Here is a 144,179-nt window from a genome sequence, read left to right as displayed (position 1 = left end):
AATAAATATTACCCATTGTGCCACTAACTAATAACATTGCCATTTTTTCTTTTTATTTTAAAATTGTATTTATATTTTCGATATAAAAGTTAATAAAAATGTGAAAGAGCTGGTGTAGCTAGGAAAAATGATCTGGCTGGTGTAGCTCAGTGGATTGAGCACAGGCCTGTGAAGCAAAGGGTCACCTATTCAATCCCCAGTCAGGGCACATGCCTGGGTTGCAGGCCAGTTCCCAGCAGGGGACGCACGAGAGGCAACCACACATTGATGTTTCTCTCCTTCTCCCCTTCCCTTCCCCTCTAAAGATAAATAAATAAAATCTAAAAAAAAATGTGAAAGAGAAGAAAAATCCATAATTATTCTACCTTAACTACTATTATAACTTTGGTAAATATGTTTTCAGGTACTTCTTTCCATCTCTATGAATAATATTCCCTCTTTAACATGGCTGCAACCAGACTGTGTATATGATTTAGAATCATGGCATTTTTCCCTGACATTGCCATAAGTTTTTTCCAGGGTTACAGAGTTTCGCTTCTAAAACCTTTATTTTGAAGGGAACCCTGAAATCACAGAACAGTTACACTGTTGCTCATATTTAACTATTCCCCCAGAGTAGGGATTTAGTTTGTTTCCAGATTTTTGTTATTAGAAATACCATGGTATCAAAGTAGTACCACCATAACGAAATTTTTTAAAGGTCTTGGAAATGGTGCCATTATGTTACCTCAAGTTGTTCCTATTTGTAAAACAGACATTTATTGAGTGCAGGTGCTGGGTCATGAATAAGAGACAGGCCCAGTGTGCAAGAGACTGCTGTGGAGACAGGGTGTAGAGGAGACAAGTGGTTATACAGCGTATTTTAATTCACCTTGAGAAGTACAATAATAGAAGGAAGGGCCAGGTCCTGGGGGCTAACGTGTAAAAATCATTTGCACTGTACCTGGCACATAGTAAGCGCTCAAAAACAAAGTGACAATGATGATGATTTGCAGCCATCACCTTTCCGACAGAATCATTTACCTGCTGGCTTCCACAATTCGTATTTAGGGGAAAGTAAATAAAGTCAAGAGAGCAACAAAAAATACTCCTTGAATTATAGAAATCAGTGATAACCCGTGCATGCTCAGACTATACCAGCAAAGAGCAAAGATTATCAAGCTCCTCCTGATTGCTACAATCAAGGTCCTTACAGAACAAAAACTCCCTCCATGGAGATGTCCTAAGGCATGATGTCACCCTCGCCGAAATGCTGTCAGATGGGAGGACTTGGCTGTTCCGAGTGATGTGGGTCAGATAGCTATTTTCAGATAACAGGTAGGTCGATTTTGTTGCAATTCCATTTCTTTTTAAAATTATGTATATATTAATATAATATGATATAGTGTAATATAAAACTTTTTTGGTGAAGGCAGGATGTGGGAACTCTAAAATTTTCCACAGGTAGAGTTTTCTGCTTGTCATTCCTGATTCCCACCATTGCCTTCAGCAGCCAGGTCTGCAGACCTGAACAATGGTTAATGTTTAAAAAGGTACAGCATGTTCTGATTAACAACCTTGCTCATTTCCTCTTCCTGATGCTGTTGCTGTGATTTCAGGGCTCAAGTGAGGCCTTTCATTACATGAGAACACAGAAGACATGATACTCAAGTTGTAATAAATGTAAGATTAGAGTTGCTCAAAGATAAAGGACTTGTAGCCTTAAGGAAAACTTGAATTGGCTTGGGTCTCTGTGGGGAAAGTTTGCCTGTGGTACGTGGAAATAATCCATGGCCACCATGGAAATATACATCAGGATTTCAGAGAGGAAATGAAGGAACTGCTGCGTTAACCTGAAAGTACAGAGGGACGTAAACAAGCTGAATGCAGATTCTCTGGCCAGAATGTGGGGGGAGCACTGCCGGCGTCAGCTCACCCCATGCGCGACCGCAGTGGGAAGAATCACGTGGCCTGCCCATCACATCTTGAATACACTGTGCTTTCCAGTCCCTCGACTGCGCTCCTTCTTCTCTTACTAATTTCATCCTCGTTAATGCCCCGTGCAATCATCTGTGAGAGCAGCACAATGCAGTTGCTGGCATTTCCCGTAAGTATTATGACCAGTCTTCCTCCTCCCAATCCAATTAGCTCCACGTCTTTCAAACTTTACTCGGCATTTATCCAAGAGGCTTTCCCTAGTTACCCTGCAGTCCTTCTTTATCATCGCCAGCCCTCAGCAGTTCTTTGTCAATAGATTGGCTGTCTCACTGTTGCTGGGCTGGGTCCTGGGGCTATGCAATGAGTAAATCCAAGTCATTGCCCTCATGGAGGTCACAGTCCACACACACACAAACAGTCTCATCAAATGCGATGATAAGGGCAATGGTTGAGATAGGCATGCGGAAACATGAAGACATTCGTCCTCCGGGGAGTCAGAGGCTTCCTGGAAAAGCTGAGTCGTCTGGGATGGGGAGAAGCTGTGCAGGTAGAGGAAGGTGCAGGGAGGCCTGGACAGTGTGTGCAGTGGGTGGTGGAGGCCAGGAACAGGTGTGACAGGCCCTGTGTTTCAAGTCGTGCTCAGGTGCATTAGCAATCTTCCAAATGCTGATGGGCAGTTCTCTGAATTGGGGTTCTTTTTTCCTACAACTGAATTATATAAGCTCTTCCAGGGAATCCTATTTTCTACTTATTTGGCCTTCTTCCCTGTCAGCCTGTTACAGTCCCTAGTGTTTTCCAAAGAGTGTGTTCTACCGTCCTGGGAAACACTGCCAACTCTCTGGCCGCCTCCTGGGCGCTCTGTCCGGCAGTGCCAACTCGGCTCTGCGGCTGTGGAAAGGTGTACCATGTGCTCAGCAGCAAGCTGAGACCCAGGAAGACATGCTTTCACTCGAAGCAGGTACCACTGCCTCAATGGAGGAGCCATCCAACTCATCCAACTCACTTGGAAGCTCCATGGTCCCCATCAAACACTACCTCCTTGCTGTTTCCCATTCTTAGCCTTTGTGACGATCACTTACATTTTACATTCAAAAAGTTCTGCAGCGTTATTTCCATTGAGTTCATTGGACAATAAAAAAAAATGTCACCGAGCAAGTATGGAATGGAAGTTCTAATTATCTCACACAGAGAGAGAAAATAATCATTTTTTTTAAATTAACCCCCCTTTGCCAATTTATTTTTAGAGAGGGGAAGGGAGAGAGAGAGATAGGGAGAGAAACATCAGTGTTCAAGATCAATCAGTTGCCTCTCCCGGGCTCCCAGCCACACCCCCAACTGGGGACCTGGCCTGCAACCCAGGCATGTGCCCTGAGCAGGAATTGAACTGGTGACCTTTTGGTTCCTGGGGCAGCACCCAACCCACTGAACCACATCAGTCAAGGCAATTAACCCCCTTTATATTGATGTTGTTGCTACCTCAAAAGTTGTAAATGCCGAATCCTGGATTTATCTGATTTTATTTAAAGGTGGAAATACTTAGTGAGCAAACAGGCCCGGGTCTCACAAGTGTTTGAGAACTTTGCTGCGCCCCTCAGACCTGACTGAGGTGAGGGATGCGTGCACTGTTTCCGGCCTCCCGTTTGGCCCCTAGGTAAACAGACCTCTACATTCCAAGGCTGCCACATTGCCATCTCTCGTGGATGATTAAATCCTAACCCCGTCTCCCACTGCCTGGGGTCAGGGGTGGAGGAAGGAGAGGTAGAACGTCAACAACAGGCCAAACTCATTCCAAAAAGGAAAAAAAAAGAAAAAGAAAAAAGGGGCTAAGCAAGTTTTACAGGCTTTGCTGCTTCAAAGCTGTCATTTCAAGGTTATGGCTTTAGAATAACAAGAGGCAGCTGTCCACCGGAACCCCCCTTAATGGGAGCAGCAGGGTGGAGCTTGCCTCTGGAAAGAAGAAGAAAAATCTGGGAGCATGGAGCCCGCGGTGAGGAACTGTGATCCCTGAACCCGGAGCTTTGGGAACGACCAAATAAGGCACGGAAACCTTTGTTTCCGATGGCCCAGCAGCACAGCCGAAATCATATTTAGTGTGAAAATGAAACTACTGGCCTGTTTTAAATCCCCCAGCTAGAGTCTCCAAACGCTGATGATTCCCCCCAATAACCCAACACTCCGTGGATGAAATGGTTAAATAAAAGTCGCTTCCAAACCCAAGGCCTATGTCACTAAGGGAGAAGAAAGGTGAAAAATATTTCCTAGTCTGGTTAAACTTCACTGTTCCCAGATCACATAATCCAGTTCAAACACATGAGATGAGCTTGCACATGAACACTTTGGGAAAGCAAATAATGCTTCCAAACAGACTTTTGCTCCAAGCCCCAGTATTCTTCTTAGTATATTAGAGATATTAATGTCAAATTCAAAGGGATAGTTGAAAAAATTTCACAAGATAAACCCTGGCTGGGTGCCTCAGCTGGTTGGAGTGCCATCCCACGCACCAAAATGTCGGGGGTTCAATTCCTGGTCTGGGCACGTACGGGAGGCAACTGATGGATGTTTCTCTCACACTGATCTCTCTCTCTCCCTTTCTCTTCCTCAAATCAATAAACATATCTTGGGGTGAGGACTTTAAAAAAGGTGATTTCACAAGATAACATTTTCAAGTCCCTGCAGAGCAATCACCGAAAGCTGATTCACTTCCTCCTTTTCTCCTCCTATTCTGACTTTATTGTTCTTACCATCTTGAAAGTTGATTATATAACCAACATGAGGTGCTTCGTTATTCCTGTTTTCTCTCCTGGAAGGGTCTGGAAACCCATCGAGGACAGGAACCTTGTCCGATGTGCTTCCTGCAGAGGGATGCATATAGTAGGCGCTCAGTGCATACATGTTTCTATCCCTGCAATGAAATGCTTCACTGCTGCCTGAGTTTTCCTCCCTCTCAATCATATACCCAGGACGGTGGGAATGCATAAAATGCTTTCCAATACTTCGGTGGCCTTTCTTTGCCTTTAAAGATAACAGACCAACAGAAATGAAATTAGAAGGAGAAAAGCATTTATTAACAAATGTCACTCTAATTAGAGGACAATGCCTGTTTTTCCCAATCAGGGCAGCATTACTGGAGAAATGACCTTCTAAGTTTCTTAATAACAGTACCAGCAAAATGTAAAACTGAAGCAATGTTGAGAGGGCATTTTATAGACACCTTCATAACTTCACTGAATCCAGGTTTCTAACCTGTTGAAAAACACCAGCACCCTTGCAGCTGCCTTATTGATGTCATCAACCAGCAGGCAGGGGATGTTTGGACAAGGACGGGTTTCTAACGATAGATGACATTCTAGACAGCCACAGAAGGTCATTCAAGATTATAAAGTCTTTCATTTCACAGAGAGTATGCTAAAACCAGAGAAGTTATGATTTGCCCAAGATCACAAGACTAGGGGTTGAACTAGATAGAAAAACTCATGAGCAGCAATTTCTAGTCCATTTCATTTATTCAAACATGTTTATTAAATGCCTAGTATGTGCTTACTGTGTTGGAGAAAAGATGAGCATGACATAGTCCTAATACTGAGGGATCATCTAATCTGAGAGAGGATGAGTGACAAGAGAAACTTCAGTTCTAGGATGATGAAGAGTAAAGGGCGTAAAGGGGACTAGGAGTGCCAAGCAAGGCCTCAAAATTTAAAGAGACACCAAAAACTCAGCAGTCAAGATCAAAAAGGCATCTGTATGACTGATTTTTCTTTTTGGCTCATGTTCCAACATGGTTCAGGAGGCACTATGGTCAATCCTGTCTGTATTTAACATGTTAATGTTTGTTTGTCCTGGATTTTTCCCATTAATCTTGATTAAATGAATCCTCTTAATCTTGACCCCCAAGTTGTTTTGGTGCTCCCCTGTAAAATCCTGCACCTTGGGCAGGGGCCTTACTGTAGTCTCCAGGGGACTCCCACAGACGTCCCCTTGGGATGGGAGGAAAAGGAGGGTCCTCTGTGTGAGGTCCAGCAGAGGTGCAGGGTGTTCAGATTCTGCCTCCAAAAGGCTTACAGGTTCTACAGAGCCGCATAGGGAGGGGTAGGACCTTTCCAGCTATGATAGCTCTGCCTCAATCTGTTTTGCTTGCTAGCTTTTTGAATAAGGGTTTATTGTTTTCCTGCTTTGGTGAAAAGGGATTCTCAAGTCTAAATAAACACTGTTTGAAAAAGTCTTACAGCAATGAGAAAAGATTGAATTCAAATATATAAGGCCTTTCACATGCATCATGGGGCACAAGTGTGGGGGCCGAGAGACAGAGTAAACAGATGAAGCAGGCAAGGCATCAGGGGTTGAAAGGGTCTGCATGTGAGCAGACCATGGGCCCACCAAAGCTGAGTTTTAGAGCTCAGCTGTTTGCATTACTTCTAAACTCCCCTCTAGACGTCCATCAGTGCACTCAATTCAATGGATATATCTGCTCATTTTACTGAACCAGACGGCTTGGATCCCCTTCTCTGTCCACTATCGAGAGGGTCTAAAAGAATATTTTTTAGAAGTTTGATTTATCATGACAGGAAGTCTTCTTTTCTTAGACAAATGCTCAATAGATGGTGAGGAAGAAGGGCAGAGCCAGAGAAAGAAAACGTCTTAGAAATGATTCCAAAAACTGAATTAAGCGTAATACAGTCAGATCTTTCCAAGGGAGGTCCCACTGCACAACTCCAGGGGTTGACTTGTCATTGTAGTCTAGGTAAGTGTCACCAACTGGACTCAGCAAATCACAGGAGTTGACTGCACAGGAAAGCAACAGTTTATGACGGTTGTCTAAATATCCGCTAGGAGATAGTAGCTTGACTGCATTTGGCCAATTCACATATCCTAATTCAAACTATCAGGGTCTCTCGGTTTTAACAATCTGCCTTCTCGAATTCTGAAAATTTTCCCTAGCAACAGCACTCAGTATTTTTTGAGGAGAAGAAATTTTCATATACTTGACTCTCTACACTTACTAAGGAAGAAGAAGATGTGTGTGTGTGTGTGTGTGCATTGTGACAAGTGATTAAGGTGACAGGAATCTGGGAAGATGCTGAAAGCTAAGAAAGACTTCAAGATTGGACCCAGTCTTATTATATTGGTTGGATTATATATAAAACAAGTCTGGTAAGACCAAGTTTTGGGGGGCTGGAGATACAAACTGGACTCTTATACACTCCCAGTAAGATGTAACTTGGTATTTCTGAAACACTTTGTGTGTGTGTGTGCTTGTGTGTGTGTGTGGGGGTTATATGTTTAAAATCTAAATTAAATGCATATAAGATATTTTAAAGCAGATTTTAAAGCTACATCTAGAATGATCCTACCATAGTATATATGAATATAGGAAAAAGAATGTGAGATTATACACATATAGTGATTCTCTGGCTACTGTGGTTACGGATAATTTTTTTCCAGCTTCATTGAGACATAATTGGCATTTAACATTGTGTAGGTTTATAATGTACAATGTTTTCTTTAATACACGTATATATTGCAAAGTGATTACCACCATAGCTAGAGCTAACAACTGTATCACATCATATAATTACCACCTGTTCTTTTGGTGGTGAAAACATTTAAAATGTACTCTCTGAGCAACTTCCAAGTATACAACAGAGTACTGATAACTAGTCACCCTGCTGTGCATCGAGTGCCCAGAACTTACACCTGCAAGTTTGTGCCCTTTGACCAACATCCCCCCAATTCTCCCACCCCCACCATCCAGCACCTAGTAACCACCAATGCACTCCTTTTTCTTTTTTCTTTTGAACTTGTATTTTAATAATTATGCTCTTACAATTGTCTCAATTTTCCCCTTTTGCCCCCATCCAACCAGGACCCTCTGTTCCCTCAGGCAATCCCTACAGCTTTGTTTATGTCCATGGGTGTGCGTAGGTAGGTTTTGGCTACTTCATTTCCTATGCTGCACTTTATATCCCTATGGTAGTACTCTGTAACTACCTATTTGTACTTCTTAATCACCTCACCTCTTCACTCATTCCTCTCCCCCCTTCCATTCGGTAACCTTCAAAACACTCTCTGCATCCATGATTCTGTTTTTGTTCTTTTTTTTTTTGGCTTAGTTTGTTTTTAAATTCAATTGTTAATAGGTATGTATTTGTTGCCATTCTATTGTTCATAGTTTTGATCTTCTTTTTCTTAAATAAGTCCCTTTAACATTTCATATAATAATGGTTTGGTGATGATGAACTCCTTTAGTTTTTTCTTGTCTGGGAAGCTCTTTATCTGCCTTTTGATTCTAAATGTTATCTTTGTCAGGTGGACCAATCTTGGCGGGAGGTCCTTGCTTTTCATCACTTTGAATATATCTTGCCAATCCCTTCTAGCCTGCAAAGTTTATTTTGAGAAATCAGCTGACAATTTTATGGAAATTTATTTATTCCCCTGTAGGTAACTAACTGCTTTTCTCTTGCTGCTTTAAATTTTTTTTTATTTTATTGATTATGCCATTACAGTTGTTCTATTTCCCCCCTTCATTTCCCTCCACCATGCACACTCCCACCCCCACCATTTCCCCCCTTTAGTTTATGACCATGTGTCTCAAGTTTTTTAGATTCTATATTTCCCATACTATTCTTGCCCTCCCCCTATCTATTTTCTACCTACTGTCTATGCTACTTATTCTCTGTACGTTCTCCCCCCTTCTCCTCCTCCCACTCCCCTGTTGCTAACCCTCCATGAGATCTTCATTTGTATGGTTCTGCTCCTGATCTAGCTGTCCTTTTAGTTTGCTTTTGTTTTAGATGTGGTTGTTAATAACTGTGAGTTTGCTGTCCTTTCACTGTTCATATTTTTTTATCTTCTTTTTCTTAGGTAAGTCAGTCCCTTTAACATTGCATATAATAAGGGCTTGGTGATGATAAACTCCTTGAATTTGATCTTATCTGAGAAGCACTTCATCTGTTCTTCCATTCTAAATGAAAGTTTTGCTGGATAGAGCAATCTTGGTTGTAGGTCTTTGGATTTCATGAGTTGGAATACTTCTTTCCAGCCCCTTCTTGCCTGTAAGGTCTCTTTTGAGAAATCCTCTGACAGTCTGATGGGAACTCCTTTGTAAGTGACTGTCCCCTTATCTCTTGCTGCTTCTAGGATTCTCTCCTTCATTTTAATCTTGGCTAATGTGATTATGATGTGCCTTAGTGTGTTTCTTCTTGGGTCCAACTTCTTTGGGACTCTCTGAGCTTCCTGGATTTCCTGGAAGTCTATTTCCTTTGCCAGATTGGGTAAGTTCTCTCTTATTATTTGTTCAAATAAATTTTCCACTGGTGGCAGTTCTTTTCCCCTTCTGGTACCCCTATAATTTGGATGTTGGAGCGTTTAAAGATGTCCTGGAGGTTCCTAAGTTTCTCCTCATTTTTTTGAATTCTTGTTTCTTTATATTTTCCTGTTTGGTCATTTTTTCCTTCCTTCTGGTTCACTCCCTAGGTTCGAGTCCCAGTTTCCTTTTCATCACTATTGGTTTCCTGTGCATTTCCCTTCATTTCAGTTAGTTTAGCCTTCATATGTTCCTCTAATTTGTGACTAAAATCAACCAGTTCTGTGAGGATCCTGATCACCAGTGTTTTGAACTGTGCATCTGAAAGTTTGGCTATTTTTTCATCACTTAGAGTTATGGGCTCTGGGGCTTTGAGATCTTGAGCCATTTTTGGTCCTTTCTCGCCCCTTAAGTATGAGGAGCAGAGCCTTAGGGGCGGGGCAGGGCCACCAGGGCGGGGTCGCCGGGTTGTGATGCTCTATGTGGGGGCGGGGTCAGAGCAGGGAAATGGCGGCCCCCTCTGCTGCCTCCCACTGTTGGGGCCTGCTTGGTCCTGTCTCACTGCCCACTCCCTCGCCGGTCTATCTGCGCAGGAATGCAGAACCACAGTCAACCCACTGCCCTGTGCCCTTGCTGGGTCTGCTAGTCACTCACTGGGTCACTCACTGGGTCCGCCCTTTGCAACCCCATGCCTGGGATCCACATGCCTGAGTCTGTCTGACTGAGTTTTCCTGTGCAACTCTGCTCCGCCAGCTGCTGGCTTCGCCCCTCTTACCGGTCAGGCTGAAGAATTCGTTGTTATCAGACTTCTGAAAAGTTCAATTTTCTGTGTTCTGGCTGTGTTTTCTGTTGCTAATATTTTGTTGTCTCTAAACTTGGTTGTGTGAGAAAGCACAGCGTCTCCACCTATGCCTCCATCTTGGCAGAAGTCTAAAAGAGTACGTCTCTTGCTGCTTTAAAAATTTTCTCTTTATCTTTAACCTTTGGCATTTTAATTATGATGTGTCTTGGAGTGGGCCTCCGTGCCCCCAGCTTGTTTTGGACTCTCTGTGCTTCCCGGACTTGCATGTCTATTTTCTTTACCAAATTAGGAAACTTTTCTTTCACCACTTTTTCAAATAGGTTTCCAATTTCTTGCTCTTTCTCTTGTCCTTCTGACCCCCCTATGATACAAGTGCTAGTATGCTTGAAGTTGTCCCAGAGATTCTTTATACTATCCACATTTTGCGGGGGGAGGGGGGTTCTTTTTCTTGTTGTTCTGCTTGGTTGTTTTTGTTTTGTTATATTCCCATCATTGCTTTGATTCTCAGCTCCATCCATTCTACTATTGATTCCCTGTAAATTGTCCTTATTTCAATTAGGGTTTCCTTCATTTCTGATGGGATCTTTTTTTATGCTGTTGAGGTCCTCACTAAGTTCCTTGAGCATATTTGTAACCAGTGCTTTTTTTCCTCCCTTGTAAAAATTATTGTTGTTCAAGTACCGTTGTCTCTATTTTCCCCTCACCAGTCCCCTTTACCCCACCCTTCCCTACCTGTCACCCTCAATCCTACCCTACTTTGGTTTTGTCTATGTGTCCTTTATACATGTTTCTTGATGACCCATTATCCCATCCCCCCTCCCCTCTGGATTGTTCTTTATTTCAATGTTTCTGGTTATATTTTGCTTGCTTGTTTGTTTTGTTGATTAGGTTCCACTTATAGGTGAGATCATATGGTACTTATCTTTTACCACCTGGCTTATTTCAGTTAACACAATGCTCTCTAGATCCATCCATGCTGTCACAAAGGGTAGGAGGTCCTTCTTTCTGTTGTATAGTATCCCATCATATAAATATACCACAGTTATTTGATCCACTCATTTACTGATAGTCACTTAGGTTGCTTCCAGCGGTTGGCTATTGTAAATTGTGCTGCTATGAACATTGGGGTGCTTTTGAATTGGTGTTTCAGGATTCTTAGGGTATAATACCAGCAGTGGAATTGCTGGGTCAAAAGGCATTTCCATTTTTAGTTTTCTGAGAAAATTCCACACTGTTTTCCACAGTGGCAGTACCAGTCTGCATTCCCACGAACAGTGCACTAAGGTTCCCTTTTATCCACAGCCTCGTCAGCACTTGTTTGCTGATTTGTTTATGATGGCCATTCTGACTGGTGTGAAGTGGTATCTCATTGTGGTTTTAGTTTGCATCTCTCTGATGGCTAGTGATGCTGAGCATCTTTTCATATGTCTCTGTATGTCCTTCCTGGAGAAGTGTCTGTTCAGGTCCTTTGCCCATTTTTTCATTGGGTTGTTTGTCTTCCTGGAGTGGAATCATGTGAGTTCTTTATATATTTTGGAGATCAAACCCTAGTCTGAGATATCATTTGCAAATATATTTTCCCATATAGCTGGTTGCCTTTTCATAGCACTATGTTTTCTTTAGCTGTGCAGAAGCTTTTTATTTTGATGAGATCCCATGTGCTTAATCTTTCCTTTATGTCCCTTGCTCTAGGGGACATATCAGTGAAAATATTGCTGCATGGAATATCTGAGATTTTCTTCCCTATATTCTCCTCAAGGACTTTTATGGTGTCATGAATTATATTTAAGTCTTTTGTCCTTGAGTTTATTTTTGTGTATGATGTAAGTTGGTGCTCAAGTTTCATTTTTTTTTTTTTTGCATGTAGCTGTTTAGCTCTCAACAGCATTTGTTGAAGGGGCTATTTTTACTACATTTTATGCCTCTTCCCCCTTTGTTGAATATTAATCGACCACAGATACTTGGGTTTATTTCTGGGCTTTCTATTCTGTTCCATTAATTTATGTGTCTATTCTTATGCCAATATCAGACTGTTTCGATTACAGTGTCCTTGTAATATACTTTGATTTCTATTATTGTGATCCCTCCCACTTTGTTATTCCTTCTCAGAATTGCTGCAGCTATTTGGAATTATCTATAGTTCCATATAAATTTTTTAAATGTTTGTTCTGTATCTGTGAAATATGTCATTGGTATTTTAATAGGGATTGCACTGAATCTACAAATTGCTTTGGGTAGTATGGACATTTTGGTGATGTTAATTATTACAATCCATGAACATGGTACATGCTTCCATTCATGTCTTTCTTAATTTCTTTCTTCAGTGGTGTGTAGTCATCTGAAGTCTTTTGTGGAAGCAACTTTCCTCGCAAGTCTTCCCGTGTGCCATGGATGAGAGTAAATATGACTGAGACATGATGTGATCTGCTTAGGGAGGAGAAGTGGCCATTTTTCCAGAGGAAAAAGGCCCTGAGCAGTGGCCAGTTTCTCAGGAGAAAAAGGCCTTGAGCCCCCTCCTCCAGGGCTTTTATTGGGTTGTAACACACAGGAATATAGGGTGGCAAGAATCAAACAGTAGATAACATTTCAAAGAAATCTGAGGGCTTAGTATGAGTGAGTCTGTCAGGAAGAGAGTTTTAGGGTTTCCTGCTTGAATCCTTAACATATGAATGAAAACACTCTTAGCAGAGCAGATTTCACAGGTTAATCAGCAAGTTTTTCTGATGCCAGATTTTTCCCCCAGGACATGCTCTAGCAAGGCAAGGAGCTGCACTTCTCCCCATCAGGTATTCAGGCTTAAGGGGATTAGAGCCAGGAAGCACTTCTCCCAGAGGACATGGGGACTTGGGTTTTGTCAAAGCTGGGGGGCGAGAGTCCATTGCTCTTTGTTGCAGGCCACCAAGTCCTTCCATGAAGGCCTCCCATGTGCCCGAGTCTGGCTTAGGTTGCCCCCTGCTGTGAGGGATCTTACCCATCACTGACTTCCGACCAAGCTTTGGGGGCAGGGAGAGGAAACTGAGGCAGCGTTTGCTACCAGAGACAAGCTTTGTCTCCTGTGGCTGGCATTCCAAAGGTCATCCCTTGCCCTTAGCCACAGGGGGTTGAGATACAATTCCTAGAACCAGGCAGAGTGGTCTACAACAGTCTTTTACCTCCTTGGTTAGGTTTATTCCTAGGTACTTTATTTTTCTTGTTGCTATAGCAAATGAAATTTTTTTCCTAATTTCTGTTTCTGATATTTCATTGTTGGTGTACAAAAATGTCTTCAATTTCTGAATATTGCCTTAGTATCCCACTGTTTTACCAAATTTACTTATTAGATTGAGTAGTTTTTTTCTGAAGTCTATAGGGTTTTCTATGTACACTATCATCAAAGGCAAGCTAGATGAAGCAGAGAATTGAAACAGCGAACTGGAGGACAAGGTAGAAAAAAAAAATCCCAGAAAGAGCAAGGAAAGGAAAAAAGATTAAAAAAAAAATGAAAAGGGGTTAAGGGAATTTTAGGACAATATAAAACATAATAATAGCTATATAATAGGGATACCAGAAGAAGAAGGGGAGCAAGGGATAGGAAACCTATTTGAAAAAGTAATGATGGAAAACCTCCCTAATTTGATGAGAAAAAAAGTCCCACAAATCCAGAAAGCACAGAGGATCACAATCAAGAGGAACCCAAAGAGACCCATGCAAGGGAGCCCTGATATGGGTAGCAGCTGACTGCTCAATGAAAACATTATAAGCCAGAAGGGAATAGTAAGATATATTCCAAGTAGTGAAAAGCAAAAGCCTGCAACCAAGACTTCTACCCAGCAAGGCTCTCATTTAAAATGGAAGGCGAAATAAGGAGTTTCCCAGACACAAGAAGGCTCAAAGAATACACCTCCACCAAACCAATATTGCAAGATATGCTAAAGGAACTGCTTTAAGAAGAGGAAGTAAAAGAGTGAGAGAGTGAGGAACACAGGTACAAAGGGGATAAAGTGGCGATGAATAAGTACCTATCAATAATAACCTGAAATGTAAATGGATTAAATGCTCTAATCAAAAGACATAAGATAGCTGAATGGACAAGAAAACATTACTGATATAATATGCTGCCTACCAGAAATCCACCTCAGAACAAAAGACCTTCATAGACTGAAAGTGAAGGGTTGGAAAAAAATATTCCAAGCAAATGGGCAGGAAAAACAGCTAGTGTAGCAATACTTTTATCAGACAAAATAGACTTCAAAACAGAGGCCATAAAAAGAGACCCAGAAAGACACTCCATAATACTCAAGGGAAGACTCCATCAAGAAGATATATACATTATAAACATATATGCACCCAACATAGGAGCACCTTAATATATAAGGAAAATCTTGGAGGACTTCAAGAAAGATATTGACAGCAACACAATTATAGTAGAGGATTTTAACACCCCACTGTCAAAAATGAACAGATCTTACAAACAAAATATCAACAAGGATATTGTGACATTGAACAATGTCCCAGATCAAATGGACTTAACTGAATATATATATATATATATATATATATATATAAAACCTTTCGCCTCAAGAAGCAAAATACATATCCTTTTCAAATGTACATGGAGCATTTTCAAAGATAGACCACATCATAGGACACAAAATAAGGTTCAACAAATTCAAGGAAATTAAAATCATATAAAGCATTTTCTCCGACCACAAGAGCCTGAAACTAGAAACCAACCTCAAAGAAAAACCTCAAAAACACTCAAACTCATGGAGATTGAATAGCATGCTATTAAACAATGAATGGGTTAATAATGAGATTGAGGAAGAATCAAAAAGTTTCTGGAAACAAATGAAAATGAACACACAACAGTCCAAAACTTATAACCAGTGTTTCAAACTCTGTATCCAATAGATTGCTTATCTCTATTTTGTTTAGTTCTTTTTCTAAAATTTTAACCTATTCTTTTGTTTGGGCCATGTTTCTTTGTCTCCTCATTTTGGTAGCCTCCCTGTGTTTGTTTGTATGTATTAGGAAAGCTGCTATTACTTCCTGTATGGGTAGCATGGCCTAATGTAGTAGGTCTCCTGTGGGGTCCAGTGGCACAGCCTCCCCTATCACCCAAGCTGGGTACTTGAGGTATGCCCTTCCTGTGGGCCAAGTACACCTTCCTCCTGTAGTTGAGCCTTGATGGCTGTTGGCAGGTCAACAAGAGGGATTTGGTCAGGTCAGTTAGCTGCAGGGACTGGCTGTGACCACTCACCACCAAACTCTATCCTCCATGGAGGATCAGCTTGCAGGGGCAGGGTGGTTGTGTTCCGATGTGGTTTGAAGATGTCCATTAACTGCACAGGCTCTGAGATTTTCTGGGTGGTGCAGACCAAGATCAGCTACCACCTGTGTTCTACCCCAGGGCCACCCAGCATGAGCTACCAAGCAATCTGCAGATGGCTGCTACTTTTGCTGGGCTTGGAGGTTCTCCAGAGAAGCCACACTGTGATCCAAAGCTGGCTGCCCCTAACACTGGGCCTGGGGCCACTTAGGCAGATGTACAGAGGCTGGAGGTTCATTGAGGCTGGTTGTTGCTTGTTTGAGAGGATTTAGGAAGATGTAAAGCCTGAGACCAGCCATTCATATGGAAAAGCTACTGTTAACAGCTTGGGTGGGTTATACATTGGGTGGGGAATCACTAGGGTGGGGCAAACAGTGTTAGCCATGTTGATGGAATCTCAGGTATGGTGCCCACCTGCTGGCTCTCTGGCTTCGTATGGGGTGGGCTCAGAAAAGGAATAATGGCCTCTGCCCACCTTTCTGTCTAGGGGAAAGCTTTGCCTCAGCTCTTGCCATGATGCCAGACACTCACTTTCCTTTCCATATGCCACTGGTGCCTTTCAAGCTTCCACCTTGGTTTTGGAACTCAAAGGGACTGAGTCTGAGCAAGACTATGTGCAGACCCTTTAAAAGTCACGTCTTGGGGTTCCAGTAGTTCCTTTAACTGATTCAAACCGTGCTAGATTTTACAGCCAGAAGTTAAGGGGGTTTTATCTTCCTGGCACTGGAACCCCGGCCTGGGGGGCCTGGTATGGGGCTGGGACTCCTCACTCCATAGATATCCCTTCTGATTTTTTACCCACCACACATAGGTGTGGGACCAGCCCATTCCACATCTCCATATCTCCACATCTTCTACCAATCTGGATGGATGTGATTTCTTTAGTTCTGTAGGTGTTGAACTTCCATTCAACTCAATTTCTTATAGTTCTGAGTGACAGTTATTCTGTAGTTTAGCTGTAATTTTGATGTGACTGTGCAAAGAGGGGAGCTGTATTTTTCTATGCCTCCATCTTTAATGGAGGTGCAAGAGAAGCATTTCTCTCAGTGACCCGACTTCCGGTCTCCACCAAAGGCCCGCTGCACTCCTGTTTCTGTCTGCTTTTTTAGACACCACACATAAGGGAGGTCACACAGTAGTTGTGTTTCCTTACCTGATTTACTTGTATGCTACTTAGCACAACACCCTCAGGTCCATCCAGGTCCTCACCAATGGCAGGATTTCCTTCTTTCTTATGGCTGAATAATATTCCATCTTTAAATATGTGAATGATTTTTTCAATTCTCTCCTTTTACTTGTTTAATTTTTTGAAAATATTTATCGACACAATAACCAATTATTGAACACCTGTCACATGCCGGGGTTGTTCTAGATGCAGGGGCACAGGAGTAAACTCGAGGCATTTAGCTTCTAATGCTGGGGTCTAGGCAACAAAGAAAACGTAGATAATGTGCAGGGACACGGAGAAAAATAAAGTGGAATGCTGGGGGTGGAAAGAGGGGATGATTTTTAAATGTGTCTATAAAGGCCTCAGAAGGTGTTATTTAAGCAGACTAGAAGGAAGTGAGAGAGGGAGCCTTTTCTGTGTTCGTGGAGAAAGAGTTCTACAAAGAACAGCAACCTGTGCAAAGGCCCAGAGGGGTGGTCAGGAGAAACAGAGGGGGAAGAAACAAGATCTGAGGTTAGAAAGGCAAGGGGACTGATTCTGTGAGACCTGATGATCTTTACAAAAGCTTTGCTGTCACTGGGTGTGATGGAAAGCCATTGTCTGATTTTGAGCAGGAGAGTTCTATTATCTGGCCCATTTAATAGAACTCTGGCTGCATTGGGAACAGTCTCCACAGGAGCAAGGGCAGAGCAACAGCAGAGCAAGGAGACCAGTCGGGACTATTTCTATAATCCGGACGTGATGTCCTGGCAGTTCATACCTCAGTGATGGCGACGGTCATATGGTACTTGATATGTTCCGAAAGTGTGGCCAGCAGCATTTGCTCAAGGGTTGGATGGGTAGTATAAGAGGCAAAGAGAGCTCAAGGAAGATTCAAAGGTTTGTGGCCCAGGTGGAGTTACCACTGAGATAGGGGTATCTGTGGGAGGAGTAGGTTAGGGAGGGAGAAGACCGGGGATATAGTTTGGGACATACTATTTTTGCACCGTGAAGGAGCAGGTGGATCTGGAGTTCAAGGGCAGGTGGGAGAAGGAGTCTCGGGCTACAGAATTACATTTGGAAGTTTGTAAATGTATCTGTGATATTAAGTACAAAAGACTGGATGAGGTCACCAGAAGACTGAGTCTGAACAGTGGAGAGGTATCCAAACCCTGCCTCCTGGAACACTCTAGAGTTAAGGCTAGAGGGATGAGGAGAAGTCAGCAAGAGATGCTGAAAGGAAGAACCATTAACTCTTGAGTTTCTGCAGCCTAGTGAAAAAAATCTTTCAGGGAAGAGGAATTGATGATCTGTTTTAACTGCTGCTGATTGGTTAGTTAAGATGACACTGAAAGTTGTCCTCAGGCTATAGCAACTTGGAGTTCATTGTGACCTTGAATAGAATGAACTTGGTGGAGTGTGCAGACAAAAGCCTGATTGTAGTGGGTTTAAGAAAAGAATGGAAATAATTAGAAACAGTGAATGAAGACAACATTTTCAGTTCTGTTACAAAGGGTTGAAGAGAAATAGATCCGTGGTTATAACAGGAAGTGGGGCCAAGAGAACGGTTTTGCTTATTTGGTTTTAAAGTGGAAAAAGTAAGATTTCTTTGTGTTCACAGGAGGGAGAGAGGAAAGTGATGGTGCAGGAAGAAAAGGGACTGGCTGGAGCAGCGCCAATGGATAGGCAAGAGGGGCTGCGATCCAGTGTCTGGAGGGAGACCAGAGCCAATGCAAGAGAAGGAAAGGCAGGGCTTAGGACCACAGCCATTGAAAGGCGGCAGGAGTGGTGGTGGGGACCCTGGAGTGATGATCTTCTGGTGGCATCTATCTTCTCACCAAATAGGGAGCAATCCCATCAGTTGAGAGTGGGGAGCCAGAAAGAGCAGGAAAATGAGTCAACTAAGAAAATGTGACAGGATTACCGGGAAGTATTAAGGAGATGAGCAGGTATTACTTAAGGATAAGGAGATAAGGAAAGAAAGAAAACGTAAATAGGCCTGAACTTTCACTTGGCAACACCACTTCCGAAAATTTTTCTTAAGGAAATGATTAAGGAATTTTGCCAGGTTGTTCTCTAGCAAGACTGTAAGAGCAAGAAGTTAAAAACAATCTAAGCCGCACAATAGCAATTTGGTTAAATTTAATCAATTTATTAATCAGTGCAGCCATTTGACTGTATACATTGATCCTGAAAGCTATTGATCATATTGTTAGAAGAAAAAGTTCCCATGTTCATAGAAAAATACATGTATTTCTATACCTTAATTTGTATCTATTTATATGTATCTAAATGTTTAAAATTGGTGATCCTTGCCAAACTGGATTGTTGATCGTCAGTTCTTTTTGTTGACTTTATTTTCTGATTTTTCTGTAATGAACAGGATGAAAAATTGGTAATGACAAAACAACATAAGAACCTGCTTGATGGTGCTGAACCGAGTCGCACCTATGGGTCCGTGTTGTGATTTCCAAGGTGTCCTGGAGCCTCCTTTCTGTGCTGCCTCAGCCTCCTCTGAATTTCCTTCCATTTAAAGCAAACTCAGGTGCAGCCACATCTCTACCTAAAATCTCCATCAACTACACCATTACCATTAAAACTACCCCCACTAAACAACACAATAGGTGATTAATTAGCATACGAAGTGTCTGAATCAAACACTTGAGGGTAGTTAATTAGCATAAAAATGTTAGAAGCAATGTTTATGGTGAAATTGTGAGTTAGCAGTGGTGAGAAGGACCCTTTGACCTTGTATGGGCAAGCCATACTCAGGCCCCGGTCTCTTAGTCCCAGGTCCCTCCACTTTATAAAGGATGAAGGACCCAACTCAGATGTCACCCATACTATCCTGCTCTGAGGATATCAGCAGGTCCACTTCAGACTATGCCTCTCTTCTAAGAAGCCAGTCGACAACACAGGGGCAGAGAGGGAGCTGCACAAAGCCACGTGTGTTCCTGCCTGCCCGCTTGCTAAAATGTGTGCAGACGTTCGGCCAATTTGTACCCACACTTGCTGGGATTGTGATATAGCAAAGCTTTTGGATCAAATAATGCCCAATGGCCTGTTAGAAGTTACCAAAATTTACTACGAAGACCCTCATAATCATCTGGTGGCCAGATTGTTTTGGGCCTTTTGCTACAAATACGAGTAATCACATTTTTTGTTAGCTATAATGGACATTGTCTCAGCAGTATATTAGGTGAGTGTAAAAGCATATTTAGAGAATATTACTACTTTTAGTGATCTGATGTCTATAATTGAAGTTTAAAGCTGTACTCCCTATGACAGATTTAAGACGTCCCTCAGCCATCCCTCTTGCAACCTGATTGTCGCCCCAAGCTCCTGCTATATAGGGGACTTCTGGCATCTTCCCTTCCCTCCACAACCCCTGGCCAAAGGGACTCTGAATATTCTTTAAAAGACCATCTGCTTTATTTCCACAGTGAGCCACTTTAAAATGGCAGCTCCAGAATTCATGTTTCCTACCCCAAGCTGGCATTTCTCTGATCCATTTACAACCCATGTACTATTCATATTTGGATTACATTGGATAACTTTGGAGGTTAAAATTGATTCATGCACATGAATGAATGAGTAAGCAATAGAGACATGACCTAGAATAATCTCCTGGTTTGATATTGCATAAACATGTTTTATAATCTGTGTAACAGCAAACTCAATACTTCCTGAATGTGTCAACCATAACACACACTTTTCTGTTAGAAGGGAGAAAAAAGAAAAATCATTCATTTCTCCTCATTCATAATCAAAGAAATTATTCAACTGAGAAAATCTTGTTGCTCTCAGTAATACACTTTCTTGAGCTTTTCCTTTTGTCCTGTATTCTTTTTTTTTTTTTGGTCTTCTGGTACAGGGCTGAAGCAAAGGCAACTCTCATACCCTCAAATAGTGACATTTAATTTCAAGTTTATGATTTTTAGTACACCTGCTTGACTCTGACCAAAGACCAAATGAACATTGTAATAATGGGACACACTGATGGTACGTGACCTTTGATATGACAAACGGTGAGGAACTTTGCTCACCACTGTCATGGTGTTCCTGGCACAACACCCGCGCTGATCATAAGGAAACATCGCACAAACCCCAAATTAGGGAGATTCTACATAATAACTGGTGTGAAATCTTCAAAATTATTGAGGTCATGAAGGACAAGGAAAGATGGAAGAAACATTCCAGACTGAAAAAGATTAGAGACATCAAAAGTAAATGAGACACTTTATCCTCGATTGGATCCAGGAACAGAAGACAATTTTTTTTTCTGTGTAATAGATGAAATTACATGGTGACAGTGTATAAATGTCAGCTTCCTGCTTGGGGTGCATGACTGATGTTTCTGTGGGAGAATGCCCTTGTCTTCTAATAAATACGTGTTCATATTTCTAGTGGGACTGGGGCATCGTGTCTTCAACTTCCGGTGGTTTCAGGAAAACGAATGAGAGGTGGAAATAGAAAGACAGATATATCTATACGTAGAGATGTATCAAAAGTGGTGAGATGTTAGCAAGTGGAGGAGCTGGGTAAAAAGTATATGGCAGATCTTTGTATTATTCTTTCAACTTCCTGTAAGTTTGAAATTATTTCAAAATAAAAGTGAAAAAAGAGAAAAATACTAAGGAGCATCTTAAAGCTAGAGTCATTAGGTTATTTACCATTATTGTTAAAATGTAAATGTTCATGGCCCAAAACAAATTACAAATGTCGACATGTATTTTTATGCATGACATGTAGTCTCTGCCTAACATATATATGTCCGTGTATGTAATTTGCCTGGGATCCTGCGGAGCTGCCGAGTTAGAATATGGGAAGGCCTCCTAGAAGTTCCAGAGGTGATTACAGGACGCGCACAGCACCCTCTCACAGCTCTTCTCAGGTCTAGCAGGTCTTGTATAGGTCTGGGAGGGAAGAAATTCTGCTCCCTGCCTTGGTTTCTCTCCCATTCCAGGTCCAGCCAGCACCTGCGGTCTTCTCGCTCTTGCCACTTCACACACTAAGGTCTAAATACCCGATAATGACTCAGCATAGCTGTGTTCCTCCAAACCCTAACGAGGCCTCCAAAAACCAATGAAAACAAAAACACCTTTGTTTCTTGGGTTGAATCTATCATAATGCTTCATATAAGAAATCTGTACTGGACATTGGTAATATGCATTAGTTTATAAATGGCTTGCAAATGGCGTAATTCAGTGTTTCTCGAACATTTTTGGCCATAGGACGCTTTCCCTCCCACTTACCACACAACATCCGGTGATGGAGTCTCTCCAGGCCGGCTCACTCTCTAAGGGCGAGGCGTGATCCACTTCAGACACTGAAGGGCGACACCTAAAGGCAAGTGGCCCTCATGCACTTTGGTACGTCACAGCTCTGCCTTCTTGCCCGAGTCAGCTTTGTCCCCAGGGTTCTGTGAGCAGCAATGGGGTCTTTGGCTTCTCCCTTTGCAGCCAGGCAGACAGTGGGCTGCACCAATTCTGCTCAGACTGCCCTGGACCAGTCCCCAGATCGAGGGAAATGGGGCTGCCGTGTCAGCTTGGACCAGCAGAAAGGGGTCCCATTCACACATGGTGCCTATACCGTGGGGAGGGGCAAGAGTGGATGTTGCAGGGAACGTCCTTCGCAATGTGGAATTTAAGTCCTGAGAGACTTAAGGTCATCACACTGGCTTGGGTGAGCCTTTCCCCACACAGGCCCTCCCAGACAGTCACTCCTGGGGTGAGTCTGTCCTTGGGGCAGGGAAGGGGCCTCCTGCGGGCAGTCCCCTCACTCCCGTGGGGTGCGGGGGCCAGTGGCAGAGGCACAGGCAACAACTGAGGGACAGAGAAGAAAACTAGTGTAGAGAGTTGCTTTTAAGGTTTTTCTTTTCTTGTTTATTCCCCTGCTTTCCCACCACTGGCTTTTTCTTTCAGCGCACACCAGGTTTCTGCAAGTCCTTGTCTCTATAAGCAAGCTTACATTCCAGACACTTCTGAAAAAAATATTGAGTACAGACTGTTTCCCGTTCTTCAAGTGGATGTTGAACTCCAAAAGTTATTTATTTTCTTTGAGCCTTAATCTCAACCTTTTGCCTCATAATCTTGAAGAGAAATCCTTCTCAAGACAGGTCTTCATCAAGTGCTCAGAACTGAGCAACGTGTCATTATACTTGCGGCAATTTCCAAATAGCAGTGGCAAGTTCAAGTGTTCGTAAGTAACTTTGCTCGGGTCAGCCAGGCCTCCACTAGGAAGACTCGGGTGCTGGCTTAGTGCTGGAGCTTCACTTCAAAGAACAGAAACCAACACAGCTGGGATTTCCCTCTTTTCCTGTGACATCATGAATGTCATAAGCAGAGTGCTCTCCTATGACAACTGGCTTTAAAGGTGGGCTGTCACCTATTTCTCGCCCAGAGTAGAGATGAGGGCAGGTCTAGAGCTCAGGCTGGCTCACTGTCGGCCACCTCGGAGAGAGCTCGGCACCTGTCCCAGAGCAGGTGTCCCATCAGGTGTTGCCTCTCACCTTCCTTCTCTTCTTGCTTCCCCTAAACACTATCCCAGAAGGAAAAAAACCCCAAGAAATTACTGAAAATTAATGTAACAACTTGCCTCCTATAGCTGCTCTCCTGTTGCCTTGCTGAAATCAGCAGCCATTACGTTACTGCCTAATGTATTTGATAAATCACTGTGTGATAAGGTCTCTCTCTCTCTCTCTCTCTCTCTCACACACACACACACACACACACACACACACACACACACACAAAACTCAAAACAGTCATAAGAGCTGAGAACCTCAGGCTTTCTCCTCACCATCAAGTGCTACTCTCTTAAATCACCGGAGAGGAAAAGTGAGTTTGACAGTGTTCAGGGTCACTTTGGTGCACAAGTGGCCCCTTAAAGACCTGACACTGCCTGTGTCGAGTATCTGCCTGCTGGAAGAGTTAGAACCTGACGATTCTGGGAGTTTCTTCAGGCTCAAAATTCCTCTCAAGGCCATTTTAGTCTGTGAGTCTGCTCAGGTCCCAGAACACCTCTACCCTTACCCATTTGGCAGATGTAAATGACAGGATCACAGAGTCTTGGAGTAGGAGACGGTCTTAAGCATTCTATTCTGTATTCTAAGCTACAAATTCCAGCCAAATAGTAATCTAGCCTCCCCAAAACATCTGTAGGAATGAGCTACCCTCTACTTCTAAAAGAAGACGATTTTTGCTTTCAGACAGTACTAATTGTTTGGGAGTTTTCATTAGGTCTGGTTAAAGTCGACCTTTCTAGAGTTTCGACCTCCTTCTACTTTGTAGAATAACATAAAAAATGTCCAGGGGCACCTATGCAGCAGACGTTTAGATAGCCAGAGTCAACTATTTCCTATGGAGGAATCTCATGGTTGAGCCGGCGGGTCTGCCATCTCTGCCATTCCCGGCTGAGGGAAGCAATGTACTTCCTTGTGCCTGAGTGGCCTTGTGGCCACCATCCTGGTCAACCTGTGGGCTGATCTGTGACTTGTGAGTGGGCCTCTCACAAAGGTCTGTCTGCTAGGGATGATGGTAATTCAATTCATCAGTGAGATCCTTTCAATCAATATTCGCACTAGGAAAATGGGGCAAGGTCAGCTAGTAACATTTACAGAGCAGATACGGCAGTGAGAAAGCCAAGTCACGTCAAAGATGGAGCCTGTTGTGTCAAGGATGAAACACCAGGATCAGAGGTCTGCTGCTGGGGGCAGGGAATAGCAACCAGGTCGCCGGTAATTTTCATGGACTCTCAATAATTCTAATGATTTCCTGCTCTCGACCTGAATTACAGACTCAGCTAGACCCAGCAGACCGAGATTCCTCCCTTTCCCAGAGTTTTAAGCGTGAGCTCTTCCTGAGCTGTCATAGTATCTGACATGTAATTGAGATTCTTGCCTGTTTTTATTTTCACGTATATTCTTGCAAAAATTCCTGCATTGCTTGAAATAAACCGAATGAATCTCGAATCATTGAAACTACAAACATTTAACTGAGAGTTCTCACATTTTCCAAGTGTGTTCTCCAGGCTACAGACCTCCAAATGTGAAATCATCATCATGAAATGGCTTCCGGTCTCTTCGGTTCTCGGTCTCCCTCCCTCCCACCTCCTCTCTCCAAATCTCTCAGCCTCACCTTTTCACCCCCAATAGCCAGCATCCAACTGACGCAAATCAAATGGCAACGCATGCTGAGCACGTGCTCTGTGTGTGCAGCATTCGCAGAACACTTATGAAATCAAACATGCACTTCTTTCCATTTTTCGAATGATCAGACTAAAGGTTTCCCTGCCTTATCAGCCCCAGGGAACCCAAGAATTATGAAAACAAATGTGTGAAAATGAACTAAAGTGGGTGATTATCTGGACACTCTTGAAGCTAATATAGTGTGAAGTCTTCTATTGATCTCCTGACTACTTCCTTGTTCGATGAAGTAATTAAAAGTATTGGTTTTCATTTCAATACACTAGGCAGTATTAGAAAAAATGTATAAATATAAATAAAACTAAACTCCAAATGTGTTTAAGTTGATTATCAGAAAGAACATGTAAATGTTCTCACATGTAGCCACTTTTCTGGAGGCAAGTAAGAGAAAATCTAATTGTGTATAAAACCATAAAATTATTTAATGAGGTTTCCAAAACTGGGTGCAAGGTCTGTTTCTTGGGGAGTTTTTTTCCACTCAAGGTTAGAATCTGTGATTCTGCCTCCAGAATTTTGCTTGGCATTTTCAGATAACTACATTCAGCATGGAAAGTCCTAAAATCTTGAGCCACCGGAAGACTTCCCCTTCCGTCTCCTTAGTCAGGATGGAGGCGCAGGGCCCAGCTGAGCCGCAGGGGAAGGGAGGAAGGGCGTTTCTGGCAAAGGGAAGTGGGATTGTCGTGACCAAGCAAAGTGTCTGCTGCAATGTGTTTAGAGTGTTTAAAAATAGGGTTTTATTTTACTACAAAAGTTAATAAATTATTATTAAAGAAAGTTTGGAACATAGAAGAAAAACATTCCCTAGTGCCATTCCCAATGTCTTTTCTCAATGCATTTTAACACTGTTTTAACCTTATTATATGTAGTGTGATGTCCTCTTTTCCATTTAACCTGTGATTAAGGCTCTACGGTTTTTGAAATAGACTCGCCATGTGGAGGTATGATATAAACTAAAGGACGCAGCACAGAAGGGTAGGAAGAGGGTGGGCTCTCGGGTGAAGAGACTACTTGTGGCGCAGGTTCTGCACTAATCCATCGCTACATTTCCATTTCCTCAAAATAATGAGGTAATGAGGTGTGTTTTCCTTAATTTTGCCATTTCCAAGGCTACAAAATTATGGGAGCAGTACCTCTGAGACACAGCAGCCACACTGTTCAGACAATGATTCAACACGGCAGGTCCCAGCCACCAAGACGAGCAGACAGGTGAGCTGTGAGTTGCTGCCACGTGAAACGGACGCCCAATATGTAACAAAATAATGTACAATATGTAACAAGTAACAGATGGCAATGATGCACACTGGCTCTTCCAACTTTTCAATAGAAGCCAAAAGATCTGGGTTTTTGTGTGAAACTGTTTGATTTTTGTATCTAGACACCTAGTTTGAAAAACAAAATACTGTTGAGGCCTAAGAGAACATGGGTGCTGAGTACCAGTTTGCCTCTCCAGCTACATCGGCAGCCCCCTCGGTCGGTCAGTTGGTCAACTCCGGGAGAGGACACACAGAAGAGCCATCAAAACGAACAGCTGCCCTGGTGGGAGTGCATTTGGTTACACCATTGTCAGAGAGACACCAAGGCTGCAGGCTCCATCCTGGTCAGGGCACATACAAGAATCAAGAAATTTAGCCCTGGCTGGTGTAGCTCAGTGGATTGAGTGCGGGCCTGCGAACCAGAGGATCATGGTTTGATTCCCAGTCAGGGCACATGCCTGGGTTGCAGGCCAGTTCCCAGTGGGGGACACACAAGAGGCAACCGTACATTGATGTTTCTCTCCCTCTCTCCTTCCCTTCTAAAGATAAATAATAAAATCTTAAAAAAAAGAATCAAGAAATTTATGCAGAAATACACAAAACAACAAATTGGTGTTTTTTTTCTCTTCTCCCTTCCTCTCTCAGATCAATAAAATAAAAAATAAAAGAGCTGCTTCTAAGACATTTTGGCTCTACAGCAACTGGGTTATTACAGTAAAAAACATCAAATGCTTGTATTAATGGCGAATAACTACAGTATAGGATTTTATCATCTCTGCTGGTTTACACTGACAGTAATAATTACCTCCCATCAGCGGTTCCAAACTGCGCCTGGTCAGGGCTGGGCTTTGATGTGCTCTCTGGAGTGAGCGTGCTCTGGACAGGAAACAGTGAAGTCCCGACCCTCCCAGGCCACAACTCCTTTTATATGTGTTTTTCACGATCTATCTGGTTCTAAGTCAAGTCCTGCATCTTTTGCCTTCATCATGCAGTTTAAGGGAATAATGAAAACAAAAATGATGAAAGTGTTACACAGGTGTTCCGTTGAGTAAGAACTGCTACCTGGAGCGGTTTATTCCCTTCTGGCCTGAATGTGGCGTCCTTACTCTCTCCTTTTCAGGTAAAGCGCAATTGAATCACGGGTCACCGCAGTCTTTGCTCTTGGCAATTCTGATTCTCCAGAGCTGAAAGTGGTGCAGGATGAGAATTTAACAACTTGGGACTTTTAATGTGATTTTTGCCTTTCACACAGTTATTGAGAGTTCTAAAAAGCAACAGCCCCTACAAGAACATCAGGTATCTAAATGATTCATCTCCTCACAGACCTTGATATTCAATCCAGGTGTAGGAATAAACAGTATAGCCCTTGGGTTCCATCCTACGGCCTTGGACGGGCTTCAGTGAAATTCTATAGCAAAAGGCCCGGTGCTTCCCCTGACTTTCTTTTTGTTCTGCTAACTTTTTATCTCAGAAAAGCAAAGGGATTTCCTTTGGGGATTATGCAGGGGAAACAACCTGAGGTAGTGATAGTGCTTCATTAGAACTATGAAGGAGCTCAAGGAGAAGTTCCTGTTCTGGACGTTCCTGGTGCCTGACCAGCAGGGACCCCTGGTTGTCGCCCCTCCGGGCCGGGCCTCCTTTCCTCTCCTGGCCCCAGGGTTACCTGGGCAAATGGGAGTCAGACAGGGAGGGGGTGCAAAAGAGATCCAAAAGGGAAACAGCCCCCCCACTTTTCTTCCTATTTTTCAAAAATTTTTACAAGTATTATTTTGTCAACACTAAATCATTTTGAAATAAACATTTCAAAATCAATAGGAGTCAGTCTCATCCTGCCAGGTCATGGTTTGGAGTCGCTGAGAGGAACAGGGGCAAAGAACAATACCGATGATAAATTTTCTTAGTGACAGATCTGTACAAAAAATGAGATGAAAGTGAAGTTTTCTGTTCATGGAAGGCCAATGTGCTACTTAGTCTACATTCGTCCTAGTCAGACTTTTTATTCCACACTGAGAGTCTACAGAAGGATTGGGGTACGAGAAGGATTTGTGTCAAGCAGCTACTGCAATGCTCACCCATCCACACAGGGCTGGATAAAAAAGTACTGCTTAGCAGCTAGTCAAGAGCCACTAAAAAAAATCTTGGACAAGGACATAAATCACATTTCTATTCGATTTGTTTCTCAAATGTTTACGTTCTGATTTGTGGCTGAGATTTACTTTAAAAATATTCAATGGTAACCCGAATGACCGAATTCTAAGTTAACCAGGTTTTTTATTAATTACCCTTAAAGTAAAACAAGTTTGGTTTTTTTTTTCATTTGGTTAAATGTTAGCTTTAAAATTTTTGCCCTGGCCAGGAAGCTCAGTTGGTTGGGGCATCATCCTGAATGCCAAGATTGTGAGCTTGATCTCTAGTCAGGGCACATACAAGAAGCAACCAAATAATACAACAAATCTGTTTCTTTCTCTCTCCCCCCTTTATAAAATTAATATTGTAAAATTTAAAAATTAATTTTCAAAGAGGAATTATTTTTCATATTTCTTATTTTAACTTCGCTGTAGTTTTCTTTCCCTTGTGACCACACTTAACATTTTAAGGAAGATGCTTGGTTCATACTGTCATTGTTTTGGCTGTATCCCATTTAATTTGATATAGCCCATTTCTCTTTGTATTAAAAAATGCTCTTCCCTGCATTTGGGGGGCTTGTCTCTGGCCCAAATATCATTTAGTGGATTTTAAGTTTTCTTTTCCATGTTTTCTATGTGATTGAGCATTTAATTTTGTTATTTCTAATTTTATTATTTACTCTCTTATAGACTTGTGACATATCATGTGGTTCAGAACATGGTAAATTTTTATTTAAAATACACAGGCAAAAAAACCATATTTGCTCATATATATGTTAAATCTGCTTTACTAATTTTGTGTACTTTTACATCACATGGATTAACTAAATTCTACTTCTAAACTTCCGATTCCCAATTGTGTGTTGCATTTGTCATTCTTCTCTATTCAGGTATTTTGCTTTATAAATTTTGAAGTTTTAGATGATCGAGTTATTTCTCCTACTGCTTTTGTTGTGAAATCTACTTTACTATGAGCAAATCTCAAATCAGAGTCTTTATTTTTAACAGAATTAAGTTTGAGACTGGACTCTAAAGAAAATGCAACTGATGTACTATGCAGAGAAAACAGGAGCTGTGCGCACTGTCCCCTCCCTGATTAACCTTTGCCTGTTGGCAAGCCATTGACCTACTTTACTAGTGAGTCCAGGCTGCCGTTGTGTGGCTTGGCTGACTCACAGTTGGGGCTTATAGAGGACAACCTGGCAATTACACTGTGTTCCTAGATTCACTGTACATTCATAAATCCTCTGGTGCATAACATTAAAACCTCGTGACCTGCTAAGGCAAAACATTGTAGAAACCGTCATGAGAAATGAAGCATGTACTGTATTGATGGTATGATTCCACTTGAATATTATGGATAGGCCCATCTGTTTTTATAATTAAATTTGTTACTGCGTTGAGCATGATTATTTGTCAATACTTCCAAATATTAGAATATTTTTTTCTTTTAGCTAACCAGGAACAGATTGTTTTTCTCTCAGTCCTTTCAGATGCATAGAATTCACCTTGGGAATAATAGACTTCCAAGTTTGTTCTCAACACGAATGAAAAGTTAAGTGAGGATCTGGACTGCCTTGTTAGACCGGGCAGGAAACCAGGAAGACCCGTTCTCTGCGTGGTCGAAGAAGGACAGTGTGAGTTCTAGGCTGGTCCACATTTCAGGCCCTTCCCCCACTCCCATTTCATCTGTATTTGGAAAATGATGGCAATTGCACTTTCAGGCTGAGCCCCCCTGGAGTTGCTCAATGGCCAGCATTTGGCCCGAACCTTGAGGTTTTCTGTGTATGAAAATCTAATCTCCTAAACATAGTTATTATTATTGTTGAACTTTTAAAATATGTGTTAACTTTGGATTAAATACCACACTTTCATCTGTTACTAAGAACTTTCCAAATTGGTAGAGAATTTTTATGAGTTTGAATGAAAACTGATGACATGCCAGGGAGCAAGGTCTCCAATGCTCTGAAGAATAACAGTGTTGCCGCTTATGCATCTGAAATTAAGGAGGGAATGTAAAGGAGAGGACGGGAAGGTGGGAGAAAGCAGACCAGCACTGGATCACAAGAGCGTTAAGCACTGAAGGGTGGGCGACTATTGGAAGGCAGGGTCTGAAAGGGGGCACCTCAAAGCTGTGTTAACCTAGGTACACGGAAGCTAGGGACATGGCTAAAGGCAAACATAAGCTTTGTTTTTTCAATTTTTATTTCTTTATTTTGAGAGTGTGAGAGAGACAGACAGACATCAATTCTCTGTTCCACTTATTTCTGCATTCCAAGCGCCCTGACCGACCCAGAACCTTTGCAAATTGGGATGATACTCTAACCGACTGAGGGGCTTGGCCAGGGCCACGCAAAGAAGTCATGTGACTGGGTGTGACTGCCCGCCGAGACCACCCAGTCCAGAATTTATGATCACCCAGATCACCCAGTGAAGTTGCTTTCCATAGGACCCCCCCTTTTTTTTGGTCCATCCCACTTCAGATTAGTTTAGTCCCTGTATCTTTCCCATAACAGTTATAGTTGAAATCATATTACTCAGACATGCTGTTTACATGAACAAAATGATTAATAGGAGTAATAGCTACGTTTATGTTATAGAGAGTGTATTAATCATTTCACAAACATAATTCATATTACTATTTTCATCTTTCATAGTCAAGGAAACTTGAGCTTTGTGAATAACTTTCCTAAGTCACACCACTAGAGAAAAGCAAAGCCAGAATTTGTACCCAAGTCTTTCTGGCTTTAAAGACTGTGCATATAACTACTGATCTGTACAACAAATAGCAGATCAGAGCAATGCCCATTCAGTCCCAGATATCAAGCATCTAAAATTTATATCTAAATTTAGATCTAAAGCATCTAAAATAGAAATGTTATTTCTTCTAGTCCATTCAGTCTTGTTTTTACTCCTTTTGTCTCTAAGTGAAATGAATGGCGATATTTTAAAGCCCCTTGAGTAGATGAAGAGAATCCAATGAGGACAGTTACTGCTTTTCTGAGAAGCCAGATCACAGTGGAGGAGACAGAAATGCAACTGCATTGTACTGCGTTGTGTTAGACATGCAGGGAGTGTAGGGAGAGTGACGATTTCATACAGGACCATTAAGGTGAGCCCCTCTGAGGGGGCAGCAGCCTGTGAGCAGGGCTGGAATGGTATGACAGATGCCTGGGACAGAGTGTTCCAGGCAAAGGACATGGCAAGTACGTATGCCTCGGGTGGGAGCCTGTTTGCTCCTTCAAAGGGAAGCAAAGAGGCCACTGTGGCCAGAGGTTGGTGAGTGAGGGTGACTCAAGGGGAAGGCGTGCCAGGTCCAAGAGGAGTGGGAAGGTGAGCACTCATAGTGGGTGATGTAGGTGGTCAGAAGTGATGGGGGTACTTCATATGTTCTGACAAGGTTTGCTGAAGGAATGGAGTGTGGGGTGTAAGAAAAGAGAGTCAAGGATGACTTCGAGGTCTTCAGCCTGAGCACTTGGAAGGGGAGCTGCTATTTATTGAGGTGGGAAGACCAGGGGAGAAAGGAACTGGCTGGTGGCAGTGCTGCAGAGTTTACTTTTGGACATACTCAGAGATGCCCCACAGTTTCCCAGTTGGAGATGTTGCTCAGGTAACTGAATATATAAGTTAGGAAAGATGAGAAGCTGGAATCTGGTAAATACCAAGGAGAAGCGGCAAAAGCTTAAAAAATTGGGGTTGGGGGGAGAAGTGGGAGAAATTAAATGACTCTCTTGAAAAAGTTTCAAGGCATTTTAATTTACATCATCACTTATAAAGGTTTGTGATGCCTAAAAATATGTGGCAACATCAAGCTGTAAGCGGTGGTTACAGCTAGACCAATGGTTTCTAAAGTGTGGGCCTCGGGCAACAAACATCAACCTCACCAGTGAGCTTCTTAGAGATGCAAACTATTGGGCCCCATCAAACTAGTGAATCATAAACTCCGGGAATGGGTCCCAGGAAACCGTTTTGACAAGTTTTCCAGGAGGCTGTTATGCACATAAAAATTGAGTCAGCTAGATAATAACAAGTTTAGTATTTCTAGGTTTCAATCATTAAAAAAAAGAAAACTTTTTAAAATAGGTAAAATGTCTTTATTGTTTGAAGTATAAAAAAGAGTAAACAAAATCAGTATGACATTTCATTTCTGATTTAGTCTTCTCAGTGAGGTTACAAAAATACAATGCCACTTAGTCTGTATAAACTCTTGAAAATGCCTAGAAGTTCACACTTTATATAATATAAGAAGGCACTTGAAACACAATGAAGTGAAAAACAACCTCACGGATACAAAGCAATTTTTGAAATTGCTTTGAGAAAAATTTCTGGACTCCTACAGAAACAGGACTTCACTTTCCCTTTGCCCATGTCACCTACCGAAGTCACAGGTGTCCCTATCTTCTCACACCTCACCTACCTTGTCCTTGATTTAGGTTGGCAGAAAAGCAAGCTAAAATTAATGGTTTTCTTTAACTTAATCTCTTATTTTACTTAAGATAAAACAAAATTCTTAACTCATAACTAAGATTTTTAGTATGCCTGGCTCATTTTCATTTAGTTTCAAGTCAAAACTCTATTAAAAAAATAGGAAGACAGGGATGCCAATGTTTTTCTTTAAGCACCCATTAGTCAGCTGCCAGAATCACCCAAAGCAGCATTTCTGAAGCATGTGAACATGCACATGTGTATATTTAGAAATTCTGTTGCTGCATCGTTCTGGCTTTGAGCATAATGAAAGCAGAGTTAACGTAATCTTTGTGCATGGGACCACAAATCTTTGTAAACTGGGACCACAGGTTAGAATACGACTCACATCATTCAGCACATTCATTGATGAAAGAAAAGATGCATGCTTCACATATTCTTAGCTTCATTTTCTTTCAGGTTGGTCACAGGGTAAACTGTATACACCGTATGTTAAATGAAAATACACTGGCCTACATTGTACATGTAATGTTGCTAATGAAAATAAGTATTCTTGCTGTGGAAGTTGTGTTTTGGGAATTTTTGTGAGGTCATCTTTTCAAGGCATTGGTAAGGAAGGATATTTTCTTAGAACTGAAAGAAACACATGACAGATCATTAACTCATTTTCTGCATATATGATGCTATTTTAGAGGTAAGTGAATTATTTTACCCCAAGGGTATTCAATAAAAAAATTCATTAATCGCTTTAAAAATTGCATGAACATGGTTAATCTGGTAAATGATTTAATAATGAAATCCAGAGATTTGGTCACTTTCCTGGTAGAATTTAGAAATGAAAACTGACATTAAAATAACATGGGGAACTTAGCCATTTGAATGCTTATCACTTTATTACTGCAATTGTAAATGATAATGATTTGAATTAGTTCTTGACATCGATTTGTGTGTTTAAATTCATCCTTAATTATGCCTCTTCCTGCCTTTATTCTGTTGGTCACCCTTGTGAGAAATGCCATGATAATTAGCACATGGTTGTGTTACGTGGAGCCTCACGCCCTACCTTCCTCTGTCCATGCACATGTGCTCATGTATCACGCCTCTGCTCACGCTCTTCTATTTAACTTTTCTGTTGGATGGCGTTGCAAAGTTTTTGCTGATTTTCAAGGCAGTCTTTCAGTTTATCCTCTGTCAAAGTCAGTCGCTGCTCCAAGATTGAAACAGTCTGCAAAAAGGAGGACAAAAGAATCAGTGGTTGGCAACCTGGCGGTGAGGATGATGATGATAATCTCTGCAGAGGAGATCCTTTTTATATTTGGAATGTCCACCCTTTTGCCAGGAAGTCGGATCAAAAATGGGCCCTAGAACTTGCTCTACTTCTGGGTCCTACCACAGGGCAAAACACTGTCAAGAAGTTTGACGAAAAGAAAAACCCAAATGGATGCATTTGAGGAGAAATAGAATAAAATAACAGACCCCTGCAGACAATTCTTATGTCTGACCTTCTAAAACATCAATGCCAGGAAAGAGGCCACGGGCAGCAGTGTAAGTGGTGGCACCACAAGCCACGTGGGCGTGTGGGGAGCAGGGGCGAGGGGAGAACGTCACATGCCCAGCCCTGGCGCTACTTTAATGTCGTCACCGGTCATTCGATCACAACCAACCTATGACAGATCATACCCATACTACCGCAGAGAGCTGAATACCTAGTTTACGTGGAAAATGTAAAAAGTGCTACCAGCTCTCATGCCCGGAAGAGGACGACAGCACTGCTAAGGGTCGTTAGGAAGACCAGGCGGAACGACGCCCGGGCGGCGCTCCAGTCGGCCGCACACGGGCACGGCGAAGCTCAGCCAGCTTAACTCCTTCGGCCAGTGCTGAGTACACGGCTACACAGATACACACAGGGCTACTCTCAAATTTGGGAAATCTAATTTTATTTGTGATATTGGCTTCATCTTCCACTGTTTACATCTTTAAAAACTTTTATTATAAAATAAAACAAATTTGGGAACTTGCGTAAAACATGTGCCACAGTGAATTCTCATGAAAGACACAGTCTTAGCATCAGCACCCAGGTCGAGCACTAGCACTCTGCCAGCCACTGCACGGCGCCTTTCCAGCTGTCGTCAGAACCGCCCTCCTGCCCTCCCCCATAACAGTCACTATCCTGACCATTACAGCAATCACGTTCTTGCATATTTTTATTTTATCTTCCAGGTGACATCCCTAGACACTATAATTTTGTCCTAATCCATTTTCAAGATTTGATATACCATTTAAAGTTGTTTTTTTCTTTTCTTTTTAAAAGTATTTTACTTATTTATTTTTAGAGAGAGGGGAAGGGAAGGAGAAAGAGTGAGAGAGAAACATCAATGTGTGGTTGTCTCTCATGTGTCCCCTAATGGGGACCTGGCCTGCAACCCAGGCATGTGCCCCGACTGGGAATCGAACTGGCAACCCTTTGCTTCACAGGCCAGTGCTCGATCCACTGAGCTACACCAGCCAGGGCTAAAGTTGGTTATTTTCAATAGGCTCCTATCCCTTCCCTTTCTTTTCTTTACAAGCTGTCTGTTGTCAGACTCTGGCCATTTGAATGCAGAGTCTGCACCAGTGTGGGTTTGAGGACTGGCACACACAGGGTACAGTGCAGTCCGTTCTTCTACCCTCCTTACTCTCTGTCAGTGGGCAACTGGATTCAGGTTCATAAGACTTAGGTTAGAGCCCTTGGTAAGACTGCACGTGGTGGTCTATTCTTCTATTAGAAGACACATTAATAAGGTTTGGTTGTTCTCTTTTCATGATGTTAGTAACCACTCAATGCCAAGATCTATTAATTCTTAGGGACTGTAAATGATGATATTCTAGTTCCATCATTAAAAATATGTTGATAAGTATAATTTATAAATAAGAGCCATTTCTCTCATCTACTATTTGCTTACCCAGTGGAAGAGTTCATAGGGGAAAGGCTGAATAAGTGCTTGGCTACTTTAGTCAGCAAGTTTCAAGATAATGTCCTATCAGCCTCGAAAGGAAATTAATGTTTTAAAACTGTCATCATTTAATACTATAGATCATGACAATTTAAAAGTAACAGTGATGATGCTGGCAATATATTCTGCCATTTCTTTATCTTTTTGTTAATAATAGATATTTTATTTATTTATTTATTTAATTTTAGACAGGGGGAAGAGAGAGAGAGAAACATCAATGTTTGGTTGCTTCTTGCGCACCCCCTACTGGGGACCTCGTCTGCAACCCAGACATGTGCCCTGACTGGGAATCGAACTGGTTCACAAACTGGTGCTCAATCCACTAAGCCACACCAGCCAGGGCTATTCTACCATTTTTGGATCACCTGCTATGCGTCAAGCACTTTGCCAGATACTTCACATACATTATCACAATCTACGTGCTAAAGCTGTTAAGAATATTATCAATACCGTTAACAGTGGTAGACTCCATTTATCTACCATCTAAAACATAATTTCACTTTATTTCTAATTATAGTTCAGTAAAGAGTTATAAACACTGCCAGTGAATTAGAGGTTCAGCCATCTGTAGTTAGTGAATCAGAGCATGTTCATCGTACCCGGCACTTGCCCACAGATTCGCTGTTCCCATTTTGCAAGTGTGCTGTGCCTGCTTTTAACCACTTGCATACGTAAAAGCCAGTTGGCTACTCAAAATTACCGAGAAAAGATCAGACACTCCGTAAAGCTTGAAGTGATTCATTTATCCATAAGTTAGGTAAAAATAAATCGGTCATGACGCTGAAAGTGTGAAGAATGGAAAGATTCACGGGGGAGAGTTCCTCACAAGGACCCGCCATCGCAGGCAGTAGGTTAGCTGAGGAACCGATGGCAATATGGGAAACGAGACAACCCAAACTGAACTTGGCACGAAGCTGGACACGTCACCCTGTACTTAGTGGCTGCCAACCCTGGCCATCACACCAAATCAAATGGGTGACTGGAAGACTGAGGTCAGACCAATGCAAATGAATTCTCTGGAGATGAGAACAGGGCATCTGCATGCTTTGAACTGTTCAGGTGATAATGTACAGCCAGGGGGAGAACAGAATTAGATGATTTTTATGCAAGAGCTATTTCAAGTTGGAATATTTAACCTGAAAAAGTAATCAACGCCTCTCTAGATCACACTACAGCCTCTCTTTCTGTGTAACTGCGACATGTCCGCTCTGACGAATACTGGTGTTCTCAGTCTACATATCAAAGAGGAACAACAGAAAACTTCAAAAGAAACACTGAATCAGCAAAGCTGGAAGAGAAACCTTTGGTGTATCAACTTCAACCCACCACTTCCCCTAAATGCCATCTATCTCTCCTGACCAAGAGTGGGAAGACATCCATAGTATTCCTTCTTTGAGAAGGTAAACTGGCATGAAAGGTCAAAGGAAGACTCTAAAGTGCAAATGCAAAATCCATCACTTTCAGAAGAACCCAGCATCAATGTAAGAAGCTTTGGAATGAAGGAAGTTATGTATCAGACAGTGAGAATATCTTCAGAATGAAGAACTGTAAACACTATCATCCTAACCAGAAACAGTTAATCCCAATACGTTTGTTTTATGGCATTAAATGTGTTGTTGATAACATCCTAATCTGAACACATCAAAAATTCTTAGGGTAAAACTTTATTGCCCAGAATCACACACTCTTACCGCATGGAGAGCTGGGGCCACCACTCTTCATAGTCTCTACCACTCCCTTCTGGCCCCTGGATACAAGATCGAGCGCTGTGGACACGGGCGGATGAGGGCATGGAGGGGCCACGACCTATTTCCACAAGACCTTCCTAGAGCAGCTCAGCAGAGCAGGCCTTACTAGACTGACTGCCACCTTGAGCTCGCCTTTCTGAGAAAGAACAATCCCCCTGCTCTGCTAGTTTCACAGGCCGCTGTAACCAGGCCTGCTCTGTGTGCCCTCCCTCCCAGGGTGCAGCGAGCCAACTCACCTGTGTCAGAACGTTGAGCTGTTCCATGATATGCTCCAAGGCATCCGTCACGGCAAGTGGTATGCTTCTTTGACTCTCAGAAGGGAGGTCGCTCATGTCTTCTGCTTTCTTCTTCAAGGTTGTTGGTGAACATTCTGACGACATTAGAGAAGGATTCAAGAAATACCTGTCCATTTCTTCAGTCTTGTGTGGGAGGGTTTTTACAATAGTTTCCGTTGTCTTCAACATCATAGAAAAGATAGAAAGCATTATATTTTCCAAACTTTAAAATAATATACATAAAAGTTTTCAATATTCTCTTTCTAAAAGCCCAGCTTCCCTTTAATTGTTTATCCTCAACTATGACAAAGTATGGGAATTACAAGTATAATAAGAAAATGAAGCTGATAAATACAGAAAATCCACAGTTTTCTTGTCTTATTTTTTTCTGTGAACCACACTTTGCATGTATCTGTCTGAGGGAGTAGCTGTTCTGTCATGAAAAGATTGTTAGATGCACTTTTCCTTCTTAATCTAAAAACAGTATCACACCCTTTAAGGTGATTATTAATTTAAAAAAGTAGAAAATACCAAGTATTGGTGAGGATGTGGAGAAATTGAAACCCACATGCATTGCTGGTAGGAGCATAAAATGCTGCATCTTCTGTAGAAGGTTTCACTGCTCCTCAAAAAGCTAAACGTGGAATGGCCAAATGATGGAGTAATCCCATCCTAAGTGCACATCTAAAACAACTGAAAGCAGGGACTTGAACAGATACTTGTACAGCAATGTTAATCGCAACATTACTCAAAACAACCAAAAGCTGGGAATGACCCAAGATCCATCGACAGATAAAAATATAAAGAAAATGTATAAACAATGGACTCTTACTTAGCCATAAAAATAAGTAGCATTCTGATACATGCTACAACATGGATGAACCCTGAAAACATTACACTAGGTGAAATAAGCCCAAAGAAAATACTGTATAATTCTCCATACACATGGTACCTAAAGTAGGCAAATTCAGAGGCAGAAAGTAGAAAGTACTATGAGCTGGGAGGAGGGGAACACAGAGTGAGGTACCCATTGCTTAATGGGTACAGAGTTTCTATTTGGAATGATGAAAAAGTTCTTAAAATAGATACTGGGAATGGTTACACACCATTGTGAATACTTAGATGATGCCAGGGAACTGTACACTTAATAATAATTAAAATGCTAAGTTTTATGTTATGTATATTTTACCATAATGAAATAATAATCAAACAAAAATCCCCACATATATGGCAGTGGACATTTTGAAAATAAAGTTAAGAATTCCACTTACAATAGCATCAGAAAGAATAAAATACTTAGAAATAAATTTAACAAAAGAAGCATAAGACCTGTACACTGAAAACTACACACCACCATTGAAAGACACTGAAGATCTAAATACATGGAAAGACCTATATCCTATGCTCATGAACCACAAGCCTGTATATTGTTAAGACTGCGATACTCCCCCAATTAATATATATGGATTTGATCCCCTCCCTATCAAAATCCCAGCTGTCTTTTCTCAAAGAAATTGACAAGGTGATCTAAAAATTCACAGGAAAATACCAGGAACCCAGATGACCCAGAACAGTCCTGAAGAACAAAGCTGGAGAGCTCACACTTCCTAATTTCAAAACTTACAAAACTGAAGTAGTCAGGACAGTGTGGCCCTGGCGTAAAGACAGACATACAGATCAATGAACAGAATGCAAAGTCTGGAAATAAACCCTTCCACTTATAGTCGTTTGATTTTTGACAGAGTTGCTCTGACAATTTAACAGGAAAAGCACATCTTTTCAATAAATGGTGCTGGGGAAACTGGATACCTTAATTCAAAAGAATGGATTTGGGCCACTACCTCACATGGCATACAAAATTAACTCAAATGGATCATAGACTTTTATGTAAGAAAACTGTAAAAATCTGCCCTGGTACACCTCAGTGGATTGAGTGTTGGCCTGCAAACCGGATGGTTGCTGGTTTGATCCCCAGTCAGGGCACACCCCCTGTGGGCCAGGTCCCCAGTAGGGGGTGCATGAGAAGCAACCATACATTGACGTTTCTCTCCCTCTCTTTCTCCCTTCCTTCCTCTTTCTCTAAAAATAAAAATAATGATAAATAAATAATCTTAAAAAAAAGAAAACTGTAAAAACCTTGAAAGAAAACACAAAAGTAAATTTTTCAGATCCTGGATTAGACAGTGGCTTCTTCTACATAACACTGAAAGCACACATGGCAAAAACAAACAAACAAATAAACAAACAAATAAATAATTTAGACTTTATCAAAATTAAAAACTTTCATGCTTCAAAATATACCAAGAAAATTGGGAAAATATCCCAATTTTTTGGGAGAATATTTGCATATTCTCCCATAGAATGGGAGAATATTTGCAAAATTATATATTTTATTAGAGACTTGCATGAAGAACATATAAAGAACACAATTCAAAGATAAAAAGATAAATAACCCAATTAAATAATGGCCAAATGATCTGAATAGACACTTTTCCAAAAAAGTTACACAAATGGCCAACAGCACATAAAAAGATGCTCATCATCATTAGGAAAATGCAAACTAAAATTCCAATGAGATACAATGCATACTTAGTAGGATGACTAAAATAAAAAGAACAGAATGGTAAAGCTGTAGAGAAACTGCAACACTAATACACTGCTGGTGGGACTATGATGGTGCGGTTTGGTAGTTCCTCAAAATGTTAAAAATAGAATTACCAGATGATCTTGCAATGCTAAGCCTTGGTATGTGCCCAAGAGAAATGAAAACGTACGCCCATGCAGAACTTGTACGTGCATGTCATAGCAGCATTATTCATAATAGCCCAGAAAATGCAAACAACCATGTGTATCCCAAAGCTGTGATCATAAATGGGTAAGCAAAATGTGGTGTCTGTACAATGGACATTAGTTACTCACAAAGAGGACTGAAGTACAGATACATGCTATCACATGGATGAATCTTGAAAAGATTAGGCTGACTTATAGAAGCCATACACAAAAGCCACATGTGGTGTGATTCCATGCACATGAAATGGTCAGAATAGCCACATACAGGAAGACAGACTGAGATGAGCAGTTACAGGGGCTGGAGAGAGAAAACAATAAGGAGAGACTGGTAATGGGTATAGGGGTGATAAAAAGGTTCTAAAATTCTTTTTGGAGTGATGAAATACTCGAAAATTAGATAGTGGTGATGGTTACACAGTTTTGTGAATGTACTAAAAACCATTGAATTGCACATTTTAAAAGGGTCAATTTTGTGTTATGTGAATTGTATCTCACTAAAACTATTAAGAAAACCAACAAAAATCCAACTATATGCATCACAGAAGTTTGTATTTTTTTAAATTTTCAATCAATTTGTCATTTCTAGAAAGGCTAGAACCTAATGAACAGATCAGTTACTGAACTTGGGGGCTTGCATACCAGGTGTTTAGTGAAGAAAGGGCCATCAGGCAGAGAAAAGATTTAAGATCACAGTCTAAGTTTCAATACACCTTAGTGAAGGACTTCTTGTTGTGACCAGCAACAGGTATAATGACATGTGGAGATGTAAAAAGGGGACAGGTCGGGGCAGAGCGAGGAAGTGCTGGATCTCCATCCCACAACATTAGCTGACTGACACATCTGTCTTTCTGTCTCTCAAAGGTTTGGGAGTCTAGATATTCAGAGATTCTTTCTCACCAACCAGCCCTGTCTTTGCATCCTGTTTGTACAGGGAAAGAGTGAGATGCAGAACTTAGGGAAGTTTCAATGCACTCATTCATAAAAAACAACAACACAAAATGACTGAGAAGGGAAAAATATATTTAAGATTCTGGACTATTATTAAGAGTCTAGCAAATGAGGCTTCGGTACCTCCCACTCCCAGTTCAGTGAGGTCCTCTCCTATTTCCAAGTTGCTAATATTCATTTTTGGGGTGAATGCTTACTGAATACCAACATCATACGACGCATTTACCAGTATTAAATGTGAACAAGACATGACGCCTACTCTGGAGGACTCCCTGAGCAAGGCTGAGATCCCTGGCAGTGCCTGGCATGCTGCATGAACTGCTGACTGAATAAGAAACACAAGCAGACAAATGACTGAGAGACTGTGGAAAAGAACAAATGCTTCAGTAGACCTTAAGAGGAGGAAATCAGACCATGCTCCCTTATCTGTTACTTTTACTGCTGACATGTGAAGGGCAGTGGGGTAACAATAATTCATTCATTGATTTATTCAACAAAGCCTCCAATGGCAGGCTTTACAGCTACAGCAAAGAACAAGTCAAATGTGGTTGCTTCTTTCATGAAACTTAGGAGTTCTCCAGGGACCACTTCTCCCCAAAGGGTGCCGAGGCAGTTACCACCCCTCAGTTCTTCTTAGGTAAGCCATGGCTGACATCTCACAGATGGAGCTTCCCCAAATGCAGGAATGAATCTAAGTGGTGGAGAAATTCTTATCTTTAGAGGTTAAAAAGCTTCATTTTCCATCTGAACATATAAAATAGTATAAAAATACAGAGCTGACTGATGCAAACAACTCTGATAATCCTAAGAGTTAGGTATAAAACCTGTCATATTCTGTGGACAAATGACTCTTGACAGGTTTTATAAATGACATGGTTACTTTTAATGTATAATTTTTCATATGTCACTTACATTAGAGAATAAATTCTTTTAATGCACCATGAGAAAGTGGAAATTGCCCGGCTAGTGTGGCTCAGTGGATTGAGCACTGACCTGTGAACCAAAGGGTCACCAGTTCAATTCCCAGTCGGGGCACATGCCTGGGTTGCGAGCCAAGTTCCCTGGTGTGGTGCATGCGGCATGCAAGAGTCAACCAAACATTGATGTTTCTCTCCCTCTCTTTCTCCCTCCCTTCCCCTCTGTCTAGAACTAAATAAATATTTTTTAAAAAGGTAATTCCTTTAAAAGCAAAAAGGAAGTGAAAATTGTGGCATTTGAAAGCACATTTTTATTAGGACATTAACCATTCAACAATGTAATCAAGATCCACACAGGTAAACTATTACTATTTATATAATTAACAATGGACCATTCAAGACACTGTGCTGCTCAATTACATGTGAGTTCATAAATTGCATTTACTTTCTTTCTGTCTTCTCCTCCTACTCCCCTTCCCACCTCCCACTGTCTGGGCTGGCGTGTCAGAACTAATCACTGTTGCCACTTTCCTCTCTGAAGTCTTTGTTCATGCCACTGGTAGAGCACTTGTAACTCCTTGTTATATTTGTGCTTCCATGTCTATGTTTCTTATTAGATTATAAGGCCCACTCTGTTATCTTACAGGGCATGAGCCAAAGGGCTCAACGTTTGTTGAACTGAATTTAATTCACCGTTCTACATCAGCTGAGCCATTCACAAAAATATAAATGTTAATAATTTGACAGTATTTGGAGAGAAGTATAAACCCATGGTGAAACCAGTATTGTTTTCTATTTAAAATTACTGTCTTAAATGCCCCCATGGAGGCGCAATGGGGGAGCAATGGAAGGTTTATCATTGGGAATCACTTCTTGGTTTTCACCCCCTAAAAGCATACTTGATGGTTTCTGATGGAAGAATGTAAGGATTTTCTGACACATGTGAATGCGAAAGTAGGCATTTCACATGTAAAGATAATCAGTGACTTAAATTTCTGATGTATCTTTAATAAATGGGTTTAAATAAGTCAGTGTTGGCTTATAACTAACATTTCCAGTTTTGGTTTATTTCTGTAAGCGGGGAACAAAACAGACAAAAGTCAGAAGTCTATCCAGAAGTGGTCTTGACCCCTCCAGCTAAAGTGAATTTCCCAGCATCGAAGGCTCTAAAATAGACTTGGGATATTCACTTGTCAGGGATATTGTGAGAAATACACAAACATTAGATCAAGAAATTCAACAGAATGCCCTTTAAAGTCCTTTCCATTCCTGACATTCTGAGATTTCTAAGTCACTGCACACACTGAGACTTATAAATTGCCTGTCTGAAGTAGACTAGTATAACAAAAAATATTTTTGCCTAGACAAAAATAAAAGCAAACATAATTTTTCAAAGGAAAAATGGATCATTTATTTTTAATAACATTTAAGATAGGGATTAGAAACTTCACTAACCTCCATATGGAATTTAAAGTAACGAAGACATAGCACTCTTCAAACAATAAGCATCTACATGCCAGAAAAATTCTAGGTGCCCAAGGCACTGGAGTGTATTAGTTTCTTACTTCTGCTGCAACAAAATCCAAGTCTAATGGCTTCAAACACCACAAATGTATTATATTGAAGTTCTGAAGGTGAGAAATCCAAAATAGGTTTTATGGCTAAAATTAAGGTGCTGACAGAGACGTGCTCCTTCTGGAGGCTCTAGGAGGCAATTTGTTCCTCACCTCTTCCAGCTTTCAGAGGCTGTCCACACTCCTTGGCTCATGGCTGTATCGCTTCAATCTTTGTTTCCATTGTCCTAGTTCCTCTATTCCTTATTTTCCCCTATCAGGACACTTGTAATCGCATTGGGTCCACCTGGATATTCCAGGATAATCTTCCTACCTCAAGGCCCTTAACTTTATTACGTGTGCAAAGTCCCTTTTGCCATATAAGGAAGCATGCAGAGATTCTGGGGGATGATGACATGGACATCTTTATGGGGCCATTATTCTGCCTACTACAAGGAATGAATAAACAAAGAGATCCTGCTGACATAAGGTTAGACTCTAGTGAATGAGTAGAAAAATAAATATATACATATGTGGTGTAATGTCGGGTACTGACAAAGGTTATAAAGAAAACTAAATCTGGTTAAGACATTACATTAAGATGTAGGTCCACTGAGGATGTGTTTTTTAATGGGAGATAGAGAATAAGTTTTGGCCACATTAAATGTGAGATGCCTATTTAGGCTTCAAGGGGCAAAGTCATGAGTGCATTTGGAAATACATGATTTGAGATTTCAGTGGTGAGGTTGTAGAGAGTTACCAGAATGTATGCATTAGGTTTTACAAAAAACACAAATGGATAGCCAGATGAAGAGGTACATAAGGCAAGGTCTGGAAAGGTCCCAAGTACAGGAGTTTCTGTTCTGTTGGAGTTGGGGTGCTCGGCATATAAACATTTACAGCCATGGATCTATGCCAGACAAGAGAAGAGCTGCGGACACTTTAGAAGGCAGGACGAGAAGGAGTAGGAAAAGTGGCTAGTGCTTACAAGATAGGAGGGGAAGTAGCCCAAGAGCCACGTGAGAAAAGTTTCAAGGAATATTCCTGAGGCCCAAGTACTACAGAAAGGCTGATTTAGATGAATCACTGGGACCTCAGCATGAGTAGAATGGTGGGGACAAAGGCTTAATTGAGGTTAATTAGAAAAGTGGAAACTGACTGAGGACTGAATATAGACATCTCTGTGGGGGGATTTGGTTATAGAGGGGAGCGGAGCATTAGAGGAGCTAGGAAGGGATGAGGGCTCAAACGAAGCTCCCTTTCTTAAGGATGGGAAATACAGCACAGATGTGTGCTGATGGGAAAGGGAGAGTAGAAAGACAGCACTGATGTCACAAGACGGTGAGGCAAGGACTGCTACCGCAATAGGCAAATGGGCTGGCCAGGCAGTGCAGAGTGCCTTGTGTAAATAAATGTAAGATGACATCAGTCAGCACGGTTGTGTAGTCAAATTCAGTCATTTGGGCGTAGGCATAGACTAGGCAGAGAAATAGATTTAACCAGACTGAAGTTTTACAACAGCAAAAGAAAGGGCAAAAGTATGGCTGTACTAATGAACTAGAGAATCTAAGCCACAGAGGGAGAGAGACACAGACAAAAGAGGTGGGCAGTGAAAAGGCAGGAAGCTCAATGAATTGGAAGCCTTTCTGGGTTGATGAATTACAAAAATTGGAGGACTAGAGGAAGTGGTGGCCAGGAGTGGGAGGTTTTACACTGAGTTTACCATCAGAACGAAGGACTCAGACAGTCACCGAGTTCATCTGAAAATCTTGACAGAAGGAGGATGTCTGTGTTTTGGAAGTGACTCAGAATCTTGCTCTATCTTTGGGTCTTTCCTTGAGATCAAAAGCCAGTGTTAACCAGGAAGTGGATGGACCAATCAGGGACACAGAAAAAAGAGCTACAGAGTCACCCATGTCGGGCTGTCACAGGCCCACAGCACAGGATTAATCTCCAGTTCTAAAACTCTTAGGAACAAAAGGCTGTAGATCTTGAAGGAGACAATCACATCTCTATCGTGTATATTGCTACATTGTAAGAACATACTCATTTGATCAAGCCTGATTCATTTAAAAGTTTTCTAGGATAAAATCTGAGAATGTCACGTGAAACTTGTGTCTCCCAAACCAAGTTTGCTGAACCAAGAAAGTCTTCTGTTTGCCCCTTGGGAGAAAACATGCATCTTTTTTTTCAAAGAGAGAGCCTTCAGGCTGCAGGGGTAAGGTTTTACAGAAAGCTTTGATTATTCTTCTTCAAACTAACTGGAAATTTCATTTTTGTCAGAGACCTGAAAAACACACTCCTATGCAGCTATTAACAAGAATAGCTAAATGATTAATTCAGTCCCCTTGGAAAAAGACAGGAGGTCACAAATCTACTGTCCATCTTTGTCTTTAATCTTTATTCTTATCTTTCAGAAGCTTATTAATTTCAAAGCCATAAGTGGATAGGATACAACAAGGACAAATAAAATCTGTACAAAGATGCCTTTCTGTGCTTCACTTATTATTCAATTAAGCAAACATAAACTATAAATTCCTCAAAAGAAGATCTGTCTCCTAATGCCCTATGCTGAGTCCGCAATAGTCTACTTCATTGGACAAATCTCAATTAGTGATAAAGTTCTGACCGGAATTACTCAGGACTAAGAGGCGGGCTGAGAATAGGTAATCAGTGAAATAGAATTAGTGTTCTCTCTTTTGCGTTAATATTAAGTTAAAGATGTTACAGGTATATGTTATTCCTCCACAGTCTAGACAAATATAACAAAATGTTCTGTAAATTCAAAAGGAAAAACAAGTAGCCATTACTTCTTTTGTGAATCTGTTGTTACACTTCAAAGGGCTATAGAATAAGGGATTCATTCTTATTATCTCTCGTGTAGAATTCATCAAGAATAACTTATGCAACATGGTGAAATGACTAGGGTGGAAATAAACCACGATTTATACTTGTACTTCACTCTTTGTTCAAAAAAGGTGTGTGTGCGTGCGCGTCTAAATTCTGAGGCAGGTAATAATTTATATTATATACTGATATATTTTTAAAATAATATTTGTATTCAAGTGAGTACAGGGAAAAATGAAAGTTCAACTCGGAGAACAACATTTGGTTTGCTTTTACCCACACGTGTCTCCACAGGGCCGTCCGCGTCCCTCTCAGAAAGCTGCCCCTTCTTTGCACACACAATAGCAACCAAGTGAGATTAGTAACATGAGTGAATAAGAAACAGCCACACTCCAACACACACCATCTTGAATGGATCAGTAACCCCTTTTTAAAAAAAGATTTAATAATAACTAAGCCCTGGCTGGTGTAGCTCAGTGGACTGAGCGTGGGCCTATGAACCAGAGTATTGCGGTTCGATTCCCAGTCAGGGCACAGGCCTGGGTTGTAGGCCAGTTCCCCAGTAGGGGACGCACAAGAGGCAACCACACATTGATATTTCTCTCCCTCTCTCCTTCCTTTCCCCTCTAAAGATAAATAAATAAAATCTTTAAAAAAATAAAAATAAAATCTAATAACTGATTTGTTTCGACTATACTTTTAAAAATTCAGTGAAAAGGTATAAAACATAATAAAGCAACCCACTTCCTCACCCTAAGATAGAAAGTATACCCTTTCCTGATCCATCTCCTATTCTTCCCCTTGCACAGGACACCACCATCTTAAACATGGTGCCTACCACCCCGGTCTGTGTCCCTTTACTTTCACCACACAAGTAGCTACTCCTAAACAGAAGTATTGTTTTTACATGCTTTCACCTTCACATAAAACAGTATTATATTAGATCTTTTTTGTTATTGTTCTTGTTAATCAACACTTTTACACTCGTCTATAGTGATGCAGGTAATTCTAGTTCATTTATTTTCACTGCCAAATAGTATTCCATTGACTGACTATTCCACAACTTATGTGTCCCTGCTGTTAAGCACTACTGAATGCTATTAAAAGCATTCTTGTATCTCCCACCTACAGATATGAGAGTTTCCTTAGAGTGGAATAGCTGTTGAGTCACAGTTATATTAGATAGTGTACAAAATGGTAGAATCGACTTGTTCTTCTATAAGTAAAAGAAAACCTCCCTTTTTCTACAAAGTCAACATTTGATTGTTAGACATTTTAAATTTTAACAAAATTATGGACAGGAAATGACATCTCATGGTTTTAATTCCATTGTGTATTTCCTTGATTTCTGGTAGCTTGAGCATATTTTACATAAATATTGATAACTCTGTAAACCATCTGTTTAAATCTTTTGTCCACTTATTCATTGGTCTACTTCTCTTTTTTCCAATTTATATTAAGCATTATTTCCATATTCTGGATACCATTACTTCGTAATACATCTCCTGCTCTATGGTTTGTCCTCATGTCTATTTTATTTTTTATTACTGTAAGTTTTTGTTTTAAAGGTAGTTCAATTTTTAAACTTATTATTTGTACATTTCACATTTTTAAGCAATCTTTGCTTATCAGAAAACACAAATATGTTCTTTTAGAACTTTAGAAGTATTGTTTTTCTTATTTAAGTTTTTAACCCGGTATTGATTTTACTTGTGGGTAAAAGCAAGAAAGTAATTTTATTTTTTCCACAGAGCTGGAATACTGTCCCAGCAACAGTTTCTGAATGGCTCATTCAGCAATGCACAGCCCATGGGTCTGCAAAGCCAGGCCCCCCCACACCGCCCCCCCGCATCTGTGGGCCTGCTCACACGCTCTCTATCGTGGACTCTTTGTGCATCCCTGCTCCGCTCTCACATTTAGGGTTTAATAGTCATCAACCTTCAAATTTCTTAAAAATTGTCCTGGCTGTTTTTGGCCCTTTGCTTTGCTACCATATAAGCTTTAGAATTAACCCTTTTGTTTTGATTAAAATTCATTCTGGGATGTTAGTGGAAATGCCTCAAATCTGTAGATTTATTTGGAGAAAACAAATATCTTTATGACATTGAGCTTCCCTATCTACAAATATGAAACCAAAAACCATGAAATATTTTATAAATTTCATGTTTTCCTCACATGGAGTCCCCTCTAGAATTCTCTGTATCATAAATTTTAGTATATGTGCTTCCAAAGCACACACCACCACTACTTCAGTGTCATAGCCAGGTAAACACACAGAAAGCCAATCCAATCAACTAGTCAAATTATGTCTTCAAATAACTATCCTTGATCTTTTTGTGAAACATATAATTATCATAGAATCATAAGTATTATAGTTAACATTTCGGAAAAAAATATTTCCTGGGCTTTTTTATTCTCTGAGATAAATAATACCATTCTTTAGCCTTTCTTACAGACCCTATTTTCTGTTGCTCAAAACTCTTCAAATGCCAAATTCAAATGAAGTAAGCTGAATGTTAAAAGTCATGAGATAATTCTTTTAAATTATACACACGAAGTAAATCATGCTTTGCTTACATGAATAAGATTTTAGCTTCCTTATTGTATTTGCTTTAATGATATGAGGAAGCTATTTTAAGGCAAAAATTCAATCAATCATTTAACAAAGCTACATTCAGAAAACTAACATGCTTACGGAACATCTTTTAGAGGGCATATATATTTATTGTTCTAATCACCATCTAGAATAATGTGAATATTCTAGTAAGATTAATAACTGTGATTATAACAGTAATGTCTATCCATAGCTGCATACTGACAACCACCCTTCTATTTATTATTCATTAAATCATTCATAAAACAGTGAAAGCTTTCTATTTGAATTCAGTATACACAGTGTACATTATATTAGTTGACTTTAATTTGCATTTTCAAAATAATAAAGTCTTTTCTCATCCTCCCCAAGTACTTTGCCACACTTAAATCTGTATAAAAATTCAATTTTGCTTCTTAAGGCAATTATCAATTTTTCATTGCTTTTCTGCTATTTGTGATATCACACAATTATTTATGCCATTATATAACATGGTGGTAATATGAAAGGCGCCTCAAGTCACGTGACGTGAGTTTAATCTTATCTCTTGCTTGTATTAACTGTGTGCCTTGGATAAATTACTTGTCTAAGTTTAATTTCCTCATCTATAAAATGAAGAAAATAATTCTAAGCTACACTATAAGGTTGTCATAGGAATGTAGGTAAAGCGTTCGATCTATAGTTGTATTCAATTACCTATCATCATCATCAGTATCATCATATTGTGTCCTACTCCAAGGCCACCGAGATATAAACTGCATCTTTCTGGAATGCAGAAGCCAAAGCGCACCTTCCGTTGGACAGTGGGTTGAACATGCCGAGCAACTCCTATGTGTAAGGCACTCAAAGTAATTAATAAAATGTGTTGAATTAGATATTTCTCTATTCATAATATTCCAAGAATTAAAAAAAATCTCCCCACCTATGTCTGATTTTTCAAATTAAATACTAAGCTATTTAAGGGCAAGTGGCAGTTCAATAAATAAATAAATCAGCCATATTAAATAAATGTTAACTAGTACATGAATATATATATGCTGACTATATATTTAAAATGAGAATAACTGTTGAACGCATTCAAAACAGGTTCCTGTTTTCAGGCAACTGAGTGAAAAATGTATATAAATGTATATATATTTTAAAAGTACTTCATTGACAAAGACCCAATAACTACTTAAAAATTCTGGTCCCATCATTTTCATGGATGAAAAATGGTATTCTAATAATCATATAGGATGCCAATCTAATACCAAGCACTTAAATCTATGAATCTCACCTAAACTATTCAACCCCTTGATAAAGATTATATAGCTGGACATTTGAAAAATTATGGCATAGAATCTCCAAGAAGAATAGCTTATAAGTACAAAGTCAGTAACAGAGATTTAATTATAAATAACTGAAAATAAGATACTATGATAAATGTATACTATTTGATAGTGACACTATATTTTCCTTTCCTACATTTTTGTGGGCAAAAAAAATGTAGGTTTTTTTCCTCTTTATTTTGCTGATTAAAGAAACTCAGAAACCAAAGACAATAAAAATAATGATTGTGTTTATAAAGATTGTTTTTTTAAACCAATTACCATGTAGTCCAGGAGAAATAATGTTCAAATACTGCCATAAAATTCAACAGATACTGTGAGTCAAAGGGAGTGAGAACTGGATTAATAGTTTTATAAAACGAGTGATTAAGAATCATGGTAATTTATCTAAACACACACACAAGTAAGCAGGAAGTTCTTAAAGATGCATAACACTATGTCTGCTACGTATAGACATTAATGTAATCACTGAAAAATGGTTTTTAATCCTCACAGGACATTTTTTCATTGCTATTAGAGAGAGAGGGAGGCGGAGACGAGATAAACATCCATTGGTTGTCTCCATAGATGCCCGGACTGGGGACTGAACGAACACACAACCTTTCAGTTTATAGGGCAATGCTCCAACCCACTGAGTCACACCATCTAGGGCTAAATGTACCCACTCTTATTTGCTTCATGTTTCAATCACAGTATTTACCAAGTACCCAGCATTTTTCAAATGTACAATCTTCTAAACCTGATGAAAGATATGAGATTAATGTAGATCATCTGTTTATCATAATCATTACTACATTTACAATGAACTGCAGTTTAGAGATCATCTTGTGGAAACTCATGGCTTGATTGATCAATTAAAGTTTCTCAAATCTTTATTTCTGGACTGGATGTTCCATACCTAAAGCTCTACCTCTTTCATATAGATAAACAGTGCCATTATCTATTCAGAAGCCCCCGATTTGGGAGATATTTTAGACTCCTCTCTCTCCTCCCATGTCCACTCAGTAAACAGAACTTTTTATACTTTCTCTTCAGCATCTCGTGGATTGGTCTCCTCTACGTTTCCTGTGCTACTGCTACTGCAGGTCAGGCACTCCTCACTTCTATCTAGATCACTACTATAGCTGCCTCCTGATTGCCCATGCCTCTGGTCTCACCTCCCTCTAACCCCGCGCCCCTCATCACATTTCCAGAGTAACTGCTCTGAAACTCAGATTTTCTCTTGTCACTCTTGTGCCTAAAATCCTTCACTGCTTCTCCAAAAATTCTCAAGGTGAATCAAAACACCTTCAAATAGCATTCGAAATCATTCATGATCCACTGTCATCTCTTCCCTCCTGGCTCATCTTCCCTTCCCTCCTGCCTCAATCCCACTTAATGCTGCAGCCTACTAGAAATGTCCGAGGCCCCCTGAACTCACCATCCCCTCTCAAGCTTTCTTGCCTTTGCCCATGCTAAGCTCTGTCCTTGTTTTGCACATTATCAGGCATCTTCTTAAAGAAGCAGCTACTTCTGATCAAATTTCCTATACCCTGCCCTAATTTTCTCATGTACACATACATGCACACACACGTACACTCCTTATTTAACTACTCCACTGATGTACTCCAATAGCAACTTATGCACATATCACTATTATTTGGCTTCGTCTTTCATCTGTATACATTATAATTGCTTGGCATATAAAGATACTCAGCAAATGTACTGAATAAAACAAATAATAACTTATTTTGGCACCTCTCCCCCTCCACTCACTGTTCAACCCATTTCATACTGGCTTACACCTGCATTAGTTCATCAAAAAATCTCTTTAGTAGGTAACCAAAAATCTTTGCTAAATTCATCCTTTTTGCACCTTTCTCTTGGTTCTCAGTAATGTTAACTATTCCCATCCTCCCATCCTCTTGAAACACCCCTTTCTTGGTTTCTGTAATGCCATATTCTCTCCTCACCCACATCCCTGGGCTCCAGACCTTTTCTGGGTCCCGAGAGCACACCATGTCCCCTGGAAGACACAGTCTTTGCACATGCAGCTCCCTCTGCCTAGGACCCTGCAGCACTCCTCATCCTCTCACCTCAACTCCTACTGAGACGTCAGGTCAGCACTCCCCAGACTTCAGTGTGCACACAAATTCCCTGGTGATGTCATTAAAATGCAGAGCCTGACTCACTAGGTCTGGGGTAGCACCCGAGACTCTGCATCTCTAATAAGCTCTCAGGTGATGCCCAAACAAACCATTCATGGACCACATTTTGAAGAGCAAGGTTTTAGATCTTAGTTCAAATGTCTTTTTCAGAAAAATACTTTCTCTAACTGCACTTCACCCACACTTCCAATTTTGTCAAATGCCTCAAATTCACTCTTACTGTACCATGTAAATCTCCATGATGGCTTTAGTTTACCATTATAACCTATACACATATTCCCCCCCGCCCAATCCCCTGCTTCTACCTAGGGCCCGACACATTTGCATTTGAGAAATGAATGAACCATGTCTGTTGAGCCAGCCCCTGACTTAGGCTGAATCACTTCCTTCCATGTGCTAGCACAAGGTTCACCACCCGTGCTCGGCTTCTACAGAAATTGAGTTCATCTGCGGGTAGCACTCTGAGAGATTTTCTACTCCTGCCAGGAGTCACTCATTTGTGGTCTGTAGAATTACGGTCAGAGAAAAACTGATTCCATATGCACTGGCCCTTCTACTCTAACAAGGTGGTTGGCCAGAGTCTCCATGCCCAGCCCACCAGCACTGCAGCTCCCCCTGTGCCAGGGAGATAAGAAGAAGAGGGGAAAGAGCGAATCCTAGTAATCATGGTCGGATCCAAGTGCTCCCACTCTGGTGTGAGAAATGGCACCAGGAGGGGTAGAGGCAGGAGGAAAAGACAAAGACTTTCAGTATATTCTGATATTTTTCCATTCCAAATTCATTGCCAGAATTCTTGTGAAGTACATACTTCTATGTTTAGGACAAGAATTTTGACTAATATACTGTAGAAAAAATTATATAAGTTAAGGGCTGGATACCACAGCTAAAACATTTGCAAAAAATAAGTTGTGCCGGGCAATTTGATGAAAGAAATTATTTGCTAAAAAACCCCACGCTGCAGGCAGAAGCAGCAGCATTGTTGCCAAGAGCACTGCCTGGAATGAGAGCCAAAGCAAAAAACTAAAACTAAACAAACACAAATCCATGAATGTAATTTTCCTTAACTAATAAATACATAAAAATAGTCATAGCACACAGTAGAACTAAAACTTAACACTTGACTAAAATAATAATATCATATCTTGGAGAAAACTGTGTAACAAGGAAAATGGGGACAGACTCACAGATGGAGAGCAGGATGACATGCCAGGGGTGGTGGGATGGAGCAAAGAGGAAAAAGGACTCGTGGACATGGACCACAGTGTGGGGATTGCAGGGGGAGGGGGTATCAGCAGGATACATGGTAATGGAAAAAAAACACAATGAGATTTAAAAAAAGAACACAGAATCTTCTAAAAGTACAAATCTGGAAGAGAACATTTTTTAGTTAAATTGAACTTTTCAACAGATTTTCCAAAGCACACAACTGTCTTCACTTTACTGCAATAATATATTTCCAGTTCTGTTTAAAATAATTATTTAAATTTTTATATCCTGAAATGTCATTAAGTTATTATTATCCCCAACATGCATATTTCTGGATTTAGGATAACATATACTCAGCATGGTACTTTGTCTAATGCTAGAAGTCATTTAAAATGAATTTATTTTACATATAATGTCAGCCGTAGAGAATGAAGGCATAGACTAATTTTACTAAACATGAAGTTTCAAAGAGAATAAACCGTTCAAGCGAACCGTGAAGGTCTCTGGAAGTCCTGCCCAGGGGCCACTGTAACAGCCCTGTGTTACAGAATCACTCCCGAAGAAGAGCTGGGACCTGAGTCTGGGGGCTGTGAGCACGGAAGAACTGGATCCCCTGGGACTGTGGGTACTTGTGCTTTGAGGAATAATAATGTCAAGAGACAAAGAACAGTTGGAGGAGATAGCTGTGGGTTCTTAAAATAGGCACATCGCCATAAAATTGCCTCAAATCACCAGAAAAAAAAACCCACCTAAATATTATGGGTTTGTTTTTGAACCTTTCCTACAAGATTTATAGCCCAATACAATAAGTTGAGGATATCTACCAATAAATCTATCCTCAATAAATTGAGGATATCTACCCAAAAAGGAAAGAAAAAAAGTTAGCTTAGTTTAAAAATAAAAGCTAATGGAAAATAGACCTCACTTTATAAAAATCACATGGTAACCAAATCTGATGGAAACTGATGTTATCATCTATTCCACAAAGAAAATAATGCCTGCACACACCAGAACTAATTGCTACAACACCAAAGAAAACCTATGAACACACATTTCTCACCACAAAGCCTATCCTTTCTTAAAAACAAAAAACAAACAATGAAACTTAGTGACAGGGTGAGGCTGGAGGTCTGGGGGCAGGGGCAGTAAGAGAAAAATAATAACAAAGCCCTGCCAAGGTGGTAGATCCATTACATCATTATGAAATAGATGTACATCTATTATGAAACAGATATGATAGATCACATAACTATTCATACCAGGAAGCCAGGGCCCCACAATTAGGCTTGAACAACCTAAGACAAGCGTACCATATGGCACACCTTCTGGAAAACCAGTAAGAGACAAGTGTGTCTTAAACGCAATCCTTTTTTTGATGAGGATCCTAATACTAAGTGCCTTGGAGTGGTGAACACACAATATAACATATAGCTGAGGTATGAAATTGTGCACCTGAAACTATACAATTTTATTAACCAATGCTACCCCAATAAATTCCATTTTTAAAAGGTGAATAAACAAAAGAATTTGTGCTTGCAGAAATCTGGTACAGGCCAAAGATCTGAGTACTTGGCAAGTGGAAACAGGCAATATATAAAATGTTAAAGCAGCTTCTACAACCAATTGCAAGCACTGACTCTAGGGCATGTGTCCCCACAGGCTCCCAAACCAGAACTGGCTAGAGCTGGAGGTCCTCAATACTTTCCTTTTTCTCTTTAAAGCAGAGATACTGATCAAGACTTTTTGGTTACTATATTATACTATGGTGAAGAAATATTCACTTAGGCTAAGCCATGCTGATAACAAGGAGGCTAAAAAATAGCATTCAAAGTGACAAGGCATGTGATATGGGTATCCTAAGTATTTGGGGAGCAGTATGATGCAGGGGTACACAGTTTGGGCTCCAAACTTAGTCCAGTCTGGGCCCTAACTTGCCTCTATCACTTCCTACCTGGTGTGACTTTGGGCAAGTTACTTACCTCTTTAAGGTTAATTTGTGGAGAGAATGTATGTGCATCCTTACTAAGGGGATAAAGTTCTTAGTAGTATATAAAAGATGGTGGCTATTTTATGGGCATCCTCCTAAATTTGATTCAGTGAAGCTTTAAAAGCAAATGCGAGATAGTAAAGTGGCAATTCTCTTCAAATGATTTTATAAATCCAATGCAATGCCAATTAATAGTCCAATGTTTTTATAAAAGTGAAAAAATAATTCTAAAGTTCATGTGGTTAAATAATAGGCCAAAATAACCAAGAAACTTTTGAAGGAAAAGTTATGTACTGTATTTCAAAAATATTTTAGAGCTACAATAGTTAACAAGGTATGATAATGGATCAAGGACAAACAGATCAGTAAGGCAGAAGAGAAAGCCTTTAAAACATATACAAGAACATAGAATTTAATGTTTTCTAAAGGTAAATAAGAAAAAAAACATCACAAATTGAGACACTTTGTTAACCATAAATCTGTACCTTATAGCTAAAATTAGCTAATATAAAATTTAAGATTTAACTGTCAAAAATAAAACCTTAGGAAGAGTATCAGGAGATACATTTGGAGAGTAAAGAGAGACTCTTTTTGCATAGGCTCCAGTGAGGGCATAAAATTAAAGTAATTATATTTTTTCAAGAAATGAATGCAGCTAAACTGATCAACAATCAGAAATAATTCAAGAGGAAAATATATTTGTAGCACATGGCAAAGTGTGCCAATTGTCTAAATTATAATTAAAATTTAAAATAAGCAAAATAGAAAATGAGCAGGGTATACAAATAGGTAATTCATAGAAATATAAACAGTAATTATAAGATAAAGTTAATGTTCCTAAGTCACTGTAACAATAGGTAATAAATATGTTAATTAGCTGGATTGTGGTATACATACACACATTACTTTGTACAACTTAAATAGATTCAATTTTTATTTGTCAAAAAGTTTAAAGCTCACAAATCCTAAAAAATAGAAATTAATATTTCTTGCTTGTTATATTTTTGAAGGCTATTTAAAAATTAATAACAATTAATATAACAATGTGTTGTAATGTAGAAAATAGACATGCTCATATATTACCAGTAGAAATCCAAACTTGTATACATATTCTAGAGTGAATTTGCCTTAGAAAGCCTTTTTTAAAAAAAGTTCCTATCCTTTAATTCAATCATTCCTCTTGCAGAATATGTCTCTTGATTCTACACCCACCCCTTGAAGGCCTGCTCTGTGAAAATGAGACCAGGGATCTGCAAACCACAGTTTTCTTTTGTCAGCTGGTTCTGTCCCTAGATGGCACAGAGAGGACACCGGAGACCAGAGGCACAGAAGAGACTGGCTCCAAGTGTGCTTGCTGTTCCTGTCAGCTGCTTCCCAGCGACAGCTTCTAACCTCCTTAGATACACTAGAACCAGCTGGCCGGTGCCCCACGGTGGTGAGGGTCCAGCTCCAGGAGGTCTGTTCTCTGAGCTCCAGTGGATACAGGGCAGGGCCTCTTCTCTTAGGTCACAGGTTCTAATATTTACAACCTCATCCTGGGAGACTATACTTCAGCATGTTAACAATGGTTTTCTCCTTATGAATTTTTCTACTGACCCAGTTTGTTAGTGCAAATTAGGCTCTTCCACAGAATCACAAGGCAAGCATTCCAAGGATCCGTGCATGAGACTGTGGGATGGCATGGTTTACTTGTGTGAAAACAGAAGCTACGATCTGAGTTTCCAATGTCCCATTTTTATACAAATTGGGATCCAACCGCGTGGCACTCTGATACACGACCCAATAATCTGTGTTCAGGGAAACAGGTGTTTACTAATGGGGTTCTTACCTTAGGGGTGCTGAGAGCACTCCTAATTTGAGCACTTCTCTCCCATGAGACACAGAACTTCCCTTGCTCCCCAAAAGGCTACAGGCCAAAACCATGCCCAGAAGTCCCCCATTTCCTTATCTGTGCATCAGCTGGCCATGCAAACAGATTTCCATCCTCTCTGGCGTGCGCACTACTGGGTTGCCCTCCTCTTGAAGCAGCTCTCTGCTTCGATCTGCGGTGTGCTCTTCTCAGTCTCCAAGTAGCGGTTCGGGAACTGTGTGCCGTACATAGTGTCCCAGAGACTGAGCCCAGGAAGGCACATGTCCCAGCGTCGGACCCTGCCTCTAGGAGTGGGCTCCCATAACCTGTGGGGTCTAAGCCCCTAGTGGGCCCAGCACTGGCCTGGTCCCATGAGTGCTCCTGCCCATGTGTGGAGCGAGGCCAGAGGCCCAGAACATACCAATGCCAAAAGCTGAGAGAGAGGCTTGCATCAAGCCCCAAAGCAAGAGAATGACTTCTCCATACCCAGTGTGCGACCAAGCGAGAGAGAGAGCAAGCCTTTCTGCCATTAAGTCCTGCTCCCTTTACAAACACCCAAACAGGAATGGCCTTGCCTCCCCCTGCCAAGCCAGATCAATTTCAGAATATGCCGCTCAAAGTACTGTCCTTTAGAAACACAGAAGTCTGTAGCTCAGCACTCCCAGTCACGGTTCAGCTCCAAGCACCTCCAACAAGTCCATGAGCAATCTGCCTGAGTCCTCACGGTGCCCATTTCTCCCCTCCAGAGCTGCCTATACTACAGCCAACAGCTCATCAGTGTGTGCTTGGCCAGGCAGGTCCCCCTAGTGCCACCAGCCATCTTCTGTGTGGGATGAGCACTGAGGACATGTCCAAACCACAAGGTTTCTGGGAACACACCAAGTCTCTAGACCTAAGGTTCCCTGGGACCGACTGGGCTAGCTAGGGTGGGGGTAAAAAGCCCACATACCCCCAGACCTCCAGATGTTTGGATCTCATGTTTCTCTGCACACTGCAATTTAAAGGGTAGGCTGAGAAATTCCTGTCTGGCATTGTTGTCAGCTCCTCAGTGTTTCCGACCCTCTTTTGACTGCCATTTTTAGTAAGGGTAAAAGTTTCCCAGCCAGCTCAGGTGCACGTGCATCTGTTAGTCCAGGGTGGGGCATTTGGCCCCTGCAGCTCAAGGCAGGTGCTGTATTTGCTCCCCCCACCAACTCCAGCTGTGTCCAGAGTGACTGCCAGCCCAGGTTCTCACAGTCAGGTTGTCTTTGTTTATCGTTTGCCCCAGGCAGCAGCCTCCTTCCCAGCCTCTCCTTTCCTGAAGGGCTGTTTTAATTTGCCTTTGTTATGCAAATGTACCCTAAGCGCTGTGCCTTCTGCTCCACCCCCTGCCTTTTTGCTTTTGCAGGCAGGCAGGCGGGCTGTTTCCCATGTTTTCCAGGGACTTCTGCTCCAACCTACCCCGTTACAATTTCTGTTTGTTCTGCTATGGGGAGAGTCAACCATGTCTTTGGCAACGCCAAGACAAAAACCAATGTCTAGTGTTTCTGCTTCATATTAAATTAGCTTAGTCCCTTTGGAGCCCACAGGCATCTGCTAAGCGATCTCAGTCTCTATCCAGGCAGCTTTGAGGCAGGAGATAGTGAGGAAGGAGGAAACTCTGGAGGTGCCCCAGGGCTAAGACAGAGGATACAATACAGGACAGAGACCCTGTTCTGAGACTGGTCCCCCCGCCCCTCTAGAAAAGCGCTGAATCATGGTGAATCACGACTGAACCTGCACAGAAGATGCTACACGACCCCTGCTTCATTATAATAAATTAACATTGTGGGACCTGTTCCCTGGTGGCCAATCAAGAAAAATCATGAGACTGCATGCACAGCAGCTTTAAAGTAATATAACTACTTTATTGTCCATGTGCAATAAAAGCCCGCCAAAACTAGCCAGGAAATATTCTATTCTAGCCATCCTGTAGGAATAGAATCCCTCAGCCCTTGAGGTCAATCTCTGCTCAGAGTTGGCCTGCTCCCATGTTCTGTGGAGTGTACTATTGATACAGGGTGCAGCAAGGGGGGGCCCCCAAAAAAAGATTTGGAAAGGTGTCCAGAATTCAAAGTGTATAGAAATATTGGAGAGACATATAAGATGTCCTCACCGCCCCCCCCCAGGGGGAAGGGATGAATGGAGCCAGGCCATTGAGAGCTGTTTTGCATAGCAACAGTTTTGGAGCTAACCTCGGGAGGAATGGTTATTTAACATATCTATAACCTTTAACTGGTTTCATAGATATGTTAAGTAGCAGTGGCCAAGTTTGGAGCCAAGGAGGAAGAAGGGAGTAGCAAGGACTGAGGATGGAAGGAGGGGGACTCAAGATGGGAACTGAGGGCTGCTCTCCGGAGTGAGAAGGGCTTGGACTCAGGATGGAAACTAGGAGCTGCACTCCTGAGGGAGAAGGTTGTGGAACTGAGGGACTCAAGATGGGAACTAAGGTCTGCACTCCTGAGAGAGAAGGGAGTAGCTGGGGAACTGAAGAAGGGAGTAGCAGAGACTCAGACTGTAACTAAGGGCTGCTCTCCTGAGTGAGTGGACTGGGACTCAGGAGGATGTAACTAAAGTCTGGACTCCTGAGTGAGAAGGGCTTAGGGACTGAGGATGGAACTTGGGGAACTCAAGATGGAAACTAGGGTCTGGGCTCCGGAGTGAGAAGGTCTGTGTGGGAGCTTGGAAAAGACTGGCTCCAGGACATGAAGGGTCCCCGCTTGGCCAGATGAGAGAGAGCCACGCGGTTTCAGCAGAGTGAGGACCCCCTCTAGGTGAGGTGAAAGAGGGAGCCACGTGGTTTTGGCAGGGTGTGGACCCCCTCTTTCCCAGGTGAAAGGGAAGAACCACGCAGCTTTGCCAGAATGGAGATCCCTGCAGCCAGGTGAAGAAGACAGCCACATGCTTTTGGTGGAGTGCGGACTCCTGCAGCTTTGGGGTGCCCCCTTTGGCTGTGGGGCCTGAAAAAGCAAGAGAGACTTTGACTGGAACTGGGTACAAAGGACTCTTGCCAGTGGACCATGAGAGGGTACCACAGTACTTTGGATTAACTCGAGATCCTGCACAGTGACAGAGCTGATGGTGCCAGCGGCCTGCAACACAGACGTGTGCTCTTTTCCTGATTTACGGTACCCGGAGTTGGGACAGTGGGAGAAGGGGAGCGCTGTGTGGGTGTAGGTGTATACATAAAGGACTTTGATATTTTAGTAGTGGCATTAGGCCTGAATAGCATTAAATAAACATTTTGTTTCCTTTTCACAAATCTCTGGCATTAAGAGATGTGTTTCCAATTGGCGGCGGACAGAAGGGCCCAGTAGACATTAGTATTTTGTTTTCGGGAGGGGCCCCTGTTGTATAGCAGTTTTGGGCATCCCTGGGTGGGCCAAATATTGTATTGCCCCTCCCTCGGACCTCCTCTTGTTCGGTAACACTATTGCTTAATAAATCTGCTCTCTCTCTTTCTGCTATAAACCCACTGTGTGTCTGGATCAATTCTTTGTCTGTGATCACCAAGAACCTGGTTACCTGTGCCCACCTGTGACAATTTAACTTGTTCTCGGCTGTTCACGTGGGCTGTTTTCTGGCACAGTCCACATGGCTGCCAGCAATGCAAATGTTTTGGCCACATGGCTATGGAGAGAGAACGTGCATCACACAGGACGAGTACATTAGCAGGTGGGCAAGAGAGTTTAGTCATTTTGGAGCCCATACCACCTGCTGCCAGCCCTGTAGCTGCTAGATGCACCTGGTTGTGTGTTCCTGGGTAAGAGAGTGGGAGAGAGAGAGAGTGAGAGAGCGCTCCTTTGTTCCCCAAATTATTATAGCCTGGGCTTGGGATGCTTTTTCAAGGTCCTTTTTCAAAAGAAAATTCAAATGGACTTGAATTGACTTAAAATTAATGAATGTTCCAGTATAATTTGATCTCTTATTTTAAAGTCACAATCAACTTTCCAAACTTTTGTGGGTTTTGTATTGCTTCACCCCCCAGTTACACGGACAGTGCTTCCTCCTGCACCCCCTACCCCAACCATCTGGTACCAGAGGGGCAAAGGGAGGAGTATTAACCCCCTTGGTGGAGCAATACTGTAATGGAATGAATATTCATAATATCCCATCTACTCATATATTACACTTTTATTTGAATAAATTCTCTTAAAGGACATTTGATTTGTGTCCATTTTTTTGTTACTGCAAATGATGCTAGAATAAATAGCCTTGAATAGAAGTCTTTGCCCATATGTCTTATTTCTTTAGAATAATTTAGAATGTTTAGGATGATCATTCAGTATCCAGCAGGAAAACTGAAACCATTTAACAGTTGTTTTAACAAAGAGAATTTAATGTAGGGAACTGGTTAAATAGGGTTGAACATTTGTGTAAAGAAAGCTTGTAAAGCTAAAACGAAGGTTGGAGGTGCAAATAGTGAATTCGTGAAGCAACCACCTCTTTAGGTCTGGGGAAACAAAGAGTTGGATTATTAAAAACTAGACAGAAGCTCCTCGCTGAGTTGAGATGGCTTGTTCATAGGAGGGGAAAGGAATGTTCATTAAAAAGACATTCTGAAAAGGAAGAGGAAATGCCTGACATTCCTTCTCCATGTCCCCTTCAGCTAAAAACAAACAATAAGTGATTCTTATGTGCTTTGGTAAAATAACCCAAACAAAAAGAATTTTGCACCATAAACACTGAAACTTACCAAACTTCTGCAGAGATTTGGAAAGCAATTTAAAACATACATGTGATATAGAAACTAGGCTTTCTAGTGGCCATGACGGTCTCAAGCAAAGGAAAAAAAATATTGTAGGAATTAGGAAAAAATAAGAGGTCAAATTATACCGGAACATTCATTAATTTTAAGTCAATTCAAGTCCATTTGAATTTTTAAATGATAGGGGTTGATGGACTTTAAGCAACAGAGCTTCATGTATTCTTGAGCATGTGACTGTGCACACAGTATGCCAGCTTCTACTGATACCCGGCTATCTTAGAAAGTAAAAGCAAAGAAGTTGAAAACTACGTAAAGAACTAGGCAAGGACCAAGAGTAGGCCTTAATAGCTGGTTCACTCAGATGATGAGGTTTTTAATCTCTCTGAAGCTTTAATATATTTTATATAACCTGACTTCATAAAGCATAATCATAACTTGACTTCATAAAGTACAAAGAACTGACTGAAAAATTCACTTTGACAGACTTCCTGCCTACTTCCACCAAATCATTAGCTGACAAGTAGTGAAATAAAGCATAGGCAACTTAGCTCCACTGTATAAGCAGCACCAAATAACTCCAAACCATATGAGTAGAGATGTAGAGAACAACTGAAAGCTAAGTTCACTGTTTTCCACAAAACCCCAAAAGAAAGACCCACAAATGGCATTTAGCTCCATAGTTAACCGGCCTGCAGGTCAGCAGGAAGCTCGTTATGAGCTGACAGTCCAGGAGACAGCAGTTTTCAGAGTGCTCCCAAAGTAATTTCCTGTGTGAAAAGCTCACTGCTGTTCTTGCATTCCTCAGGGTGCATTTCTTATCATCCCAGAGGATGTTGCTCTTCCCCAGGAAGAGGAAGGAACCAGTTGTTACTGGATGTGTGGGCTGAGAGCTGTCAGGCATGTTCGGTATGCCTCTGTCTCAGCTGTGGGAACTCGGGATGTGGCTCAGATTCCTGGTCCTGGGACCGCCGACAGATATTACTGCAGCAGTTGGGGGTCACAGTTTAGAAATACAGTATCTCAGGAAGTTGGAAGGCAGAAATAATACCTGGAGCTTCAACACCTCCACTATTCAGAAATGTGCTAATTTTCTAAAGGAAATTACAAAAAGTATTTACTCTATTGGGCTCCCAGATGGCGTGTTTTATAAAATCCTTTTGTAGAGTCACAGTATCTCTCTCCCCATCCCTCCCCCATCCACACACATACACATATACATACAACTACCTACCTACTTACTTATACACACACACATACATATTTCACACAGAAAAGTTTAAGTGGAGGGTAAGCAAAGTTTTGCAGGTTATTAAGAAACAAAAGACTAAGAAAGAACCTTTGACCTTGCCCTTTACCTGCCTAATGGAATTCAGAAAGAAAAACCTGCTTAAAGAAAGGGAACATCACACACCTCAGCATCATAATATAAACTAAATGTGGCAGGCAGGGAGAAACCCAGCAAAGCCTGTCTGCTGAACTTCCTGCTCTGCTCCACTGTCTCTGGGCCCAGCAAGAGTTTGTTGACCATATATTTGTTCTTTTTCCTCTACCTGTGAGTTACTGGCTTTCTCTTTAAAACCCCAGGCCCCGCCTCCTCCTCCTTTTTCCAGAATGGCACATAATATAAACCCCAACCACCCAATGCATCCGTGGGCCTCATGTTCTTATAGCACCCCCACATGTACATCTACAATAAATTTTGGACATTTTCTCCTGTTAATCTGTTTCATGTTAATTGGATTATTAACCCAGCTACAGACACTTAGAAGGTGGGAGGAAAATTATTTTTTGTGCTCCCACAAGTCCTAAATCACTTTTGTTAACAGGTATAAGGACCAGTTTTACTAAATCAAGTCTTCTTTAACTAGGGTTATCTTAAAAGCTTTAATTAGTTTAAATTTTTTAGTAAAAAAACCATTAATATAAGCTTTCTTTCTCTGTGATCTTGAAATTAGAAGGAATGAAGCTCGAGTTAGTAAAATTTTCAATTTGGCTAAATCAAACATGGAACTTAGTGATTATTATGATTTCTATTAAAAAGGACATTTTTATTTGAAGTAAGAAAGCCTCTAATCCACACTATTAATCTCTTTTTACTATCTTAGTAAATTTTATAGATTTCCAGATCTTTATTTAAAAAAAACCCAAACCCAAATAAACAAACAAAAAATATCCTGTATTCTTTTAATAGACTAAAAAGTTTTAGTTTTTTTAAAACTAAAGGGAACCCCCCCAAAAAAAACCTTACAACCCTAAAGCATTTTTTTTTAAGCTCAGCTATCACATTCACAACTGTCGAGACTTTGTGTAACATACAGCTCCTGATGTACTTCAAAAGCAAGGATACAACTAATTTGGAAATTGTACCTTCCCATGTCTAGCACTAATACTTTCTCTCTTATCTCTAAGATAAGAGTGTTGTATTTTCTATTTTTTAAATGGTAAAAAAATCAGTGAAAATGTGTTTTCCATCCTTCTGTTAATTATCATGTATGTCTTATTTTTAAAATGTCTCTGACAATTATTTAATTCCCTTATTTTTTACAATTTCAAAGGGCAATGATGTGTTAAACACAGAAGCTTAGTCACCATGGCTGAAAGCCTTTTTAAAAGAAAGGGTTTACTAAGCCACGAAGTACCAGGTCCAGGGACCTGAAATCTAAGCCAGCAGCAGCCGCAGCAGCAGCGCTGGGTGGAAAGGCTGCTGCTGGGTGTCCACTGCCCTGGAGCTGAGGAGCGCTTTTCGACATCACGTTTTGGGGATGGAAGACAGGAGTTGTTTTGAAAGGATTTATATTGACTACAGAGAAGGGGATGGGATAAGGTGAGGCGGGTGGTTCAGGGACAGGTGCAGAGTCCATGAGGAAGAAGCGTTCGCTACTTCGGACTGGCTGTTTGCAGGCAACAGTCCGGAAGTTCATGCGCAAGGAAGAAGCTGAGGCTCCTGGGGCTCGGCTGTGCCTGGCAATTTTTTTTTTTTTTTTTTTTTTTAGATAGTTGTAGAAATAGCCACCTGGAAGTTAATTGAAAATTCCAGCATAAACTCAGGAATGTGAGCAGTATCTGTCAGCTGGCCCCAGGTATAAAAGGCAAACTGCCTAACTGCTCTCTTTCTTTCTCTCATGCTCTGGTCGCCATAATTTAGAACATCTCAGGATTTTTTTTCTCTTGTCAGTTTTAAAATTATTTCCCAACTCTGCTAAGAATTCTTTTTATTGCTACTAAGCATTTTAGAGGGACACTTAACTTTTTGGGTCACTGCATAAAAAATTACTGTATCTGATCACTTAACAAAAAAGTCTTTTACTAAAAGGAGGATAAATTGCAGAAGGCACTACTCAGTGAGTTCAGAGACTGATTCTGCAAATGCCCATGCTCGTTTCCCTTCAAAATGCTTAGAGCAGGGGCTGGAGGCAGTGGTGAACCTGTACTTACAGATAAAAATGTTTCCTGAAGCTTAGTAAACAATAAAGTTACACACAAACATATTTTGCTTCAGAAATCATATGCACTAAACTTACAAATCAAATGCCACCTTAAACTGTTGCAAAGTTTAGAAATTAAAAAAAGAACCTCACCTATCTCCAAATTTAGAGGCTGTTATATGCAAATCAAGAAATGTTAGCATACAGATAAGTAATGAAGGCAGAAGTTTTGTACAACATGATTTTTATTAATTTTCCTAGAAAAGGAAATGAAAATCTGGGGACAATAAATTGTATACTGCCATCTTATACTCTCAAAGTTATAAATTTTAGTTTTAAAACATTTAGGTTAGCATACACTATGTTCTTTCAAGTAACTCTTTCCAAATCTTTGCTTACATAAGCAGTTAGGAACTGGAATAACTGAACTAGTTACGCAATGTTGTTTAGCAACCAGGACGAATGGTTGCCACAACATCCATGGAGATATTCTCTCTCTATGTGCAAGTTTACTCTTTGTATGTCCGTATATTTTGTCAATATATTAATATTTTTCACATAGCATATTCCATATGACAACCTCCATGAAAGTACATAATCTTCTTCTTCCTAAAAATAGGCCCATGCAAAAACCTTTCCAGAAGTGAAATGAATACACTTTGCTGAAAAATACCAATCTAAATGACATCTAAGGAATGTGCTTTTATCATTGCACTTCCCAAAGTCACAGCAACAGCAGAGGTTCTCTCGCACTGATTCAGTTGATAACTTTATTGATCCTAGTGACAGAAAACGCCACAATTCTTTTTCTTTCAGCAACCCCACTGGCAAAACAAGTGGAAGGAAGCCAGATGAGGCCATTCTGAGATTACTCAGGGCCACACCTTACTGCCTGTCCCTGGGGAAAGGACAGAGGGAATTCCACAGCTGATAGCCTGTCTATCAGGAAATCCTCTTGGCTCTGCCTTCAGAACACATCCAGAATCCCACTGCTTATCATCACCTCCTCCTCCTCGGGGGACACAGGTCAAGCAACCATGTCTCCTGTTGGATTATTTCACTAGCTTTCTAATTCATCTCCTTGTTCCCCCTTCCACCACCCTCCCTCACCAACCCAATTCTCAACACAGTAAGCAGCCAAACTGAACCTGTTAAAACACGTCAGGTCATGTCCCTCCTCTGAAGGAAACCCTCTGTGGCTCCTGTGTCACTCTCCATCCGGCCTTCTAGCATTGCCCCCACTGCCTGCTCTTTCCAAATACTCACATAACTTGTTCCCTTCATCCCTTCAGTTCTTTACTCAAACGTCACCAGCAACGTGATTCTTGTCCCGGCCATCCTATCTAAATTATACCCTCTTCCTATCTGCCTGCAGTGCTTTTTCACCTTTGCATTTTTTTTTGTCTCCTATACTATATAGTCTATTTTTTGAATTTGTGAATTGCTTGCCTCCCCCACTACAATTTTGAATGAAGACTTCTCTGGAACAGGTGTTCTTGTTTTGTTTATTTTTTCTAATGTCAAGAACAGTAAGTGGCACAGAATAGTTATTTAAAAAATACCTAGAGCCAAAAATGTGAGTGGCTGTGTTCCCTGCCTTCTACCTCTGCCATCTATTGAGTTAAACAACTTAAAGACCTCGAACTTGACTGATGGGCTTTTATTACCGTGATATGTATTGTATTTTCAATTACTTTAGAGGGGTCTACTTCTACTTTGCTGTCCCCACTTGGAATGTCCCTATCAAAATTCTACCCATCTGTGGTCAGGCCAAGAACTGGCCAAAGGTTTTCTTCTAGAGAAGTCCTCTAACCCATTAATGATCCTTTCTGAACACTCCCATTAACCACCTTTTACTGAACACCGTGCACACTTGGCATCAGATGTACCAAAAGTGCCACCTGTTTCTTACACTGATTTCTGCCTAGCTAGGCTGTCAGTCTCTTGTGGAAATCTTATTTGAACAAATAATAAAAGAGAACTTCTCCGTTCTGGCAAAGGAAATAGACTTCTAGGAAATCCAGGAAGCTCAGAGAGTCCCAAAGAAGCTGGACCCAAGAAGGAACACACCAAGGCACATCATCATTACATTAGCCAAGATTCAAATGAAGGAGAGAATCCTAGAAGCAGCAAGAGATAAGGGGACAGTCACCTACAAAGGAGTTCCCATCAGACTGTCAGCAGATTTCTCAAAAGAGACCTTACAGGCAAGAAGGGGCTGGAAAGAGGTATTCCAAGTCATGAAAACCAAAGACCTACAACCAAGATTACTCTATCCAGCAAAGTTTTCATTTAGAATGGAAGGACAGATAAAGTGCTTCTCAGATAAGACCAAATTCAAGGAGTTCATCATCACCAAGCCCTTATTATATGAAATGTTAAAGGGACTTACCTAAGAAAAAGAAGATAAAAAAGATGAACAGTGAAAGGACAGCAAACTCACAGTTATCAACAACCACACCTAAAACTAAAGCAAATTAAGAGGACAGCTAGATCAGGAGTGAACCATAGAAATGGAGATCACGTGGAGGATTAGCAACAGGGGAGTGGGAGGAGGAGAAGGGGGGAGAAGGTACAGAAAATAAGTAGCATAGACAGTAGATAGAAAATAGACAGGGGGAGGGTAAGAATAGTAGGGGAAATACAGAATCTAAAGAACTTGAGACACGTGTTCATGAACTAAAGGGGGGAAATGGTGGGGGAGGTGTGTGCAGGGTGAAGGGGAACGGAGGGGGGGCATAGAACAAATATAATGGCATAATCAATAAAAAAAATGTAAAAAAAAAACCCCAGTAACCACAATAACAAAAACCAAACTCACCTTTAAATACTGCTTTTACTGAATTCCAGTATTTATCTGGGTTTTTAAAATTATAATCACAGGAAAAGTTCACAGTACATATTTAATGCAATGGCACTTCATGCCAGACTAGAAACAAATCTCCTTCACAGCTATGTCTCATTTGTTGTGCAGAAGCAAAAGGAAAATAGCCAAGGTATAGAGGAGACCACAGATTAAGAATTACCAGCTGGTTAATGGGAAGACAAATAGATAAAAGTGATTTCACTTTTGTTTTCTAACCAATTATCTATTGATGAACTAAAAAGATTATGTATACACATTAAAGAGACAACCTACTGAATGCAAGAAGATATTTGCAAAAGGCCCTGGCTGATGTAGCTTAGTAGATTGAGTGCCCGCCTGTGAACCAAAGGGTCGCTGGTTTGATTCCCAGTCAGGGCACATGCCTGGTTTGCAGGCCAGGACCCCAGTAGGGGACACAGTAGAGGTAACCTCACATTGATGTTTCTCTCCTTCTCTTCATCCCACCATTCCCCTCTGTCTTAATATAAATAAAATATTTTAAAAAATATTTGCAAATGATATATTCAATAAGGGGTTAATATAAAAATATATAAAGAACTCATACAACTTAATAGCAGTGGATAATAAATAAGTAAATAAATAAATACAATTTTAGAATGGATAGAAGACCTGAAAAACATTTCTCCCAAGAGGAGATACCGATGAACAATTGACATGAAAAGATGCTCAACAGTACTAATCATCAGGGAAATGCAAGTTAAAGCCACAGTGAAATAAAAACCACACGTCAGAATGGCTAATAGCACTAAATCAACAAGTAGCAAGTGCCGTTAAGGACGTGGAGAAGAGGGAAACCTGTGGGACTGTAAATTAGTGTGGCCACTGTAGAAAACAGTGTGGAGGTTCCCCAAAAATACTAAAAGTAGAGCTGCCATATGATTCACCAGTTTTACTTCTGGGTATTTATCCAAAGGAAACAAAAACTTTAATGCACTGCTATGATTTGTTTACTTTAGCATTACTAGTAATAGCCAAAACATAGAAGCAATGCAGATGTCTATCAATAAATTAATTAAAAAGTAAGATTTGGTATACATACACACACACACACATGAATATTATTCAGTAATGAAAAAGAATAAAATCTTGCCATTGTGACAACATGGATGGATCGAGAAGGTGTTATGCTAAGTGAAATAAGTGAAATACAGAAAGATAGGTACTCTACATGGTATCACTTATAATATGTGGAATCTAAAGGACACAAAGTAATGAATAAACAAAACAAAACAGAAACCAACCCACAGATATAAGGAACAAGCTGATGGTTGCCAAAGGGGAGAAGGTGGGAGAGAAGGAGAAGAAAAAAGTAAAAAAATCAAGAAAGAAAAAATAAAAGAAAAAAATTTAAAAAGCACTCAAAACTTATTTTCTTTTTAAGAATTCATTTATTTTTAGAGAAAGAGGAAGGAAAGGAGAAAGAGATGATGACATTGATGCGACAGAGAAACATCAGTAAGTTGCTTCTTACATCCACCCTGACCAGGGACACTACCTGAAACCTTGGGGGACAGAACCCACAACACAGGCATGTGTCCTGACTGGGAACAGAACCAGCCACCTTTTGTTTTGTGAGAGATTCCAACTGACTGAGCCATATTGGTCAGACCTAAAGACACTCCTTTTTTTAAAAAATTATATTTTATTACAGTTGTCCCAATTTTTCCCCCTTTTGCCCTCCGGCTCAGAGCCCCACTCTCCCTTAGGCAATCCCCACAATACTGTTCATGTCCATGGGTTGTGTGTATATGTTCTTTGGCTACTCCATTTCCTATACTGTACTTTACATTCCCATGGCTATTCTGTAACTATCTACCTATACTTCTTACAAATCCCCTCACCTCTTCACCCACTCTCCCCTTCTCCCCTCCCAACTGGCAACCTTTCAGTAACTAACTTCTTTTCTCTTGCTTTTAAGACTCTATCTTTAATCTCTGCCCTTTAATAATGATGTGTTTTGGAGTGGGACTCTCTGCACTTCCTGGACTTGTATATTTCCTTCACCAAATTAAGCAAGTTTTCTCTCGCTGTTTTTCCAGATAGATTTTAAATTTCTTGCTCATTCTCTTCTCCTTCTGGCACCCCTATGATGCAAATGTTGGACCTCTTAAAGTAATCCCAGAGGCTGTTTATACTATCTTCATTTAAAAAAATTTTTCCTTCTTGTTCTGCAAGATTGTTTTTTGTTTCCTTATGTTCCAAGTCATTGATTTGATTCTTAGCTTCATCTACTATACTGTTGTTTCCCTGTAAATTGTTCTTCCTTTTAATTAGTGTATCCTTCATTTCCAACTGGGTGTTTTTTATGCTGCTGAGATCCTCCCTAAGTTCCTTGAGCATCCTTATAACCAGTGTTTTGAACTCTGCATCTGACAGATTGCTTATTTCCATTTCATTTAGCTCTTTACTTAGAGTTTTGATTTGTTCTTTCATTTGGGCCATGTTTCTTTGTCTCCTCATTTTGGCAGCCTCCTGTATTTGTGTCTATGTATTAGGCAGAGCTGCTGTGACTCCAGGTCTTGGCAGCATGGCCTAATGTAGTAGAAGTCCTGTAGTAGATGTAGTAGATCACCCAAGCTGGGCACTCAAGACATGCCTTTTCTGTAGGCTGAATACACCTTCCTCTTTAGTTGAGCCTTGGTTGCTGTTGGCAGGTCAATGGGAGGGATTTACCTAGGTCAGTAAGTTGCAAGGATTGGCTTTGACCACTTACTGCCAGCTTCCACCGTCTGTGGAGGATCAGCTATGCAGGGGAAGGATGGTGGTGCTCTGACGTGGTCTGTGGCTATGCACTAGGTATGCAACACTGGAGTTTCCTGGGTGTTGCAGGCCAAGGTCAGCCCACCAGTGTTCTACCCGGGGCCACAATGCATGAACTATAAAGCAATCTGAGATGGCTGCTACTTGTGCTGGGCTTGGAGGTTCCCAGGTGAAAACAAGCTGTGAACCTAAGCTGGCTGCTTCTAGTGCCAGGCCTCGGGCCACTTAGCAAGAGGTACAAGGGTTGGGGGCTCACTGAGGCAGCTGTTGATTGTTTCAGAGGATTTAGGAAGTTGTGAAGCATGAGCCAGGACTAGCCATTCATATGGAAAAGCCATTGTTAACAGCTTGGTTTGGTCTGTAAGTTGGGTGGGAAAACGCCTTAGATGATCCCTAAGGCAAATATTTTTAGCCAGGTTGATGGAGTCTCAGATATGGCACCTGCCTGCCAATTCTGTGGCTCTGTGGGAGGATGGTTCAGAAAAGGGACAATGGCCTCTGCCTGCTTTTCTGGGAGACAGCTGTCCCCCTTTTCGCTCCTTGATACCAGACATGTTAGTTCTTCCTGTATGCCACTGGTGACTTTCAAGCTGTTATCCTGGTACTGGAGCTCAGAGGCAGTTAAGTCTGAGTAAATCTGTGTGTGGGTTCTTTAAAAGAAACTGCTTGGTTGTAGGTCTTTGGATTTCATGACTTGGAATACCTCTTTCCAGCCCCTTCTTGCCTGTAAGGTCTCTTTTGAGAAGTTGCTCTATCCAGCAAAACTTTCATTTAGAATGGAAGGACAGATAGAGTGCTTCTCAGATAAGATCAAATTCAAGGAGTTCATCATCACCAAGCCCTTATTATACGAAATGTTAAAGGGACTTATCTAAGAAAAAGAAGTTAAAAAAACATGAACAGTGAAAGGACAGCAAACTCACAGTTATTAACAACCACACCTAAAACAAGAGCAAACTAAAAGGACAGCTAGATCAGAAGTGGAAACATAGAAATGAAGATCTCAAGGAGGGTTAGCAACAGGGGAGTGGGAGGAGGAGAAGGGGGGAGAAGGTACAGAAAATAAGTAGCATAGACAGTAGATAGAAAATAGATGGGGGGCAAGAATAGTATGGGAAATATAGAATCTAAAGAACTTGAGACACATGGTCATAAACTAAAGGGGGGGGTAATGGTGGGGACGGGGGGGGGTAGGGTGGAGGGGAATGAAGGGGGGAATAGAACAACTGTAATGGCATAATCAATAAAAAAATAAATTAATTAAAAAAAAGAAGTAAATAAAAGAAACTGCTTGGGACTCCAGAAGTTTCTTTTACCGACTCAATCCCCACTGGTTTTTGCAGCAAAAAGTTATGGGAACTTTTCATCCTGGCAATGTAACCCTGGGCTGGGGAGCTTGGTGTTGGGCTGGGACTCCTCATTCCCAAGATATCCCTCCCAAATTTTTATCATGGATGTGGGACCAGGCAGTTCTGCTTCTCTGTCTCTCTTACCAGTCTGGATGGATGAGGTCTCTTTAATTCTGTCAGACTTCCATTCGACTTGATTTCTGAGAGTTCTAAGTGATGAGTGTCTTATAGTTTAGCTGTAGCTTCGATGTGGTTGTGCGAGGAGTGGAGCTGGGTTTACCCATGCCTCCATCTTGACTGGAATTCTAAAGAGAGTCTTTATAAAAGTCTAAATGCTTTATGAGCATCCACTCCTTCAGAAAATGCCCTAGTAAAATATCTAAAATCAGGAGTCTACATACCTTGCCTGGAGGCAGTGATCTTCCAGGTTATAAAACAATCTACCTAGATAAGACTTTGTAAGACTAATCCCAAACTAGTTTATAGCAAACAAATTTTTGTCCTCCTGTGCTTTCCTGTTTTTTGTTTGTTTGTTTTATTTTTATGTAGATCAAGCACACAATTCAATGTAACAGTGGAGTCTTCCTTTTAATGCTTATGTACTGGGTTGAACCATGGGAAATCCTGATGTTAGACCATTTTACCTACAAAATGGCAATTTTATATAATTTAACTTAATATTATCCTTATATGGATAATAATTATGCTCTTCAGTCTTACTCTGTTTTGTATCACAACTGCAAACCTGTCGTGAGTTTATTATACAGAATTGTCTTCTAGAGGTCCCACATATACTATATTCCTGAGTTAGCTTGCTCTAACAGACTAGCTGACTCTGGCACCTCTGGATTACCATCCAAAGCTGGACACCCCTGCTATCAATGGCTAGGTGACAGTTAGCTACCTCCACTGCACACAGCCTGTTGAGAACATCTGGACTCCTCAGGTCACGAAGCTTTGCAAAGCTTGAAGGTCCTGGGCAGGAAGAGTCAGTCTCAAAGTGTGGACCCAAGGTGTTTGAAGATGTGTGGTACCTCGGAGGTCAGGAACACCCTATTTTAACCTACAACTGCCTCCTAAGAAGGCAGCACATCTCAAAACACCTAGTTTTTGCTCCTCTCACTGCCAAGGGCCAAACCTGACTCTCCACAATTTGTGAACATGAGCAGCATGCCTTTCTGCAGTGACACGGTCACAGCGGTGTCACCGCAGACCACACACTCCTCTCATTCATCCTAGGACCAGCTGCACTGATTAGCAGGATGGAAGGCAACAATGACCTGTTTTGCAAAGGTTAATGGATTCAGATTGAAAGGCTGAGATTCTAATTTTTGAAGATGCTGGATGTGCTGAGTAAATAAATTACCTGCATGGAATTTTTACAAACAAGACTGCAAGTATTTCTGAATGCCTGCATAATCCACCAGGAGGGATTAACAAAGGGAAACAACTGCTTTTAAGGAGAAAACCACAAGTATGTTTAACACCTCTGACAGGCAATGAACAAAGAAAAAAATCTGTTCTGTGACAGCAAGTGAGATGTCACCTGGGTGGCACTGGGAGAAGAAGCAGTGAGCGTGGATTAGACTGAGCTCCAGGTCCTCAAAGTGAAGGCACAATTTCCAGAGATTGTGCTGCTCCCCCTTGTGACTATTTAGCCACATTGTAAATATGATCTTATACAAGGTTTTTTCTATGCAGAAATGTTAGGCTATTTAGCCCACTTTTGACCTCGTGTCCCTCACACTTTTTAAGGAAAATGGATTGTGATGGAAAATTAAATAGCACTTCAAGTCAAAGAAAACTTACCGTGGTAGAATCAAAAGAAAGGATGTCCACGACAGGGGGCGTAGAGGTCTGCAGGTCCATTACCTCAAGTTTTGGATTAATCTGCACATACGCATAAGGAAAATTAATCTTAGATCTTTATAGCATAAGAAGCTGGATGCCATTTGTAAAACTTAAAGGGTTTTTTCTAATATATTCTAAAGTTAAATTATATTGGTATATTTAATAACATGAATGTAAAAATTTTAAACAAAATTAGGCCACCAAATCTATCAAAGTATAAGACCAAGTTAAATTTATTGTGGAAATAAAAAGTTTTACATTAGAAAATGAATATAATTCACCTATAATGGGATTTTAAAACCAAAGTAAAACGACCCACCTCAAAAGATGCAGAAAAAAGTCCTAGCTAGTTTGTTAACACAGGAAAAAAAAGGTATTAAGATTTAAGAATTAGAACAAAAGAAATGAAACTGTCATTACATATAATATAACTTTCTATGGAAAAACCCTCAAAGCATCTACTGCTACATCATTGGAGCTAGCTAGTAAGAGTTTACTAGGTTGAAACTCAAAATACAAAATTAATTGAATATGTCTGTACTTCAAGACAGTTAGAAAAGTAAATTAAAAACCCTATCATTTATAATACCATAAAAAAATTTAAATGTCTCAGAATACAAGGATAGGTATGGCCTGTACGGGACAAAATAGTAAAACTCACGTAAAGACATTAAATAAAAACCTGTAACATAAGGAGCTTCGATGCAGAGTCCCGTATATGTGGAAAATAAATATAAAGGGAAAACAGTACTTCAAATGAAGGAAAAGATGGTTTATTTATAGTTGAGAAAACTGGACCACTCCATAGATCCCTGACTAATATACTGCATTCAACAATGGAGAGCAGACAAACTAGAAACCTAAATGTTATGTTAAAATTATAAAGTTAATAAAGTTATAAAGTTAATAAATGTATAAAAACATCTTTGTGACCCAGGTTTGAGGATATCTTAAACAAACATTTTAAAAACAAAACCATAAGGAAACATGCATTTGATTCTATCAAAATAAGAATTTCTATTTAACAATGAACACCACAGAGTTAATGATCAGATGATGGAATAGGAGGAGGCATGAAATCTAAAACTAAAAAAGGACAGATATCTAAAATGCATAAGAAAACCCAACAAATCAACGTGAAAAAGAAATCCCAAGAAAAAAGATGTAGAGACTCTGACAGTTAATCAGCATATAATGAGATTTTTAAAACATTAGTAAATAGAAAGGATTAGAGTAAAATACCACCTCATACACACTAAATTGCAAACATTAGAAAGCTCAGTGATGCCAACATTGTTTATATCAGCATGGTTTATAATGGCTACATAAATAAATAAATAAATAAATAAATAAATCTCACAACCAGAACTCCTCAAATATTTATCAACAGTAGAGTGAATACATACATTGTAGGAGTTACTGCTGTGGTAAATTCATCCGATTCAACAATGAAAAGAATGAAATACAACTCTGTGCAACAACATACGAATGCATAACTTTAGCGCCGCATATACACAAATTTCAGGACTTTAATGTTAAATGAAAAAGCCAGTTACGGAAAGATATATTCAGTATTATTTCATTTATATAAAGTTTAAAGCATTCAAAAACTAAATAATACCTAATTATAGATTCAAACATATATAGTACATTTTTAAAAAGATTTTATTTATGTATTTATATTTAGAGAGAGAGGAAGGGAGGGAGAAAGAGTGAGTGAAACATCAGTGTGTGATTGCCTCTGGCGCACCCCCCACTGGGGACCTGGTCTGCAACCCAGGCATGTGCCCTGACTGGGAGTCAAACCAACACTGCTTTCCCACTGAGCCACATGCTCAACCCACTGAGCCACACCAGCCAGGGCCATATAGAGTAATGTTTTTTAAAGGCAAAGGAATAATTAGAGTGGCAACTACTTCTGGAAGGCTATTTCTGAATTCAAGAAGGCAAAGAAAAAGAATAAACCATACCATCACCAAATATTTACTAAACACTGTGAATACGAAGAAGTGAGCAAAGGACAAAAAGATAGCAGAACTTGTATGAAATGAATGATACCAACAGTAAGTGCACTGAAGAACTGCAAGGAAGAAAATGTTGACTGAACATCTAGGGAGAAAGCCTTCCGTTGGAGGAAACAGAATTAAAGATGGCTTTTAAAGAAGGTTTCGAAAACAAAAACAAGACTCGGAGATGAGGTAGGTAAAAAGCATTCTGAGCAGAGAGGTGAATGCTGACAGGACTTGCAAGGGATAGCAGAAGGGGGGTTGGCAAGGGTCAAACCGTGAAGCGTAAAGGGATTTGAGAAGGCACAGAAAAACTGGGGGCTAACATGTGCTTTCAACAGATAATGGGACAGAGACACATACAGTATCAAGAATAAAGCAGGGATAACAGTGAGGGCAGGGCTGTAACAGTCCTGGGCTGTGGGGATAAAGGCTGAGCCTGACGTTAGGGAAGTGGAATGATTTTAAAAGCACCTATCATGCTTGATGGGCATAGCTGTAATTCTGGCAATAATAAGACTCGTTTATAATTATCCAGCCAACTGTGTTAGAGGCAGAAGTATACATGCCCATTAAACCCCAGGCTACAGTAGAGAGATTAGAACCTGCAAGGTGAGAAGGGGGGAGGGCTATCCTCTCAGCCTGTTAATACCCATGTTCCTTCCTGGCTGTTCCACAGAATGGAACACACAGTCCCATCCTATGAGCTGAGGCCAGAGACAAGGCAAAGAATCCTGAGGATTACAATTTTCCTTTCAATCTGAGACCAGCTGCCCGAAGAGGTGACTTGCAAACATTTTACTTCCTTTTCTCTTTTATCTACTGCCACCTAGTGTAGATCTGGAATTGTTTACCTATGAAAAATACCATCTGGTTTTACCACCTGAAATTGGAACTGCTCAAAAATCTAAATAACATGGAAATAAATGGTCAGCATCTCTCACTGAAAAATTCTTGAGCTTCTACAAGTTGGGAAACTGTTGCTGTAACAGTACTTTTAAAAATATATATATTTTGTCGATTATGCTATTACCGTTGTCCTATTTTTCTTCTTCCCTTTATTCCCCTCTGCCCTGTACCCCCTCCCACCTGCATTCCCCCACCTTAGTTCATGTCCATGGGTCATATATATAAGTTCTTTGGCTTCTCCATTTCCCATATATTCTTAACCCCCCCTGTCTATTTTGTACCTCCCATTTATGCTTCCTATTCCCTGTACCCTTTCCTCCACTCTCCTCCCTCCCCCCCTTTCCACTGATAACCCTCCATGTGATCTCTATTTCTGTGAATCTGTTCCTGTTCTACTTGTTTGCTTAGTTTTTTTTTTTAAGTTTGGTTGTTGATAGTTGATAGTTTGTTGTTACTTTACTGTTCATATTTTTATCTTTTTAAAGACTATTTAATTTAGTTTTAGAGAAAAGGAAGGGGAGGGAAAAAGAAAGGGAGAAAAACACTGATATAAGACAGAAACATTGGTCAGTTGCCTCTCGCATGTGCCCCGCCCTGGGACAGAACCCATAACCCTAGTATGTGTTTTGGCACAAGCTGCTCTTACATACATTAAAGAGAGCAGGAAATTCTTACTGAGTAAAAGTTTACAGCCCCTCCATAAAGAAAATATGCTGGGGATGGGGGCAGGAGTGGCATAGTTAAGTTCTTTGCTGGTTAACTTCCAGAAATACTAACAGTACCTGCTAGCTTCCTGTTCTTATTAAAGAGAAGAAACCTTTAATAATTAGTTGCCTCAAAATGAAGTGGGCTGCCTTATGAGAGGCTGAGTTCTCCATCACTGAAGAGGGCGTATAATTGAGGGATTCATGCATGAGGGAGAGTTTAGTCTGTGTGACCTCACAGGAACCACCCCACTCTGAGGTTCTCTGCATCCATCACACTTAGGAGTCCATGAACACAAACAGTGCTACTAACAAATTCTGAAGGGCAAGGAATCTGCCCCTTTTGTTGTGTTACATACCCTAAAGCTAGTGCAATGTCCAGCACGTAGACACTTAATATGTTAACAGGATGAAATTTAATTTTGATTATACTGAAGCATTACATGAAAATGGTTAAAAGTACCGAACAGAACCAGAGTGCCTGGGATGAAATTCTGGTGCTCCCACTTACTAGCTCTATGATTTAACTGTAGGTGCTCAGTTTCTTACAGGATAAAAATGGTACTACCTCAGAGTTTTTAGAAAGATTAAATGACTTAACTTATGTAAAGTAATTAAAATAATGTTGTATGTGTTAGACAGTATTATTAGTACTATTATCACCATGTAATCTCTGAAGAACAATTACTGAGGCCCAAAATAGTATAGTCATACACCACACCCAGAACAAAAATACAAAATTCGTGGATAAGTGGTCATTTTTATCATAAACTATAATATTTTCAATCTTTATAGAAGAAGATTGAGATAAAACCCAATCTCAGACTTGAAGACTTACATTAATCACTTATAGTTTTCAACAATTCAGGGCAGGGGTCTGTAGTGGCGTCAAGAGAAAGGACACAGGAGGGGTCTCTTTCACACAGCTGGGGGAGAATTTTCTGCTTTGTACCTTTTTCATGTGACTTTCTTCTGTCATCTGTTGTAAAAGCAACTTGCTGTCACCCTGTCTGCCCATGTAGGAAGGAGTAATTTATATATTTAGTCAGCTGGTAGCCCAGGTCTAAGGCTCCACAGGATTTCCCACCTTCAAACAAGTGGAGCACTTAAGGCTGGCAGATGGGTGACTTTTGCAAAAGGCCAATCTCACCCAGAAGACTGAAATTACACAATTCAAATGAGCTTCACAGAAAGCACAATTAAATACAAATCACAGAAATGCTATGTTGCTTCAAACTCAGAAATGAAACACTCATAGTTACTACAAAAAGAGAAAGTTAGTAAAATTAACTAGGTCATAGATACCATTTATTCCACATCTTCTCCTAATACATTTGTTTCCTTTTAATCATGAATTCCAACTTCAAAATAATTTTTTGGTAATTTTCAAACATCTCCAAAGTAATATATGTAAGGTGATTCTGCCTAAAGCTTTGAAAAATAATCCAATTTACAAAATTTAGTATTTCAAAGTAAAGTTTACTTAATCTAAATGAAAACACAGTACAACAGTCTGATTTATACTATTATATTCTAGGTGGTATTTAAAGTTTTACAAAATAATTTGATAGTTAATAATTATTTATTTATAATATCAAATATGTTTTGTCCAGAAAACTTACTTTATTATGAGAAATTATTAAGAAAAATAAATTAAACAACTGGATGTTTATATGCAGAATCCTATCACTTCTCTGGAATTTTATATGATAGGATATGAAGGTATTTTACAAACACACCCACTGTGTACTTACGTAAGTGACCAGGAGTGCTTACAGGTCATTTAAACTAGGTCCACTCGGGCTGACTTTCTGAAGCCACAAACTTAATGCCGCCACAGTGCTCACCACTTTGTACAGTGTAACTGAGCTCTAATTTCAAGATGAGAAGTCCATTTTTAACAGGCGTTTTTAAGGGTATATATGGAAAACACAGTTGGGAATGCACTTTGCCTGGCCTGGGTCACCCTGACACAGCCCCAGCGGCAGTCCCAGCTCACTGCTTTCTGGCTGCGGTCCGAACAGAGCTACCTGGACAACTTGTTGATGTTTTAAAGAAATTCAGCACTCTTGACACTGAAATAGAGAACAAGTGGGCAGCGACCAGAGGGGAGAGGGAAGGGAATTTAAGGGGAAAAAGGGGAGGGATTTTGAGGAACAAGTATGAAAGACACAGGGATGAGCACTGGGGGGGGGGGGGGAATGGGAGGGAGGGGGAGACCGGGGGGGGGGGGAGAAGTAGAAAAAAAAATGTACTTGAAAAGTAACTAAATAAAATTTAAATTAAAAAAAAAAAAAAAGAAATTCAGCACTCTTAAATGGGCTGGGGCTGACAATACGCCACAGAGAAGACGGCCTGAACTGCAGCTTGGCCTCCTGTCCCTGCAGAAAGGTGGCTGAGCAGATGGCGGAGCAGCAACAGCACCGATGGTTACGCTTGGCCACCCCACAGTAATACTAGAACGAAAAACACTGAGAAAGTTGGTAAAACCAGCTTGGGGCTAAACAAGGAAAGGAAACTCAAAATGTAGTTCAAATATAGGTGAATACATGTGATCACAGGAGATCAAAAAATACACCTATCATTGTAGAAAATAAAACACATATGTGATGAACCACAAACAAATTACACTGCATTCTTTATTTTTGCAAAGAAATAAGAAGGGAGGTTACATTACCAAGGAACAACTAGACTAGAAATGCCAAAATGTGGCTAGATTAAACAAAATATAGGAAATAGTCCAACAAAATTTAAAAGTTTTAAAAACTTAAACTTACACACACACACACACACACACACACACACACACACACACTAAGACTAACAGAAATGCCCGAGATCACAGCAAGCCCAAGTCTGAGGAAAGTGACAGTACAGAAATGACTGCTGTGGGGTTGGAGTGGGGCTGACAGAGACCGCGGACAGGGCATGGGACACAGCGTGGACACTGCGTGAGGCAGCTGTGCACTGCCACTCAGGAATAAGCCTTGGGGACTCAAAGTACCTACTCTACAAGCACAGAAAGGCTCTGTCAATGGTTAAAAATATTCATATGAACTGGAAGGAAATACTGACTTCATATTAACTCTTGAAAGAGGAAAGGGATTAAGGAGAGTCATGCAAAATGCAAAGTATACAGCGAAGTTTTTTTTTTTTTTTTAAAGAAAGTAGAACATTTAAATCTATAGGACCTAAAGAAACTTATCAACAAAAGGCTACAGTTAAACAGATAATTATGTACTTCAAAATGCATGTAAGCAAACAGTAAAATGGTCTCAATGATTAGGTTCAATGCCCAAATCTTATTGTACACAAGATTTTCTTCTTTGCTATTAAAGGACTCCAAAAACCTTATTTCAAGAACTTATGAAAGTGCTTTCCCTTCGGCCCTGTTTCCATGACAGCTAGCACATGAACTTACCATATTTTTTGGACTATAAGATGCACCCCTCGATTTGGGAGGAAAAGGGGGGTGAGTCTTATCATCCGAATGTAGCTTACCTGGCTCACTATGAAAAGGGGCATGGCAGCCTATGTTATTTATGTTATTAAATATTTTACCACATTTTTTGCTTTAAAAATTTTTTTCCTATTTTCTTCCTCTAAAACCTAGGTGCATCTTATGATCCGGTGCATTCTATAGTATAGTCTGAAAAATTCAGTACTTCCTAAACACGTCAGAGTCTGAAGCTTGCTCAGACTTCACAGTCACCAAAGACCTTAGATCTCTCCTCAATTCCACTACTATTAACACAATTTTTTTCCTAAGCCTCAAGAAGAAAATATAACAGGCTTTAGAACTATTACACACTACCATAGTTAAAGTTTCATTAGTGAAAATAGTTATTTCTCAAAGCGCTACTGTTTTAAGGCAGAACTAGGTTTCATATAATTAAGTGCAATTTGAAGCATCTAGTTGACCAGTAGCCCCAAAATGTACACTTACAAATAGTAGGACAACTATGTACAAAGTACTCACTTCAACAGTCTCAATTTTTTCCTCATGGGAATGTGGTATTCTTGGATGGATGTCTAAAAGATGTGGTGGTGAATCAAGATGTAATCTTTTGAGATTTCTTTTAATAACGTCTTTGCAATTCAGTTCATCAAAGTTGGTCTTCCATAATAAAACCTGTTAAAAAGTAATCACATTAATTTTTAATGTGATTAATACAATTACTGACTTGTATATACAAGCAATAGAACTGACTTTTTAAAAAATGAATATACAGAATTGTTCCTCAAAATAGGAAGACTAGATATACATTTCAACAACATTACTGTTTCTCAATACTTTTTTAAGGGTGGAAAGGAGAGACTTACTTAGTCTTTTGAATTGCCTTCTTGTCCAATTTAGAAGTCATATTAAGAAAATAACTTATTACCTTGAAATCCCCATTTTTCCCCAAAGCCCAAAACCATGTTTTCCACCTTGAATAAATCTGGTTATCAATGACTTTTGGCTATTTCAAGTAAATAAAAAATTGACACATAAACAATTCACATTTACTATCCTCAAGAACCTTAACATTTGAAACATAAGACATACAAAATATTGGGCAACAGTTCAAGTGAGAGTGCCGCACCAATACTGGACGTACAGTAAGTGTCAGTTACATGTACATGTAAGTGTAAAGACAAGCAAAACAAGTAACTGCTGTTTGAGTTCCAAAAATGATCAGAACTGGCACAATTCGGGTAGGAAATAACAGACTTCCTGGCGTTAAGTTAAAATGTAAACTCATTAAGACTCATCTTAACAGATACAAACTAGGTGGCTGTAAAAATCTCCCCTGAAGTCTCGGATGCTTTTCCCCTAAATTAAGCAGAGGGAGCTTACAGACCTGTGCATCTGCGCCTCCTGATGAAAATAGCTCTCCACCTTTTGAAAATGAAACAGTAAAAACAGGACCCTAAGAAATAAAACAAAAAGTACTTGGTGATGTTTTCTCATGGCCAAGAGTACTGAGAATATTAATTTTTTCTTTGTAATTTATGTAGACTGTACAACATGTCTGAGAGAACGTATCTAATTGCTACCAGCTAATGTAGGCAGAGCACACATAAAGCTAATCAAAGAACCTACCCCATTACATTAAACACATGTAAATGATAGTAAAAGAAAAAGAAATTCGAATAAAAATTTAAAAATACACTTTTTTTCCTTATAAGAAAAGTTTGTACATGTGTGAATCAATAAGAATTTCTGTTAAGATTTTCTGGCTTTGGACTCCTCATTCAACAAATCACAAGCAGAAACTGAATGGCAACTCAAAGTGATGAGAATAAAGCTACATGAACAAAGGCCATTTGCTGACTACAATGCCCTTCATGTGGCAACAGTGAGCCGCTAATAATTTTAAAAGCAGGAGATAGGAGGAGAGCTGTGGTGAAAACTGGTGTCACAAACACTTTGTAAAATATATGACTGTCTACATTCTATGCTGTACCCCTGAAACTAATGCAAAATAATACTGAATAAAAATTGATGTCACAGTTGTGAGAATGATGACTTGAAGTAAGAATGAATAGTTGGAGGCCAGTTAGGAAGTTACTGTACTCATCTGGGTGAGAGGTAATGAGAACTTGAAATTGAGCGACTGTGAAGTTGAATAAGACTACATTACACTTGGCACAGTTGTAACTGGCATAGCCTGTAGGTCAATTTTTCAATCCAGATAAGAGTAATTATTTCTCATTTCGAAAATATCATTAAATTCTGTTTTGTTAATGTGTCCTTATTCTATACAAGAAAACTTCTGGGGAAAAACATCTTATATTTTTTAAGTAGACCATTCACAGATTTAGGTTACTATAACCTCGCAAACATCTCCTCCACACTATGAAAAATTCCATCTCTGTGTATAGATTTTTCTCCTAAAACACTGTGTTTGTCTTTCTTTTCTATTAGTCTATTTCCATGGATATTTTAATCCTTGGCTACTTCGACTGGCTGTTTATCCAGCTTCACTGTAACACAGCTGCAGAACAAATGACGAAGCAAAGCAGGAAGCCAGGCGAGGATATATGAAGGTAGAAAAAAACACCTTCTCCCCAGACCATGAAGCCCATTCTATTTCTGGGTGTAAACGGCTTACACTTGGTAAAAAGGAAGTATCTAGCAGTTAAAAAGAGGGGATACATTCTAAAAAATTTAGAGAAGTTTGAATATTTACCCTGAAAGGAAGAATAGTCTACATACTTAATAAAGTTTTCCTTGAGCGTGTTATATGCCAGGATGTGTATGTGTGTGTATGACTGAACAGGCTTAATAAATAGGACCTCTCTTCCCCACTGAGTTCTACACCAATTGAGAAATAAGACAAAGAAATAGGCATACGAAAGACAAAATATCATCTTCCTCACTGATAGAGGCTTGTAAAGAAAGAATGTGGCTTTATCTGTGAGCAAATGGGCTTTTCAGAACTGAATCCCGGAATGAGTCAGATCTGAGGGCCTGGTCACAGGCAAGACTGGGGAGGGCAGGCCTCACACAGGCAGTTTCCGAGGACCAGTGAAGGCAGGCTCACTTCCAAAAAGCAGAAGGCATTGGGCTCTACTGGTTAAATTTCCCCTTTGAATCACACCAGACTAGTAAAAGAAGTGCCTGAGGGGGTGAGAGAGGCTCAGAGGGTCAGAGTTAGTGGGGCAGCCTCCACAGGAGAAGGAAGATGAGAAGTAGGGACAAAAGTTATCTACCACCACTTAAGCAATTAAACCTAAACTACATGCTGATGAAGATGGTAATGAAGGACTAATTTAAGAGCTAATAAAAGATACACACTGATTTTGATAAAAACTACAATAAATGATACTTCTAAGAGTTGCTTGCAAAGGACAAAAACATTGCCTTGGAAGCAAAAATACTTCTTATGATAGCGGCAATGTGTCCTACGCTTGGAAAGATAACAAAGGCATTTAATAAAATGGATCACAAATTTAAATATATATAATTATAAAAGTAAAAAATCTTAGTGCTAGTACCGTATGTCCTTGGAGTGTATATATGAGCCTTCCTTCTAGTAGGTCCAGAATCTTAAGTGTAGCATCGGAAGAAGCAGTGATGAGGTAGTTACCCGAAGGATGGAATGATACACAATTAACTCCACAGCTGTGAACTGATTTGTAGAAAATAAAGCAAAAAATTTAGAGAACAATTCTTAATTCTAAAGATACCACTCTGCCCTATTAGCAATACTAGGCTGCAAACAAGAATCTGTTATAGAGGTAATGTTTCCACAACACCAAAACAAATAAAGAGTTGGGCACCACACAGCTAATGAAAGAGAACAGCTTCCAAAGTGAGAATGTAGCATGGAAAGATGATCTTGTTCACTATAAAACTAAAAAGTCTTCAGATACATTACCGATATAGCCAATAGTTGATTACCACCGGCTCACATAAAGTATACAACCTAGTTTAAGCTAAATTTAATAATCAATTAGTGGCTTGGTGCTAAGGGGTGAAGAGTATGAATATGTATTTGGAGGCGCAGTCTTCCCAGTTTGAGAATTCATTTCTGGACACCACCCCACCGATAGGAGGCAGTATAACACAGTGATGGAAAGTTTGTAAACAGACCCAAGACAGTTCTGTGAATCCTTTTTAGCAAGTCACTTATCCTCTTTAAGCCTCAAATTCCTTATCTTTAACATGGGAGTAATAATAATGCCACCTCTTAGGGCTTTTGTGAGGATTTAGCAGTGTCAGCTACATGGTTAATATTACAGTTATTAAGAGAAATATGGATTTAACATAAATCCAACATAAACCAAGAAATTGATTCATTTCTCTTCTAACTTCAAAGTATAGGCACAGTAGGATGTTATTGTTTTCTACCAATTATAACAAGTATTTGTGCCAATTTCTATCCCAAATAACCAGAGTTTTAAAATCTCACAGTAATTTCTTTTCTTTTTTTCCTTTCATTTTTTACAGTCCTGGCATCATTTTTAAGGTTCTTCCACCTTCCTCTCCACTCTGGCTTCTACCCCAGCTTTTTAGACCATGTTGTTGATGGAAGCTAACTGTTCCTTAGTCAATTCAAAGGTAGCCCATGACTCTTATTAAGAGGGCCAGACCACACTGAGGACAGTCTATCAGTTTAAGAGTTTCCCAGAAGAGTCCACTCTACAACCGCATCCTTCTGCTACAAAGTTGTACCTTGATAATGCTGGAGTAATTTGTTCACTCTTATATCCCAGATTTTCACAGTATGATCGGAACCTGCTGAAGCTATGCAAGTACCATTAGGGTTAAAATCCACAAAATTTGCAAACCTAGGAGGAAAATTAAGATGGTCTCATATTTTGATTTTTTATTTAAACTGTAGTAATTAAATGTATCCTTAGCAAACTACCTCATACAAATGCACAAATAGAATGACTTACCCTACAGAATCTGTGAAGTTACTCACACACTGCTTACTTGTGGTATCCCAAATTTTAATAGTTTTATCCTCACTACATGATACGATTAGTCTTCCATCAGGTGAAAATCTGGAAATCACAAGAAAGACTGTTTTGCTGAAAGGCTCCCGATAATCATAATAGTCCCCTCACACCCCCACACACAAGTCAGGCCCTGCATTTAAGTACCAGAGACCGCTGCTACCACACCATGCAGCAAAGTTGTAGACTGCAACCAACATCTTTTCAGCTAAAAGTAAGCACAACAAATGACACTGACAGGCCATGAAAAGATCAAAATAGACTATGTACACTAATTGTCTTCTTCCTTTTATTCTTTTATTTAAATAACTTAGTTTTATGGTATCTATTTTAAGTCTTTGATTCATCCCTGCACTTCTTCCAAGCCAAGTACCTTGCCTTTTTTTAGTATATTTTATTGATTATGCTATTACAGTTGTCCCATGCCTCCCTTCCCTTTATCCCCCTCCACCTAGTACCTCCATTCCCTCCAGCATTCCCCACCTTAGTTCATGTCCATGGGTAGTACATATAAGCTCTTTGGCTTCTACATTTCCTATGCTATTCTTAACCTCCCCCTGTCTATTTTCTATCTACCATTTGTTTCTTATTCTCTGTGACTTTCCCCCATTTCTCCACCCTCCCCCTCCCCACCAATTACCCTCCATATGATCTCCATTTCTGTGATTCTCTTCCTGTTGTGGGTGTTTGCTTAGTTTGTTTTTGTTTTTTTAGATTCCATTGCTGATAGTTGTGAGTTTGTCATCCTTTTACTGTTCATAGTTTTGCTCTTCTTCTTTTTCTTACATAAGTCCCTTCATCATTTAATATAATAAGGGCTTGGTGATGACAAGCTCCTTCAACTTGACCTTATCTGGGAAGCACTTTAGCTGCCTTTCCATTCTAAATGATAGCTTTGCTGAATAGAGTAATCTTGGATGTAGGTCCTTGCTTTTCATGACTTTGAATACTTCTTTTCAGCTTCTTCTTGCCTGCAAGGTTTCTTTTGAGAAATCAGCTGACTGTCTTATGGGAACTCCTTTGTAGGTAACTTTCTTCTCTTCTCTTGCTGATTTTAAGATTCTCTCCTATCTTTAACCTTTGGCAATTTAATTATGATGTCTTGGTGTATTCCTCTTTGGGCCCAACTTGTTTGGGATTCTCTGAGCTTCATGGACTTGTATGTCCATTTCCTTCACCAGCTTTTTAAAAAGTACTCTTTATTATCCTAATTTAAATAAGCCAGTCAGAGAAAGACAAATACCATATGATCTCACTCTCACTCATCTAACGGAACCTAACAAACAAAATAGAAACAGAGGCATGGATACAGGGACCAGGTGGACAGATCTCAGAGGGGAGGGGGGTGGGGGAGTGACTGATGAAAGAAGGTAAAGGAAGCCAAGAAACATTATGCATAGCCCATGGACACAGACAGTAGCGTGGTAAAGGCCAGGGGGATGGGGGTATAGTAGAAGTGGGCAAAGAAGGGTAAATGGCGGACATTTGTAATAGTGTCAACAATGAAATAAATAAACAAGATAAGAAAGAAAAAAGGTACTCTCTATTTCTTTCTTCTACATCTGTCATTTTCCCGTGTTATTACCCATATGACCCAAGAAAGCCTTTGTTATTCATTTACCAACCATATGTTTAGCTTTTTATTAAAAAAATGACTTGTGTGTTTAGAATTAAAATGAAATGACATCACCAACATAAAAGCCAACTCCCAAACCTGGAAGTTCCTGGGCCCGGGGAGGCCAGAGAGTCCCAATGGACTTAAAGTAGGTCAAGTCATTTACACAGAACAGAAGTTCCTTCATGGACACACCCATACTCCACATGACCCATTAAAAAACAAATGACAAAATTCTCAGACAACCTGTCTACTGTTTTTATAATCTTTTGTGTTAAGATCCTGCCCAAGGTTCTTTTTCCCCCTAAGTGCCCTTTTAAGACAAAAGAGCAGAAGAAAAAAAGAAAAAAAGAAAAAAAATTTAGACTACTAGGAAACTATGAATAGTATTTCTGTTATTAATATTTTAGTGATAACAAAAAAACAAAAAAATACAAAATTAGGTCATAGACTGATTATGCTTCAATTTTGTTTGTATTTCCCTCTATGCACAGATTACTGTAAAAGTCATCAATTATGTGTGTGGAGTACAATTAACAGCTTTTATTTTTATTCTTTGTTACTCTCTCCTTTCCTCCCTCTCTGTTCTTAACACTGACCTAAAAATAATTCTTCCTGAAAGAAACTTTGAATCTGGCATTTATGGATTCACCATATTAAAAAAAAAACAACAAAAAAACGAAGGGACAGTGAAGCACAATTAAGTTATATGTAAACTAATCTAAAAATTCAACAAAATAGCCTTGCAAGATAATCCCTTCCATGATGGTAGTTCAGTGAGATTTTATAATAACATTATCTCTTTCACCAGAAAACGTGATGAACATTCAAATATGAAGAATGGTCTTATAGAAATACTCCAAATACAAGACATTTATTTTACATAGACCCTGGGGATTAAAAACTTACTCAGTGTCCCCATTAAAATAAACTTTAGACAATAATAGAAACAACTAATGCAATGAATCAAACTGTATCTCTTAACAAGCTACTATATTTTGCTCTGTATAATGTGCACTTTTTTGTCTAAATTTTTAGAGGAAAATAAAGATGCACAGTATACATGGGTACAGTGATTATATGTCATGGGTAGAATAATCCCATGTATAATGCACACAAAAACATGGGTGCACATTATACACAAAAAATATAGTATTTTTTAAAAAAATTACTGAATGTGAATATTTCAAATGGTAAGAGTATTTCTAAGCAATGACTAGATTCTTACATTTTAAGAAAGCAATGATGAAAAATAGTAAAATAGAATGATCAGATTAAAAATAAAGTACAAAAATACTCATCCTACAGCATTATTGGTGAAATCCTACCACCACCATCATCACCACTATTCTGCCAACTCTAGAGAAACTCATTTAATCCTTAATCAACCCTACAATACACATGCTACTGCTAGCCTCCCTGTATAGATGCATAAACTGGAGCATATAAAAGACCGTTAACTGCCTGAGCCGTACACCCAGGGAGATTTGAACCAGACACTGGGCTCTACAGCTAAATCTCTCAGTCACTCTGCTAAGTCTCTGACAGAAAGCAAAGTTTCCTCTACTGGCCAAAGTACTTAGAATATAGAAAGCTCTGTGTGGCTTCTGTGTAATCACAGCGAGTTCTAAAGTGGAGAACCACAGGCAGTGCTTTTCAGATGCTATACGATGGGGCTCTGACTGACAGGCTAACCACCAACTCATTTAACAAAAATCTGTGTGCACTACCATACACTGTCAGTGTTCTAGAGGAGTTTATGAGAAGGATATTCCTTCCTTCCTTCCTTCCTTCCTTCCTTCCTTCCTTCCTTCCTTCCTTCCTTCCTTCCTTCCTTCCTTCCTTCCTTCCTCCCTCCCTCCCTCCCTCCCTCCCTCCCTCCCTCCCTGCCTCCCTCCCTCCCTTCCTTCTTTCCTTCCTTCCATTCAGATCTTCACTGAGCACCTGCCAGAAACAGGCTCTGGGCACTGTCCTTGGGTAACAGGAATATAGTGGCGGGTGAACTAGTATCCCTGTCCTCATGAGGCTTTCAGTTCAGGGAGGAGGAATGAAGGACACACAAATAATAGAGTTTTAGGCAATGATAAGACAAAAGGTACCAATTTATCATTAGATGCTCCATAGAAGAAACATGATTTTAAAGAAACCTCTGAATCAGGAAAAGGAGGCATATTGGCCAGATGGAATTCATTCTGAGCACGAAGGCTATGGAATAAGAGAAATCTTTCATGCTAGAAATTTATCTTGAACAGGAGGGGTTTAGCTTGAGAGAAACTTCCCCGTGCTAAAGAAAGGAAGGGAATGAAAACATCAGATAGAGAATGGAGGAGGTGGCTAGGAAGAAGCTGGCACCAGAGAACAGGTGGTTTCTACTTCCAACTCCACGTGACCAAAGAGGAATTCAGGGTTAAGGCCCTGCTCCTCCTCTGGACTCTACATTATAATCCCTGCATATACTCATTCGCTCTCTCTCTCTCTCTCTCTCTCCGAACACACACACACACACACACACACACACACACACACACACACACACACACACTCTATTGGGAACTGCTCTGCCTGGTTTCAGGAATTGTAAACTGTCTCTCACGTCTTAGACTGAGTGAGAGACCCCTGGAATGTGAGCCACAAAAGAGACAAAGCTTGTCTCTGGCAGCAAACGCTGCTTCTGCTTCATCTCCCTGCCCCCAAAGTATGGTTGGATGGTCAGAGACAGGTGACACACCTCAGAGGAAGGATAACCTGGGCCAGATATGATCACTTGGGAGGCCAGCATGGAAGGACTCAAGGGGCTGCGACAAAGGAGGAGTGATAGACCTCCTTCTGGCTTTGATGAAGCCCAAGTCCCCATGTTCTCTAGGAGAAGCCCTTCCTGGCTCTAATCCACTTAAGCCTGAATACCTGTGACAGGGAAGACAGTGTAACCTTTCACCAGCTAGCGCAGGGCCCGGGGAATCTGGCAAGATAAAGAATTCTTAACAATCCTGTGAGACCTGCTTTGCTGAGAATGCTTCTAGTTAAATGATAAAGGCCTGAGCAAAAAAGAGTTTATGTTCCCAAAGTTCTGTTCCCAAAGCCTTTTAGCTGACAGACCCTGATTTAGAAGCCCTAATGGTTCTTTGCATACTCCCTACTGTTTACTGCCTGACAATGCTTAATAAATTGCACCTGAACTCCTACGCAAAAAAACAAAACAAAACATAAAAACAAAAAAAACAATAAAAGGCTGTCTAGGTAAGGGTCAGTGTGCTCTCTCTCCCCTTGAGAGGGCGGCCAGGCCGTTCTGAGGCTCTCCCCCATTGAGGGAGGAGCCGAGCCGGCCCTTTTCCTCCACAGGACTCGGAAGTCCGTGTGAATTTGTCCCATGTCTCATCCATGACGCTGTGGGCACTGCTGGTCAGTGCACGTGTCAACACACATATTTTTGCCTTTGGAAGGGTTGAAAATGAAGATGGTGGTTTGTATCTTCTTGTCTCCCTTTTATTTTTAACTAGATATAGCAAAAATAATTAGCACCAATAAAACAGGCTTTTCTTTGTCCTGACTTTGATCAGGAGAGAAAAGTTCTTTGTCAGGGCTCACATAACATCTGTGTTATTAATTTTAAGAATGTTGAAGACGCCGTGCTTTCTCACACAACCAAGTTTAGAGAAAATAAAATATTAGCAACAGAAAACACAGCCAGAACACAGAAAATTAAACTTTTCAGAAGTCTGATAACAACGAATTCTTCAGCCTGACTGGTAAGAGGGGCGAAGCCAGCAGCTGGCGGAGCAGAGTTGCACAGGAAAACTCGGTTAGACAGATCAGGCGCGTGGAACCAAGGCGTGGGGTTGCAAAGGGCGGACCCAGTGAGTGACCCAGGGAGCAACCGTCAGACCCAGTGAGTGCGCAGGGCCGTGGCGACTGTGGTGGCGCATTCCTGCGCAGATAGACCAGCGAGGGAGTGGGCAGTGAGATGGGACCAAGCAGGCCCCAGCGGCGGGAGGCAGCAGAGGGGGGCCGCCATTTTCCCACTCTGACCCCGCCCCCACATACAGCATCACAACCCAGCGACCCCGCCCTGGTGGCCCTGCCCCGCCCCTAAGGCTCCACTTCTCATACTTAATGGGGCTCGAACAGACCAAAAATGGCTCAAGAAGATCTCAAAGCCCCAGAGCCCATAACTTTAAGTGACAAAGAAATAGCCAAACTTTCAGATGCACAGTTCAACAAAACACTGGTGATCAGGATGCTCACAGAATTGGTTGATTTTAGTCACAAATTAGAGGAACATATGAAGGCTAAACCAACTGAAATGAATGGAAATGCACAGGAAACCAATAGTGATGAAAAGGAAACTGGGACTCAAATCTAGGGAGTGAACCAGAAGGAAGGAAAAAATGACCAAATAGGAAAATATGAAGAAACAAGAATTCAAAAAAATGAGGAGAGACTTAGGAACCTCCAGGACATCTTTAAACGCTCCAACATCCGAATTATAGGGGTACCAGAAGGGGAAGAGGAACAGCCACCAGTGAAAAACTTATTTGAACAAATAATAAAGAATTTCCCCAATCTGGCAAGGGCAATAGACTTCCAGGAAATCCAGGAAGCTCAGAGAGTCCCAAAGAAGTTGGACCCAAGAAGAAACATACCAAGACACATCATCATTACATTAGCCAAGATTAAAATGAAGGAGAGAATCCTAGAAGCAGTGAGAGATAAAGGGACAGTCACCAAAAAGGAGTGCCCATCAGACTGTCAGCGGATTTCTCAAAAGAGACCTTACAGGCAAGAAGGGGCTGGGAAGAGGTATTCCAAGTCATGAAATCCAAAGACCTACAACCGAGATTGCTCTATCCAGCAAAGCTTTCATTTAGAATGGAAGAACAGATAAAGTGCTTCTCAGATTAAGATCAAATTCAAGGAGTTCATCATCACCAAGCCCTTATTATATGAAATGTTAAAGGGACTTACCTAAGAAAAAGAAGATAAAAAACATGAACAGTGAAAGGACAGCAAACTCACAGCTATGAAGAAACACACCTAAAACAAAAGCAAACTAAGAGGACAGCTAGATCAGGAGCGGAAAAACAGAAATGGAGATCACATGGAGGGTTAGCAACAGGGGAGTGGGAAAAGGAGAAGAGGAGAAGGTACAGAAAATAAAGTAGCATAGATGGTAGGTAGAAAATAGACAGGGGGGAGGGCAAGAATAGTATGGGAAATACAGAATCTAAAGAACTTGAGACACATGGTCATAAACTAAAGGGGGGAATGGTGGGGGTGGGGAGGTGCAGGCTAGAGGGGAATGAAGGGGGGGGAAGAGAACAACTGTAATGGCATAATCAATAAAATAAAAATTTAAAAAAAAGAATGTTGAGAAATACAATTTCTACAAACACAATAATAAATTCCTAATTCTCTAATTCAGTACCACTAACCATCTTTTTAACCTCTAAAGACTGTGCCACCGAGATGGTCATTACATTAGTCCTCAGTGACTACTGGATCAGCAGATGTGAGCTGTCCATGAGGCACATGGGAAGTTAACTGAACTACCACTTGGTCCTTCAAAATGTATTGGTATTCATTCAAGGGAGAATGAGAAAATATTTGAACACTTTCCAGAAAATCTGGTTCACATACCTTTGAAAGCAGCCCAAGAGTTATAAATAATAGGAGATCTTTAACTTAGAACCTATGGAGTTCTCAAAATTGTATGTACAATTTTATGTCTATATGCACAGAAATATTTATTTATTTGAGAGCCAAATGGGTCCATGAACCATGAGAAGTTTTAAAGTGCTTTCATTAGAAATAAGAATTTTCATTTGGATATTTCTTATAATTAGAATAAATATTCTACAAAAACAATTTGCTAGACCTCAGGGCTCTGAGACCAGAGTGGACACTGTCCATGTCCTTTAAGAAATAAATCATTAGTAAGAGGTGCTCTGAAGCCTGCAGTATTCAATGTGGGGAGAATGGGAGCAGAGAAAGCAGTGAAAATAAGACTACCTAGTCTATACAAAGACCTAAATTGTAGGGTCAATTTTGCAATTGCCCAGCTCTGTAATCTTGTGAAAATCATAAAGCCCCTGGCCACCATTTTCTGTTTGATAATGTGAGAGCTTAGATTGCATTCAGACCTAAAACTTTAGGTCTGAATGCAAGACTCATTAAAAAAAAGAAGAAGAAAATAAGCAGTCTCAGTATTTACTCTGATGGGATTGTGTTTACATACTGAAGGTGAAATTCAAGACAATAAGCAAAACATTTATGTTATTTGAAATGTCAGTCAGCATTGAAATAGAAACCATCTGTTGACTGCAGTAACAGGATTCATTCCTGCAACCCCTGTGACAAAAAGCAGATGAAAGAGGTATAAAAGATTTAAGTATGATAATTATTAGTTGGGTCATCTACCATTTATGTGCCTAGACTTCTCTCCTGGGATCTCCACCCTTAAGCACAATTGTCTACTGGGCGTCTCCTCTTGGAGAGCCTGCAGGCACCTCTCACTCTGAACTTGTCCAGATTGGAACTCACCTTCCTCAAACAGCTCTTTCTCCTGTGTTCCTTTTCTCAGTACGTGGTTTCTAAAGTCAGAAACCTAGTGGTCATGCCCAGTTCCTTTCTCCTTCACTCCCCAGCGTTCCACCACCCCCACCCACATCCCCGCAATGGGCCCCGCCATCTTCCAGTCTCCACATTCAACACAAGTGCTCCTTAAGTTGTACATCAAATTTTTCAGATTAAAACTCTTTAGTGTTTTCATATTTCTTTGGGGATAAAGTCTGACAATCTTACCACGTCCTGCAGAATCCACCCTCCTGTGTCTTCACCTTTATCGCTCTCCTCTTTCTGACACCACACCCTTCCCTCAGGTTCTTGCTCCTGCCTCGGGTTTTTCCTCACAAGTTTGTTCCCTGTGTCTTAGACACTGCCCCCTACTCTTTACCTAGTTTAAGTTACCAAAAGGATCTTACTTATCCTTCAAATCTCTGCTCTCCTAGTTCCGGAAAAGCCTTTCTGAACTTCCCTGTCCTGCAGATCAGCTCCCCAGGAGGAGATCTTAACATAGCTCATAGTCACACACCGCCCTTACAACCATGTGTTCTGCTTGCTTCCCTAACTGAAGGCAAGCTCTAAGAAGAGAGAAACCACATCTGCCTTAGTCACACTTCTGTCCCCAGACACAGTGTCTGGTACTGAGCAGGTCCTCAGAAAACATTTAGGTCATAAGGAAAAAAATTTATTAGGGCAATTGGGACTAAATATTATAGACAATAAGAGCTATGTTTAAAATCTTTGCAATTTGTCACTCAACATGAACATACTTAATGACAATAAGCTATATACTTGAAGTGGTAAATTTTATATTATATATATTTTACCACAATAAGAAAAATCTTTACAATTTAGATAGTGAAAGATCTCATGTAACACTGCCAACAACTAAAAATTAAAGGCAGCCCTGGCTGGTGTGGCTCAGTGGATTGAGTGCTGGCCTGCGAACCAAAGGGTCACTGGTTCGATTCCTAGTCAGGGCACATGCCTGGGTTGCAGGCCAAGTCCCCCACAGGGGACATGTGAAAGACAACCACACTTTGATGTTTCTCTCCCTCTCGTTCTCCTTCCCTTCTCCTCTAAAAATAAATAAATAAAGTCTTTAAAAAATTTAAAGGCATGTATTCCCTCTAAAAATTAATGCAGTGAAAGCAATAACATTGGTAAAGTTGCCTCATTAGCCTCTTACTTATTTTTGACTAAGGATGCCATAAAGGAACATAAGTTATCTCAAAGTATACATTATTTTTAAAAACACAGGGCTATAATAATTCCAACTTTTAGAAGAATTCTTTTGCCACTAAAATAGATATTTCTCACCTACGTATATGTATTTCAAATGATAAATGTTTTCTTCATTACTCATTAAAGAAAAATTACTTGTATAAAAAACTAGGAAATATAGTAAGTTAAAAAATGTATAGACCCATCACCCAAACAAAATCACACTTAATATTTTTGGTGTAATGGGTACTTTATGTTTTGTTCTCATACAGGCATTTTTGTTATAGTCATGAGTTCTGAATTTCGTCCTCCCTCTCCTCAACATAATGTTTTCACATAATTACTTGCATACATTCCCCTTTTAATAGCTACATAATCTAAATTTCCTTAACTGGTTTTCTTTATTTAGAAAAACTGCTTGTTTCCAAAGTTTCACCATTACAAATTGTACTGAAAGCAATACCTTGGAGTATAAAGCTTTCTTCCTTTGAACACAAAAGGATATTTATTTAGAATGAATTTTCAGTTGTGCACATTGATTTCTACTTGACTACACTAGTTCATATTTTAAAAGCATTAATATATTTCCCATAGCTGGCATATCTTAAACATATTTCTATAAATCAAGATGCATAAACAATGGTTAGACCAAAGAACATAACAATTCATCTCTTTTTATACTGATGGGCACCATCTTTGTGCCCCATGGAGGAAGTCCGGGCTTTAGGAATAAGCTCATAAGTACTGAAAAAAAGATACAGAAAAAAAGATACAGAATTTTAATTACTTAAGTCCATGGCATATATTTAAAATTCAAAGACTAAAGGGAGAAACAATTATTTACTGACCCTCTATTCATTTAAATATACTGTTCATGCATTTGGAGGAAGAACTTGGACTATTTTTAATATTTAGCTGTTCAATTCATCTACAATTTTTATAAATGTATGCTGTACCATAAATATGCAACTTTATATTTTTCTAAGTAGAAATCCAATTATCTTAACTACATATTAAATAGTTTATCCACTTCCCCACCAATTGGAAACACCATTTTATCATAAAATATATATGGGTCTGCTTCTGACCTTTCCATAACCTATTTTCCTAATCCTGTACTATTTGCCACAATATTTTAATTTCTATAGGTTTATACTGTGTTCTGAGAGCTAGCTGGGCAAGTTCTTTCTAATTTTTTTCTTGTCATTTTTTTCCCCTTGGCTATTCTTGTACATTTAACTCGTCCACATGAATTTTGAACTAGCTTTCCACTAAGTTCTTTTGGCAAAACTTCCAGCTCTGGAAAGGGGGAGAAATGGTGTCCCACATATCCTTACCATAGACAGTCACACAGCAGGGGAAAATATATGAAACTACTGTTTTTAGACACTGTACAAAAACAGCACAGGGTTGCGAATCCTGACAGATGGAAACAAATGAGATGAGCACCAAATCCAAACCAGTTTCTACCTGGGAGCAGTTTTCAGACCGTAGCACAAGGACACATTGCCCAAGGAGACAGCAGCTGTAGTTCTGGGCAATGGAAACAGAAATTAGAATTCAAAACTGGTAAGAGGCTAGAATTTTGAGGGCATGGAGTAAGAGAGAAACCATGAAAAGCAGCATCCCCCTCCAAAATCTGCCTGTGAGTCCCACTGAGTCTTTGGTCAAATACAAAAAAAGCTGCTGATACACAGGAAACGAGGTCTGACAGAGAACACTTACAGGAGACTGTGACCTGAACAAAGATTACAGAGGTCACATAGTACAGAGAGATGTTCAAGTTCTGAGCAGACTTTGCCGAACACCTCATCAGACCTCTGGCTGAGAGCCTAGAAAGGCCACTGTTACCACAGCCTGAGAGTAAAGGCTGCTCTAGGTCCACTCTGGAAAGACTAATCTAAGCCCCAACGAACTCTAGTTGGGACAGCAGTAAGTTAATTGCTTACCAGAACAAAATTCATCTCTTTTTAGAAGATGAGAGAGTAATTAATAATCTCACTTAGCAATGACTGGGCATACAATAAAAAAAAAGTGAGACATATAAAGAAGCAAAAATAAATTGACCCAGATATGACACAGATGTTGGGATTAGCAGATAAAGACTTTAAAGCAGTTACAATAAATATGCCCAAGGACTTAAAGGAAATGATGGGCGTAATGAGCAAACGAAGGGGGAACCTCATCAGAGAAATGGATAAGCTTACAGTAGACTGGACACTGAGAAAAACAACACTGGTGACCTGGAGAGCAGGTCAGCGGAAACTAGGCCCACTGAGGCACACAGAGAAAAAAGGTTTGAAAAAATAAACAAAGCCTCAATAAACTGCAGAACAATAACAAGTGATCAAACATACGTACATTTGGAATCCCAGAAAGAGATGAGAGAAAAATTAGGGTAGAAAACTATAGGAAGAAATGACTAATTTTTTCCAAAAATTATGAAAATATGAACCTATCTATAGATCATACTGTTCAGTGAACCTCAAGAAAAATGTATGAAACTATACCCAGGCTCATCATAATCAAATCCCTAAAAACAAAAGACTAAGAAAACAAATCTTAGAGCAGCAGGGGAAGAAAAGGAACATTACATATAGGGAAACAAAAATGAAAATGATCACGGCCGTCACATTAAAAATCGCAAACCAGAAGACAATGTGATGACATCTTCAAAGTGCTGAAAGGAAAATCATCCGCTGAGCTAGAATTCAACATCTCAACAAAAAATTCTGGTAAAAGGGTAAATGAAAAGCTGAGAGACTTTATCACCAGACCTGCACTACAGGAAATAGTAAATGAAGTTTTTTGGGCTGAAGGGAAATGACACCAGATGGAAACTTGGATCTATACAAAAGAATAAAGAGCGCTAGAAAAGGTAGACAGGGGTGAACACTGTGACAGACTTTTTTGTTTCTTATTTTCTTTAAAAGAAAATGTGTTGTGGGCTTATATAATGTGTGTATATAAGAGGTGGGTAAATGAAGATTTTTGTAAATTCCAACATTATCACTGCTAGAAGTTCTGACATTATATATAAAATGACAAAATTAATTTAAGAGTAGACCGTGATATGTTAAAGATGCATATTGCAGTCTCTAGAGATTACCAGCAAACAAAAACATGGACAAAGCGTAAAGCCAAAGCTGCTACAGAAGAAATATAATGGGATACTAAGAAATACTTGATTAATTTAAAAGAAAAGGATTAAAAAAATAAATGAGACAAACAGAAAACAAAGAGCAAAATGGTAGACCTAACCCTAATCACAGCACTAGTTACATAAATTTAAACAGACTAAACACTCCAATTAAAAAACAGAGATTTTCAGACCCAAGTACTTGAACGTAGTTATCCTCTGATAGTTAAATATATGAAATGTATTCAAAGGAGGACAGTAGTTACCTGTATATAGTAGCAACTTCAAATACTATGTGCAAATATGTGAAATAACTTTTGGATACAACCTAAAGGTGACTCCAGTATAATCCCAAGGAGATAAAACTGGAATGTGAGGGTAATTAATAGCTAACATTACTTACATTCATTAACCTGTTTAATTTTCATGATGATTCTCTGAAGAAGGTCCCTCTTTGTACACATTTTACAAAGGAGCAAAGGCCCAGGGAGGTTACGTCATGTTCCCAGGATCACATGCTAGTGAGCCCAGGCTCTCGTCCGGTGCTGTCTCTCTGTGAAACTAATCAACAACACTGCATTCCCTGAAAGAAACTGTGCCAACAGACAGGACGTGCCCAGCAACCACAGCCAGCAAGAGCAGAAGCCGTCATGGTGTCTCCTGCCTGGCCCACGGTGAGAGTCCCTGACCTGCAGGACTGACCAGGTAGATTCCTTGGCAGGTGTGTGTATGTAGCAAAGACAGAGCCATCTCACTATGCTAACCTGAGAAAACGAGCCATCAAAATTCTTTTCAACAAACTCTCTTGCTTTAGTTCCAGGGCCCCTTGACGTCTTACTGTGACTTTCTTGGCGAAGGAAGAAGACGCTGACGAAGGCACACAAATCGTCCAGGCCAAATGAAAGCTACTGTTATCATTGTAAATAAGTACCTTGGTATTTGGTTTATGTTTCAAACTCTTCTAAATTTCATAAGTGTGATTCAGTTCCCTCTGAGCACTTTTACCTCTGGGTAAAGAGTGGAAACAGGATGCTGGTCCTTCAGACCTAGTCCAGGAAGAAAGTCCTGGACTAGGATGACCCCATCAAGGATGCATTTTCACAGGGAGCTGCACAAACAGACTGAGAGGCTAAGCCTGAGTGGTTAATTGGGCCCTCTCAATTCTCTTGGTCTCTAGCAATAGTAAGTTGAGCCAAGAAAAATTATTGTAATAAATGCATGAGAAGAAGCTCGAAACATATTGTAGAAGACATTTATGCAAAGTTACCAAGAAGAATGAAATCTTTATTCATTAAACTTAACCCAATTATTTATTTAAGAACATTCTTCCAGAGACCTCTGCAGGATTTCATATGAATCCCTCTGTCCAAACAGTAAGAAAGCAAATGATTAAAAAAAATTCCCTTCGAACAACAAGGTACCAGCCAGATAAAGGCATTCCATTAAGAACAGTCGTGCTGAGCATAAAAATGATCAACCTGAACAGAGGTAGACCAGAATGAAAAAGGAAAGTACCAAAGCCATGTAAACATTCTCCATGCAAGATGCTCTTGAATTTGATATAAATAATCCACAAAAATGACTCCTGCCTGAAGGAAGGAAAACTTTCAGCAAACCTACTTGCATATTAAGGGTCACCCTTCTATTGTTCATTCAACCCACACTTTTGTACAACTCTGAGCCTTCCTCAGTCTATAACTAACATTTTACAGTGCTTCTCACACTGTACCTAACTATCTCCAACACTCTTCCTGATACCTGACTTACTAGCTCCCTCTCTTCAGTCAATGTCCCTATCACTCTGTACCTTATTATTCTACAGTATTTTTCTGCAGGGCACCTATCACCAATAATTTGTTTACTGTCTGTCTCCCTTTGGTAGAAGGGACTGCATGAGCACAGGAATTTTGTCTGTTTTGTATCCTGTGGTATCTATAAAATTTAGAACAGTGACTGAGAAGAGAATACAACATTAATAAAATATCTGCAATTCACTCTAAAAGAGAAGAGACAGACCTCATAAATGGAGCAACGTGGCAGCAAAGTGGGATCGACAAGTTCAGACTGGGAGAGTCCAAAAACATTTCTTGGAGGAAGAGATGCAGAGCAGGGTGGTGAAGGGAGGGTGGCTGGCAGCATTTGGAAAGGCACAGATCATAACAGAGCCTCACACACACGGGTGGCTGGAACAGGGTGAATGGTGAGAGGGACAAAAGATGAGGCCGTAATAGGAAGGCGGAACAAACTGGCAGGAATCACTGAGTGCTTTAAACTGAGGAGCAGCAGGATCAGATTTGCATTTCAGGAAGCTCTCTTTGGAGGCAGAACAGTGGGGAGAAAGGATGAATGAAGCATATCCACACTCAGAGAGAACATTTAGGAGGTTATTGCAGAATTCTCTACATGGACCAGTGTTGCTAAAAATTAAGGCAGTGATGTTGGGATAGAGATAAAGCAGGTGTCTTGAGTACTTATGACTGCATGTGAGGATAACTCCCACTTTTACAAAACTCTGCTCCACTATCACTTCTTATGGAAACTGCCTTAAAAAAAAGCAAAAAGAAAAATTTTAAAGCTCATGTCTCTCCCTCACTCCTCACTCCCATACCTTCACACACGCATGTGCTAATAATTGCTGGTATAGCGGTATCCAGAAACTATGCCATGTAATTAGACAGCAGTTCATTCTGTGGTTACCTCACAGCTCTGCTCTCCTTCAAATCAGCATCATTCTCAGGTCAGTTCTTTGCCTTCCATGGTGTCCCTCAGCAGCTAAGAGGCCTAAATAAGCCTAAGGGGAGCAATCCCAGAGGAAAGTACTGCGGTTCCAACAAGACTCACTAACTCCTAGAAAAGGAGATGCGCTGTTCCTGATGGCAAGCCTGAGCCGAATGCCTGCTGCTGGAACTGGAAACAGGGCCACCCCAGCGCACGTACAACACGTGGAAGGGGGTGGGCTGGTTCATCAGGGAAAGCTTGGGCACCACTGCCATACAATGGGGAATGGGTGCTAGGCAGACGGATGTGCAGAGTCCCGCCATCGCTTTCGTCTTGTGAATTGATAGGGAGAACAACATTCACAGTGGCTCCTGACCTTTCCTGAGCTTCTCCCTAATGGTGCCCAGGTGAAAAAACGGCAGGTAGTCTTCCTGCATCACTCTGTCCCAAACACAGTCATCCTCACAACAGTCCACTTGGAAAAGCCTCACTTTCCACAAAGGCACAGAGCCATCAACCATCTTGCCCAGTGGTAATGAGGTGATGCAGGGAGGCATGCAGACCTTGGCAAGGATTTTCTCATGCCAACCCTCTACCTGCAGAGTCATGCAGTTAAAAAGAAGAGCTCAGAAATTATCATGTGTCTTTCCAATTCCAAGCCTTCCAGTGTCTTCGTATTACACGTAGGATGAAGTCTAAAATCTTTTCACATCACCTGGTGACCCTGAGCCTTCCCTGCCTTCTCCCCGACCTTGTCCCACTTTACCTCCTGTGTAAAGGTATTATTTACCACAGCTAAATAATAAATGTTTCCAGAGCACAGCCTACCATGCCTACTCCTGCTGATTTGCTCCATGGAATGGTTTCCCACCTCTTCCCCTTCCCTTTGCCCAGTTCCAGGCCTGTAGTGTCTTCCTTGACGTTTCCTCACACAGATAGCTCACTGTTCCACTCGAACACTCCCTTATTGTTTTGTGTATCATTTTCTCATAGGACACATCAATTTATAATTATTTGATTTTTTTCCCTTTGAACCATAAAAGCTCTTTGAGGCTAATACTTTTAGTTCTTCACCTGTTGGGAACTGCCCTGCCTGGTTTCAGAAGCTGTAAACCCCCCATGGCTAAGGCTGAGTGAGAGAACTTGGGACCATAAGACACCAAGGATCCAAACAAAGCTTATCTTCCCACCTCTGCCCCCATTACTTCACCCTGCTTGGCCCTGGATGGATGACTGGTTAACCAATGACGGGTAAGATTCCTCAAAGGAGGAACGACCTAAGACAGGCACGGTCATGAAAGGGCCCTCAGGGAAGGACTTGGGGGGCTATAGAAAAAAGAGGTGATGGACCCTCACCCTTCAGCTCTGACATTCTGTCTGCAAGAAGTCTACTAATCTCTTGGCCGCAGTACTTCCCCTGCCTGAGTTAAGCCTGAAACAATGCAGGAGGTGGGTGTGGCCTTGTGCTGGAAAGGGCAGGTTCCCTGGGGTAATCAGGCCTAAAACAGAATACAAAACATCCTGTGAAACCTTCTTTGCTAAGAATGTCCTCAATTTTCTGATAAGTGTCCAAGCACAAAATGAGTTTTTTTTTCCTAAAGTTTTATAGCTCTTTAGCTAACTGATCCTGACTCAGAATAAGCCCTCATAGTTCTTTGTGTGTTATCTATTGTTTGATCCTTACTGCCTGACAAGATTGATGAACTTTACCTGTATTCCTGTGCAAACTGAACCCAACAAAAGCCCACTGGGGAAAAGCCTCCTGGCCCTTCTCCTTTGAGAGATCGGCCACCTTTCGTCCCCAAGCAGATCATGTCTTGGTAGACTTATTCTCATCCGTGGTGGTTGGTGGGGCCCTGCGGGTGGCGCCCCCCTCCACATTACATTCACCTAACACAGATACGGGGTAAAGAGGGAATGTGCTTACTGAAGGAACACTTAGAAGACCAAAATTTGACTTCACTTGGTGACCTTTCAGCCTTTCATAAATTCTTCTGTCTTTATTGTTATCTCTTCTTTACATTTATATGATACACAGATGATTCAATACAAAAGCAAGGACTAAAGTGCCTTCTAAAATTTACACCAGGAAAAATTTTCTCTTATCTGAACAACCTGATAGGATTCCTTTTTGTTAAAAAATGAAAACATGCCAGTCAGTATCATTCCATTAACACCACAGCTGCAGGAAACAGGTTAGACATATGCCCAGGTTGTGCTAACCAAGGTGACATGGCTCTAGGTGAGACTGATATATACACAGGGATGACAATTATAAACCACCTTAAATTCTTCCTGGAAGGGTACAGAGGCATGGAAGACAAATTGGATAAATAGCAGCTATTTTTGTATTATTAGTCAGAGTGTTCAGGAAACATTCTGTCTTCATTAGTTAAACCAGCATGCAATGTTTCTGTTTATGTTGACCTCTCTGATGAAGATAATAAAAATCAGTCTGTTTTCCAAACATATTTGTAACTGACACACAGTGGGAATTAAATAACTCTTCCTAGTACATGGCCTAGCCGCCCATCTGTTCTCAGGGCCTGATCTGCTAGATGATAGAGCTCTGCCTCCTCTTCTTCCTACTGATACATAAATAACAACATACTTATTATTATAAAACAAATAGCTGATCTGACCAGCCCCTTGGGACCTCCTTAGGTGGAAAACAAACTAGCAACTCAAGTAACAAAGTGTCTTCAAAAATAAATAAAAATATGTCCAAAGATGATGAGGAAGAGGATGGCTAGGATTTATCTAGTGATTACTATGTACATGCTCTTTATATATTTATTCATTTAATTAACTACCATGACAACCTATGTGGCAGGTAACTACTATTATCATTCTAATTTTAGAGGTAAGAAAACTGAAATACTGAAAATGTAGGTAACTCTTCCAAAGATCACACAGATGGTCAAGCAGTGGGACTGGGATTTTTACCTACACATTTAGGTTCCAGGTCCGTGCTCTTTACCCCACTGCTATGTGGCATATGTAGAAAAAGTAATGAGATAACCAAAACCAAAAGTGGCTGAAATCTTTAGAAGAAAAAAAACCTTCTGTCTAAAAGTATGGCTTTCTGTTTACCTTTTTTATTTTTCTCAGACTCATTACCATAGATTATAATCAACAGCCCCTAAGCAATAATGCCCCACAGAGAGAGCATAACAAGTGTTAAGAGTGTGGGTTATAAGGCAAGACAGGCAGAGCTGGGCTCACACTCCCATTCTACCCCATCTCAGCTGCAGTCCCCTCACATGTCGTTTCAGACAGAGGCGCAAAGCCAAGAAAGAGACTACAGGGATCCGGTTTAGTTTTTGCCCAGTTACCATGTCTGTACCAGCCCACTTCTAGTGAGAACCGTCCTCTCCCTCCACCACCAGAACCTGTGATTGGTAACGACCCCGCCTCCCTGGCCAGGTTAACTGGTCTCAGTCAGGTGTCTGGTTGAACTGAGACAACCACAGCATCTCACTGCCTGGCAAAGAGATGAGCATAGGGTCTGAGTTGAGAGTCATCCCCTAGTACATTGTTTTCTAACTGTAGCTAGAATAAGCTAAGTCTGATCACAAAGCTGGGAGGACTTCGGCATGAAGCTGATAGTGACCTCAGTACCAGAGTGTCTGAAGGAATGGAGCCAGCATGTAGAGAGGCCTAGTGAGAGACCTGAGAGTGCTGCAGTCCCTGGATCTAGTCCTTTCCCTTCCCACTCTAAGCTTATCAAACAGTCAGCCAAGTGACGGCCTTGAGAGGAGAACAAGTATTTCTCCCTGGTTCTGTTACTTCATCTACACAAGTTTAACTCCAGCTCTTTGAGTCTCAGTCTCCTGATCTGCACAGTGGAGAAAACAAAACAACTGCCCTGCCAGGGCAGTTCTGAGGAGGAATGAGATACGCACTGGAGGCATGTTAGCAGCGTGTCTTGGGAATAAAGAGGGTGCCATGGCTGTTAGCTGACAGTTGTTAACACCTACGAAGCAGCACTTCTCCCAGCAGAATGTTACCAGCGTTCTGGCGTCATTGTTGGTTCCTCGCTGTCACACCCAATGTGACAGCAAGTACTGTCAGGTGTAACTTGAAACGACTACATCTAGAATCCAGCCACTTCTCAAAATCTCCAGTGCCACCACCTGGGGTGGTCCAAGCCAGGATGGGAACTCCTGCAGCAGACCCCCAACACCTCCCTGCTTCTTCACCCTGACTTGTGACAGTCTCGTCTTCATGCAGCACTCAAGTGATCCCATTAGAGTGTGAGTCAGAAAAGGCACGTGGTCCAGTCGCACCTCCTCTCACCCACGGTGTACATCAGAGCTCCTCCTGAGCTGGCCTGACCTCCCTGTGGGTGCCCTGCCTTCCCTCCCTGAGCTCGGCCCCACACCAGCCTCTTTACTTTCCTTGATCACCGCCAGGCTCCAGCCTCAGGGCTTTCACACTTGCTTCCTCTAGGAAACTCCCTTCCCAAGTACCTTCAAGCCTCACTCCTTCCCGTTAGGCCTCTGCTCCAAGACCACCCCTCTTTGTGAAGCTTGCTTAACCAACTTTAAAACTGCAGCTCCCCTTCTAATCCAGCTGTTTTTCCCCTGAAAACTTACTACCCTCTGACCTACCATGTCCATTTTCCTATTTGTTTACTGCCTTACTCCCCTCTCTAGAATATAAGCTTCACAAGAGCGGGGGGGGGGGGGGGTAACTATTTTGTTTACCATTGTTCTCATCACCGTTGTGTTCCCAGGTACACAATAAATGTTTGCTGAATGAAAGAAAGAAGGAAAGCAAGCAAGCAAGCAAAGCAAAGCAAGGAAAAGAGGAACGAACTTCTTTTCTGGGAGTTGGAGGACAAATAGACTATGGCAGGGGGAAAATGTAGAATTCTTATTATGAAACTTTTTGCACTTACTTGGCACAGCGTACCCAGTGTGTATGTCGGTACAAGGAATATAAAAAGCGCTGGCGATACATGTTCCATATTTTGATGGATTTGTCTTCGGAAGCTGTAGCTAGAAACTGGCCATCGGCTGAAAAGTCCACACTTCGAACTGGAGCTGTATGAGCTTTAAATTCAGAGGATTTTCCTTTCCTGGAAAAAAACAGTGTAATATTTACAATATTTGATTGAATAGCTAGTCAGCATACAGACTCTGAAACATAAAGAACAGCTTAACTTGCCCTGGCTAGTGTAGCTCAGTAGATTGAGTGCTGGCCTGCGAACCTAAGGGTCATTGGTTCAATTCCTACTCAAGGCACATGCCTGCCTAGGTCGTGGGCCAGGTCACCAGTAGGGGGTGTGTGAGAGGCAACCATACATTGATGTTTCTCTTCCTCTCTGTCACTTTCCCTCTTTAAAAACAATAAATAAAATCTTTTTAAAAAGAATTAAAAAACAGCTTAACTCTTGTAAAACTAACAAAAGTGTGTGAAAACATTGTGTTGTATTGTACTCTTCATCAATTTTGCTTCCAGCTGGTTTTGTCAAAGTCACAAGTGATACCTCATGAGACCCTGGTAGTTCCCAGCCTGAAATGAGTTTGCTGTTTATGTTCTAATTTGGAAGCTAGGGAAATAATATTTCAAACACATCTCTACTACGCACTTTGAGTTCCTGTTGCACTGCTAGAAATAGCAATATATAGTTTAAAGAACCTGCAACTTAGAAAAGCTAAGATTGATTAAATGAATAGTTCCAAGGCAATATTTTCAAACTGGGGTCACATGCAAGTTGTACGGATGGGAAGTCTGGGTCTGGAAGGAGGAAATGTCCCCTGAGCCATTTGCCTCTATACAGAATGTCTCTAGGTGATCTTGACTTTCCTATTTCCACCTACGAGTAATGAGAACTGAGACCCCCTGGGTACAGTAAGGCTTTGCTCACTGGGCCCAATCTTACACTCACAAGCAAAACAAAGAATAAATGGTAACAACATAGTAGTTTAGTTCTCAATACCTTGAAATTTCAGATGAACTGTTTTCTTGGGAGAAAGAGAATAGAAAAAATAGCTGGGGAAAATAATATGTGGCATTTAGAGAGAAGCTGTAGAAAGTGTGTTAAATAATTAGGGGCAGGCTAGCAGATACAGCTGGAGTTAAAAGGTGACACTTGGGAAAGACTACTTTGGGTCGGCGTTTCCAAGTTCCCAAGGCACTCTCCTTAGATTACAGCCATGCTTAGCAATTTTTCCACTCAGAAAGTCATATCTATACAGGTGATATCTTAGGAGGAAAATCACTATAACTGTTTGAAAAAAGATTTGACAACAGAATTTGCAGAAGTCTGGAAGTCACACTCAGCCCTCCTCCTGCCTCTCTTCCCACTCTCAGTAGGTCATTACACCTACAGAGTGATGGTGATATGGCTATCACTTCTTTTCAACCCAGCTACACTTGCATTTAGGTAGATACACCCTCAATATCCTTCACCTAGATTACTGCAAAAGCCTCTTAGCTGGTCTCCCAGCTCTAATCTTTTATCCCCCTCCAGTCACCTACATACTGTGCTAATGCCTTATTAGAAGTGTAACTGAAGCACGTAGAGCCCTGTGTACATATGTCACTGGACGTCCTCCAAAAGATGGCACAATAAACTCACGCTGCCGCAGGGCGTCCTGCCACGTCACTGAACTTTGTACTCTGAGGACAGTCACGGGGCTTCAGACACCTCTCTGGCTTTATGCTGACTTTCTCAGTCCGAACTACTTCCCTAGCCTAGACAAGCCAGACCTCCCTGTCTACTACGTCTATTTTGCTTATTTTACTATGCAGTGCTTAAAAAAATTAACTTGTTTCCCTCCTGTTAAAGAGTAACTTTTTTGAGGACAGTGATGATGATTTATTTATTGCTATAAGACCAAAATCTAGCATGATGTCAGGCATAGAAAATGAACTCAATGCATTTGATTGAATTCTACTGGGAAGAGGTAATACTTAAAGGTGTCTAGATCCATCCTAGCTTACCCTTTCAGTGGCCCAGAGAAGGCTAAGGTGACTGCCATAAATCTCCATCACCCATCACTTGATGTATGATATTACACCAAGAATAACTAAAATCAGTATTTAAAAAAATAGGAGGGAGCATTCAGAGACTAGTTCAGTCAGTGAGGTTTCAAGGGAAAGTTCTGAGCAGAGGTCAGAGTCGAGTGTGGCCTGCATTCTGGCCTACAGCTCAGAGAAAACAAAGAAAAGTGTTGGTGTCTGCTATCACCAGGAAGCCAAGAGACAGTCAGTATCATCAAAATCTGCCCTGCTCTTCAGTCCTCCACCGCACACTCCAGCAGGCTGTCCTGCTGGCCTTCCTGCTAAAGGGCCTTCCTCTGCGCTGGTGGCTGGCCTACCCACTGGATCCGGTCTTAACAGGAAGCATGTGTAAAAACAAACACACACAGAGGAAAAAGAACAGGATAGGAGTGCCTAGTGTTTGTCATGTCAGTGTTTAACTGGCACCTAGTTCCTTACCTCACCCTAATGTAGGCCCCACCCCTGACATGTTGACCTGTCCTTTCTGCCCAAATCCTCTTGACTGGCCCCCATAATACAATCCCTGCCAGACCTGCCTCCACTATTCTTTTCTTAGCCTTCCAGTCACCTGCTGAGCTGTCTGTCAGAAAATCTAACTGCCCACAGTTCCTCTCATCTCTGTACACCCATGCCACTCCTTCCCCCGGGAGGTGGAATCTGCCAATATTTCCTCCCTTGAATCTGGGCTGCTGGTGTGAATTACTTTCACTCGCAGAACGGGAGCAGAAGCGACACTGTGCAAGTTTCAGGCCTGGCCCTTAAAAGGTCCAGCAGCCTCTGTTTTTACTATCCCAGAACCCGCTGCCATGCTGTATGGAAGTCCCTGTCCTGCTGAAGAGATGGCACATGCAGTACCAAGTTGCCCCAGCTGACAGCCAGCACCAAAGCCTTTAGCATATGAATGAGGTTTTAGACCCAGCAGCCCTGCTGTCAGCTTAATGAAGCTGTATAAGCGATAGCCAATAGCAAATGGGGCAGAAGAATCAGCCAAACAACCCACAAAATTTGGAGAAATGATAGTTGCTGTATTAAGTTACTCTGTTTCAAAGATTGTTACACAGCAATAGAGAACTTGATACATGAGTTTCCTTCCCATTGCCATGATCCACTATTGCCCTGGCCCTACTGTATGATTTAAAAAGAGAAACAAGAGACACCCACGCAAGCAATAATTGCTGTATTTAGATTAGCCGGTGCAGGTTAATGATGCAGTGTGCTTTTAGCTCAGGCACCCCTGCACAGTTTGTTCACTGAAGTTTTCTTGAATTAGAAATGGGTGCCTGAAGCTGTGTGTTGCTGGTCCTAAAGTCCCAGAATTAAGGATTTTAGAAAATGCTTTCCCTTTTAAACTTGAAACTAGTCTCTCTCCCATAAAAGACATAATGATGAGTTACAGATGAGAACAAAGTATTTTAAAATAGTTGACTCGACACCTGTTGAGTGACTCAGACTAAGTGGAGTTCAGGTAACTGGGGCGTCTGGGTCTTCCTGAGATGTTCAGGAGCAGCCAGACTCCCATTTTCTCCACCTTCCTAAATCCAGAGCATATCAGGCATTTGTTTCTTACTTATCAGGAATCCAGAGTCTAACAGTTCTGTCTCGTGAAGCAGATGCCAGTAAGTTTCCAAGTGGAGAAAACTGCACGCTGGTTACAACATCCTTGTGACCCACGTATCTGAAAGCTCTAGTTTGTGGCCTGAGATTCCATAGCATAAGAAATGTGTCCCAAGAAGCAGTAGCTATCAAAAAACAGAAAAAAAAGTTTGTTAAAACTTACCATGTAGAGATGCCATGTTTTAATGGATAGCATATGTAATAACAAGATGTCCATGTAATAGCGGAACTGAAGGCTGTAAGACTGACCAGCAATGGCGAACATATTTTTAAAAAAAACACAAAGCTACATCATGAATACGCAAGTATGGCTGTGTCCTAAGTCAGCATGCAGTGGGATTGCGGCCCCTGTGCTGGGTTAGAACTCATTGACTGTGAGCGAGGAGGAGGCAGCCCAGTGCCACAGAGCACTCAGGAGCAGGGGTCAGTTCTGTCTCTGACTCTCAGGGTGACGAGGGAAAGTTACTCTGTCATGAGGACTGAAGGGTTTTCCTGAAAGGGCTGAGACAATTAAAAAATATTTTTGTGGAAATAATTTCACATTTATAAAAAAGCTACAGGAATAATATGAAGGACATTAAAACACACATTATCAGATCCACCTGTTGTTCAAACTTTGCCCCATTTGCACTGGCTGGTGTGGCTCAGTGGATTGAGCACCAGCCTGCAAACCAAAGGGTTGAGGTTCAATTCCCAGTCAGGGCCATGCCTGGGTTGTAGGCCCCCACACATGCTTGCTCTCTCTGTCTGTACATGTGCATGCACACGCACAAGGGTTTTCCTGAACCATTTGGAAGTAAAATCATCACTATGACACTGATTCCTAAATATTCCAGCGTGTTTTTCTAAGAACAAGGATATTCTCTTACATAGCACGGTTATCGACTTCAAGAAATGTGTCATTGACAGTGCTTTAGCCTATCAATTGTATTTCAATTTTGTCATTTGACCCACTAATGTATTTTATTGCTAGACAAGGTAATCTTAAAAGTCTCTTTCTGCTCTGTTAGTTTATGGCATTCTACAATTAATAAAAGAATTATGTATGTCAGACAATAGCTTAAGGCTTTAGGAAAAGAAAAACAAATGTAATCAATGAGGGAACTAAATGCCTTGGATAAAGAATGAACAGATAAATGAAAGCTTGGTCTAGCTCTTGCCTCCAAATCCAAATTTACATATGCACATAGACCTCCAAAATAGCTCCAAATAATCGGAACCAGGTAAATGAGGATCATTGACTGTAGAATGCTTAGAAAAAAAAATGTAAGTTTAAAAACTTAAATGTAATCAATATTACTGCTACATGAGATATATAACGTCACTGAAAAATGTGTAGATTCTTTAGATAAAATTGATTTGGGCTTACTTAGCCTATGCTTTGTTTCCATGTAAAACAGTTAAAGCCAGTTTATAAGTTTCCAACTATAATGCTGTATACTACTCTCTTTTTAAAAAGTACAAAGAGTTGATGTTCCACCACAGCTCATCAAATTATTAAATATTTATATCAGGATCTGAATTATCTGATGCAAATATAGTCAAAATAGGGAAAATAATGAATTATCATATGCTTTATACTTGGGGCCTTATTTGTGTTCTAATGTATTATGTTGCAAATAAGATCTATGAAAGGAAAACAGGACACAATACTTTTCCTGAGGGAATCACAGTATCATAGGGGAGAAAGGGCATTAGTAATATCATACACTTTCAAAGGACTTTTACATAGTATTAATCCTTAATGTTATAAGGAATGTGTAGTGGTACTTCCCAAGGACATTTCAGTAGACATCTGAGTAGCAGGAAGAATGATTCAGGCTGAGATATGGCATAAGCGCGCTCTGGGAAGAAGAAACCCCACAAGCAGGGGCCTGAGAAAATAACGTACTTGATGACCAAGGAACAGTAAGGAGGCCAGAGTGTCCATGGTGGAAAGGAGAAAAAGAAGACACTGAGATAGAAGCAGAGAAACAAGCAGATGCCAGCCAGGGAACCATAGTAATAAGTGTATATTCATTCATTCCAAGTGCAATGGAAAACCACTGAAGGATTTTTAAAAATATATATTTTATTGATTATGCCATTACAGTTGTCCTATTCCCCCCTTTCATTCCCCTCCACCCTGCACACCACCTCCCCCACCATTCCCCCCCTTTAGTTCATGTCCATGTGTCTCAAGTTCTTTAGATTATACATTTCCCATACTATTCTTGCCCTCCCCCTGTCTATTTTCTACCTACTGTCTATGCTACTTATTCTCTGTACCTTCTCCTCCCTTCTCCTCCTCCCACTCCCCTGTTGCTAACCCTCCATGTGATCTCCATTTCTATGGTTTCACTCCTGATCTAGCTGTCCTCTTAGTTTGCTTTTGTTTTAGGTGTGGTTGTTAATAACTGTGAGTTTGCTGTCCTTTCACTGTTCACCTTTTTTATGTTCTTTTTCTTAGATAAGTCCCTCTAACATTTCATATAATAAGGGCTTGGTGATGATGAACTCCTTGAACTTGACCTTATCTGGGAAGCACTTTATCTGTCCTTCCATTCTAAATAAAAGCTTTGCTATATAGAGCAATCTTGGTTGTAGGTCTTTGGATTTCATGACTTGGAATACTTCTTTCCAGCCCCTTCTTGCCTGTAAGGTCTCTTTTGAGAAATCAGCTGACAGTCTGATGGGCACTCCTTTTTAGGTGACTGTCCCCTTACCTCTTGCTGCTTCTAGGATTCTCTCCTTCATTTTAATCTTGGCTAATGTAATTATGATGTGCCTTGGTGTGTTCCTTCTTGGGTCCAACTTCTTTGGGACTCTCTGAGCTTCCTGGATTTCCTGGAAGTCTATTTCCTTTGCCAGATTGGGGAAGTTCTCTTTTATTATTTGTTCAAATAAGTTTTTCACTTGTTGCTGTTCCTCTTCCCCTTATGGTACCCCTCTAATTTGGATGTTGGAGCGTTTAAAGATGTCCTGGAGGTTCCTAAGCCTCTCCTCATTTTTTTGAATTCCTGTTTCTTCATCCTTTTCTGTTTGGTAATTTTTTCTTCCTTCTGGTCCACTCCCTTGATTTGAGTCCCAGTTTCCTTTCCAATACTATTGGTTGCCTGTGCATTTCCCTTCATTTCAATTAGTTTAGCCTTCATTTGTTCCTCTAATTTGTGACTAAAATCTACCAGTTCTGTGAGCATCCTGATCACCAGTGTTTTGAACCGTGCATCTCATAGGTTGGCTATGTCTTGGTTGCTTAGAGTTATCGGCTCTGGGGCTTTGAGTTCTTCTTGAGCCATAATGTTTTTGTCTGTTCTTGCCTGTTACATATGAGGAGCAGAGCCCTAGATGTTCACCAGGGTGGGGCAACTCAGTGGCTGGGTTGTGACGCTGTATGTTGGGGACCGGGTCAAAGAGGGGCAATGGAGGTCCTCTCTACTGCTTCCTGCTGCTGGGGCCTGTGCGGTCTGTCTCACTGCTTGCTCTTTTGCCTGGTTTAACTGCTCGAGAATGTGTGACCACAGTCAGCCTGCCACTTTCGGCTTTCACTGGGTCCACCCGTTGCTACCCCACACCTGGGATCTACCAATGGCTGCCTGCGCGCCTGGGTCAGTCTGGCAGATCTGTCCTGACCAACCCCACTCCGCAGCTGACTCCATCCCTCTTACTGGTCTGGCTGAATGGTTTGTTGTTGTCAGACTTCCATATAGTTCAATTTTCTGTGTTTTGGTTGTGTTTTTGTTACTAAAACTTTGTTGTCTTTAAACTTGGTTGCGTGAGGAGGCACAGTGTTTCCACCTATGCCTCCATTTTGGCCGGAAGTCCCACTGAAGGATTTTGAGCAGGTGAATCTCAGGCTGATTTAAGAAAATTGCCTATTTGACAATGAGAAAAAGATGGTCTTTTCAAAAACTGATGTCCGGTTAATTGGATATTCATTCAAAACCTATTTGAGAAGATGATGGCTGAAAACTTCCCTAATCTGGTGAAGGAAAAAGACACACAAGTCCAGGAAGCTCATGGAGTCCTAAACAGGTTGGACCCAAAGAGGCCTATACGGAGACACATTGTAATTAAAATGACAAGGCTTAGAGACAAAGAGAGAATCCTAAAAGCTGCAAAAGAAAAGCAGATAGTTACATACAGGGAGCATCAATTACACTGTCATCTGATTATTCAACACAAGCATTTCAGGCCAGAAGGGAGTGTTGTGAAATATTAAAGGTGATGAAAATCAAGAACCTACAATCCAATCTACTTTATTAAGCAAGATTGGGTAAAATCATTTAAAGTCAAAGGAGAAATAAGGTGCTTCTAAGAAAAGAAATAGCTAAAGGAATTTATTAAAACCAAACAAGTGCTACAAGTATAAAAAGGCTTGTTTTAAAGAGAAGAAATATAGAAAGAAACAAAGAAGAAGAAAATAGTCTAATAATAAAATGACATTAAATACGTGTCTATCAATAATCACTTTAGTGTAAATGGTGTAAATGCTACAACTAAAAGATATAGGGTAGCTGAATGAATAAGAAAACATATATATATATATATATACTGCCTCCAAGAGACCCATCTCAGATTGAAAGTCATATACAGACTAAAAGTAAAGGGATATAAAAAGAAGTTTTACGCAAATGGAAAGGGGAAAATAAGCTGGAGTAGCAGGACTTATGTCTGACAAAACAGACTTCAAAACCAAGGCTATAGTAAGAGTGGAAGAAGGACACTACATAAGGTTAAAGGGAACAATTCAAGAAGAGGTATAACCCTAGTAAACATTTACACACTCAACATAGGAATACATAAACATGTGAAGCAAATCTTGATGAACATAAAGGGAGAGATCGACAGACATACAGTTATAGTCTGGGATTTTCACACCCCATTGACTTTAATGGGTTGATCTTCCAGACAGAAAATCGACAAGGAGACAGCAGCCTTAAATGACACACTAGATCAAGCAGATTTAATCAATCTATTCAGAGCATTTTACCCCGAAACAGCAGAATATACTTTGCAAGTGCAAATGAAACACTTTCTAAGATAGACCACATGTAAGCACACAAAACAAGTCTCAAGAAATTTAAGAAGACTGAAATTGTATCAAGCATCTTCTCTGACAACAATGTAATGAAACTAGAAATTAATCACAAGAAGAACACTGACAAACACATGATGACATGGAAGGTAAATAATATGTTATTAAGCAATGATTGGATCAACAACGAGATCAAGGAAGAAATCAAAAGATATCTTTTTTAAAAAAATTATTTATCTTTAGAGGAGAAGGGAAGGAGAGAGGGAGAGAAATATCAATGTATGGTTGCCTCTCTTGAGTCCCCTGCTGGGAAGTGACCTGCAACCCAGGAATGTGCCCTGACTGGGAATCGAACTGCGATCGTGTGGTTTGCAGGCCCACACTCAATTCACTGAACTATACCAGCCAGGGCAAAAGGTATCTTGAAACAAATGAAAATGAGGACCTAACTGTCCCAAATCGGTGGGAAATAGGAAAGCAATCTTACGAGGGAAATTCATGGCCTTACAGGCCTATCTCAAAAAACAAGAAAAAGCTCAAAAACAATTAACTTTACATTTAAAGGAACTTGAAAAAGAACAACAAAGTCCAAAGTAAGTGGTAGGAAGGAAATAATAAAGATCGGAGAAGAAATAAACAAAATAGAGTCTAAAAAAAATGATACAAAAGAGCAATGACTCACTCAAAAGCTCATTCTTTGGAAAGATACATCAGATTGACAAACCTTTAACCAGACTCATCAAGAAAAAGAAAAGGGCCAAATTAAATAAAATCAGAACTGAAACAGGAGAAATAATAGCTGATACCAAAGGATTACAAAGGATTGTAAAAGATTATGAACAGTTATATGCCAACAAAATGTACAAACTGGATGAAATGAATAAATTCCTAGAAACACACAATCTTCCAAAACTAAATCAGGAAGAATCAGAGAGTCTGAATAGACAGATTACACCTAGTGAAATTGAAGTTGTGATAAAAAAAAAACTCCCAACAGACATAAGCCCTAGACCAAATGGCTTCACAGGTGAATTTTGCCAAACATTCCAAGAAGAAATAACACCTCTCTTTCTCAAACTATTTCATAAAATTCAAGAGGAGGAAAGGCCCCCAAATTCATTTCACAAGGCCAGCATTATCTTATTTACAAAACCAGACAAAAACACTGCAAAAAAAGAAAATTATAGGCCAGTACCCCTGTTGAACATCGACACTAAAATCTTTAACAAAATATTAGCAAACTAAATACAGCAATGCATTAGAAAGATCATACAGCATGATCAAGTGGAATTTATTCCAGGAATGCAATGTTGGTACAATATTGATAAATCTATAAATATGATTCATCACATAAACAAAATGAAGGATAAAAACCCATGATCATATCAATAGGTGCAAAAAGCATTTGATAAAATCCAGCACCCCATTACGATAAAAACACTCAGCAAAGTATTATGAGAACACACCTAAACATAATAAAGGCTATACATGACAAACCTACTGCCAGCATCACACTCAATGGGCAAAAACTACAGGCGTTCTCCTTATGATCAGGAACAAGACAGGGATGTCCATTTTCACTTCTCTTACACTGAAAGTCCTAGCCATAGCATTCACACAAAAGGAAGAAATAAAAGGCATCCAAACTGGAAAGGATGAAGTAAAACTGGCATTATTTGCAGATAACATCATACTGTACATAGAAAACCCCAAGATTCCACCAAGAAACTATTAGAACTGTTAAATACATTCAGCAAAGTAGTAGGAGACAAAATTACTATCAGGAAATCTATTGCATTTTTATATGCCAATAATGAGCTATCAGAAAGGGAAATTAAAAAAATAATACCATTCATACTTGCTACAAAAAAAATAAATAAAAATACCTAGAAATAAATCCAACCAAGGATATAGAAGACCTGTACTCGCAAAATTATAAGACACTGAAGAAAGAAATTGAAGAAGGTACAACTAAGTGAAAGCACGTACTGTATTTGTGGATAGGAATAATTAACATCATTAAAATGTCCATATACTCAATACAATCTATAAATTCAATACCATTCCAATCAAGATCCCAGTGATGTATTTCACAGAACTAGAACAAATATTTCAAAAATTTATGTGGAACTACAAAAGGCCCCACATAATAACAGTGATTCTGAAAAAAAAGCAAAAAGTGGGAGGAGTCATGCTACATAATTTGAAACTATACTATAAGGCCATAGTAATCAACAGAGCATGGTACTGGCATAAAAACAGACACATAGATAAATGGAACAGAATAGAGAGACCAGATATAAACACATACCATAATACTCGATTAATATTCAACAGAGGAAGCAAGTATATGCAGTGGGCTTAAAAACATTTTATTTAATAAGTAGTGTTGGGAAAATTGGACAGATATGTGCAGAAAAATGAAACTAGACCACCTTCTTACACTACACACGAGAATACATTCAAAATGAATCAAAGACTTAAATATTGGACCCAAATCCATAAAAATTCTAGAAGAAAACATAGACTGCAAAATCTCAGACATTGTGCATAACCATTTTTTATTAGATATATTTTCCCAGGTAAGGGAAACAAAAGAAAAAATAAACAAATGGGACTATATCAAGTAAAAGTTTTTGGAACAGGAAAGGGAATCATCAACAAAATAAAAAGACAACCCATAGAATGTGAGAACATATTTAATGATATATCTGATAAGAGACTAATACACAAAATTTAATAAAGACCTTATAATACTCGACAACAACAAAAAAAACCCCACCCAATTAAAAAATGGGCAAAGGGCCTGACTAGACACTTCTCCAACGAGGACTTAGAGATGGCCAACAGACATATGAAATGATGCTCAATGTCATCAGTCAGAAGAGAAATGCAAATTAGAACCAAAATGGATATAATCTCATGACCTTCAGAATGGCTTTCATCAATAAATCGACAAACAACAGTGCTGGAGTAGATGTGGAGAAAGTGGGGGGGGGGACCCTTTTGCACTATTGGTAGGAATGCAGATTGGTGCTACCACTGTGGACAGCAGCATGGAGGTACCTCAAACAATAAAAAATAGATATGACTTTTAACCTAGTGATCCCAGTTCTGGGAATAGATCTGAAGGAACCTAAAACACTAATTCAAAGGAAGGACATAAGCACCCCTATGTTCACTGCAACATTATTTATAATTGCCAAGACATGGAAGCAGCTTAGGTATCCATCAGTAGATGAGTGGATAAAACAACCATGGGACGTTTACACGGTGGAATACCACTCAGCCATAAAAAAGAAAATTTTACCCGTACGGATGGACCTGGAGAACATTATGCTAAGTGAAATAAGCCAGTCAGAGAATGACAAATACTATATGATTTAACTCATGTGGAATCTAAAAAATAAACTGAACTAACAAGGAAAATACAGAGAAACCCATAGATGGAGAGCAGGATGACAGCTAGTGGTGTGGGGGAGGTGAGAGGTTGGAGGGATTGAACAAAAAGGAAAAGAACTCATTGACATGGTGTGGTGATGCTGGGGGGGCGGGAGATAGAAGGGGTAATGGGAAATGGTAATGGAAAAAATTTAATAAAGATTACATCAAAAATAAATGACATAAAGACTTAAAAAATAAAAAAAAAACCAATTCAAAAGATCAATGAATCCAGGAGCTGGTTCTTTGAAAGATTAACAAAATTGGCAAATCTTTAACCAGACACCTCAAGAAAAAAAAGAGAGAGGACCCAAATAAATAAAATCAGAAATGAAAGAAAAGTAACCACAGAAATACAAAAGATTGTAAGAAATTACAAGGGACAAATATATGCCAAGAAATTGGACAGCCTGGGCTAAATAGATAAATTTATAGAAATATATCATTTTCCAAAATTGAATCCAGAAGCAGAAAGCCTGAACTGACTGATAACAACTAACAAAATTGAATCAGTAATCAAAAAACTCCCAGCACACAAAAGCCCTGGACCAGATGGGTTCATAGACAAATTCTACCAGACATTCAAAGAAGACCTAACAACTCTCCTCAAACTACTCCGAAAAATTCAAAAAGAGGGAAAACTCCCCAACTTTTTATGGGGCCAGTATTATCCTAATTCCAAAACCAGATAAATGTACAACAAAAAAATTATAGGCTAATATCTCTGATGAACACAGATGCTAAAATTCTCAAGAAATTATTGGCAATCCAAATCTAGCAATGCATTAAAAAGGTCACACACCATGATCAAGTAGGATTGATCCCAGGGATGCAAAGATGGTACAATATTTGCAAATCAATAAACATATCACATAAACAAAATGAAAGATGAAAATCACGTGATCATATTAATAGATGCTGAAAAAGCATTTGATAGGATACAGCACCTACTTATGATAAATACACTGAGCAAAGTGAGAATAGAGGGAGCATAACTCAATAAAACAGAGGCCATACACAGAAAACCTACATCATACTCGATGGGCAAAAACTAAAATATTTTCCACTAAGATCAGGAACAAGACAAGTATGTCCACTTTCACCACTTTTATTTAACACAGTACTGGAAGTACTGGAAGCAATTAGACAAGAAAAATAAAAGGAATCCAAATTGGAAAGGAGGAAGTAAAACTGTCATTATTCACAGGTGACATGATATATAGAAATCTCTATAGTCTCCACCAAAAAATTACTCAGCCTAATAAGTGAATTTGGCAAAGTAATGGGATACAAAGTCAATATTGAGAAATTGATGTCATTTTTGTATAACAACAATAAATTATGAGAATGAGAAACTAATAAAAAAACCATTTACTATAGCACAACAAAAATAAAGTACCTAGGAATAAATTTAACCCAGAATGTAAAAGACCTGTACGGGTCTTTTCTATAGTCTCAGAAAACTATAGAACATTGAAGAAAGACACTGAGGAAAATACAAATAAATGCAAGCATGTGCCATGTTCATGGACTGGAAGAACTACCATCATTAAAATGTCCACACTACCTAAAGCAATCTATAGATTCAATACAATTCCTTTTAAAATACCAGTGGCATATTTCATAGATCTGGAACAAATATTTCAAAAATTTATGTGGAACTAAAAAATACCCTGAATAGCCTCAGCAATCTTGAGAAAGAAGTAGGAGGGATCACAATCCCTGATATCAAACTATACTACAAGACCATTGTAATCAAAACAGTCTGGTGCTGGCAATAAGAACAGACACATAGATCAATGGAACAGAATAGAGAGCCCAGAAATAAACCCATGGCTCTACTGTCACTTAATATTTGACAAAAGGGGGCACGAGCATACAACGGAGTAAAAACAGTCTTCAATAAATGGTGTTGGAAGAACTAGACTGGTACATAAAAAAAAAAGAAAGAAAAGTGAATTTGACCACCAACTTATACCATATACCAGAATAAACTCAAAGTGGATAAAAGACTTAAATATAAGCCATAATACCATAAAAATCTTAGTGGAAAACATAGGCAGTAAAATTTCTGATATCCCACCTAGCAATATTTTTGCCACTGTATCTCCTAGGGCAAAAAAAATAAAGGAAAAAATAAACAAATGGGACATCAAATTAAAAAGCTTTTGCACAGCTAAAGAAACCATCATCAAAATGAAAAGGGAACCAACTGTATAGGAAAATATATTTTCAAATGATACCTCAGACAAGGGTTTAATATCCAAAATATATAAAGAACTCATATGACTCAACAGCAGGAAAACAATCCAATTAAAAAATGAGCAAAGGACCTGAATGGACATTTTTTTAAGGATATACAGATGACCCACAGACATATGAAAAAATTCCAATATCACAAGCTATCAGACAGATGCAAATTAAAACCACAATGAGGCATCACCTCAAACCAGTCAGAATGGCTACCATCAATAAATCAACAAAAATAAGTGCTGGCAAAGGTGCAGAGAAAATGGAGCCCTAGTGCACTGTTGGTGGGAATGCAGACTGGTGAAGCCACTGTGGAAAATAGTATGGAATTTCCTGAAAAAATTGAACTGCCTTATGATCTAGCAATCACTGCTAGAAATTTACTCTAAGAATCCTGAAACACCAATCCAAAAGAACACATGCACCCTTTATTTATAGCAGCATTATTTACAATAGCCAAGCATTGGAAACAGCCTATGTGCCCATCAGTAGATGAATGGATTAAAAAACTCTGGGACATTTACACAATGGCATACTACACAGCAGAAAAAAGAAGAAATTCCTACCTTTTGCAACCGCATGGACAGAACTGGAGACTATTATGCTAAGTGAAATAAGCTAGCTGGTGAAAAACAAACACCATATGATCTCACTTATGAGTGGAATCTAATGAACAAAATGGAACCAGAGACACGGAAACACAGAAGAGACTGACAGCTCTAAGAAAGGGGGAGGGTGGGGGGAAATGGTGGAAGGAAGAAAAAAAGGGATTATCCAAAGGACATGCAGGAATGACACGTGGCCATGGACGAGGGAGTGGGGACCGAATGAGGGAGTGAGGGGTGGGCTGAGTGGAGGAGGGCAAAGGTAGAAAAAATTGGGACCACTGTAACAGAATAAGTAAAAGAGACAAAGAAAGGAAACACTTTAAAGAAAGTAACCTGACTCTTACATTTTACGCTATTACACATACAAAGTTCCATTCGGATTGTAGGTATAAACATGATTCGTAAAACAATAAGCTTTTAGATGAGAACATAGAAGAATATCTTCATGCCATAGGGATAGGCAAAGATTACTTAAATGATCTGAAAATTACTAAAGGAAACAAATAATAATTCTTACTACACTAAACTAACAAATTTTGCTCATAGAAAAAAACCAGTAAGTAACTAAAAAGGCAAGCCAAAGCACAGAAAAAGATACTTAAAATATGTACATCCGATGTATAACAAAAATCTATAAAGATTCTTACAAATCAATCAGGAAAGGCAGGGAAATAAGCAAAGTGCTTAAATAGGCATTTCATTAAACAGGATATGCAAATGACCCATAAACATGAAAAGGTACTCAATTCCATTAGTAACCAGAAAAGTGAAAATTAAAACCCTAGTGAGATATCACTACACACTCATCAGAATGGCTATAATGTGAAAGAGAAACCACACCAAATCACGGTTGAGGGTGTGAACAATGGGAACTCTCAAATGATGCTGGTGGTTATAACCACTTAGAAAAATGGTTTTCGAAGTGTCTACTAAAGCTGAATATACACTTACCATCTGATTTAGCAATTCCACTCCTAGATACATACCTAACAGAAATTCTTATCTATGTTTGGCAAAATGTGTACAATAATGCTTGTAGCAGTACTATTAAAAATAGATCAAAACTAGAAACCCAAATATCCATCAAAGTAAAATGGACATTTAAATCGTGGTATATTGATACTATATATACCTACTGTGTAACTGAAGTCCATTTATATGAAGTACAAGAAGTAGTAAGCTCATCTACGGAGTCAGAGGTCGGCACAGAGAGGATCTGAGTGGCAGGGAGGGAGGACAGGAGCTGGAAGCGAGCACCAAAGAGGTACTAGTAACATTGTGTCTCTGGCTCTGTGTGCTGGTTACATGGACGTGTCATGCTGTTAAGATTCACCAAGTTGTCCAATTCTGGTACATATCTTATACTTCAATAAAGCATTTACAAAAATATAATTCTGGCTATTGTGTGGAGAACGGCGGTGGGTGGGGGGCGCAGAATTGAAAAAGGAAATCACTGAGGAGGCTATTGCCACAGGTAGTCAGGGGAAAGTGGTGGCTGGACTGGCCTAGAGGCTGAGGAAGGGCGAGGTGTGTGGTGAAGGTGAAGCCTCTGGGGCTTGCTGATGGACTACACGTGAGGGAGAGAATGAGCGACAAGCAAAGCTGCCGGCTTTTGGCCTGGGCACCCAGGAGAATTTCCACGCCATTCAATGAAATGGGAAAGACAGCGAGAGGAGAAGGGTGAGAATGAGGCAGAATGGGGTGGGAATTCAAGAGTCTTTTTAGAATATACAGTTTAAGATGCCCATTTGACATACAAGTTGAAATGCCAAGCAGGGTGTTGGACATACTCACCTGGAGCTCAGGAAGAGGTTTTAACTGTATGGGGCAAAGTATAGAATTCGACTTCCTGACCGACATCCTGGCTTGCTGCTTTTGTGCCCCTGGGTAAGTTGCCCACCCTCTCTATGACTGGGCTTCATCTGCATAGTGAGGTATTTGAAGTATTAAGTGAAATTATACTTGTAATTCATGTCTGGCATATAGAAAACACTCCCACGTCGCCATTATTACTAGAGTTTCTGTTACTGTTAGCGGCGGCAGCAGTCTAGAAAATACGTTACAGGCTGGAGCCGATGGGAACACCCAGGAAGTAAGAGAAGAGCACCCTCACCCTGGAGAGAAGAGCAAAGGAAGGTGCCGTAGTGACACAGGGAGGGTGAGGACAGTGTGGTGTCCAGAAGGTGAGGAAGTACTCCAAGAGGGTCATGAGTTGTGTCCAATGCTTCAACTAGGTTTAGGAAGATCAGGCCTGACCAGGACCCTCTACATAAAGTGTGGGGGCCTTATGGAAAACGTAAATGTGGGGGTCCTTTGTCAGAAGAGGAAAAGGGCACTGGACCTAGAGTGGATATTCAAAACATACTTTAGAGTTAGTTGATCCACTCCCACATTAAAGCGATACTTGCTACTACCAGCATCAGGCCTGCTGAGGAGCAGTGGCAGACAGCAGGATAAAGGACCGAGGGACAGCCTCACCCGAGGGTCAGGTGGCATTTCAGGGGCCTACTAGTGACGAAACACCACAAGCAGAGACGTCCCAATCAGAACTGTGGGGCCCAGGTACACTCTACATTTTTTTTGCAAATTTCAGGAAAAAAGGAAAAAAGACCAACAATCTATAAAAACTCCAGGAATGCACTTTTATTAAAACTGAAAAACCAACAAAGAATTTTCCTCCTTACGTTCTTAGCCTCCTCCCACCAACTCTAATGCCAGGACGATGGAAGGTGTTTGACCATCTCTGTCAGTGCCGCCTGGGAATCTTTCACACCTTCCCACTGAACCGTACCCTGCACAAACACTGCCTCACAACTTCAAATGTCAGAGCCACACCATCGGTCATCCGACTGCTCTGTGTTGAGATAAAATGTCATGGGGGAGGAGGGAAGTTAAAAGAAAAGGTTAAGTGGAATATTTACCCATTTAAAAAAAAACATTTACTTTCTATAACAAATAATTCATTGTTTCAAGAAATTCACATTCGGACAAGAGAAAGAACAAAGCCCATGCTCCCCTAGAACGGTGCTTTGCCTCCGAAGGTAACACAGGGGCACATTAATGCAGAACATGCTTGCTCTCCACAACCTCCAAAAGGCCGGCAGTTACAATGTCGCCCGAAGTAGCAATAACTTTCTTTAGTCAATCTGAGCTCTCTGGTCGATTTAACCAAGATCAACTAACTACCGAGACGTCCACTCTGCCAGGAATACCTTTAATCTGTAAAGGAATGGTACTGCCTCCAGTTTTTGCATGTTGTTAAATTAACTTTTCAAATGTTTTCTTTTTTCTTTTTAAATTTTTTTTTATTTTATTGTGTTCAAGTACAGTTGTCTTCATTTATCTCCACCTCCCTCCACTGATTCCACCCTCGTTTGCTTTTGTCCATGTGTCCTCTGGTTGTTACTGAAAACCCTTCTACCTTTCCTCCTCATTAATGTACATGATATAGAATTCTGATATTACTAAAGAGTATTTACCAAAATCTCCTAGCCCTGGCCCCTGATTTTTTTCCCTAGAGGCAACCAGTGTTAACCATTTTCTTTGCAAATCCTCCTGTGTGTTTAAACAAACGTGTGTCAATTGACTTGTATATTTTACACCAACAGTGACATGCTACTCCCACCATTCTGCATTTCGCAGCTCCATCCTCCTCTTGCCCAGCCCACTTAGCATATAATAGATTGAAAATCATGTTTTATTAGTTCATACAGCTGCCTTATTTCCCCCCTAATTTTAATAAATTTTTATTCTGACAATACAATTGTCAGAATACAGTACAATTACAATGTAGTTCAGGAAACTTACATAACTTATTGACCAATGTGTCCCAATAATTAAAAAATGCTCTTATTTTCTCTACTTTAGATTTTGCTCTTGTTGACATTTTGTCCATTTGTTTTATCATTCTCCCTATATATAAACAAAGATATGCATATCTTTTCTTACCGAATTGGAACTTTAGAAACATGTCTTTTAACTATCAAAACCTCAGTAATGTACTCCCTAAGACCAAGGATATTCACTGACATAAACCACAGTACAATTAACAAAGTCAGGAAATTAAGTACTATTTAGTACATTCTTATTATCTACAGTCCATACATGGATTTTGTCAATTACAGCAATTTTCCCAGTGCATGAGGAGAGCCAGAATATGCCTTGCATTAATTGCTATGTACGTTTAGTCTCCTGTGAACTAGAAAGATTTCCTAGGCTATTCTTTATCTTTACTGACCTTGATATTCTTGAAGATTGCTGGCCTGTTACTTTTGCAGTCTGTGGAACAATTTCCCCCCGATATTACCTTGGATGTTAGATTCAGGGTATATTTTTACAAGAAACCCATAAAATTTATGTTGTGCTCTTACCAGTGCATCATATCAGGATGCATGTGAAGTCTGTCTGTCCCACTGTTGGTGAGATTCACTTTGATCCCTTGGTGTAGATGAGTTTTGCTTTGTAAAGTTTGTATATTTCCCCTTTGTAATCAATTAATAAGTAGTTTGTGAGGAGATGCTTTAAAACTGTATCAATATCCTCTTCCTTAACAAACTATCACACACTAATTTTTAGCATCCTTTAATGATTTTCCAACTCATTATTCCTATAATTTACTAATTGGAAATTATATTAATTAGTAATTAAATTATTTAATGAACTAACATTAAATTTCTTTTTTTTAAAGATTTTATTTATTTATTTTTAGAAAGAGGGGAAGGGAAGGAGAAAGAGAGGGAGAGAAACATCAATGTGTGCTTGCCTCCTGCACACCCCTCACTGGGGATCTGGCCCGCAACCCAGGCATGTGCCCTGACTGGGAATCGAACTGGTGACCTCTTGGTTTACAGCCCTCGTTCAGTCCATTGAGCTATAGCAGCCAGGGAAAATTTCTTAATTTACTACTATAAAATAAAACTTTCCCTTTTCCTCCATTTATCTCTTATTCATTTACTTATTTATAACAGTGTGGACTTAACAGATTATTTTACTCAGGTTGTAATCCACAGTTACCATTATTTATTTTGACTCATATAGTTCCATATTTGCCTAGTACGAGCTCTTAAAGCTGACCTTCTGATTCGTGTCCATTGTTCTTTGAGCACTTCCTTGCTTCTGGAATTACAAAATGTTCCAAGATGTACTTTCCCTGGCTCAGCCCTGGAACTAGCCTTCCCCCCGAGAAGCTCTGATTCCTGTTAGTGGAGAATGGCATTCAGAAACCAAGATCTGGGGACTACGCTCATTGCTACTGGTGTGTCAAAGAACAGAACTAATAAATAAAATATAAACAGAAATTTCAGTGAGCAGAACTAAGAAATTGGATCTAAATAGATACAGATATATAGACAACTATGATAACTCCAAGTCCACTCCAACACTACAGAATACATATAAGTTCTGCCTCTTTTCATGTTTATAACTCCCTCCAATGCAAAAACTTGGCTCCTATTATTCTCGATATATTCTTGTTCAAGCCTAGAATACACAAATAGAACTGTAGGGTGATAATCATTAACCCACACCTCTGCAAACAGCAATCCTACTAACCAGAGTTCAGGATTCAGTTTTGCTCCCTTGTCAGACTTGGTTTTATTCTTAACTTAATTCTGAAATTAGGTTAGGGCATGCCCTTTATACCAGGTGTGGTCCTGACTCCTAAAGCCTGGCCTTCCTGGTGTCTGGACTGCATGCCTGTGGTGCTCTGCCAGATTTTCCCACTCTGTCTCAGCTAGAGACACAGGGACATCCAGCCCCGCAGGGTCGCCAGGATCACAGTTGTGCTTCCAGCACAGGATTAAGCCATCTCTGCTAGACTTTACAGACTCTCAACGTGCACATGTCACTGGTCTCTCTGTCAAAATTACAACCCCCTACAGACTTCTGTGGCTGCTTACCCCACTCAGCAAAAGCTTCTCAGGAATCCTGCCATGCAAATTTCTACCTCATCACTGCCAGAACCAGGACCTCTGAGGCCTCAGTGCAGCCAGGCTGCCACTCTGCTTAGGCTCCACCTTTCTGCTGCAGAGCAGGCGCAGTGCCCCTAGGAAGAAAGCCCAGGAGAGGAGGACTCACCTTGTGTTTCCCTTCTTGAAATGATCACAGCTTTGCACTCTCTTTTGATTGGAACCTGAAAACTACTGTCTCATATAGTCTGTGTTGTTTTACAGTTGATTCAGCTGGAGGGCAAATTTAGTTATCAGTTACTCTGTCAGACTGGAGGCAAGCCTGCCTTATTCTTTTTAGTAGCTACATGTACTCTACTGTGTACCTTAATTTACTGAACCAGTCTACCGTACTTAGGTTGTACACAGAGCTTTTACAAATGATGCTTAATGTATGTGTCATTTCTGACACGTGCAAATATATTACTATGATAAATTCCCAAAAGAGTTACTGATGAATCAAAGAGTACACATTTTAGAATTTACTAAAAAGGTCTGTGTTCACAATATGGTATCTTTCACAACTTTATAAATTTGGATTATCTCTCTCTTTTTTATTCCATATTCAAGAGAGTCCTAATAATTCAATCAAGTTCATATAGAAATTCTTGAAATTTTCAATCATTTCAGAAGTCCCTCTCTATACTTTCTACTCTCATTATGCCCGACTTTGGAAGCCACTGACCAGAAGTAATCTCAGCTCTCTAGTTTGACGGCACCATGATTCCATACTTTCTGTTCCATTTCCAGGCTCGGGCTAGTCTTTGGGTCACGAAAGAAAACACTGCCTGCCTTCTTCAGGGAAAAATAAACAAGGCAATCTGCTAAGAAAATCTATGAGAAGGAGTTCTTCATAAATATTTTTAAGATGAGAAAGTAAAATGTAACCCCTAGGCATACACATCTATAAACCAAGACAGAAGAGGGTTACACAATAAAAAAAGGTATTCTAATTTTAACTAGATAAATTGTAATACCCTACCTAATATTTTGAGAATTAGTTTATACTATCCTAGCACAGTGTAACAGTATAATTAAGTGACGGCACAAACTTAAAATTTCTTTGCTCTGAATGAGGGAATAATTAAGCATGTTTTCCTACTAGCTGACACTAATCACCTTGCTAGCTTAAGCATGGTCTAAAACAAGCTGTGGGAGCTTAAAAATAATCTTTCGTAAGGACAAGCTGGAGAAATTTAACTTATTCAAATCCCACATCTCTGTGAAGACTGATGATGGTAACATCTCAAACTTTTACTGAGTTGTGGGCTAAGTACCTTTCAGCATTCTTTTATTTAATCCTCACAACAAGGCAGGTGGACGTCATTATCCCTCTTTTACAAATGAGAAAATGAGTCTTGGTGAGGTTAAGTAACTTGTCCAAGGTCACACAGATGGAAAGTAGTAGAGCTCCAGTTTAAACCCAATTCTATCAGACTCCAAAGGTTGGTCACTGATCTATATCACCCAGTGCTTCTCAGAAAGGATTTATGGGTGTATGGGGATTTATGGATTTTCTACACTAGAACTACTGGGAAGCTTAAAATGCATATTTCTAGTAGGTTTCATTCTTTGGGGTGAGACCCAGGGATCTGAATTTTTCACCACTTTCTCAGTTAACTCTCACATACATAGAAGTTTGAGAATTATTGCACTCTGCTACTCCTCTCGGTGAGTACACTAGATTACTTTAGCATTTGGGAGTAGTTTTTAAAACTGTAACAGTAGGAGAAACTTCAACAAAAGCTACTACACAGGTTGCCATCAAGAACCATACAGAAAAAAGAATTTCTGGCAAACTTTTAGTATGGTTTCAATGTGAGGAAATAACTTAAAAACTCCAATTTTAATTTTCCTCTATTCAGTCAGAAAAAGGAGAAATGAACATGCTTTTTACAATCATGTATTCTACAAACACCCACACACATGAAATGGGGACTGAGTCAACTACAGGGTAAACTTTGAGGAAAAAAAAGAACTTCAATGTTAAAATTTTATAATTTTAAATGGAAACTTCTAAATTGCAGCTCGGGTTCTATGAGAAAATACTTCTAAGATCTTCTAATGTTTTGTATAAACCTGAGTGTGGCCCTCTGGGAAAGATATGGATGAACCTAATAAAAAAAGATAATGGCTCCGGAGTCAGACTCCAAACCAGGGTTAGCCAGGCTCTGCTGCTCATTTGCCACATGACTTCAGGAAAGTTACCGAACTTTCAGTTTCTGCATCCATAAAAAGGATGTCAACGCTTCACGGGTATTGTTTTTTCCCATCATCTCTCTGCCGATCACCTCTCAACCTGCCCTGTGAAACCCAAGAGGCCACCACCTTCAAAGAGGCTATCAAGAATAAATTCATCATGCAAAATACAGTGTAGGGATTATAGTCAGTTAATACTGTGATACTATGTATGGTGTCAGGTGGGCACTAGATGTATGAGAGTGATCACTTTGTAAGGTATATAAATTTCTAATTACTATGTTGCACACCTGAAATATAATGTTGTATATGAGCTCTAATTTTTTTAAAACAGTTAAAAAAATAAAGCCATCAAGCTTCACGTTGTTTTTTCTCCAATCGGGACCGGATGGATGTTCAGCCTAAGCCCCTCTGGTCACCAACCATCGTGCACTCCCAGGCCTACGACGCCCCAGGGACAGCCCCTGAGCTGAACCTGACACCCGGGCCCGCTCGCCTTCCCGACAGTTACCACTGGGCCAGAGGAGCACCCACCGGACGATCACCCTTATATCCACACCTTCCTCTGGAAGTCCCTCCTTGTCCTTAACTCCTTAACCCTTGATCCTGCTGGAGGACACCAAGTTTCCTGAAACCCTTTCAAGAAGCAACCATGTTCTCTTTCACACTTCACTTTAGGAAAGTTTGCTTTAGGACAAACTTTCTCGCCATTCCTGCTCCTAGTACTAGTTCATTCAACAGGTATCTCACCCATTGGACAAGTAAACCCTTGTGGGTGGGGGAGGGGGAGTGCTAAGTAACAAAGTAGGCAAAATCTCTAAATGGGAGCTTGTATGCAAGTGGAGAAGAGGGAAACAAACGTGACATGAAGTCGTAAGGAGAATTTTGTGTGGGGGCAGAATACTTCAAATGGAGTGACCAGTAGCATTTTTAAGTGGAGGCATGAAGGACAGGAAAGGGTCAGACAAGCAAAGAGTGAGGTGAAGAACATTTCAGACTGAGGGGGCACAAGACCCCTCTCAGTGCTTTTGTCCCATGCTTCCTTTGCAGCCCATTCCGTGGTCACACCCTAGGTGTCACCAGCAGCACCGGAGGACTTCCCACATCACTAAATAAAACTCACCATCCTCTGGCAACTTGCTTCCTTAGTGCTCACTTGTTTAGTGGCTTCCACTTCATCCAGAAGTCAACTCCACTGACCTATGTCCCCCATAAGGCTCTTTTCATCACCTTCTTTTACTTATTCAATTTATAATTCCCCTCTTACACATATATACAACCCCTTGACTCTCCCTCCTTCCTTCAGGCTAGCCCGGCACACTCCCAATCACTCTGCTTTTTCTGAGACTATCTCTGTGCCAGTGAGAATTGTCAGACACAACCCCCAGAGTGGGAACACTGTAAATTCATGATCGCTAATTTCACATGCATCTCCCACGCTGCCCAGCAGCACTCGGTTCTGTAATAGTTCCCCCCGCCACTGTCTCTAAAGGCTATTCGATAGCTCCTCCTCTCTTCAACATTTCTACCCTACTCCAGCCTGTGGCTTTTGTGATACCCGACTATAATGGCTTTCCTTCCTATCTTCCTGACTATTCCTTCTTAGTTTCTCTTGGTCTTTCCTCTTCTGATTTAAAGGTTGGAGATCTTTAGGACTCAGACACGGGCCATCTGCCCTCATTGTTCTAAGTTCTTCTCAGGTGGTCTATTCCCATGACTTTAAATACTGTCCTATGCTAGTAACCCCCAAATTTCTCTCTGTCCCAGTCCACTTCCTAACTCTGAAGATCAGCATCCTACTTTGAACCACCATCACCTCCTGCTGATATTACTGTAATATTTTTTTATTTCTCTACTGATGGTACCGTCTCCCACGGTAGCCATAGCAATCTTTGAGGTATAAATAAGACCATGTCATTTCCTTACTTAAAACCCTTCAGCAACTACCCATACCTTTCAGAAAAATATCCTAAAATATGGCCTCTTGGTTTCCAATGGCTGCCATAACAAATTACCAAAAAGTTGGAGTCTTAGAACAGAAATTTACTGACAGTTGTAGAGACAGGAAGTCTACAATCAAGGTGTTGGGCAGGGACACACACCCTCTAAAGGCTCTAGAACAGATTTCATTCCTTGCCTCTTCCAGCTTCTGGTGCCTTCAGGAGCTCCTTGGCTTGTGGCTTAATCACTCCAATTCTCTGCCTCTGGCTTCACATGGCTTTCTCTTATCCACTTTGACCATGTCTTATAAGAACACGCATCATTAAATTTATCACCAAGATAATTCTAGACAATTTATTGTCAAGATCCTCAATTACATTCTCGAAGATCTGTATTTACAAACACGTCACACTTACACGTTCAGGGGATTAGGACATGGGCATGTCTTTTGGAGGGCCACCATTTGACCCACTATTACCTCCTTGCCTGCAAGGCCTTCCCCAAGCTGCCTCTGCTTCCCCCTGAAATTTCATTTCCCAAAGCTCTCTGCATGTGCGTGCTCTACCCATCCTGGGTGCCTTTTACTTCGTTGCTTGAGGATGAGCCCTTTCCCATCCTCTTTACTACACTATTCTCTACACACATTATTCTCTCTCTAGTCTGTCTACCTAACTCCTCCTTCAAGTCTTGAATTAAATCCAACTTCCACAAAAAAGTGTTCTTTGATCCCATAAACTTAAGTGTGTTGGCACAGTTATCATTCCTCAAAACACCTTGTTTCTTTTCTTCACAGCATTCAATTATTTTCCCGTTTCAAGTTGCCCCCAGTTAAAATTGGTGTGTTCTTGTCATTATCTGTCTCTATCACTGGACTATGAATTCTTCATACCACTTCTGGGGTACCTGTTTGTTAACTTCCATTTGTATACATAAGCACAGGACAGCATCTGGCACACATCAGCAATAATTACATAAAAGAATACTGAATAAAAAGAGTACTTCCCATTCCCTTTTTGGGCAGGATTACGCTCTGCAAATAAAAGGGTTAGGAGGGTAACCAGACCACTGGGGACACTGCAGGCCTGCAGTGGACATCTCTCTCAGGCCAGCCTGAGAAAGTGGCCACAGTGGATGTAAAATGGAAAGTAGTACCTGATTATTAGCAAATTGTATGATTTCTCTACTCTTCAGTTCTGCCACGAACAAACTATATACCTCAGGAACTCATTCACCTTTTATAATAATCTCTACCTCCTGTTCAAAAAAATTAATTGAAGTTTTTCTGAATTTCAGAAAAAACTCCCAATACAAACTGATTTCCACTGGCAGCCTAATAGTAAGCTGGAAGGTTCACATTATATCTAACTTTCTTATTCTACTGAATTACAAAATGACTCAAATATTAATAATGAATATTGCCAGCCTGTTCTAAAGTCCAGTATGCACACATAGACATAGAAAAGAAAATCTTTTCCAAGACACATGAATTCTCCAGCCTCTTTCTTACCCTGAAGTTTCTTTTAATCAAAATATAGTTCACATACTATAAATGTCCTCTTCTCCTGTGTACCATTCAGTGTTTTGCCGGATCTGTATCATCACTGTTGCTAAAACTTCACTAACTGCAGAACATTCTCATCACCACCACACCTCCGCCCCCAAAACCCCGTCCTTGTCAGCAGTCATTTGCTGTCCTCTCTCCCCCAGGCTCTGGGAACCACTAATGTACTGTTCTCTACAGATTTTACAGTTTGTTTTTTTATATGCATTACACAGACACATGAAATGATTTGTACAAGATTGCCGTAACCAGGAAGAAAGGCTTTAATGCACATTCATAGCAACTTTTTAAATAGTAAGAAAAGCAAAAGATCAGTGAAAATATGTTTAGCTCAATATACATATCTTAAATGTGGCTATAAGACGTCTGGTCTGTAAAACAGAGTCCTCAGACTACTAATTCTCAGGCAGTGTGTCGGGCTGGGGGAAGGCAGATGTGCAGGGTGTGAGGCAGGAATCACTAAAGAGGAACAGAGATGCTACTAGGAAACAGGAATTGCACTTAGGGTCAGTGATGCAGATAGAAAACTGAAAAAGTGTGAGGCCACAGGATTTATAGGACAGACATATTTTTTTTTTCAGCCCAGGATTGTGAAATTAGGACTAATGTGTCCAGGTGCCCACTTGCTTTCTTTTATAGTGCTCTCAGTGGGTCCCAGAGATCCTTTATTAATCCCAGGGATCTGAGATTTGTTTGGGTACTTAATGCAAAACAGTGCTAACACCACTTCAGAATACTTGCTGGTTAATGACACCTTGCAAAATAATATAGAAAACTTGACTTTTCTATATTCTACTGTCCGAATTCTCAAATAAGTTAAAGAATTAAAAGCTTAGTTTACTTGTTACTATCAATAAATGTATATACAGAAAAAGTGATCCTATAGACTAAAATAATCAGAACATTTGCAAAAATAATTAGGCACACGTTTTATTTGTTGTCTTAATTAGTATTGCAAATACCATTAATGAAAGGAAAACATGATGGAAATCGCTCATCACACAGAAGAAAATTAATCATTCAAAAGAGATTAATCCAAACCTCAACATTCTTTGTGCTTATTTTAAAATATTATTAAAAGAGTAATTCAAAAAGACAAGTCAAAACTAAGCATTTTATCAATTCAAACTGAGATCATAAATCAACTGGGACTATACAACTTAAAATAACCTTTTGTTTTCAACCTAGAAAAGTCTGATTTGCCAACATTCAATGAGTAAAAATATTCTTTTACAAACAAGTTATTCTGAGTTATAGAGATCCTGCAGATGACATTTTTTTTTTACAAAAATGACTTTTAAAAATGCCTACTTATCTATTCAAACTATTCATAGCCTTGAACACTAGATAATACAGTGACTGACGATTTTAGGTTGAAATGTCTTTTTTACCAAATATTTTAATAAAACTGTTACTGATCATGTAAATTAACTTAAAAGGTTAACTCTTAATTGTCCACCACAAAAGAGAGCTTTGGTACCAATAAATTAGAAGTAAGGCTTCTAAATATATTTAGTTTGCAGTTTTATAGTGGGTTTTCAGAATTAAGTTGGAAATGCCTATGAATGAAAATATTAAAGTCTAACTCATCTCTTACCTACAGTATTGTGAGGAAGGAACAGCCTAATTGTTCCAAGTATTGATATAAATAAAGCACTAGCCTTAAATTTCTTCCAAAAAGATTAACGGGTCACACCCTGAAATTCAGAACAAAAGTAAATACTTACTAGATTAAGTGCTACTTCACTTTTCAATGCTCCCTTTCCCTCTTGACATGAATAACAAGGTACCAGAATAAAAATAATTCCAGTAAGTACTTTAAGAATATGTCACCTTTAGTTCTCCCATGTGATGGGGAGCTAAGCAGAACAACAGAAAAAATAAATTAAAAAAGAGCTCATTTAATAATTTAAAAAAGGCAGACTGAGCAAGGGGAGAGGGTGGCTCTAGGTAAGTATCTGTGGTGAGTCCTCCCTTTTTTAAAATGCAGACACTGTTCTAAACCCTCCTTAAATTACAGCCAGGCCCATGCACCTTGCACATGGAATCTGGACAATTCTTTGATAAACTGAAAGGCTGCCAGATAACTTACAGAAACTTAATAACACATTTTCAGTTTAAGAAGCAAAAAAGAAACAAACTACTCAAGATACCGAGCAATTTTACGTTTCGAAATGGCCATCCCAAAGTTGCTGCTTACTAGGGTCATTAAGAAGACACTGAAAACAACTTTTCATGAGTACTGTGAACTAATTCTTGGTGGAGCATGTGTTTTTCATAAACTTAGACCAAAGTGAAGTAATTGAGATTTAATTCTAAATTTAACCTGTAATTTCTGGCTATAACATTGGAATATAACCAGTAATAATAGTTTTGTTTAAGTATGTTTACTTTTCAAATTATTTACTTTGGGAAATATTTATATCCTTAGCCCAAAAGATTACTTACACTTTGAAAGATTAAAGATAAAAATAAAAACTGGTTCAACAACTGCCAAATGAAATTAATACAAACACTGACCACGACAACTTTACACTCAATTAAAAATAAACCACTGCAGGGTGAGCTCAGCTCACTTAAGTATTAAAACCATTTCTCTTTTCCAGCTTCATAACTCGACCGAATGTTGCTCAACAACATTACCTATGTTAAGAGTGAAGAGATAAAAAGTGTTGTAAAGATTGCACAGTAACTGAATTTGAGATGGGTGTAATGTATAAGCATAACATTTCAGAACTGGAGGGGAACTGCAAGAGCTAATTGGGCACCCACATGCTACAGATGAGGGAACTGAGGCCCAAACTGAGTCATTTGGTCAAAGGAGTTGACCAAAGTCACATTCCTGGGCTGAGCCATTCATTCATTTGGTCCTTTTCCTACTTCCTGAAAGCTGCCTAAGTGCTAGGCTCAGCGGTGGGTGCTGAAAAGAGGCTGGAAGGCAGCACTCACCAATGCAGAGACGAGCCTTTTTCCTTGTCTTCTTAAAATAAATCCTGAAATGCCCTAATCACCAAGAACTCACAGAAGAGTTCCTTGGCTTTTGCAAAACCAGACCCACTTTCAGTTTCACACATTTCAATAAACACAGTTGGTTTAACTTCAGAGAGGCCTCAATTGTATTTACTTTAAGTAATTAAGCATTAACAAAGGGAAGGAAATACAGTCTCCTGAATGAATCCTTTTCTAATACATTCATAACTTAAGGAAGTGCAATGAGAAAATGCTCTAACACACAGAAAGCTTCACAGACAGGACAGGCTACAAAATAAAAGTGATTAGAGGTATCAGTATAGATCATTAAGTCCAACAGTTCAAGTTTACAAAGTGTGGAATGCAAAGACCACCCCATGTCATTCAGATGTGAGTATATTTTTTTAAGATGTCTAAATGTTAAAAAGACCTCCAAATTCACATTCAAACTGATGCCCTCTTCTAATTAGACACATATCTAAGCCAGGCCTTTCTCCTTACAATAAACTTTGATTTCCATTTGATTTTTTTAAAAAATTAGAATAGAAAAATAAACAAAACCTAAAATTTAATATGCTGGCTAAAGAAATTCAAATTCTATGTACAATCAAGAGAGTTACAGCTCAAACTGCACATTTATGAGTTCTGTTAAACAATGAGATGTGCAGTGAACTTACCCACCAACATGAATTATTTTATTTTACTTGGACTTTTACATTCTTTAGTATCAAGTCTGGCACTTAAATATTTTATGTGTATCTCAATTCACAGTCAACTTCTTTAAGAAGAAACTGTATTGACAGAGCTCTGAAATAAAACGACCCACAAGTAAGGCACTTTCAACTACTCCACGGCAGCTCTCTGTGCATTGGTTTCAGTGTTCTATACCAAAATCAATGACAGATCACGCAGAGCTCTCGCAGGTGAACGCTGGGTGATGTCTGATAAAACACAATCTTCACTGAGGCTCTTTGACTTTCCTGAATATATCGTCAGCTCGGGACCAAAGTGCTGTTGTGCTCTTTTAGTTCTCAAACTTCCAGATTTGATTTTTATCTACAGCATCACAAGTTCTCATCTGAACATCAGCTCGGCCCTCAGGTGTCCTATAAGCACTAAGACACAGTCCTGAGAATGGATGAAAAATGGTTCCATCTTCTTTAAAATGCCAAATGATGTTTGTTGGCACAGGGAACCCATCTTTTGGACAATTCTGCATACCTACGTGATTTTTTTGCTCAGGAACCTCCGCACATAACTCTGTCACAGAATTAAACCTGATTTCTTTGTTTGAAGTATATTCAAAGAACTGATTGCCTCCTTGACCATGGCATCCAAATAGTGAAAGGTTAGCACCTGTGGGGTTGTTGTCAGGAGAATTATAATCTAAACATTCAGAAGAGATGCCCATACTGCGAATAGCTCCATGCCAGCCTGGCCTATCCTCTGGAACATGTAAATTCGAAAACACATTTTTCAAATACCAGTCAAAGCTCTTGCACTTCAGCCGTTCTCGTAGTAACTTTCTTTCAGAAATATCACCATAAGCTTCTTTCCTTGCTGGAGGGTTTCGATTGTAGAAATGCTCTTTGTACTCATCCATCCACACTTCCGCTGCCCGAGCCGTGTTCTGCAGGAAGTTGGGCCGAGCATAAGGAGCCCGCTTAGGGAATACGTGGCCCACGTGGGAACACGGGTGGATCTCCAGTTTACCTCCACACTGCCACACCCTGAAAGACAGTTCCAGGTTTTCACCTCCCCACACTTCCATTCCAGTGTCATATGTTCCAAGGTACTCAAAATACTTCTTGCTGACAGCAAACAGTCCTCCAGCCATGGTGGGTGATCTGATTGGGTCAATTCTCGATTTCCGCCTGTCCCTTTCATGCTTGGGAACAGAGTGCCACTGGAACGTTAAACGCCAGTCAAATCCGCCAATCATGGGCTCCCCGGTCTGCATGTAAAATTCAAAAGTATTCCAATCAATGGTATCTATAACAGGACAAATAATTACTGTTTCATCCTCACCGATCCTTTCCAAAAGTGGCTCCAGCCAACCAGAATTACACTCACAGTGACAATCCAGGAAAGTGAGAACATCCCCAGTAGCAAACGTGGCCCCGATCAGGCGGGCCCTAACCAGCCCCTCCCGCTTATTTGTTCTAATCAAGCGGACTCTATCCAGATTGCTGACATAAGTTTCAAGTTGTGTCTTCAAATAAACTCTGTCACTCAAGTCATCAACTAAGATGATCTCCTTCAGAAGGACTGCAGGAGAAGTTTCTAAAACACTGTGGATGGTGCGGAGCAAAGTCGACCACGCTTCGTTATAGAAAGCAATGATAACAGAGGTGGTGGGAAGTCGCCTATAGTTAAACGTCTTGGATTTACACTCGTACATTCTTTTATCCTCTATGTGGCGGTGCAAGGAAATTTTGTCACTGAGGTAAATATTAATGGCATATCTCTCAATGAGTTCTTCTTGCTGCTTCAGTTCAGCCTCGTTGAGCTGGAGTCTGCTGGCTTTCCCCCACTCCCCAAGTGCGTGGGAATCCGCGGGGGGCTTCTCATACAGCGGTCGGGACAAATCCTCTGCCTTTTTATCGGGGTCTGGGAGCTGCCCTGGTCCCCGCTCCCAGGCAAGGCCAGTTCCCGAGGAGGCATGGAGAGTGGAGACCGAGAGTTCCACCAGGACATAGGCCACAGTTAAAAGCGCCAGCAGCAGGCAGGTTTTGCCTGCCCAGGTCCACCTCACGGCCATTCGGATCCTCACGGCTAGGGCGCAGACGCGGCCACCGGAGTCACCACGCGGGGGAAGAACTGTGGGATCCGACACTTGAGCACCCGACTCAGGTAGGAGCGAACTTCCCAGCCCGTCCCTCCTTTCCTGCAGGCCCTCGGCTCCTTTCCCGCCACAGAGGTTTCCCAGGGGTCACCTTAGACCTCTCAGCCATCCGCCTCCGGCGCAGCCCCAGCTCCTCTCGCCCTACTTCCTCCTGCACGTCTCTCAACTTTTCACAAACTCTCTCACCGACACCCCACCCTCCCGAAGACAAAGCCCTCCCCTTCCCACTCGCTCCTCCTGGTGGTTAGTTCGAGAAACTCTCCAGCCAGGCCCCAGCCTGCAGGCGACAGTGCGGGTAGTTGGGCAGGGAACTGTGCTGACAGGGACTCCAGGCTCCGGCCGCGGGGGCTCCGAGAGTCCCCCGGTGCCCCACGTACAGATCCTCAGTGCTTCTCCCAGGGGTCCAGCGTGGACAAAGGCAAAGTTACCGACCAGCTGAGCATTTGCCCCATCACAAAAAGAAAAAAAGAACAAAACTTACCAAGTTGTTTGCCATTGGGACTAAAATCCACGGAGGTTATTGCAGCTTTATGGCCCTTAAAGTAACGCTCCAGAACAGGATCCTCCTGGGAAGGAAAATTACCAGGTTTTGAAAGCAGGTGCAGACTTGGAATTCGGGGGGTCGGGGACGCACTCTGTCCCTTCCCACGGGGCGCAGCCTGGGAACCACCACAGATGCGGCGGGTCCGCTGGCAGGACGCCCCGCACGGAGCGCACGCGGGCAGCCCCACAGGGAGGCGCGGGGCGCCCGCGTCCCCCGCACAGCCTGCCAAATCCTCGGTTCGCGCTTCCCAGAATCCAGCGCCCTGGAGAAACCACGGGGGGGGGGGGCTCTTTGAAATGCAGGTTCCTAGGCCCCGCCCGTCGGCTCGCAGTCAGCGGGCCCTGGCTCTGGCACTTTTTAAAACCCCGCCAGGTGATTTTGACGCAGACGCTCTACGGGAATCCTCCAAGAATTCTGGGGGCCGTGTGACTGTAGGGCCTTGGGGAGCAGCGCCCGGGAGCCGGGCCAGGGATGGCTACCCCCGGGACCCCAGTGAGACGCGGAAGTCCGGGAGCCCGGGGCCCAGGGCACCCCCGACACCAGTGAGACACGGGACCCCGGGGCCCCGGGCGAGGGGCACGGAGCCAGGGGTTCTGGACGTGGCAGTGCACACCTGCCTCCGCTTCCCGCCAGGTGTGGGCGTGGCCCAGACCTGGGCCCGCAGCCCGAGGCACCGGCTCTGGGGAGTAGCTCCCTAGCCAGTCCTTACCGGGGCGGAGGCCATGGGGGGAGCGGTGAGAGCCCGGTTCCTGCTGCTGGGGAAAACCGGGGAAAGGAAGGGGATGGGGTGGGGTGGGGGACCGTGTGGCGCCCGGAACCGTCTGCGCACGGCCGTGGCGCCTCCCGGTCACTACAACAACGGCGGCCCAGTCAAAACCAGCGCTCCAGGCATGGCCAGCGGAGCCCCGAGGCGCCTCCGGTACTGGGGAGAGCCTGCGTCCTCCAGCCGGTCTGTGGGGGCGCTTCTGTGTCTGGTGCGACCACCTACTGAGGCCGCAGTTTATTAACACTCGAGCTCCTCTAGGCTTGATGCCCTGAAGGAGAGCAGTCGCCGGGGCAGGACTGAGACCGCTGGGGATGGCAAGGGTAGCGAGTCTGTGGTCGATGCAATCAGAGCTCCATTACTCGTTAAAGAGACAGCGCCTGGGAATTTCAAGTGGGTGAGGGAGAGCTTATTGAGTCGGGGAAAGCAGATTTGCTCTGAGGGGGGGAAGCTTGCTAAATATTAATGTACGTAGAGGAACCAAGCCTCTGGATAACAGATTTGAATTTATTTAAGTACTATTTTTCACACTCGGAGGATATAAATATAGATAATGGGTAAATGGAATGAATGAATGAACGTTGGGCTTCCACTTAATGTGTTTCTGTTTCTATTCTGTTTCTATTCTTTGTATGTTTCAGAACAGCCAATTTATGCAGCAGCATATCCAAAATCTTTAGGAAGGTGTAGAAATAAATATTTTATTTGTTTTAGCTGAACTACTAAGTCACATAGTAACTACAGCCATCTATAGCAGTCTTTCTTACACATAATATCACTTGAGTTCAGCAACACTATAAAGGTGATAGCGTTATAAAATGTAACCAATGTTTACAAATTATAAACTTGATTATTAGGTATCTTATGTAAAATTGTTGAAGATCACACAGAGACAGCTCTTCCAAGTCCATATCCTTTTGTATCCTGCCTCAAAACATGAAGGGCTCAGTTGAAAATTATGTATAGAATAAGAATTCTTGCCTGCGTAAGATGGCATAATAGATCACAGCTGGAAAAATACATGTTCTGTGCAAAAATGAAAGGTGTACTACTTAATTAGTTTCTATAACTGTTGTCTAGTGATAGAATTTAGTTTTAGAGAACTCTGTTGTTAGTGATTAGGCAGATAGGAAATAGCTTTAGATTGCAGTATTAGTTTAACTGTAGTATATGTTTGTTGAATATTTACCCTCTGGCTCTGAGGGATACAAAGGTGACTGAGATATTTTCTCTGCCCTTAAGAACTCGACAATCTAGGTTTCTGCTTGAGATGATAAAGTTCTGGAAATAGATAATGGTGGTGATTGCAAAATATCGTGAATGTACTTAATGGCAGTGAACTGTACACTTAAAAAGAGTTCAAATGGTAAATTTTGTTACATATTTTGATGACAATAAAAATAATTCTAGAAAATGAGGAATAATCAAGACCTCTGAGTGTCTCACAGCCAAGATATGTCTAATGTTGGGCACAATAGAGTAGGAGAAAAAAAAAACAGTTGGAGATGTAACTCAAAAGAAAACAAAATATTATGTACAAATTTTTCTATGTACAAAAAAATTGATACTTCCAATCATCAAAAAACATAGGTTTTTAATTAATAGGGAAAAAATCACATATTGTCCCATCACCTAAAAGTTGACTTTTTAAAAATTTATTATCTGCTGCCCTGGCTGGTGTAGCTCAGTGGATTGAGCGCGGACCTGCACACCAGACAATCGCGGTTCGATTCCCAGTCAGGGCACATACCCAGGTTGCAGGCTGGTTCCCTGCAGGCCAATTCCCAGCAGAGGACGCACAAAAGGCAACCATACATTGATGTTTCTCTCCCTCTCTCCTTCCCTTCCCCTCTAAAGATAAATAAGTAAAATTTTAAAAAAAATTTATCATCTACTTATCTTATGCTCACTACATGCCAGGTACTCTTCTAAGTACCTTACAAATTCTGACATTTAATCTTCATAAGAATCTTATTAAAGAGATACTGTTGTTGCCATTTCCATTTTACAGGTGAGGAAATTGATACGCAGAGACATTAAGTTACTTTGTCGAGTGCACAGCCAGCAAATGGCAGAGCTTTAGATTTTAGTGGGTGACTCGAGACTCCACTGACTCTATCACTGAGTCATGATGCCTTTTGCATGATTGCAAGCAGATTTTAAAGATGTAAAATACTGTATCCTAGTGTAACTGTAAATTTTACAAAAAATAAAAGTGGCCCTTGCTTTGTTTCCATTCCACTGTTTTCATTTATTACTCCAAACTGCCCTTCCTATGGTTCTTTTCCATATCTGATGTTACTCCTTTCGTTATTCCTTACCTTTGCAAACAACAGAAGCTCAGATGGACATTTGGGTATCTGGCCAAAGTCTGGGATTTTTTTCCTAACCTCAAGCCTTCTTGAGTTCATGTTATTTTACTTGCTGCAGTAAATATTTGGGACCTCCCCAAACATGGATGGGAGCCACAATAATTCACAATATTTGAAAATCTACATGGTATCATTGAAAGCCAAGTACTAAATAGGACAAACTGACCCTTTAGTTATCCCTCCTTTCACAGAACCCCCTCGTCAGAAACTGAACTTATCTACTTGAGCACAATAAAGGGTTGTTTCTATTTTAGCTCCAGTCATTCCTAGGTTATTCACTTCAAAAGTTGAAAATTAGAGCTGAGCATGGAAGCGCCATCTGCTGTCTGCGTTCCTGTGTGGCACTGGAGCAAAAATATTTTGTAGCCTCTTTCCCTCTCCCAGACACAGCTGCTCCCAAGTATGGGGAGTGCAGAGAAAGGAAAGTCCCAGGTGTGTTTGAATCGTTAAAACATCAACCTTGTTTTTAAAGACTGTCAATGATTCATTTCAATCAACACTCATTCTCCACATCCGACCAATTACATCCTCACAATTGATTTTATCTTCCCATTTTTCTGTCCCCATGGCTCTTGGCAGGCCATCTTCCTCCACCTGCTAGGGCAGGGTGTCTGACCTGTTGGCTTCTCTGGGCCACACCGGACAAAGCGTTGTCTTGGGCCACACATTAAATACACAGACACTAGCAAAAACTGATGAGCAAAAAAGAAAAAAAAATCCATGCATAATTTTCATGATACCAGCCACCACGGAGAAGCAAAAAGTCCTCAGATAATAACCCTAATTATGTAGCAGCCCTTTCGATAATCTTTTAAAATAGTTGAGCAGGTCACAAGTGTGTGATCACTAATATAGCAAATGTACATATCTAAGTAATCAAACTTAGTAATAAACTAAGTAATGTTTTCAGCAAACTTACGGTTTTGTGTTGGGCTGTATTCATAGCCATCCTGAGCTGCACGCGGCCCACAGGCCACAGGCGAGACACCCCTGACCTAGAGCATTTCGGTAACCCCTAACTCTCTAACCTGATGACTCACCTCTGTCTTTCTATCCTGAATGTGACAAGAAATACACCAGAGCAGCTTTGCTGAAAGTGCCGATTATT

At 40.5% G+C, this 144,179-nt stretch overlaps 2 protein-coding genes across 3 annotated transcripts; both read right to left on the bottom strand.

The window, feature by feature from the left end:
- Positions 1 to 33,355: 33,355 nt before the first annotated feature.
- POC1B (POC1 centriolar protein B) lies at positions 33,356 to 140,775 on the bottom strand. 2 transcript variants are annotated; one of them, XM_037150712.2, is made up of 12 exons: positions 140,646 to 140,775; positions 139,874 to 139,958; positions 110,569 to 110,740; positions 106,891 to 107,070; positions 86,674 to 86,781; positions 86,447 to 86,562; positions 85,267 to 85,400; positions 83,127 to 83,195; positions 82,262 to 82,414; positions 74,622 to 74,702; positions 37,462 to 37,680; positions 33,356 to 33,709 (listed from the first exon to the last, which is right to left on the bottom strand). In XM_037150712.2, the coding sequence occupies exons 1-12, from the start codon at positions 140,658 to 140,660 to the stop codon at positions 33,605 to 33,607; spliced, it is 1,437 nt and encodes a 478-aa protein (XP_037006607.2). In that variant the 5' UTR covers positions 140,661 to 140,775; the 3' UTR covers positions 33,356 to 33,604. The 2 variants fall into 2 exon arrangements, with proteins under 2 accessions (XP_037006607.2, XP_037006608.2); XM_037150713.2 differs by lacking the exons at positions 139,874 to 139,958; positions 140,646 to 140,775 and adding an exon at positions 127,829 to 127,846.
- GALNT4 (polypeptide N-acetylgalactosaminyltransferase 4) lies at positions 134,494 to 139,566 on the bottom strand. Its single transcript, XM_037150711.2, has one exon. It carries the CDS (start codon positions 139,306 to 139,308, stop codon positions 137,572 to 137,574), a length of 1,737 nt encoding a protein of 578 aa, XP_037006606.2. The 5' UTR covers positions 139,309 to 139,566; the 3' UTR covers positions 134,494 to 137,571.
- Positions 140,776 to 144,179: the final 3,404 nt, after the last annotated feature.

The sequence above is a fragment of the Artibeus jamaicensis genome, unplaced genomic scaffold, assembly GCF_021234435.1.
Source record: "Artibeus jamaicensis isolate MK-2021 breed Jamaican fruit bat unplaced genomic scaffold, CSHL_Jam_final scaffold_584, whole genome shotgun sequence".
Lineage (NCBI taxonomy): Eukaryota > Metazoa > Chordata > Mammalia > Chiroptera > Phyllostomidae > Artibeus > Artibeus jamaicensis.
Note: the sequence above shows the minus strand (reverse complement) of the source record. Positions and strands in the feature narration are given on the sequence as shown.

What these genes read in the sequence shown, in the direction of transcription:
- GALNT4 (XM_037150711.2), bottom strand. Translation starts at nt 139,308, where the DNA reads ATGGCCGTGAGGTGGACCTGGGCAGGCAAAACCTGCCTGCTGCTGGCG.
- POC1B (XM_037150712.2), bottom strand. An exon ending in TCCCAATGGCAAACAACTTG is followed by an intron (nt 110,741 to 139,873) that starts GTAAGTTTTGTT and finishes GTTTTTTGATAG; the next exon opens with CTACTGCTTCTTGGGACACA. An exon ending in ATACACTCCAAGGACATACG is followed by an intron (nt 83,196 to 85,266) that starts GTACTAGCACTA and finishes TTTATTTCTTAG; the next exon opens with GGTCCTGTTTTTACTGTTTC.